Genomic DNA, 137,133 nt, shown 5'->3' with positions numbered 1-137,133 from the left:
TGAAGGAGAGCCTGAAGGCTGAGAGGTTTCCTTTCTTGTTCTTAATTCCTTTCATGAAACATGGGAGCAATTGCAGCATGTTCCTATGTTAATGAGACTGCTGGCTGGGGAAGAACAAAAGGGATGCAGACAAGGGAGCTCAGAAGAGCTGGCTGGAACTGTGTTCCCAGGGAGGTGAGAGGGACGGGAGATCAGGCACAAGTGGACAAGTGGAGGGTTCTGTCTATAGGAGAGGAGGCAGAGGATGTGGGCACAGACACAGGTAGATGGCAAGACTGACCTTTCTAGTTTTTGCTATTCTGATGGGTGAAAAGTGGTTTGCTGTTGCTACACAGGAAAGATGGTGACTAGGGTGACATCCTTCCCAGCATGGACCCAGCTCTAGAGAAGAATTCATGGGTTTCCACTCGGTGTGCACCTTTCGCTCCAAGAGCGCAACTCCAGTTTCTCACCAGGCTTCTCCATCTCTCCATCTTCATGCCTCTCTCTCCCTCTGCATTCCCTCTGCCCTCTCCCACCCTCCCTTTCTTTCTCTCTGTATTTATCCCTTAGTGTCTTTCTCTGTCTCCCCCTCCCTTCAGGTTTGCATCGGGGCCTCTCCTCTGAGCCTGGGTGTGGGACCAACTTTCTCATCCCAGCCAGCACTTCCAACCAGAACTTCCAGTCCTTGCTTGACAAAGAACCCCATTTTGAAGCCAAGCAAGGGTGGGGCCTCCAGAAACCTCAGGCTACCTCCATTTCCAGCTTTACTTAACAAGCACATTTGTGGCCCTTGGTCTGTGTCAGGCTCTCATCTAAGCACCTTCAAATATTAACTCATTTAACGCTCCTCAATGAGGCATGGAGATCCTATGCTGTTGATAGCGCCATTTTGCAAATAGGGACACTGAGGCACAGAGTGGCCATGTCAGTTTAATTCATGCCACTTAAACAGTCTAGCTCCAGTCTCAGTTCTGAACCACTAGGGACACTGCCTCTTTTTCTAGTCCTTTCTCCAGCTCTGCCCCCTGTTGGGGGAAAGACCCTGATCTATGAGCCAGTACACCTGCATTTGGTCTAGTTGTGTGATTTTGGCAGCTCATTGCCCTCCGTGGGCTCCAGCTGCCTTACTGATCCAGTGAGGGGTTGGAATGCAGCCAACTCTTGGTGGACCCATGACTTCACTTCAATGTGAGTCAGCCAACCTAAGTCCAGGCCTAATGTCATCACTGACCTCATACTCATCCCAAAGCAAACGCCAAAGCCAGCCACCCCCACTCCAGGTTTCCAGCCCTTCCCAAGCACGAAAGGCTTTTCTGAAGTGTGGACACAGGCCACAAGAGGGCATAAGTACCCTGACTTCCCACACAAGCTTGTCAGTCACCTCACTTAACCCACATCCTCTCCTCCTGCATCTCCCCTCCACCCAACCTGAACTCAACACTACTCAAAAAGAGTGAATTCAGTGCCCACTCTGGGGCCAACCTTGTGAGGTGGGGGGAATTTCAAGGTGGGGAAAGACAATGCTCTTTCTGTCACCTTGAAAGGAACTCACAGCTATGAACCAGCCCACTCCCACCAAAACCCTATCCCAACACAGACACTCAACCTCACATCTAGTCCTCATTATTACCATCTCCCCCCTACACCAGCTCAGTTATATTTCAACACTTCCCTTCCAAATCCTCATTCTTGTCTCCATCTCTAACCCCAACCCAATAGGACTCCATCAACATTCTTATCCTCAGATCCTTCTCATCCAGAACTCCTATCCTCAAAACCAACTCCTTACCCCATCCTCTCCCTGTGTCTCTTCTCCCCAAGCTCACTTGCATTCCAAATGCTACCATCAGACCCATCCTAAACCTGTCCACAAACTTTTGCTCCTAATGTAGGGAAAAACATGAAAGACTTTGAGATGGACCCAACAGATGTCTCTGATGGAAAATTAAATGGGTTATCTGATTTTACGGGGTCTCTGCTTCTATTATTGTCTTTGAGCTACTTTACAACTCCATAAATCATAGACAGCTGATAGCAATGCAAATCATTCTTGTCCGTACTGTGCAAATGAGTTTTGGCAGGTGGAAGTAGAATCAATTTCCCTCCCCCCACCAATGTAGAATAAACCAGTTTTGTATCTATTTATAAATTCATTTCAGCATTCCTTATTGCCTCTACCTGTGTGGTTCTTTGTAATATCTTACCAGCTCCACTGTTTATTAATAAATCAAAATATTTGATGTTTATCATATATATATATATATATATATATATGTATGTATGTATGTATATGAGAATCATGGTTAGATGCTCCTTAAAAGTTTATCTTTAAAAAAAAAAAATTACTTTTGACACTAGATTTGGTCCCTAAATCCAAACTTAAACTCCTCTAGTATGGACTACACCAATTTTGATATGAACCCTCTCTCTGCCCATCTTAATCCCTTATCCTTAGGACACCACAGCTCTCTCTCCAAACTTCATCTGATCCCCATCCCTGGCTTTCTTCCAAATTCTGACCCCACCTCTGCCCTCCTTAATCTTTAATCCTGCCCCCTCCACCCCCTAGGATTAATTCATGGGCCCACCCAGTCACAGTTCCAGGAGGCACCTTCTCATTCCCAAAGCGCCACCTCTTCCTCCTTCCTCTTTCCCATCATCCTGACCCCTACAGCATGCCGATTCCTGCATCCTGTCCACCTACGTCCCCATGGACTCCCTCACCCCAACTGGCCCTGTTCCTAAAAGACCATTCACCCAAAATATTGCTTTCCCCAGGCCCCATCTAGGTCCAAGTACAGTTGACTTTCTAGCCACATATCTGAAAGATTCCCTTCTTGCCCCTAATGGGGGTGGGGGTGGGGTAGGGGAAGGGGAAGAGTGGTAGTAAATTGAGGCATCCCTGAGTTTTTCAGAAGGGCTGCAACATGGCTTTGGTGCTGGAGATGAATCTGGGAACTGCAATTTGGATGTGTTGGGTTTGATGTCTGGATAAACTTGAGATAAGGCTATGGATGGTCTTGAGTTTGGGGAACAGGCTGGCGGCAGGGAGTATGGTTAAAACGAGGAAGATAGGACTAGGGTGCAAAATGGCCATCTGGGAGCTGATGGATATAAGGACACGCACAGGGGTTGGAGAGATCAGAAAGTGGGATGAAATACCAGGTTGATGTTAGGGAGAGTCATGGGAATTTCGGGTGGGTTTGAAGAAGGAAATAACTTTTCCCTTTCCTCTGGGTGGGTTCTACTGCCCCAAAGTTCACAGTGGGTTCAACTGGGGCCTGGGCGGGGCCGGATCTGGGTCCCAGCTCGTCCTGGAAGCTCCGCCCCAAGCGGAAGGGCCAAGCCCAGGCTTGGGGGGTGTCTGGCAGCTGTCTGCTGAGCCATTGGGGGTGGAGAGGGGGAGGCCAGCAACAGGGAAATGCTGAGGGCGCTGGGGGAGGGAATTCAGGGGTTAAAAGCCATGGGTCCGGGTGAAGTTGGAGGCAGCTGGCGGCGAAGCTCCGCACCCAGGCCTCTCACCGAGGTAGGGTCCGCCTGGGGCAGGGGCGGGAGCGTCAAAGGGGAGGCGTGGGGAGAGGAAGGAGAGGTGAGGAGGGAAAGGAGAAGGAGAACAGCTGAGTCAGAGAGATGGAGAGGGAAGCCAGAGGTTCAGTTACAGAAATCTGCAGAGCTGGCGAGGGTGAACAGCGCTGAAAGATAAGCTGTTTGAGGCCAGGTGCGCGGGACGACCCTGAGAGGGTAGAGACGGGGCGGAGAGCTGCGGCAGAGGGTACAGAGGCACCCGCTCGCTGGAGGGCACGGGTGAACGCGGGCGCACGCTGCGCCAGCCCCTCCTACCTCCCTACTGGGGCTCCCCACGGAGGATGGAAATTAGGGAAGGGGTTTAGATTCCAGGGCCAAGGTTCTTAGTGAAGGAGAGATTACAGGAGCAGAGATGGGGCGGTCAGAGATGGGGGTTCAGCCAGCCCTTAACCACCCCCCCAACTTCTCAGGCCCCGCCCGCCCTGCTCCCCACCCCGGAGCTGCCATGTGGCCCCTGGCCGCTGTGATCGCCTTCCTGACGGTGGCCTTGTCAGGCGGTAAGAATGCGCGGGGGTGGAGGCGGGGTGGCCACCGGAACAATGGTAGGAGGGGTCAGGCCAGGAGGAGGGGGCGTGGGAGCCCGGAGCTCCGCCCACCGCCCACTCGGGGCCGGGTCCTGCGGGGACAGCCCCCGAGAGCTTCCTGCTTGTCCCTGCGTGACCTGGTTTCTCCCACGGGGCTAGCCCTCCGTCCCCGGCTCCTTCCTGGGTCGTCCCAGTTCTGCGGGGGTGGGGGGGGGGGGCTGCTCTATGTTTAAGTCCCCTAGATCTTCCCTACCAGCCCCTTTCCTGATTGCCCGCCTCTGCACTGGGAAGCCCACTCCCACCCGCATCCCTTGGTCCCTCAGCAGCCTCCCTCACATTCAAGGCCTTCCTGAGAGCGTGAGAAGAGTGAGATTCAGGTACAAATAAGCAATGAGCAAGTTAAGTTAGCTTCTCTGTGTTTTGTTCATCTGTGAAATGAGAACATAGACGTCCCCACTACAAAAGGTTGTTGTGAATATGAAAATAAGCTAGTGCACAGCAGATAGAAGGGGCTGGCAAGTTAGCCTTGTTACTTTATTAGAAGTATTCACTCTTTCATTTTCAGCCCCTTCCAGAACCTTCCAGATTTCCTTCCTTTAAACATCGGAGTGATCCCATACCTGATTCTACCCTAAGTCAGTCCCAAAGATTTCTCCTCAGTTTAAGCGCCTTTTTGCAGGCATATTCTCTGGAAACCCCAGTCAGGCATCATCAACCGTCCATCCGTCCAACCAACCAACCAGCCACTTAACCAACAGCTGTTGAACTAGGCACTGTGCTGGGTGTTATACAAGCACACACAGTTCCTGCTCTTAATACCCAGAGCCTAGCGGGGAAGGATGCACACATTATTCAAACAATTACCCAAATAATTAGTTAATAATTAGTTACAACTGTGACAGGAGGTGATGGCTTCAAGGAGCCAAGCCAGGAGCCTAAAGATACAATGGAAGCTCCTGGTCTGGAAGGCCCCACCCCAAAGGACTAGACCCCTGAGCTGAGACTTGAAGGAGGGAGGAGTCCTCGGGCATCTGGCACTGGGCACGGGGCACCACCCTTGGCCTGAAGGTGGGGTGGTTTCTCTCCTTTGGCACCACTCCCAGGACTCATGCCCAGTGTCCCAAGCCCCTCCTGGGTACCACGCCCTGGGCTAGGAGCTCCACATGCATCTTCTGGAGCCCTCAACAGCCTTATGAGGTAGGAATACTATAATTAACTTCAGTTTCTCAGCTAAAAACCTGGGGCTCTGAGACAGCAAGTCCTGCCCCAAAGACACTGGTGACGCCTGAGTCAGGACTGGCTCCGTATTGCTTGCCCTCTCCAGCATCCTAGACTTCAGGTTCTGGCAACCATCTTCATTATTTTAGATCTAATGGTCTGTTTAGAATCAACTTTTTTTTTTTAAACTTACAATATATTTAAGATTTTATTTATTTATTTGAGAGAGCAAGAACGAGCAGTAGGGAGGGGCAGAGAGAGAGAGAGAGAGAGGGAGAGAAGCAGACTCCCTGCTGAGCAAAGAACCCTATGTGGGTTCAGTCCCAGGACCTGGAGATCATGACCTGAGCTGAAGACAGATGCTTAACCGACTGAGCCACCCAGGTGCTCCACATAACTTACAGTATACTGTAAGTAAAAATTTTATCATTATCCTAAGTGGAGAAGAGGATCCTTTGCTATAAGTAAAAGGTAAGAGGAAAACATGCATGCTGCACAACATAACAAAAACAATTTTTCTTGGGTTGGACCATCTGACATTTCCAGTTGTCAGTTGTGCCCCCTTTGGGACCTCCCCCAAAACAGTGACTATAGATGGTTCAACTTAATAAATTTTAAGTTGCTGGGTAAAGGCTTCTGCTTCCTGGTTTTAGAAAGTGAGTTCAGGGGACACCTGGGTGGCTCAGTTGGTTAAGCCTCTGCCTTCAGCTCAAGTCATGATCCCAGGGTCCTGGGATCGAGTTCCACATCGGGCTCCTTGCTTGGCAGGGAGCCTGCGTCTCTCTCTGCCTCTGCCTGCCACTCTGCCTGCCTGGGTACATACTCTCTCTCTCTCCAACAAATAAATAAATGAATGAAATCTTAAAAAAAAAAAAAAAGAAAGAAAGAAAGTGAGCTAGCAAGGATTAGAGAGGTGGTAAAAGCAGACTAGCCCCTCATGAGACTTTCTCAACAGACTCATACTGGAGGAAAACTGGACAGTGACTCTTGTTCCCAAGGCTGCAATTTGATGTCACTCACGCCTCATCTCTCTACCCCCTAAAATGACCTTGTGCCCACCAATGACTCTTGTCCCCAGTTGTGAGAACCACTGAGCTAATCCTTATGCAGGTTGGGCAGCTGGCCCAGAGAGGAGAACCTGCTAGCCAGGGAGCTGGGGACCTCCTGTTGTAGCTAATAATTAATAACAGTCCCTGCTTACTGAGTGTTTGCTTTATGCCAGGTACTGTGCCCAATGAGAGATGTTTTCTTTTCCCTTTTTTTTTTTTTTTAAGATTTTATTTATTTATTTAAGAGAGAGCACAAGCAGAGGGAAAGGGAGAAGTAGGCTCCCCGCTGAGCAGGGAGACAGATGTGGGGCTCAATCCCAGGACCCTGGGATCATGACCTGAACTGAAGGCAGACACTTAACCAACCGTGCCAACCAGGCACTCTGAGAGATGTTTTCCTACTTTACAGCTGAGGAAGCTAAGGCTGGTGGTTCGTACAGGAGCACCCAGCAGGAAAATGGTACCTTTAGGATTGGGCTTTCTCTCTAGTTGTCAACTGCTGTGTCTCCTCCAATGCCAGACACTCTGCTTGGTCCTGGGGATATAGCTCTGGATAAAGCAGATAAGGTGCCTGTTGCTGATGGAGCTTACAGTCAAGTTAGGGAGATTTTAAAAAAAGGAAAAAGCCACATGAATTGTAAACAAATATAAAGAGAAATGAAATGAATAGTGATCATGGCTCTGATGAAAATCAGCTGGGGGGGATATATCAGGGAGTGACTAGCGGGCTGGGGAGGCCAATATTAGACCAGGGGGCCAGGAATCTGGGATGGCTTCTGTCTGAGCTGAGCTGAGCTCTCAGAGTCAAGAGGGACACAGACATGTAACCTGTAGATTCTGAGGGCCATCAAGTAGAATATTTCCTGTGTATGACGTCTTACGTCTGCCCTGTCCAATATGGTAGCTTCTGGCCACGTGGGACTCTGCTGAGCATGTCAAATGTAACCGGTGTGGTTGAAGAACTGAATTTATTTCATTTTCATTAATTTAAATTTAAATATCCACATGGAGCTAGTGGCTGTCGTACTGAGCAGCACAGAACTAGATGAAGAACTGTGTCTGGAGAATGGGTCCATGAATCTGGAACACAGTGTGTGAAGGGGAAAGGTCGGAGATGGGGGCAAAGGGGCTCTTAAGGGGCAGATGTCCTGCAAAGTTTGAATTTGAGCGGTTAGGCTATGGGTTGTGTTTAAAGCCATAGAGCTACCCAGTAAATACATACTGAAAGGATGGATGGATGGAAGGATGGATACATACTTATTGCCTAGGTAGATGTGTAGGTCAGCCTCATTCTTATCTCCTGAAATCCATACCCATGGTGGGATGAAGAAATGCAGGTGAGGAGAAAGTCTGGCTTCTACTTACCCATCAGAAGCTTCCTTGTTCAGTGAACTCTGAACCCCCAATGGAGTTAGCACCTACCTGGAAAAGGAAATCATCACCTCTCTGCCCTGACTCATCTCCATTACATGGAAGATGGCACCTTCCAGAGGCTAACAAATGAATCATCAATTCCTGGTCATCCAGAGCAAAATTCTGACCCTCTCCCCAAGCCCAGCGCTTCCTTTCCCCTCTGGATCCCAATTCCCTAACATTTTCTCTTCTTTACCAGGCATCTCACAGGAATATCCCAAGATTCTCAACGGCACCAATGGGACCAGCGGGTTTCTCCCGGGTGGCTATACCTGCCGTCCCCACTCTCAGCCCTGGCAGGCAGCCCTGCTAGTGCAGGGGCGCCTGTTCTGTGGGGGAGTCCTGGTCCACCCCAAATGGGTTCTCACTGCAGCACACTGTCTGAAGGAGTATGTGGGGGTCAAGGCAGCATGAGGGTTGGGGCGAGAATGGGTCTGGGGTGGTGGGGGAGTGGATCTGGATAGAGGATGAGGTCAGAGTTAATGCTGGGGCTGGGAATGGGATTGGAGTTGAGGTGTGGAAGATGTCTGGAGAGGAGAAAGGTGGTGGAGATGGGCTTATCCTCTCTAATCACCCCTTCCTGCACCCACAGAGGGTACAGAGTTTACCTGGGCAAGCATGCCCTGGGGCGTGTGGAGGCCGGAGAGCAGGTGAGGGAGGTAGTCCGCTCTATCCCCCACCCTCAATACCAGATCAGCCCCACCCACCTGAACCATGACCACGACATCATGCTTCTGGAGCTGCAGTCCCCGGTCCAGCTCACGAGCCACATCCGTGTCCTGCCTCTCTCCCACAACGACTGTCTCCCCGCTGGTACCTGCTGTCGGGTGTCTGGCTGGGGCACCACCACCAGCCCCCAGGGTAGGCAGCCTCACAGGTGGCCTGAGGTGTCAGTGGGACAGAAATGGGAGGGAAGGCTGGAGGAGGATTCCTTTATAAATATAAATAACAACAGATATACAGTTATATGTTATATATCACATATATGTGTTATCTATCTCCTTCATATAAATTTATAAATATAGTTATATATGTTACATATATCCTTTAAACAAATGTCTATTTATAAAGTTTTATGTATAGATTATATAGTTCTATATCCTTTATAAATATATATAAATTGTAAATATGTATAAAGTTACATTATATATCCCTTATATAAATGTACATAGAGTTGTTAAGTCATAGATTATATATAATGTCATAGATCAACTATCATATAAACCTATATATCCTTTATATAAATATATAAATTAGTAAAAATATGGCAATATATGCTATATATTACATGTATATATAAATATATATCACTATGCATTTGTATATACAGATTATACAGATTTTCTAAATCATTAGTTCTATTATTTGTGTATTTATTTAAATATGTTTGTATATAAATTTTGTATTATATAAATTATACATAAATATATTTAAATAAATATATGACTTGTAAATTTGATATATCGGCAGGTATGGATTTGTTAAATGTAAGGAAATGTAGGTTTATCCTTTGTGTAAAAAGGACACATGCATGAATAGAAAGTTAATCCTTATAGCAACAAGGGCCCTTTGCATCTCCTTATTTGTGCCCAGGCTTCCTCCTGTCTCATTCCCTCTTCCTCCCTGACTTGTCATCTTTCTCCCCTATTCTTCCCATCCCCAGCCCTCTGTCTCACCATCTCCCACCGTCCCTCTCCTCGGCTCCCAACTTTCTATGGCTTTTCCTTCCCAGTCTGCATGCATTCTTTCCATCTTCCCTTCCACTTCCCTCCTGTTTCTCTCCACACTTGCCTCCTCCATCACTTTTCCCAGACACATGCTCCATCTCTCTACCTCTTCAACAGCATCCCCTTTGCATCCGTTTTCTACAGACTCTCCCGTTTAACTCCCACCTCATAGACAGACATCCTTAGACCCTCCTCTCTCTCCTCCCCAGTGACTTACCCCCAAACCTTACAATGTGCCAACATCCAGCTACGCTCAGATGAGGAGTGTCGTCAAGTCTACCCGGGGAAGATCACACCCAACATGCTGTGTGCGGGCTCAAAGGAGGGCGGCAAGGACTCCTGCGAGGTGAGAACAAGGGGGTAATGGATTGCCTGAGAACAAGGGGGTAATGGATTGCCGTGGGCCAGGAGGATGGAGGTGGGGACAGATGCTGAGGGGAAAGGACTTGCTTCTAGCCTTAGGGGAAGCAATCTTTTTATTATTTTAATTTTTTAAAGATTCTATTTATTTATTTGACAGAGAGACAGCAAGAGAGGGAACACAAGCAGGGGAAGTGGGAGAGGGAGAAGCAGGCTTCCCACTGAGCAGAGATCCCCGTATGGGGCTCAATCCTAGGACCCTGGGATCATGACCTGAGCCAAAGGCAGACACTTAATGACTGAGCCACCCAGATGCCCAGGCAGCAATCTTTTAAAATGGCATTTCCCCTAGTACTGAGGGTCAAGATAAAAAGAGAGTACCTGTGGCGGGAGAATATAATTCACTGTAAGCCTCAGCTTTTGACGGACAGTGGCTGTCCAGATCCCTGTGTTGAGATTCATAAAGGTTGGCATTCTTACAAGTGACAGAAACCCAACTCCAACTAGCTTAAGCAAGACACGCTGGCTTTTGTAACGGAAAACTCCGGGTGTGTCTTGTTTCAGGTACAGATGGATCCAGGTGCACAAATGTGTTTAGGACTCTGTCTCTTTTCAACTCTGCTCTTCTCTCTTGTTTTCGTCTTCGTTCTCAATTAAGCTTTTCCCATACAATAGCAAGATGGCCCCAGCAGCTTTGGGTTTACATCCCACCCTCCTACGCTACTTGACTAGAAAGAATTTTCCAATGGTTTACATGAGCATTTTGAGTATGAGTCTCACTAGTCTGACTCAGGTCATGTGTCCTGAACCATCACTCTAACCAGGACTGTGCGATTCTCTGATGGACCAAGTCTGTCATGGGACTGACTATGTGGGTCAGGAAGGGGCAGGGACAAACAAGGATTGAAGTAAAGGGAGGGGCCTTTCCCCAAAACAGAAAATCAGGAGGCAGTTACCAAAATAAGGGGAAATGATACTATATGGCTGAAAACCTCCACAAACACAAGAAACAAAACCTATGTCCAACAGAGGAGGCTCCTGAGATTGAGTTTTGGGTCAGTAGAAAAAATGATGAGTGAATTAATGATGTGTGCCTTGACTAATCAGTGATGTCTGTCTTGGGTCCAGGGGGGGCAAGTGGAAGTACGTGTGTTGCATACAGACCTGGATGAATTTACTCAGTAGTAAGATGGCGCCAGGGAACCATAAAGCCACAGCAGGGGGGGGGTGGGGTGGGGTAGGAGTGCCAGAGAGCCAGGAGTGGGTATTAAAGTGATGTGTCACCACTCTAACAGACAGAGGAGCAAAGAAAAACAGGGAGAGAGAAGCCTCTTAATCTTGGTCTCCATGCACATCCAGCTCCATTTTTCTTTGTGTCTCTTTCGGTGTCACTCCGTTCCTCCGTGTTTGTCATCTTGTCTTCCCTGTTTCTCTCTCACTCCACCAAGGACCCCACCTCTCTCTCTTCCCCCACTCAGGGCGACTCCGGGGGCCCCCTGATCTGTAACGGAACACTCCATGGCATCATCTCCTGGGGAGACTTCCCATGCGGGCAGCCCAACCGGCCTGGTGTCTACACTCGAGTCTCTCAGTATGTTCTATGGATCCGAGACACAATTCGAAAACACAGAACTCAGGAGCAGAAATGGACAAAGGGCCCACAATAAAAGCCAGGTTGGCTCACCTGTTTCCTTCCTCCCTGCGTGCCTTCCTCACTCCTTTGCCGCGTTAGCCCAGCTCTTCTCGGCCCCAAAGTTCCACTTAACCAGTGATCCATGTTCTCAATGTGTCTGATCCCAGTGGATGTTTCGTGTTTCAGAAGCATCCAGTCACTCCCAGTATCATGGTGTCCCAGGTACTGCATCCTGAAACGCCTCGGTATCCTCAACATTCCAACCTGGACAATGTTCCACGACTCCTGCTGTCAACATAACCCCAAATGGCCATCTGAATGTTCTGTCTGTGGGACACCCTTAATGCATCCATTGGCCCATTTCAACCATATTCCATGTCCTGTGAATGGAATATCCTTGACAACATTCTACACCCCTTCAAACATTCATTTATTGCCAACATTCTAGACACTTCTCTGTTTGGTGCTCAAGAAGGTTCTAAACTTCCATGATAGTTCATACTGAAAATATTCTCTTGTGTCCAGAATCTGCCCCAACAATATTCTAGGTACATCTGAATGATTAATCACATCACAGCTAATACTAAATCCTCATAGAAGTTCATTCTCACATAGTTTGGGGTCTCCCAAGTGTCCCATCCCACATTTTGCCAGTATTCCCTGTCCCTGAATCCCTATGCACACAAAAAAATCAATAGTACACAAGATTGGTGTTTTAGGGTTCAGTACCCAGGGGGTCTCCTTGTCTAGACCCTATTACCTGCCAAGTACCCTGTCCTTTTCTCTCCCCCACCAAGCACCTTTGTTCAGTGACCCCAAATGCAGTGATTAAATGCTCAAGTCACCAAGTCCCTGCTTTGAACAAAACAGAACTCAGTGCCCCTCTATATTTTTTCATCTGTAAAGGGGGCACATCATTTCTCCTCACAGCACTGTTATGATTAATGTCAAGCATTTCCACCCTTATTCTTACTTGCCTGGTTCTCTATAGAATATCACCTTAGGGTGTCAACAACAACCCCTCAAATTTTCAGTGTCTAAAAAGTGTTACCTTTGGGGTGCCTAGGTGGCGCAGCTGGTGGGGCATATGACTCTTGATCTCAGGGTCCTGAGTTCAAACCCCATGCTGGGCACAGAGCTTACTTAAAAACAACAACAACAAAAAAGTTACTTTTTTCAGCATTTGTTCTGTGGTGACCATCTGTAGGCACCCTCCTGGGTGTTGGTAATACTTTATTTACCAAATACCAGCACTTATCACAAGCTAGGCACTGTTGCAGGCACAGCTGCTAAACAGTTAATTAGATAAAACTTCTGCCTCATAGAGCTCGTGTTCTTTGAAAGGAGACACAAGTAAAACAAAAAACAAGGAGATAGACTGAAGTGGCAGTGTGAACCATGGCAAAAAAGCAGAGATAAAGGATAAGGAATGTTGGGTAGGGAGAGTGAATGGAGTTATTTTATTTTCTATGTAAATTCCATGCCCGGCATGATGCTTGCAATCATGACCCTGAGATCAAGTCACATGCTCTACCGACTGAGCCAGCCAGATGTCCCAGAATTGCTATTTTAAATAGGTTGGTCTGGGGAAGAGACCTTAGGTGGTGACATTAAAAAACAAAAAAATAAAACAAACAAAAACACTGGAAAGATAAAGGGAGAGAGCCAAGTGCACATCTGGGGAGCAGCACCCCATGCAGAGAATACACGTGCAAAGGCCCTGAGGTAGGAGCCAGCCTGGCACATCTGATGGTTGGGTGATCTGATGGTGAAGAGGTTGGTGTGGAGGTGACTGCGCTTCAGGAGCTCAGGCAGGAGGTGAAGTTTCTTGGACCAGGTGATGTTCTCAGGGGAGTTAAGAGGGGCAGATTCTGGATCTGCTTGAAGAGATTGTTGGACAGTGCTGACATCAGATGAGGAATGTGAGAGAAAACAGCCAAGGAAACCTCAATGCTTCAGCCTGAGCAACCACATACTAAACGGAGCTGCCGTTTACTGAAACTGGGGAAATTTTGTTAGGAAGAGATGCAGAGAAATACTGGGAGTTTTTGTTTTGAACTATTTATCAGTCAAGTGACAATACACTCTGCCCTCGAGGCGCCTCGGTGGCTCAGTCCTTAATCGGCTGCCATCAGCTCAGGTCATGATCCTGGGGTCCTGGGATGAAGCCCCATATAGGGCTGCCTGCGCCCGGAAAGCCTGCTTCTCCCTCTCCCATTCCCCCTGCTTGTGTTCCCTCTCTTGCTGTGCCTGTCTCTGTCAAATAAATAAATAAAATCTTAAAAATAAGTAAATAAATAAATAAATAAGCAAACAAACAAACTCTGCCCTCAGGGGATTTACAGAAAATTAACAACTAAACTAAATAACTGCGAATTGTGATGATTTCTATGTGATAATAAATGTTATCCATGAAGGATCTAAAGGGGTTTCATGTTAGACAATTAGAGGGTAGGCTGTTTCTCACAGGTAGTCAGTGAGGGCTTCTCGGAGGAGGGGGCACTTGGCTGAAGACCTAAAAAAGTGAGAGGGATCCACTTGTGCAAAGAACAGAAGTAATCTCTCTGAAGGAGGAAGCCATCATCCTTCGGTGTCCACGGCCCTCAGTTCCTATAGGGGAAACTGTAGTTTAGTGTTTAAAAGCACACACACAGGCTGGGGACTCCTGGCTGGCTCAGTTCGTTGAGCATGAGATTCTTATCTTGGGGTTGTGAGTTCAAGCCCCACACTGGATGTACAGATTACTTAAAAATAAATTAAAAATAAATAAATAAATAAATAAAAGCACAGAGTGTGGAGTCTGAAGGATCTGGTTTTGGATGGAAGAAACTAGCTTTTGGGGAGTCTGTTTCCTTCTCTGGTACTAACAGGACCTACTGCTCAGGGTTGTTAGGAGGATGATTGGCATTTAAAGCCTGCCCACATCAACTTCTCATTCCGTGGGAAAGCAGCATGAAGTAGCAGCTGGAACAGAGTTTCTGAGGCCAGGCTGCCTGGGTGTGAACTCCAGCTCTGCCACTTACTTAACCCCGTGACTTACTTTCTCCATGCCTCAGTTTTCCTATCACTCAAATGGGTATAACACTGGTACTTAACACCAAATTGCATAAAGACCCAAAAGCTAATGGAAGATAATGGAAGAGAACATTTTTGTGCTTCAGGGGTGAGGAAAGACTTTAAAAGTTCAGATGGACTAATCATAAGGCAAAAATTGTTTAATTTGATGAAGGATTTTCTGTTCAACAAAAGACAACAAGGACAAAGTAAATCAATGGGTGGAGATACTTGCAAAGTGTAATACTGACCTGGCATTGGTATCTAAAATGTGCAAGGATGGTGCCTGGGTGGCTCAGTTGGTTAAGCGACTGTCTTCAGCTCAGGTCATAATCCTGGAGTTGCAGGATCCAGTCCTGCATCAGGCTCCCTGCTCAGTGGGGAGTCTGATGCTCCCTCTGACCCTCCCTCCTCTCATGCTCTCTCTATCTCTCTCATTCTGTCTCTCAAATAAATAAATAAAATCTTTAAATAAAATAAAATGTACAAGGAAATCCTGCACATAAACAAGAAGGACACTCAAGGCTGTGAATGGATTTGCAGAGGAAACAAACAGGAAGTTAAGATGAAAGGTGTACGTACTCATTAGTCATCTAAGAAATACAAAAGCAAGTAACAATCCCTTTATGTTTATTAGATGGATTAGAAATCTTTAAAGTGAAGTAACTCCTATTGGCAGGGATGCAGAAACAATACTTGAGCGCACAGCTGGTATGAACAGACACTGTCCAGTTATCTTGGAAGGTAATTTGGCAATCCTTGGCTGAATTAGGTCTATGTACACCCTAGGACCCAGAAGTGCCACTCCAAGTTCTATCCTAGGGCAATGATCATGCAGATCACAAAGAGCCAAGGATGAAGTGTCTGTCACTCATCTCTTTGTTGTGCTGGGAATTAGAGGAAAACTGAGCACCCACTCATGGTGGGTGGGGAGGGGGGTAGATGTCAGGAGAAGGTGGAGAGCCCTATGGATGGCCATGACACAGCACTTGCAAGCAACAGATTAGATGCACATGTGATCGGAATCTTAAAGGTACAGTGCTTGGTACCAATCAATGGTGAAAATTAAAAAGACTGACAATATTAAGTGTTGACAAAGATGTGGGGCACTGGAAGGCTTATATGCTGTTGGTGGCAATGCAAAGTGGGATAACCACTTCCGAAAACATTGGGCAATTTCTTATAGAGTTAAACATACACATCGTATGAATCCTGCAGTGCCACTCCTAGGTGTCTGGCTAAGAGAAATGAAAACATATGCCCACACAATGATGTGTACATGCATGTTTACATCAACATTATTTGGAATAACCCAGAAACTGGAAGCAACCCAGATATCCAACAACTGGTGAATGGATGTGGGCTGTTGTACATCAGCACCGTGGGATACTGCACAGCAATAAAAAGCAATGAACTCTTGTCAGGAAAATGCAAAAACATGGGTGATTCTGATATGCATTATATTAGTGAGAGAAGCCAAACATTTATGGGATGGTCTGAAAAAGGCAAAACCATAGCGGCAGAATGTAGATCAGTGGTAGCCTGGGGATAGAAGAGGGAGGAAGAGCTTTTGCAGAAGGAGTGCAGGCAGCCTAAGGATGGGCAGGAAGGTGAGAGGTACTGTTCTGTGTTTTGATTATCGTGGAGGTTGCCCGATAGTGTCCAGTTTCTGAAATTCATCAAATGGAGCGCCTCATATGAATGGATTTTAATTTATGTAAATAATGCCTTCTTTAAAAATGAAAACAAAAGCATAGTTCTGAACTTAAAAATGAAAACAGGTATACCACAATACTGCGGACAAAAATTCATGCTACACAGAACTCTACACAGCACTTTGCACATAAAATATAGTTGGTAAGAATGCATGCTAATAGAAAAAATATACAACATCGTGAATGTATTAAGTGCTACTAAACTACGCACCTTAAGTGGTGAACTTTACTTACATGTATTTAACTTTACCTTTTTAATTTTTAAAAATGTAAAATTTTATGTGACTCACATCATAGTGTTTAAAAGGCTGTGCAGTAAAAAACCCAAGAGCAGAAGGTACACATTAAGGGTATGTAACAAAGGATACATAGTATGTATACTATATATACTATGTATCCTTAACAAAGGATATACACAAAGAATGTATACCATACATACTATGTATCCTTTGTTACATTACTATGTAATACACAGTATGTGTAGTATACATACTATGTATCAAAGGATACATAGCAACAAAGATAAGAGCAAAGATACAGTAATAAGAAACAATAGCAAAGGATAGTGACAAAGACAACAGCAGTGAGGTAGTTTTAGAATACAGGGGAGGTTCAGTGGGGTGGAGTCTGGAGCCGACCACCAGGAAAGAATTCTTGAGACATCCTTGATGCAAAATGGTGGTTTATTAAAAACCTGGGACAGGACCCGTGGGCAAAGAGCTGCTGCACTGGGGTTGTGAGGGGTGGCAGGTTATGTACAGTGGGGTTGGGGGAGGTAAGGAAAAAGGGAGGTTTCAAAAGAACTTTCATTGCTAAAGAGGACCTACAAGATACAGGGAGAACTTGAGGCCCTGTCATTGTCAAGGTCTTTCCCTCTAGCAAGGTATTAATTAACATTTAGTTGGGAGATTCCTAAAGAAGGTCGCATATGTCCCACCCAGGAGTGGGGGTGGGGGAAGGTTGCCGGGTGTCAGCCTGTGCTTTGTCCTGAGCCAGCCTTCGGTTCCCTCATCAGCAGGAACACACAGTACCAAAGAAAGAGCAAAGACACACAATGGTGAGGACAATAGCAGAAGGGGAAGGAGACAAAGGGAATAAGGGAATAAGGAAAACAAAGAGGGACTTGCACATATCACTCACAACAATGTGCCACCAGCGAATTCCTCTCTCCACACCCGAGGCTTTAGATCTAAATATATTCTTTTTTTAAATAGCACCTACGTAGTGAGAGGGGTTTTGGGAGGACTAATTGCATTAATATGTGATAAGCACACAGAGCACCTGGCACTGAGCGAGTGATTACTGAGCGGTGCTCCCATTAGGGCAGTCATTGTTCTCATGGACAAAATTGTTATGATGATTTGTCTCCAAGGCCCCCGAGCCAGAGCCAGAGCAGCCAGCCTAGGAAGACTTGGGAGCAGCCAGCTGGGGATTTGGGAAAATGGGAGGAGGCCGCCCCAATCTTTCCTGTGGAACAAAAAATAATGACATACCTGAGTTGAAGATTCTGCCTGCCAACAACACCTTAATTCGGGAAGGCGAGCCAGGTGGCCAGGCTTCTCACGCGCCCCTCCGCCTCCCTCCCTCTCCTGGGATTTTGCACCCACTTGCCTCCTCTTCCTGTTTTTGCTCAGGGGAATTTTAATAACAATGGGATCCTGCGAGGGAGGGATTAGGAAAACTGGTGGTTGTTGAGGGAGGGGCTGGAAAAGTCTTTTGGAAAAGACCGGAGAAGGGACTGAAATCTTGGAGAAAAGGAGTGTGTCAGGGGCATAACCACGCTTCCCAGCATTGGCCTGGCATGCCAAGCCCTTGGTTTTGTGGGGTTTTTTTCCCTCCCAAGGTGCCAGGTGGGGAAATGTCAGCTCCTAGACTAGACTTAGGCTCTCTTAGACAAGGCCCCTCTTGTCTGAAGGGTCCAGGTCAAGCTCAGCCACTTCCCCTACTGGGAGTCCTTTTATGAGGGGCTGGGCTGGACTTTCAAGCCTAATAGAGATATTGGTCTCATACCTAATCCCAGTATGTGGGGGTGGGGTTCTCCAACACCATCAAGCAGTTATCCCACAATTCATGGTAACTACACTATCTACCAGGAGGTAGTGTCAGATTGCATGTGTAGGTGATGGGCTCAGTCTGGCAAGACTGCCCACGCCCCTTGCCTTCAGATGCCAGTCTCAAATCCAAGTTCTTTACCTGTCCTGGCCAAGTGCTATACAGACTGGAGGGTTCCACGACCTCCTCCTTGGGTTTAATTAATTTGCCAGAGCGCCTCACAGAACTCAGAGAAATATTTTACTGACTTGATTATTGGTTTACTGTAGAAGGATGAAACTCAGAGCAGCCGAGTGGAAAGAGATGCATAGGGCAAGATCTATCAAGGAGCTTCCTTGACCTGTCTGGTGCACCATTCTCTCCATACCCTCAACCACCTGAAAACTCTCTGCAGCCTCCTCCTTTTGGGTGTTTGCGGGGGCATCTCTGCATAGGCACAATTAATTAACTCATTGTCTATTCGTGATTGAGTCCACCTGCAGCCCCCATCCCCTCTCATTCTTAGGCGCATTCACATGACAAAAGACACTTTTTTTTCTTTCTTAGGAAATTCCAAGAGTTTTGGACTTTGCTGGGAATGAGGACTTAGACCAAAAACATACTTTAAAAAAAAAAGATTTTATTTATCTATTTGACAGAGAGAGAGAGAGATCACAAGCAGGCAGAGAGGCAGGCAGAGAGGGGGGAAACAGGTTCCCCACTAAGCAGAGAGCCCAATGTGGGACTCAATCCCAGGAACCTGAGATCATGACCTGAGCCAAACGCAGAGGCTTAACCCACTGAGCCACCCAGGCGCCCCCAAAAACGTACTTCTTATCCTGAATCACATTATCACAGGGACAATGAGCATACAAACCCAAGCTTCCATTCTAACAGATTCAATGACAAGACAAAAGAAGCAGACAGGCTGTGGGTGGGTAGACAGGGAGGGAGGCCCAGATCAGGATTTTTGGAGGAGAGATAGTGAAGGATAATGTTGTAGGCACCCCACAGAAAGAGGATGGACATGTTTGGCCCACATGTCAACACTGACATGCCCCACACACACCACAGGGTCCCTCCTGACTCTGTGGGGTGACCACAGTTGGCACTGTGAACAGGCATCTAGATGACCACCACAGGGTCTTTCTCATTGTGCTGTCCTGCTCACTGGCCCTGTTGTCTGCTGGCAAACATGCATTTGGAGTCATGCTGCTTGGCACTACATTTGCTGAGATCTGCGTCTGCTGTAGACATAACTGACCCAAGTCAGAAGCTTCCATAGTTGGCCTTCAAGAACAGAGGTATGAGGCTGGGGGCTTCCATCAGGTGGTCCTGGGTAGCACATCTACGCCCAGACCTATCTGTGTGCCTCTTCCCAGCTCAGGAGTTCTGGGCTGGGGGCTGGGGGGTGCGGGGAGGGACCTGAAAGTTACAACCCTCTAATCACACTGTTGGTTCTCTTGGCAACTAGACTGCTTTTTTCCTCCAAGAGTCACCAAAGCAGCATAAATTCTGGTAGGGTTAAAAGAGGATTTCGACTCAGGTCACGATCTCAGGGTCTTAGATGGAGCCCTGGCAGGCTCAGCGTGGAGTCTGCTAATGTCTTTCCCTCCCCTTGCCATGCAAGACACCAAAGGCTGCAGAGGGCCAGACCTCTGGACGCAGATTTTGGGGCCAGGAGCCAGGGAGCAGTTAGTGGCAGTGGCAGTGTTGGGATGGGATGTCTCAGAAGAAGGGACACTGAATCCTAGGGAGAATCAGTGTCCCAAGGATCCAGAGCAGAGGACCAGATGAGTGGTGGGGATACAAGACGGAGTGAGTAGGGTCTGAGAACAGGTTGGTGGGACAGTTGGGGAGCTGTTGGATGCACAGACCTGAAGCCGGGAGAGACTAAGAACCACCCCACCCCAGGTGACATGTGAAACTGTCCTGTGTATGCAGTCAATGCCGAGAAGAAGGCTTAGGAAGGGCCCCGGGAACGCCCTTGTTTGTAAAGTCACTGGGGGAGGAAAAAAGGCCTATTCATAACTGAGAGGCAAAAAGTGGGAGGGAAACCAGAAATGCATGAAGGAGGAAGGAGCAGGCCACGTGGAAGGCTGCCTAAAGGCTGAGTAAGGTGAAGACCAGGAGACCACGGGATTGCCCAACATGGAAGTCTCCAGAGACCCAAAAAGACCACAAGCCATGGGGGCAAACGGTGAGTAGATTTCCATGGATAAGTTTGGCTGGAAAGGATGGAAGAGAAAGGAGGGCAGGCTCTGAGAGGGTGGGGGCCACTGGTTTTTATGTGACTCTGCGGTCCCAGTGTCACCCAGTAGAAAGGCACACAGGGCATCTCGAAATGTTTGTTGAGTGAATGCATGAGTGAATGAATGGGACAGAGAAATAGGAGAGAGAGAGGTATAGAGATAGAGACAGAAGACAAAGTACAGCACCAAGCCATAACTGAGGAAAAAAGCTCTTCACAGCTGAGAACAAAAGATTCTGTCATGTAAGTCAACTTTGAAAATTCCTTCTTCAGAAACTAAATGGGAAGGGTTATTTTGAGACTGTCTCCAGTTAATGTACCTGATATCCTCACCCATGTTTTGTTGCCTTGTTTGACAATCCCAAGAGGAAGTGGTGTGTGGACAGGGAGCTGCCTCGCAGCCCCATCTTTCAGACGAACAAACTGAGGTCGAGCCAAAGCCTGATGGTCCCCCAGTGAACCATGACATGAACTGAAGTTTCAGCCCAGTCTGTAGGATTCCAAAAGCTATCCTACTTTGGAAACTGTAGGAACATTCCTACATTCCTGTCTTCACCCCTGTACTTAGTCAGTCAGCCATTCATCTGTCCATCCACATCTTTGGACAATGATTAATGATATAGGCTCTGGAGACAGCCTGTTTGAGTTCAAACTCTTGCTCTGGCACTTACCAGCTGCGTGACTGTGGGCAAGTGATTTTAATCTAGTCCTGCCTCAGGTTCCACATGGTGACGGTCTCCATGCTGTGGGCCCTCGCCCCAGGTGTCAGCATAGCTGAGTTCTCTCTTGGGAACAGGCTGCATTTCAAGCTTACAATAATGCCCGGGAGTCAAGTACGGAGCTCAGCACTTGAGAGCTCTGGGGGGCTTCCCAAGGAAGGTGGCGAAGGTGCTCGGAGCTCGCCCTGAGCATGGGAGGTGTGAGCGTGAGGCTGTGAGCCAGTCCATGCCCTCTTGAAGCCTCCAGCTACAAAAGAAGGGATTGACTTTTTCCAGAAGCCACAAGCTGCAACTGTGTGTCAAAAGAGAACCACTAAGTAGCCACTCCCCACTCCCTAGAGCCCTGACACCACCAACCTGCCTTTTATCCTGGTGAATGTGCCTGTTCTGGACATTTCACATCCATGGGATCATACAAGATGTGGCCTTTGTGACTGACGTCTTTCACCGGGTGCACGGTTTTCAAAGTTCATCCACATTGTGGCAGTTACCAGTGCTTCACTCCTTTTTCCAGCTGAATAATATCCAAAGTCCGGAAAGACCACATTTTTTTTTTTAAGATTTTTTATTTGTTTATTTGACAGACAGAGATTACAAGTAGGCAGAGAGGCAGGCAGGGGGGTGGGGAAGCAGGTTCCTCGCTGAGCAGAGAGCCTGATGTGGGGCTTTCCATCCCAGGACCTGAGATCATGACCTGAGGCTTTAACTCACCGAGCCACCCAGACGCCCCCGGAAAGACCACATTTTGTTTACCATTCATCATGGGATAGACATCAGCCTAATGGGTATGGAGTCTCTTCTGGGGGGGAAGAAAATGTCCTGAAATTAGATTGTGGTGATGTTGGCACAGTGTGTCAAATGCGCTGGAATTCACTGAGTTGTGAACTTGAAAATGGTTCAAGTGCTAAGTCTTATGTTATGTGAGTTTTACTTTAAAAAAGTAGAGGCTCGGGGTGCCTGGGTGGCTCAGGGGGTTAAGCCTCTGTCTTCCGCCCAGGTCATGATCTCAAGGTCCTGGGATCGAGCCCCACAACGGGTTCCCTGCTCAGCAGGAAGCCTGCTTCTCCCTCTCCCACTCCCCCTGCTTGTGTTCCCTCTCCCGCTAAGTCTTTCTCTGTCAAATAAATAAATAAAATCTTAAAAAAAAAAAAAAAAAAGTAGAGGCAGAAAGAGAAGATGAGAAAGTGGGGGAGAGAGAGAGTGAGAGGGAGAGATCTGTATGGGAACCATAGGTTTGGGGTTTTTTGCCAATATTTTATTTTAGAGATTTCTTATTATTTGTAAGTAATTGAACTTCGAACCCTAAGATCAAGAGTTGGCATGCTCTACTGACTGAGCCAGTCAGGAGCCCCTGCCAGTATTTTAAAATCAGGAAATGTCTTACCATAAATTTAAATTTCCAGCTTCTCTTGAAACCTGGCAGTGCTGGTGTGTGTCCAGAGGGTAGCTCCGGACTGGAGCTGAGGGCGAATTTTATTACATGTAAATTGCATTTCAGTAAACGCACAGAGCCCCAGAAATCCAGAAGTAGAGAGGGTTTGAGTTAGGCAGTGTCTCAAAGCAAATCAAAAGCAGAAGACAGCACAGATTGTCTTGTCCCTGGTTCTCCCTAGGTCCCATGTCCCTTTTTTTCTCAGTGGAAGCCTTCATGCAGAAAAAACAAAAACAAAAACAAAAACAAAAACAAAAAACCAGAAATTTTCATGGAATGAGATAAACCGACCCCACACAGATAGTGGGATTCTCTGCAGGCAACAGGGTGGACTGTGTGTTGAGAAAATTCAATTAGAAGCAACTCCAGTTTGGAAACCTCTTCAGTCCCTTCCTGATCACCGATTTCGAAATCTCTTCCTTCTCTTCTCTATCTGGGCTCTCTCTGTTCTTGCTTTCCCTGTCTCTGCCTTCCAGGGTTCTGAGGTCTTAGCCACTCACCCTCCTGTGTATTCCCTGCACCAGGTGGGGAGGGGCCTGGGTGTTGGCACCCCACCCTCCCTGAGCCTTCCTCACCGGGAATGGGGATTTCTGAACCCAGCTCCCAGATCACCTTGAGTCATGGGTCTTTGGTGCTGGCTTGGACAGGAGGGGAGAAGAAGTGGGGTCGGGTCTCCCCCCACCCACAACCATCCGGGGCCCTTACCCTGCTCCCCTCCATTTAGTTTTAAAGCTCAATTAGGTGCCATTAGCTGAGAAGAGTTTCTATAGGATTAGAGGGTGCCCCACCCCATGTCTTCCTGGTCCCCTTCCCTCAACCCGGAAATTGCATGGGCTGGGACAAAGAGAGTTAAAAGCTGTGTCAGCAGCCGGTCTGGGACAGACAGACAGAAGGAGGGGGACAGGTGGGGCAGCATGACAGCTGGCTGAGAAGCCAGGTGGACAGTGGGAGAGTTGACTGGCAGCGTGGCAGGTGGATGACAGGACAGGCAGGTAGTGGACAGACAGCAGAGATAGACAGGCTGAAACTGTGACAGCCACATGGAGGACTCAGTATGCAGAGGGACAAGGTGAGGAGGGAGCAGGTGGTCACCAACGGGGTGACACCCAAGACAGACAGAGAGGGAGATAGGCAGGCATCCTGTCCTCTTGGCATTTTGCTGGTGGGAGGGGTGGGCAAAGCATGGGGTGGGTTGACAGGGACAGGATCATCTCTGAGTTTCCGCCCACATTTCCCAGGACCTGGAGGCGGGCCATCCTGGGTTCCAGCATCCTACTGCTCCTTTCTGTTACTGGTGAGTTCCCCAGGGGGACAGGGGCCCCATCTCCCCTTCCAGGTCTGGTCCCCCTAAGCCTGGCACAGAGGAGGGCAGGGGGCTACCTCTGTGCCTCCTATCAACTCCAGTTTTCCAGGTCCTGTCACCACTATCTTTTGATCTGTCTCTCCTGTGTCTTCCTGTCACTATGCTTCTGTCCTTTTCCTCTCTGTGTATCTCTGTCTCTGTCTTCCTCTTAACTTTAAGTAACTCTCTTTTTCTCTTTCTCTTCCTTTCTGTGTCTCTGGGCATTGCTGTGTCTTTTCATATTTGTCACTGGGTCTGTGTCTCCCTGTCCCTAACTCCCTCAGGGGCTCTCTTTCTCTCACCTCTCTGTGTCTTCATCTCTGCATCTCTCTTCCTATCTCTGACTCCCAATCTCTAGATCTCTGACCCCATCTCTCTGGTCCACACCCCTGTCCTTAGGGCTCAGTCAACCGGCCAAAGAGAAGATTACCGAAGGCAAGGAGTGTGCCCGTCACTCGCAGCCTTGGCAGGTGGGGCTGTTTGAGGGCACCAACCTGCGCTGTGGGGGGGTCCTCATTGATCGCAGGTGGGTCCTCACAGCGGCTCACTGCAGTGGCAGGTAAGTGCCTGTCTGGGTGGTCCCTTCCAGGGGTAGGCAAAGGAAGGATGGTGGGAAGGGGAGCTCTCAGGGTTGGGATCAGGAGAAGGGAGAGCCAAGGAGTAAGGAGATGGTCCTGCAACAAGAAGGTCTGAGGTCGGACAAAGAGTAGGACTTCCTCAACAATGGGCCTGGGGTAGGGCTAGGCGGGGTGGGTGGGTGGGGGGCAGGAAGGGTCCTGGAACCTACCCACCCACAGGCTCCCATTCCCGTGTGTTCCCTTTCCTTTCCAGATAACCTCTGTCACCATCCCAGCCATGCCCAGTCTGGGCAACCTCTCTGGGCCTCAGTGGTCCCATCTGTAAATGAGGGGATTGGGCTTTCTAGGTCTAAAACTCTGAGGTTTTTTCTTTTTTTTTTTTAAGATTTTATTTATTTATTTGACAGAGAGATCACAAGTAGGCAGAGAGGCAGGCAGAGAGAGAGAAGGGGAAGCAGGCTCCCCGCTGAGCAGAGACCCCCCCCATGCGGGACTTGATCCCAGGACCCTGAGATCATGACATGAGCCGAAGGCAAAGGCTTAACCCACTGAGCCACGCAGGCGCCCCTGAGGTTTTTTCAAAAGGGAAGTCTCAGACATGAAGAGATGGATTGATTCGGGCACAGGACAGAGAGAGTCCACTCGTTACGCACTCACTCCTTCAGCTGAAGTTGCTGACAGCCCAGGCAGCCTCTAGGTGGTGGGAACAGAGCAGTGAGCATGACAGTTGGATGTCTCTGCCTCAGCTAAGTGAATCAGGAAGGGACAGAGAGGCACAGGCTCGGGGAGCACAAGTAGGCAAATGGGAAATGGAAAGAAGGTGATAGAGGTGGGAGATAGGGCAAGCTTGTGAGAGAGTAAGGACAGACACTGAGGGGCAGAGCAGTGGAGAGAGGTTGGAGGGCCTGGGCGCCAGGGCCAGCCCACCCTCATTGAGCCATCTTGACCCCCAGCAGGTACTGGGTGCGCCTAGGGGAGCACAGCCTCAGCAGGCTTGACTGGACGGAGCGGATACGGCGCAGCGGCTTCTCCATGACCCACCCCGGCTACCAGGGAGCCCAGCATAACCATGACAATGACCTCCGGCTCCTGCGACTGGGCACCCCCGTCCGCTTGACTCGCAGTGTCCAGACTCTGCCCCTGCCCACCACCTGTGCAGCGGCTGGCACCAAGTGCCAGATCTCAGGATGGGGCATCACCAATCAACCATGGAGTAAGGGGGCATCAGGGTCAGGGCTCAGGATGGGCAAAGTCTGGGGTGTAGGGCCTCATGCCACTTCAGCAGAAGGATGCATTAGGGTCAAACATGAGGATTGTGGTTTGGGATCAGAGATCATGGTGCACCAGGGATCCTGGGAGTCAAAATGGTTAAGGGGTTGGGTATAGAGTCAGAAGTCATGGGTCGGGATGTGACTGGAGGCCAGAGTGATGGCAGAGGTCATCAGACTGGAGCAAAAGACATTTATAAATAAGATCTTGGGGTCATGGATCATGGACTCTAGTGTTAGAGGTCACTGTAGAGTTGAGGACTTGGGATCCAGATGTTGCACAAGCTGGCCATAATCTGAGGGTGGAAACTGGGATTCATTTGGGGGTCACTGGCCTGGGATTGGAAGCCCTAGAGGTTAGGGGTCATGAGATCTAGGGTCAAATAAACAGGGATCATAAGTCACTTTGGAGCTGGGACCAATGGCTTATTGCTTGAGTTTGGAAGTTTAAGAGAAGACAAGGAATGCGGGGTCTGGACACAGAGAGGGAACATGAGGTTAAGCTGGGATCTAAGGATAACAAGATTGAAGGTAAAAGGTCACAGCATCTGGAATTTAAGAAGAAAAGTGGGTCTGGATTCGTTGCTTCTGAGGTTGGAGGGACAAAGGGTGTCTTGAGTTAAGGCACTCAGAGTCATAGGTTAAAGGTCGGGAGACTGGATCAATGAACTGGGGCAAGGCTCACTATCAAATGAAGTCATAAATCTGAAATTTAGACGTTTGCAGATTGTAGTGGGGGGGGTTTCACAGGAAAAGGGCAGGGTATAGACTCATATTTGGCTTCCTTTAGTAGAGGGAGGTGGCCCCCAAGTGGGGAACTTTGGGAAACCCTATGGGTTCTATCTTCCACCCCCAGACCCATTCCCGGACCTGCTCCAATGCCTCAATGTCTCCATCGTTTCCAGTGCGACCTGCCGGACTGTGTTCCCTGGGAGAATCACGGACAACATGGTGTGTGCCATAGGCGCGGAAGGGGCAGACGCCTGCCAGGTGAGTGAATGTAGGCAATGCGTGGTCACTCAAGGGAGGACGTTTGGGACAGAGCAGGGAGGATGGGGGGCAGACAGAGGTGGTCAGAAAGGGGAGGCGCAGGATAAGGCAGGGAGAGCAAGGTGATGGAGGTCAGAGAGGAGGGGTGGGTGGTGGAAAACAGAGGGAGGGAGGGAACAGAGAAGGAAAGATGGGAGGGGCACAGGAGAGGGAGAGGAAGAGAAGACGAGGGAAGGCCAAAAGGTGGCAGGGACTTGGAACTGAGGTGTGTAACCAGTTGTCTCTCCCCATACCGTCCTGCAACTGATGTTGGCCCAGGCGAAAGTGAGAGGATCTAGGATGGAGGCAGGAAAGGAGGCTGGTGGACTCTTCTGCGCTCGAATTCTGCTACCTTGCTCCCTGGGGTCCTCCAGGTTGGAGGCTGCCCCACCCTACTGGCTAAGGCTCCAGCCTTTGTGCCTGAGAGAACATTTATAGCTCCCGACTTCCTTTGCTGGGATTGGTCACTGATGGCGGTACTCTTTCCCTCATTGGTCAGGACCCCAGCCAGTCGTCCTCTACAGAACTCCTGTTCCTCACCTCCTTTGCTGGGATTGGTCACTGAAGATAGTGTCTTCACTCATTGGCCAGAGCTCTAGCCATTGTCCTTGAGAGACCCCCTCCCCCACCTTCTATGGAGTCCTGCTTTCCCCGGGTTTGGCCACCTGGGGATGGTGTGCAGTGCGTTCTTCCGGGTTGCTCAGTCATTGTCGTGGAGGGAAGACGGAGAGCACAGCAGTGCTCTTCTCTGCTAACCAGCCTTGGAACCTCTGTCTTCAAGGCCTGGAAATGGGTGTGGGGGTCGGGGAAAGGACAATGGGCACAGGATTTCTCCCTTATTCATTCGGTGTTTCTTCTCTTTCTGCATTCTAGGGCGACTCTGGGGGCCCCCTGGTATGCGGGGGAGTCCTTCAGGGTCTGGTGTCCTGGGGGACTGTGGAGCCTTGTGGGCAAAAAGGCATCCCAGGGGTCTACACCAATATTTGCAAATATGTGGACTGGATCCGGATGGTCCTGAGGAACAACTAACCTCCCTCCATCTCCACCGCTCAGCTTGGGGGCCACACTGACTGATCCCCAGAGCACCAGTGCCGCCTCCGTTATCATGCTGGCTCCCGCTCTTCTTGGGCTGGGGATCTTCTTCCAAGAACAACCCCAGCCAGCCCTTCTAAGTTCAATGGTTGGGGGAGGAAGGAATTTAATTCTTCCTGGAATAAATGTAACTATTGCTCTGTCTTGTCTCTTTGATATCCCCCTGCTGGTGGACGCAGGAGGGAGGCTCATGGGTTCCCCTGCCCACAGGTGTAGGAATAGAGACCACAGGATGAGAGTTTTCCCTCAGGGGTCACACAGGAATGGAGTAGAAAAGGTTACTTATAACAAAAATAGGTCCCATTTTTTTCTCCAACCAGCAGTTTGGGAACAGTGTCCATGAAGGTCCCAAGGGGGGAAAGTATTGGTCCCAAAATACCAAATGAAAATTGCAAAATAAAAATTCATGACCATTTAATTAAATGTCTATAAAATGTAACATTCTTCCACCTTCCCAATTCCAACTTGGCTTTGCTGGAGTTGTTGAGCACACATTATATTTAATGTGGAATGTGGGTTCGTTTTAATATGTCTGTGATGATGGAAGGCAGGGTGTAGCCTTGGAAAGCAAGAGGACCCAGCCTAGGTCTTAAAAATAGTCCTGCCCACCCCTTGGGTTCTGTCTTCACTGCCATCCAGGAGATGCCAAAGGAGCTTCTCCCCAGTGAATGGAAGGGAAATTTGGGATGGGAGAGTGACAGGTGATGGTGACAGCGTGGGAATTCTTGGGTGCCTGCTGTGCTGGGCTCTCCTGGAGTCTTCATCCCAAACACCCCAAGGCAGGGCTGTCCCCCCCATCTCGCAGATGAAGAAACTGAGCCTCACGGGGGTGGAGTTCCTTGGCTCACGTCACTGTGGTAGGAAGAGCCAGAGCCGGGGTTTGAGGCCAGGGTGGCTGCCTGAGGAACCCATACCTGGTCGTCTTGCCCCACTTCTGGTTAGGGGAGAGAGGAGGGCCAGACAGAGAGGCAGGAGATCTCACCGATAACAAGCAGGCCCGGAGATAGAGGGATCGGCAGACAGGAAATTGAGGTGGCTCAGATTTGGAAGTCATCGGACCCGAGTCTCACAGTGAGTAAGTGCCACAGCTGGGTTTGGGGGGGCCCCAGGGTTCCTGGGGGAGGCAGAGGCAGGAGAGGGGAGTGGAGGGAAGGGGGACAGAAGTGAAGCCCCAGAGGAGTGCTAGGGGTTGGGGCCTTGCTGAGGGCTGACTCCCTTTCCCGGGCCTTGACTCCCACAGGCCCTGACCTGCCTCCCCCACCCTCTGGTCCTGCCCCTTTGGCTGGCAGCAGCCCCACCTCTGTGACGCCCCAGTTTCCCCCCTCCTTGGAATGGAGAAGGGAGGGCCCCGAGGAAGCCAGGGGCCCACCTGGGCTTGGGCTGTGGGGAGGGAGGAGGAGGGACAGGAGGAGAGACACAGAGCCTGGAGAACAAGGCAGAGGGAGAGAGAGAGAGAAGGAGGTGGAGGGAGGCAAAGACAGAGAGACACAAAGAGAGATGAATTAAAGGAGTCCTTCAGAGAGAGACTGAGAGAGACAAAGATAGACAGAAAGACAGAAAGGCACAAGCACGGAGAGGCAAGGAGAAATATGGCCACAGAGTTACAAAAAGGAAGCAACCGCCAAAGATGAAGAGAGACAGACCCAGAAGGATGCAGGCAGAAGGAGAACCAGAGAGAAGAGGGGCTTGGAGAGGTGACAGAGGCAGGCGGGCAGGTGCACACACCCCACCCCCAGGGCAGTAAGGCAGGGCGAGGAGGCCCAGTCATCCGGGCCACCACCGGCACCTGCCTTCCGCCTGATGCTCTGACCCAATCTGCCTCTGACCCAAACCACCGCAGCTGCCGCCGCCGCCACCCCCAGCCGGCACCCAGAGCCCTAGTCCCAGAGCCTGTGAGTTGGGGAGGGAAGGGAAGACCCTCTTGCAGGGGCCTGAGCTCCCACAGAGGCCCAGGCCTCCTCTGCCTCCGCGCCATTTCTCCCTCTGCCGTGTCCTTCCTGGCTTGGGCGGGTGCTCTCTGCTTCTGTCTCTCCTACTGGCTGCCCTGCCCCCAACTTCAGTGACCTCCGATCCCTGCTTTGATAGCCGAATCCAGCCCTCCACCCCACCCCCCTGCAGGCCAGGGCAGCTGAGGGCACTGGCTCTTCCCCGGACCAGCCCCACCCAGTTCCATCTGTCTGTCCGTCAAAGGGGCAGGGATTCAGAAGGACAGGGCTGGAGCACTGTCCTTAGTAGCCTGAGCCCCCTACTGCACACCCTGGCAGCTCTCAAAGGGCCTATAGCACCCTGGGGTGGAGGCAGAACGGCCCTGGGGGGTGCTGGCTAGGTCTCAGGTGGGCAAGAAGGAAAACATTCTCCCAGATGCATCTCACGGGTACCATGGCTGACTTAAAACAGGGCCAGCCAAACCCTTACCCCAGCTAAAGACCCTCCCAGCATCAGCCACATCCTTCCTGGCTATGGCTACAGAGAAGCTTTTAGCTGAGATCGGCCCCTCCAAGGCCACCTTGATACCAGATTTTTTTTTTTAAAGCTTTGGAGGCTGGGACATGGTGAGAACTTGGGCATTCCTCCAACCGTGTTGTTTCTCCCTGGGGAGAGCCAGAGCAGGCAGGGGAGGGAGGAGAGGGCATGAACCAGTCCCTCCCCAGTCTCCCCATAAAGTGATTGGGCCCCTTGTCCCTTCTTGTTCCCAGAAGAACGTGGGGCCTGCGCTTCCCCTCTCCAGACCATGATGATTCTTCAGTTAATCATGCTTGCTCTGGTGACAGGTATGATGGGGGATGCAGGAGGGCAAAGGCCTCCCTCTCTGGTCTCTAGGGTCCCTCAACCCTCTTGTCTGGATGGTGACCGAGCCAATGCTGAAGATACAGAATAACTCACAGGGCATCCAAATGGGTATAGGAGCCATAGTAAGGTCCTGAATGCCCCTCGCTGGGCCAAGCATAATCCCTTTAGATGCTAGAATGGGGAGAGGTCAAGGAGGGTCTCAAGGGAGGGGCTGGGGCAACTGTTGTGCGGCAGAAGACAGCACAGAACGGTAGTTATTGACCAACTAGCCGCGAAGGATTTCAGTCATTTAATACCTGGTCCATCCAGATGATGCATTTCAGCGGGACACCAGGCTGGGACCTAGGCTACCCACCCCTTCTCTGTTCTCCCCACCCCCACTTCTGGGAGTTGTCTCATGCCTGAGCCCCCTCTTTTGCCCTCACTCCCCTCCAGGGCATGTAGGGGGAGAGACCAGGATCATCAAGGGGTACGAGTGCTCTCCTCATTCCCAGCCCTGGCAGGTGGCTCTGTTCCAGAAGACACGGCTGCTCTGTGGGGCAACTCTCATCGCTCCCAAATGGCTCCTGACAGCAGCTCACTGCCGCAAGCCGTGGGTGCGGGGGCTGGGGCGGGCCGGCAGGGGGCTGGAGATGGAGAGATGGATGGAGAGGGGTTTGGGGATGGGGAGGACGTGGTGGGGTCCAAGATGGACATGGATGATGGACACTGAGCCGGGATGGAAGGACGGAAGGCATTGGACCATTGGTGCTGGGAGGGGGGTTGGGTGCTGGGATGGGGATAGGGTTGGGAAGGAGGCTTCCGTGGGAAGTGGGAATGAGTGAGGTCAGAAGGGGAGCTATGTTGCTTTGTTCTCTCAGGTGCTCTCATCCCTTCCCTCTCCGCCATGTCTCTCCCCGCCTCCCCTCTCCTGCCTCTCCCCTGCCTTCCATCTCTGACCGCCATCTCTCCCACCTCAGCCGATATGTAGTTCATCTGGGGGAGCACAACCTCCAGCGGCGGGATGGCTGTGAGCAGACCCGAGTGGCCACCGAGTCCTTCCCCCACCCAGACTTCAACAACAGCCTCCCCAACAAAGACCACCGCAATGACATCATGCTGGTGAAGATGGCAACCGCAGCCTTCATCACTGGGGCCGTGCGACCGCTCACCCTGTCATCGCGCTGTGTCACTGCGGGCACCCGCTGCCTCATTTCTGGCTGGGGCACCACGTCCAGCCCCCAGTGTAGGGGCTCCAGAGGGGGACATGGAGGGGAGGGGTGGGTGATCCTGATTGTGGAAGGACAGAGGGAACCAGAGGAGCCTTCAGAGGGGAGATTCCCAGAGTACAAGAGTACGAGAGGGGGCTTCCTGGGGGTGTCAGTGGTGGGATAAGTCAAAAAGAAGAGGGAAAGCGTAAGAGCCAGGTAGGGTAGAGACTAAAGTCTTAGCCTGGGGGTCAGACAGACATGATGTGCCATACATGTGCTCACTGTAGGACCTCAGGCACGTGGCTTTGCATCAGAACCCTGGTTTTCTTCTCTGTAAAATGAGGATGATCTCACCCACCTACCAGGGCTGGATCAGAGATAGTGTCTATAGAACGACTGCCATAATACATTTACTCGCTAGCATTACCCGTGCTGTTGCTAGGAGCACAGAGATGAGTTGGGTGCAAGCAAGAAGGACGGGGACTGGCTGTAGTGTGTGGGCAGAGCAGGCACTGCAGCGTGGGGAACGGGGCCAGGGTCCCTCGTTTTCCACATCCATTCATGCCATTTCCACAGTGCACTTGCCCCATACGTTACGATGCGCCAACATCACCATCATTAAGCACGAGGAGTGTGAGAAGGCCTACCCCGGCAACATCACAGACACCATGGTGTGTGCCAGTGTTCGGGAAGAGGGCAAGGACTCCTGCCAGGTCAGGGGACAGGGCCTGGGTCTCCAGCTGCATCCCCATTCCCGTCTCCTACCTCAACCATCTCTTCATCTACAGCTACAACCTCATTCCCAACCCTGACCCTGTCTCACCCTGCCACCCCAACTCCGTGTCCACCCCTAGTTCCCATTCCTAACCTCCACGGGATCCCCAGCTCCATCCCCATTCCCACCCCTATTTCCAGCCCCAACATCCCCCAGTCAACCCTAACCCCATCTTTATCGCCACCCATACTTCAACCTCATCCCCCAGCATCTCGTGAACCCCATTCTCAATCTCCACCCCACTCCTAACACCATCCCTACAACATCCCAGCACCACCTCCTCCCTACCACAATGCCCAACCCTGTCCCCCTCCCATGGCCAAGCCACTTTTCTGACCGGTTGTCTCTCTCTCCATACCTAGGGTGACTCTGGGGGACCTCTGGTGTGTGATGGGTCTCTTCAAGGCATTATCTCCTGGGGCCAGGATCCGTGTGCTGTCACCAGAAAGCCTGGTGTCTATACAAAGGTCTGCAAATATGTAGACTGGATCCAGAAGACTATGGATAATAACTAGCCAGGACCAGCCCAACACCCCCAATCTCTACTTGGTGATGTGACTCTTACTCATTCTGTTAATAGTCAAGCCTGAGCGAGGATGCTTTTATGTATTTTCTTTTCAGCCTCCTGAATGATGAGAGAGTCTGTAGCTTAATAATCTGCTTGGGGTTTGGAATCAGTGAGGCCTGGGTTCAAATCTTGTCTTGTATTAATTTGTGATTCTGGAAGAGATAAAAGTTGTTTCATTCACTGTTGTATCCTTGAGCCCCAAAGACAGCTTCTGGCACGCACCAAGGTTTCAATAAATACTTGCTGAACGAATGAATCTTTGGAGTGCTTTATATGCCAGACCCTGATCTAAGGGCTTTTAAACAAATCAGCTAACTTAATCTTCACAAGATTCAGTGCCATTATTATGCCCATTTTGCAGATGAGGAAACTGAACACAGAGAAACTAGCCACTTGCTCAGTCACACAGCCAGTAAGGAGAAAAGCAAGGAATCTAAAGCAGTGTCTCCTTTTTTCATTCTTTTCTTTTCTTTCTTTCTTTCTTCCTTTTCTTTTTTCTTTTTATTTTTTTAAAGATTTTATTTATTTATTGGACAGAGAGAGATCACAAGTAGGCAGAGCAGCAGGCAGAGAGAGAGGATGAAGCAGGCTCCCTGTTGAGCAGAGAGCCGGATGTGGGGCTCGATCCTGGGACCCTGGGATCATGACCTGAGCCAAAGGCAGAGGCTTAACCCACTGAGCCACCCAGGCGCCCCTACTTTTTTCTTTTTTTTAAAGCAAAGTGATTTCTTAACTACCAAGCGAAACTGCCTTGACTGAGGCTCAGTTTTCTTATCTGTAAAATTGTGCACTTAAAGGAATGATAGCACAGTAGGTAAGTCAGCCTGCCCATAATTAAGAAAAGGAGCTCCCAACTGTTTTTCTTTCCAACCTCCAGGCGAGGTAGTTTCCCCAGACTTGTGCTGGTCTGTAGGACAGCCACTAACCACGTACGGCCTTCTAAATTAAAATAACCTAAAATGAGAAAAGGAGTTCTTAGGTCACGCTCGCCACATATCAGATGCTCTGTAGCCACATCTGACTGCTGTACGGAATAGCACATAGAGGGCACTTCCCCTGTTGTAGAGAGTTCACCTGGGTGGCGCAGAGCTGGACAACCTCTGCAGTTAACTCAGTTCCCACTGGAGAAGATGCCCCCAAACTAGTCCAGAGCTCAGGATCTTGTTTTGATGCCCTGCTCGCCTTTCAGGGGAGGTTGCTGCCATGAGGAGTAAGAGCCTGGAGCTGGAACTGGGGCCTCCTGGTTGTTAGGTAGACTTGCTGTGTGACCTTCTGTGAGTCACTGCCTTCTCTGAGCCTCAGTTCCTCACCTGAAAGGAGGGAGTTGGTCCAGGTGATACTGACACTCCTCTGTGGCCTTGGCCTCCTGTGATTCACGGGCCCATGTGTCATATGAAGGCACACTGATGGCAGGAAGGATCTGATGGGACCACACTTGGGTGTGATCTGCTGCCCTCCCCCCGCCCCCCAACCCGCCCCCTGCAGGAGAAGGAAGAGGGGTGCTAGTCACTGGGACCCACAGTGAGCCCACTGCTCGGGGCTCAGCACAGAGCTCCACACCGGTTCTGGGGCTCTGCCTCCCTCTCTGCTCCCCTTCCATCTCTGTGATTTCTTCCTCTCCTCTTCCTCCTCCTCCTTCTTCTTCTTCTTTTTAAAGATATTATTTATTTATTTGACAGACAGAGATCACAAGTAGGCAGAGAGGCAGGCAGAGAGAGGAGGAAGCAGGCTCCCCACTGAGCAGAAAGCTCGATGTGGGGCTTGATCCCAGGGGGGGCTTGATCCCAGTCTGGGATCATGACCTGAGCCGAAGGCAGAGGTTTGAACCCACTGAGCTGCCCAGGTGCCCCTATGTGCTTTCTTCTTTTCCTTGTCTCTGTGTGTCTCAGTCTTTAAGTCTTCTATCCTTTCCTTCCATCTGTCTTATCTCTGGCCTCCCTCTTTCCTGGAGGGCATTCTGCTTTTCTCAGTCATTAAGTAGGCATTTCCTTGTTTATTTTCCTCTCTCTTGGTGGTAATCACCTCTCTCCAATGCTATCTCTGAGACCCTGAGGCTACCCAGGGACAAGGCATCCTCTCTCCCCACCTGAGAAGGCATTTTGGAACAGGAGACCTGGGGAATCCCCGTGCGGTCTAGCTCCAAAAAGGGTGTTTGGGGCTCTAGAAGAAGCCTGTATTCCCGGGGCCCCTCCCAGAGCAGGAATCTGGGGCCCAGGTTGGGTGCCAGTCCCACCCACGGTATAATTAGGGAGAGGGAAAGGAGGGAGTGAATCCCTGGGGGGAGGGTGGGGAAATTTCCGGGCTCTTTGAGGTTAAAAGGGAAGGCCAGGCCCAGGGGTCCCAGGCCACAGGATTTCAGCAGCCCACTCGGCAGGGCACAGCCACTTCTGGGTCTCCTTCTTCCTTCCAGCATCGACTCCCAGGTGAGGTGGGATGCACCTCACCTTAGTAGGGGCGTGTTGTGAGAGCATGGGTGGGGACCTTCGGGTCGCGGGCAGCCCTGGTTGAGCCTCAGTTTCCCTATCTATGGCATGCGCCTCTGAACCTCGGACCCCCGTCCACCTGTGAAGGAGGGCGAACCCCAAAGGCTGCTGGGCAGACAGTCCAGGAAAGCTCGGGCTGGGACCTCGCTCCCCCTTCGGGCGTAGGGAAGTCAGGAGGACGCCACAAGAGGCGTCATTAGGGTAATTGTGCCCGTATTGGGTGTTCCGGGCCCCAATCGCCTGTCTGGCGGTCCGCCCCTGAGGTTGAGGGCCGACGTTTTCAGCGGGTCCGCGCGGGCTGGCTTGGCCCAGGTCGGGCAGATGGGCGAGGTGGGGTGGGTGTGGGGGTGTCTCTGATGAGGCATCTGTTTTAATTCGTCCTGGCCCCCCAGTCTCAGTCCTGGCCATGGGACTCCCGCACCGCCACCTGTGCACCGCCTCTAGCGCCCGGGCCCTGTCGAGGCTGCTGCTGCCGCTGCTCGTGACGCAACTGTGGGGTGAGGCGGGCAACAGGGCTTGGCCGGAGGTCCCCGGGAGAGTGTGCTCTCATCACCAGCCCCCGCGCACCGCGCCTCCTCTGGGGACCCCAGCACCCACCCGCGGATCCAGAGGAGGCTCGGGCCCAATTCCGCCCTGCCCCTCTCCGAGCTCCTCGCCGGGGGATCCCGACCCCAGCACTCAGCCTGGATCCCGACTCCTTTCTCCCCGCGGCCTACTTTCCCGGCCCCTTACTAACCCCGGCCCCTCTCTCAGTCCCATTCTGTCCCCGCCCCTTCTTACTCCTCGCGTTTCTCCCCAGTCTTGCCCTACTGCTCTGCCCTCGCCCCTCTCTCCACCTGCTGCGCACATCCCGCCCCTGCTCCGCAAGCTCCGTCGCGTTCTGTCGTCGCCCCCTGGTGGCCCCGTCGCCTTCCATTCCCGCTCTGCTCCGGGCGCTGCCCTCTGTCCCTGTCCCTGTCCCTGTCCCTCCAGACCCACCCAGTTCGCTCTCCTAACCCTAGTCCGCTCTAATCCTGCCCCCTTCCCCTTTCCCGCTGTTCTTCTCCTGCCACTTCCATTCGGTTCCTGCAGGACCCCCAATTTGCACGCCCCCAGCTTCCCTGGTTTTTGCTGCGGGGCCCCCCAGCTCTGGCCCTAAACCCAGCCCTTGTCCTGCCTGCTCTGATCTCCACCCCTTTTCTTTCTCCAGCCGCGGAGGCGGTGCTGCTCCCCAGAAACGACACCAGCGTGGACCTTGTGGCCTCCGGCGCTCCTTGCGCACGCGGTTCGCAGCCCTGGCAGGTCTCCCTCTTCAGTGGCCTCTCGTTCCACTGCGCGGGCGTCCTGGTGGACAAGAGTTGGGTGCTCACAGCCGCGCACTGCAGGAACAACAAGTAAGGGGAGATCCTCGGGGCAGCCACGGAGGGGCTGTGGAGCAGGTCCCTGGGAGGAGGCGGGAAGGGCTGGGGCACTTGAGTCCATGTGCGAGTCAGTGCTGGAGGACTTCCCGTAGGAGGAGAGGTGGGGTTGTGCTGTGGCCGCCAGGGGGCGGTGTGGTCCTTCTGAGCGTTTCTGGGCCTTCCGCCACCCCTGTCTTGCTGAAACTCCTTGGGTTCTGTTGAAGTGTAGATAGTTGTAGGCCACAGACAGAAGTCAGGACCTGGTGTGGTTAGTAATTTCGAACTAAGGAAATTGTTCCCCTTATGAGCTGCCACTGAGGGAGGAAGGAAGAGAGGCTTACCCCAGCACTCAATTCTTGCGCAGCTCAGAGACCCAAATGTCTAATCATTCTTCTCTGTTTCCCAAGAATTCAAGCCTCCAGCTCCACACCCCCCCCCCCCCCGGGACCTCCTCCCTCAGACCCCAGAGTCCAGACTTCTACCTTGCTACTAGTACCCTCCTTCCCAGGGACTCAGAGTCTGGTCCCAGTTCCTAACGAGGCTTTGCCCTCATATATCTCTTCCCTCCCTAGTCCTCTATGGGCTCGCATTGGGGACGACCACCTGCTCCTCCTCCAGGGCGAGCAGCTCCGCCGGACCACTCGCCAAGTCATCCACCCCAAGTACCACCAGGGCTCAGGCCCCATCCTGCCGAGGCGGACAGATGAGCATGACCTCATGCTGCTGAAGCTGGCCAGGCCCGCTGTGCTGGGGCCTCGCATCCAGACCCTGCGCCTGCCCTACCGCTGTGCCCAGCCCGGAGACGAGTGCCAGGTCGCTGGCTGGGGTACCACGGCTACCCGAAGAGGCAAGAGCGGGGGTCCCTGAGGCCAGTATCCCGGGGAATACCTTGAGGGCCAGGACGATGGGTCTGAGGGAGGAGGGGATTGGGGGCGTGGACTCCTGGGTCCTGGAGGATTAAGGGCTGGCCACCGGTTTACCTACTGTTTCCTCCCATCAGTGAAGTACAACAAGGGCCTGAGTTGCTCCAGGGTCACTGTCCTGAGCTCTAAAGAGTGCGAGGTCTTCTACCCTGGTGTTGTCACCAACAACATGATGTGTGCAGGACTGGACCAGGGTCAGGACCCCTGCCAGGTAGGGACTGGCTGTGGCGGGTCTCTGATGCATGGGAGCTAGGATAGGAAAGTTATGAGAAATCAGAAGGCCCCATCGCTGTCCCCAACCCCAGCCCAGAGTCATCCCTGTGTCCAACACTATCCCATCCCTACCCCAACTTCATTCCCGTCTCTGATTCTATCTGCTCTGCTCACCTGTTTGTGCCTGGCTCTACCCACTTCCCACCCCATCCTCAACTGCATTTCCACCTTCTGGCTATTCCTAAACCCCGACCCCATCCCTGCCTCTCCATCTGTCTTCATCCCCTCACCTGCCACAAGCTGTAATCCCAGCGGCAATGCGCTTCCATTCTCATCCCCGCTCCGATATCCACGGCCGCCAGTCCAGCCCCATCCCAACCCAGCTCATACTTAATTCCAACCCCACCCCAAGCTCATCTTTACCCAAAGGTAACTCCAACCCTGCCCAAACCCCTTCCTTCCCTATCACTATCCCAGACCCTCAAGTGACAGCCCTTGGATCGCTGTATTTATTGGATCTCTCCCCCTACCCCCCAGAGTGACTCCGGTGGCCCTCTGGTCTGTGACCAGACCCTGCAGGGCATCCTTTCATGGGGCGTTTTCCCCTGCGGCTCAGCTCAGCATCCAGCTGTCTACACCCAGATCTGCAAATACAGCTCCTGGATAGAGAAAACCATACGCTCCAACTGACCCGAGGCCCTGCCACTCCACCAGCTGCCGTCTTGCTCCTTCCTTCACAGTTGTGGGGGCTGAATTCTCCCCCTGTTCTGTTCGAACCTCCACTGCCCAACACCTGCTAACATCTTTCCTCATCTCCCCCTGCCTACTGCTGCTCTTTCCACACTTTGAAGCCAAAGTGTCAATAGAGGTGGTCAAGTTTAATTCAAGAGAAGCAAGGAAGCTGGTGGTCACCCAGCATCTGAGAGAAGTTGTCACTCACTCAGCCTGCCTCCCTCTGCTAATCCCTGCTGTGTGACCTCGGGCAAGCAGAGTAACCTGTCTGGGCCTCTGTTTCTTCATCTGGAAGATGGGGACAATGGAGTGCCTGCCTCAGAGGCAATGTGAAGAGACGATCATACAACACGACCATACAACACGAGTGCATAGGTTGCTATGGTAACTGTTAGTAAAGCATTAACATAGGGGTGGCAAGCCCTAACTGAATGTTCCCTGTTGTCATGATCTGTGAGCAGGTCCTGGTGAGGATGAACATATGTAACTTCGTGTCCTGGGGAGAAAAGCACAGGAGTAGCACCCCCGTCCCAAGCCCCCGAGCCCCATCCTCCATATCCCCATCCCTCAGGGCTGATGGGAGAATCACACTCCCCACCCTCCCCTCAATGTCCATGAAGCACCCCTTAACCACTTCCTTCCTCCCTCCCACTGTTCCCCACGTCTGGGTCCACCCAGCACCAGTTCCTCCTGTCCCAGCAGGAGCTGGGCCACCTCTGAGTCATCTGGTCCCTTCTCTGCCTTCCTGGGGCCACTAGAACCCAAGGGACCTCACCACAGATCCACCTCAGCCTCCAAGACCAGAGGAACCCGCCTCACCTTAGTTGCTAAGTTCAAGGAAAGAAGTCCTCTGAGATTTAGGGGAAGTTTTTTGTTGAGATCCCTCTCCATTCTCTCACCAATCACAAGCCCCAGTCCCAGTTCCACCATATCCCCATTCTCCTCTGAGCCCCTCACAACCCCCAGTCCACCGCCATCCCCACCCTATCCCAAATTGGTTTGGAAATTTCACCCTGGAAATATGGAAGGAGAAGGGTTCTTCACCTTTCTCAGAAAGTGTCTCCATGTAAATATTCCTATGCTGGGGGTGTATTCTACACAGAATCCAGGCAGAGCTAACCAATGTTTGGGAACCTCCATTTAGCCTGGACTCTGGAGACGTAACATCAGCTGAACATATGCACAACAGAGATGTTCCACTTCTGAGCACCTATTATATGGCAGGGGGGATGCTGGGCACTGAGAACATAGTGGTGACCACCACCACGAGGTCTTTGCCCCTACAGAGCCCACGGAAGACTGGCACATAGTCTCCAGCTCCCTTCCTCTGCCCCCATTAGCACACCCAGGAAACGCCAATCAGACATATCAGCTAAGTTTGTCATGCAACACTCGAAGAGGTGGGAACTTGATTCATTTTTAAAGGCACATCACCCATCCCTTTAGTCATCATACTACAAGTGTTTACTGAGCTGTGTCCTACTCTGGGTCCTGGAGATGAATCAGCCCGAGTTCTACCCTCAAGGAGCTGCTAGTCAGGTCAGAGAGACAGGCAAGGCTTCCATTCTTGTCATTCAGGTTTCTACGCAAATGTCACCTCAGGCCTTCCAGGATTGCCCTGGCTAAAGGGGTCCCCTGCGTCACCAGGAAAACAGTCCATTGCTGGGCTTATTTCTTTTGCAGCACTTGTTAGAACTGGAATGACCTCATTTGTTTGTTTACTGCATAATGGTCTGTCACCCGTCTCTCCCGACTCAGTCCATGAAAGCAGGGACTCTGATTTATTCACTAGTGATTTTTCTTTTTTAAAAAAATTATTTAAATCATTTACTTGTCCGAGAGAGAGAAAGAGAGAGAGAGAGCGCACAAGCAAGGGGAGCGGCAGACAGAGGAAGAAGCAGGCTCCGCCAAGCAAGGAGCCAGACATGGGGCTCAATCCCAGGACCCTGAGAGATCACAACCCGAGCCGAAGGCAGAAGCTTAACTGACAGAGCCACCCAGGCGCCCCACTAGTGATTGTTCTTTAAGTACCTGGTACAGTGCCTGGCACACGGAAGCAACTCAGTGCATCGATGGATTAACAACACAAATTGATCATTGCTAGAAGGAGGCATGGGGTGCCCTAAGCAGAGGCCATGGACTCTTTCTGAAGGACTCAGGGAAGACTTCTCAGATCAGGGGACATTTGCATGGGGTTTAAAAGGATAAGTAGGAGTGTACTGGGTAGAGAAGGAAATGTATTTCTGTCACTTATTTTGTGATCTTGAGAAAATTACTGGAATGTTCTCTTGATCTCAGTTTTCCCCTCTGTGGAATAGGGTCAAAGAGTGAGAATTAAATGAGATAGTATACATGAAACCTGCCAGGCACAGAGTACGGTCAATAAATGCAGCTATCGGGGTGCCTGGGTGGCTCAATGGGTTAAGCCTCTGCCTTCCGCCCAGGTCATGATCCCAGGGTCCCGGGATCGAGCCCCGCATCTGGCTCTCTGCTCAGCAGGGAGCCTGCGTCCCCCTCTCTCTCTGCCTGCCTCTCTGCCTACTTGTGATCTTTCTTTCTGTCCATTAAAAAAATAAAATCTTTAAGAAAAAATAAATGTAGCTATCAAGGGTCACCTCGGTGGCTCAGTGGGTTGGGCATCGGACTCTTGGTCTCAGCTCAGGTCTTGCTCTTAGAGTCCTGAGTTTGAGCCCGGCGTTGGGCTCCATGCTGGATATGGAACCTACTTTTAAAAAACAAATAAATAATTTTTTTAAAAAAGGTAGCTATGGAGATGTTATCAGAAGCAGTTAGTATGACACATAGTGTCTCTTCAGTTTCAGTCTCTACTCTTCCATCCCTATCCGGAGACAGAACAAGACGCTGTATAACCACGAGTGATGTGTATTGTAATTGAGGCAGTGCAGGGCTCTAGAGGAGAGGGATAGACTTAACACATGTGTTGAATGCCGGCTATGTGCTGGGCGCTGTTGTAAGTACTGCATGTGGGTTAATTCACTCAATCACCCCCCCAACCTGGATTACTATTACTTCTTAATATATAGGCCAACAGAGAGGTCCAGTGACTTGCCCAAAGTCACACACTTCATAGTGGCCAGCACTGAGATCTGGACCCAGGTGGTCCAGTTTCAGAGACCATGCTCTAAACCAAGTGACACATTCCAGGGGAGCCCAGACCCAGAGTGATAATCAGGTTTACAGCAATAGAAAGTGGAGGAGCCTGTGAGTGTCCAGGGGAGGAAAAGATGCATTCTTCCTTGAGAAATCAGAGGAGACCTCCTGGAGGAGGGCGCATTTAGGTTGAATCTTGAAGGACGAGTAGGAGTGTACCAGGAAAAGAATATGGAGAAAGACATTCACTCATTTAATTAACATCTCCTGAGGCCTCCTGAGAGCTCAGCCCCAAATGGGTGATCTGGGGACTTAGAGTTGAATCATATCTGGGCTTGGCCCTGCAGGTCTGCCTACCCGATGGGGAGGAGGGATGGGGAGAGAGGCAGGTGGGATGGACTGATGGGGACAGGGGAGGGGAGGAGATGAAAAAAGAGGGCAATGTTCTCAGAACTTGGCCCAGATCAGGTGGTGTTAAGAAAAAAGGAAAGTGCTTACTTCCAGGCAGGCTGGGCACGTGGGTCTTGGGTGATAAGGATATGAAGAAAGGCGTAGGGTAGTTTATGACAAGAGTGAGTCAATCCAGTTGGGACCATATTTCCTCAACCTTCTAGGAGAGGCCTTTGTCCTTGCAGGAAGGGGCCCAAATGCCCGGAACAGGGAGGGCTCTGTAGGGGGTGCACACGTGAGTGGCTTCTTGTGGTCTCTGGCTTGCTTGGTCTGTGTCTTTCCCTCTCTCTCCTTCCCTCACCCTGAATCCTTCTGTACCTCTGTCCTTCTCTCTTTTCTTAATTTGTTCTCTTTCCCTGGAAAGGGGGTCCTCCTACATATCCCTCCAGCCTGCCCCAGGCACCGGTCCTAGCTCACCACAGTTTCATTCAAGATAAATCTGCTTCCGTTTCAGGACCCAGCCTTAGGGATCACCTTTCTCTCCCTCTTCCTTCCTTCCTTTTTTTTTTTTTTTTAGATTTTATTTATTTATTGGACAGATAGAGATCACAAGCAGGCAGAGAGGCAGGCAGAGAGAGAGGAGGAAGCAGGCTCCCCGCTGAGCAGAGAGCCCGACGAGGGGCTCGATCCCAGGACCCTGAGATCATGACCTGAGCCGAAGGCAGAGGCTTAACCCACTGAGCCACCCAGGCGCCCCTCTCTCCGTCTTCCTCTTCCAGACCCCTGCATCCTGCATCCAGGTCCTGCATCCTGACATCATGGGAATGAGGGTTCCCCTCTCTGGAGATCTCAGGAAGACTCCACATCCCAGGGCTCCTCCCTCATTCAGCTCATCCCTGGCCCAGCAGGCCACCAGCTCATCCGGCTGGTGGGGGGGGGTTCCCCTGCATTGCCTCCATTTCCAAGGCCCCCAGTCAAGGCCCCAGGGCTTCCCCCTCCCCCTGGGACGTTTCCCAACCCAGATTAATCACCAGGGCGGCCCCAGAGAGGAGGAAGGAGATGGCATGGCTTACCTTCAAGAAGCACGGCCGGCAGCCTGAACACATGCTCAAGACCCAGGCGCCCCAAGGTCATGAGGCTGGGATTCGTCTGTGCTCTGTTTTCTCTCCTGGCAGGTGAGGCTCCAGCCGTCCATCCTGCTGCCTCTCCATGGTCCCGGTACCCCTGCCAGCCAGCTTGCCCTTGACCCGCCAGACTTCAGGTCCTTCCTGGTAGGCATCTAGCAGGTCTCCCCCAGCCCTCCTACCATGCTTGTCATTGACCCCTTTGCCTCCACCCCACCCCAGGGCATGGCTGGGCAGACACCCGAGCCATCGGGGCTGAGGAATGCCGCCCCAACTCGCAGCCCTGGCAGGCCGGGCTCTTCTACCTCACCCACCTGTTCTGCGGGGCTTCCCTCATCAGTGACCGCTGGCTGCTCACAGCTGCCCACTGCCACAAGCCGTGAGTGACCTGGGCACCACTGGGGCGAGGGAGAGGGGCAGTGCTGAAGGTAAGGGAGGGGTGGGGGGGGCAAGGCGCCTTCAGTAGAGGAGGGAAGGAACTGTGGTTGGGAAGGATTTGGCCTTCATTTCTGTTCCCAAAAGTTCAACTCTTAGAATTAGAGTTGACCCTCCAAATTCCAGAGTCCCAAATAATCTGATTATTAGAGTCTAAAATTCAAAACTCTTAGAAACCTAGGCTCAGACCCAGAAAAATCCAGTCATGAACTCCTAAAATCTCAGATCTGTGAGATTCTACATCAGTTTCAGTGAATTCTAGAATTGAGACTCAGACTCGTAGAATCTTAGGAGTCTAGAGCAGGGCAGCTCCGTGGGTATATATCTCCAGCCACATAGTTAAGTTTAAATTTTCTTTTTTTTTAAGATTTTATTTATTTATTTGAAAGAGCAGAGTGATGGGGAGAGAGAGAGAGTGTGTGTGCACGAATTGGGGGAAGGCAGAGGTAGAAGCAGACTCCCAACCCAAGCAGGGAACCCTGGGCAATCCCAGGACCCTGGGATCATGACCTGAGCCAAAGGCAGACACTTAACCCAGTGAGCCACCCAGACACCCCAAGTTTAAATTTTCTAATAGACATATTACAATAGTTAAAAAAAGGATTAACATTAATTTTAATAATAGATTTAGTTTGACACACTCAAACCATTATTTTATTTTATTTTAATTTTTTAAATTTAAATTCAATTAGCCAACATATAGTACATCATTCGTTTTTGATGTAATGTTCAATGATTCATTGGTTGCGTATAACACCCAGTGCTCATCAGCTCATGTGCCCTCTTCAATGCCCATCATCCAGTTACCCCCTCCCCCAACTCCCCCCCTCGTTTCCATAACCCTCAGTCTGTTTCCTAGAGTCAAGAGTCTGTCATGGCCAAACCATTATTTTAATATGCAATCCATTTTTAAATATTTATGAATGATATAGATCAGTCTTTTTGTTTAATACTATACTTCTGAAATCAGATGTGCATTTTACACATATGGCATGTCTCAGTTTGGACTCGTCACATGTCAAATGCTCAATAGTTGTATGGGAGAGCACAACCCTAGAATCTTAGGCTCAGTATCCTAGCTAGGTCCGTTGAATATAGAAGCTCATGGTCCTAGAATTTTTGATTCACAGTATCCTAGAATACTGTCACTTGCAGAATTCTAGAATCTTGAATCAATAGAATTCTAGAAGTTTATATGCATAAATGTCTTGAATCTGGTGAATTAAACAAATCTTAGAATCTTAAATCTTAGAAAGCTATCATTCCAGATTCTTAAAATCCCTAAAATTTAAATTGAGAGAATTCTAGAGTCTCAAACTATTTGAACCTAGATTCTTGAATTTCCAAAATCATAGAATTACAGAATTCTAGGGATAGTTGAGTGGCTCAGTTAATTGAGCATCTGCCTTTGGCTCAGGTCATGATTCTGGGGTCCTGGGATCAAGTCCCGTGTCAGGGTCCTTGCTAGGCAGGGAGCCTGCTTCTCCCTCTGCCTGTCGCTCTCCCTCTCTCCCTCTCTCTCTCTCTGACAAATAAATGAATAAATAAAATCTTTAATAAATACATTTTTAAAAAGAACTATAGAATTCTAGATTGATGAAATCCATTTTATAGTCCCAGAATACTAGAATTCCAGGCTCTTTAGGTCCTTGATTTCATTCAGATAATTTTAAAACCAGGCTTTTGACCTAGAGAAATCTAGAATGTTAGAATATTGGATTTATACCTGCCTCCTTAGTGCAGTAGGCAGCGCATCAGTCTCATAGAATATTGGATTCATAACATTCTAGGACATAGAATTCTAGAATCGTGGATTCCTAGGGTGTTAGAATCTTAGAATCTACCTGATGCAGAAATCCTGAATTTCTATATTACCTCTGGAAAGGGGTAGCCCATCTTGCTGTGATGTTTTTCCCTCCAGGGATGAAGCCCAGAATGCTGTGTGGGAATTTCCCATCTTGCATTGCTCCATGACAGGACCTCTTTCAGCTCAGGTCTGTACAGAAGGCTAGAATACTCAGATTTCAGCTCCAAAGACTAAGGAGAGAAGCAGAGATATAGAGGTAGAAAAGATTCGGGCTTGAGAACAAGTTGGGGAAGACTGTTTTCCAGATATGGAGCCCAGGCAATGAGGAGACAGAGATAGAAATAATGTCTCATACTCTTCAAATCCTGAATTCTTAGTCATAAGCCTGGTCGCTAAGGTCAGAGGTCAGAAGCTAAGGAATGGATATGCACATCCCCAGAGAGCCCCCAGCTGTCCAGGGCAGGAAACCAGAGCAGAACAAGTGGACTGAGAGCTTGAGTCGGGTCTCAGGAAGACATGCATTGAGGGTGAGGGATATGGCTGACAAGAAAAGCCTGAGGCCACGGATGACCCCAAACTTGGGGATTTTCCATTTCTCATCCCCCTCCATGCACACACAAACATACACACACACACACAGAGCCACTCCCCACAGAAGCCACCAGACCTGTAGGGGGTGGGGCTGTTCTTGTATGGTAGGTGGAGCCCCCATGTGCTTGCATCATTCCAGGGGACCCAGGTCACCATCAAGGCTCCAGGTGGAGCAGGAAGGAAGGTGGTTTACTTAATATGGGACTAGGAAGGGGTGTGAGCCTTTAGGAGAAAGCTACAAAGGTAGAGGCACACAAAGTGTTGGAGTGAGAAGCTGAAGCCCAGGGAGGGTGTGTGCCTTGCTTAAAATCACACAGCACTCTGGGTCATACAGAAATGACAGGGCCCCAGAGAGAGCGTGTGGCTTGTGGAGCACCTATCACTCTGGTGGACACCCAGCTTGACCTCTGAGGCCTGTCCCAACAGGTATCTGTGGGTCCGCCTTGGGGAGCACCACCTCTGGCAATGGGAGGGTCCAGAGCAACTGTTCCGGGCCACGGACTTCTTCCCCCACCCTGGGTTCAACAAGGACCTCAGGGCTCACGACCACAGTGATGACATCATGCTGATCCGTCTGCCCAGGAAGGCACACCTGGGACCTGCTGTGCAACCCCTCAACCTCAGCCAGACCTGCGTCTCCCCAGGCACCCAGTGCCTCATCTCAGGCTGGGGGGCTGTGTCCAGTCCTAAGGGTACAGCCTTGCCCACAACTCAATCCCTTGTGGCTCATGCTGAGGGTCTGAATCCCCCCTATTTCTCTGTCTCTGTCTTTTCATCTGATAGATAGATAGATGGATAGATAGACAGATAAGGAAAAAATCCAAAATGCTATAAGTTACAAGATGCATCATTTACAACCACTAAGAATAGGGATTACAGTTCCCGTGAATCCTTGTATGACACCATTTGCTGGAAGACACGCCCTGATTTCAGAGATATTTAAATATGAAAATACAGACTTCATAGAATTGAAATGAGGCCTGAGTCTCTCAGAGTCACAAATCAGCCACCCATTAGCCGCACTGAGCCTCCCACATCAGTCCTGGCTTTCAAAATGCCTTGAAAAAATAGTTTGAGTTTGAGAGATTTTACATAAAAGCCAAATTTCTGCAATTACTGGGAAAATCCAAAGAGCTGACAATGCAGGACCCGCATTCCCCAAACACCGACCGTCGGGCAGAATCAGCGGAGGTTGCCGCCTTCAGACCAGATGTGGGTTTTCTGGGCCGCTACAGTGCCCCCTACTGGCTGCTGTGTCTGCCTGGTCCCCTTCACCCACTTTTTTTTTTTTTTTTTTAAGATTTTATTTATTTATTTGACAGACAGAGAGGGAGTGAGCACAAGCAGGGGGAGCAGCAGGAAGAGGCAAAGGGAGAAGCTCTGCAGGGAGCCCGATGTGGGACTCCATCCTAGGACCCCGGGATCATGATCTGAGTCTAAGGGAGCCGTTTAACTGACTGAGCCACCTAGGTTCCCCCTCTCCACCCATTTCTATTTGCTTGTCAAGCCCACCTGAATCTGTGCCCCTGGATTATACACGTGGGTCTATGCCTATCTATATCCATGTCTGTTTTCGATATGCTGTTTCTCCCTGTGTTCCGTATCTCTTAAGTCTTTATCTCTATCTCTGTCAATGACCATGAACGTCTCCTGTCTTTCTCACTGCCTTCTCCCTTGGCATCTCGGGGCCTGTTTCTTTCTCTTTTCTCTTTCTTCATGCTTCCTCTGAGAATCTCTTTCCCCTTAAGAGGTCTATCTGCTGCAATGGTCTCTTTTTCTCTGTGCGTCATGTATATATCTCTTCTTGGCTCTCTGCATCTTTCTGTTTCCCTGTTTCTCTCTTTGGCTCTCCCCCTCTCCTCAACCATCTGTTTCTCTTTCACAGTGTGATTCTCTCTGTCACTGTCTCTTGTTTCTATCTTTGAGAGTCTTCTGCTGCAACTCTGTGGGTCCGACGGTCTGGGTGGCGGGACTGCTGAGTGTGATGGTCACAGCTGTTGATACTATGGGTGGATCTCTTTTGCTAACAGTGCAGTACCCACTGACGCTACAGTGTGCCAACATCAGCATCCTGGATCACAACCTCTGCCGTTGGGCATATCCGGGCCACATCTCGGACAGTATGCTCTGTGCCGGCCTCTGGGAGGGGGGCCGGGGCTCCTGCCAGGTGAGAGCTACTCTGGGAAGGAGCAGAATGGATATTCTGCCGGATTCCTGGGTCCTAGGGAATTAGGGAGTTGGGGGCCCCCAGAATTCATGGATGAAAGCATGGAGGGACCCAGGACACTTGGGTTCTGGGAGAGGATGGGACTGGGGCCAGGATTCCTGGAGGCCCAGACTCCAGAATCTAAAGGAGAGGACTGGGAATACAGACTTTAAGTCCTTCGGGGGAAGAGGGGACTAGGATCCCAGAGTGCTAAGTGCAGGGGTGAGGTGAGGGCTATGAGCTCATACTCCTGGGTCTGAGGCAGGAGGGACTAGTCGCCTAGATGCCTAGAGGCCAAGGTGTCGGGAGAGGAGGACACGGGGCCTCCTGAGAGGAAGTGGCCAGTGTAATATGAATACACCTGCTTAACAGTTTCTTTGCTCTTCTGCCGCTCACAGGGTGACTCTGGGGGCCCCCTGGTTTGCGACGGGACCCTGGCGGGTGTGGTATCTGGGGGTGCCGAGCCCTGCTCCAGACCCTGGCGCCCCGCCGTGTACACCAGCGTGTGCCACTACGTGGACTGGATCCGAAAAACCATGGAGGACAACTGAGCCCTCATGCCTTGGGCGACCAAGAGAGGAGGGTGGGCTCAGGGTAGCTGGAAACAGCCGGACTCCGGCCGCAGAGGTCTCAGCGGCCCCGAGACGCCTCGGATCTTGAGGCTCCGAGCCCTCAGGGCCCAACCCGTTGGAAAGCAGCGGGGAGACACAACCGGCCCTGTAGCCCCGCCTCTGTGATGTCGCCGGAGCGGGCAGCAACCCCGTGGAGCAGCTTCACCTGTGGCTCCGCGCCAGAAGCACCTCCAGCAGGCTCCTCCCCTCGGAACTTTGCCCAATGAGACTTCCCCTCTGGGCCCCACCTCTTGTAACCCCGCCTCCTCCGTGGGAGAGCCCGCCCCCGTGACGTCAGGGGCGCTGTAGCTTCCCCTACAAGGCTCCGAGGCGTGGTCGGGCTCCGCCCCTTGTGCCCGCGCCCCTGGGTGTTTGAATCCTGGCGGGGACCCGACTGAGAGAAATTGAGGGAGGGTCTCAATTCATCCAGAGTCAATGGATGATTTTACAATAAACGCGTGGAACCGCGCCTTCCGTCTGCCTGCGTTGTGGGATGAAGGAAAAAACAACGGGTGGGCGGCGGTGGGTAGACAGGGAACCGCCACCGTACAGCAACTCCCCCTTTACCCCTCGTAGGTCCTGCCTAAAGTCTGTCTCCATCAGCCTCTATTGCAGCAAGGCCGCTGAGTTCTGCTTGGGCTGGTCCCGTCGCCCCCAGGGGAAGGGGAAACCAGGTCACGGTGCCTCCCAAACCTGCCTTCCCAGATCCCGAACTTCTTAGGGGGTAGCGGGCGGGGCCCAATCCGCCCTCAGAAGACTCACCTTTTTGCCACTTCCAGTTAGTGGCAGCAACCCCCTGCTCCCACAAAAGCCCAGGCTCCAAGTCACTCCTAAAAAGACTTAAGAATTTAGCCCCTAACCCCCTTCTTTCTCAGACCAAAAATTCAGGCCTATTCTCCCTCCACCCCAGAAGCAAAAGTTCGGGTCCCAACCCCATCCACCGTCGGACTCAGGAGCCCAGAACCCCATTCCTTCCCGTCCCAGGTCCAGGAGTCCAGACCTTACCTCCCTTCCCTCAATTCAGGGCTCTGGGCCCCCAGTTTCTCTTCCCCCAGCCCCCTCCTCCAGACCCAGAGTGCAGGTCCCCAGCCCCCCTCCTCTCTCAACCCAGGATTCCGGGTTCCAGCTCCCTACTCCCTCAGACCCAGGAGTTCAGACTCCCCAGCCCCTACCTCCCCTGGACCCCGAATTCAGGTCCCCAGCCCCCTCTTCCCTCGGATCCAGCTGTCTGGGTCCCTGGCCCTTTCTGTTTCAGGCCCAGAAGTCACAGCACTGATGTCCTTCTTTCCCAAGCCTGAGGAGTTCCAGATCCTAGCCACCACCCCCCACCTCAATGTTTCCCTTTCAGCCCCTCAGCCCCTCCTCACTCATGCACAGGGTTCCAGTTCCCTGATGCTCTGTCGGCTCCAGAGCGGGAGGAGGCGGAGCGGAAGGCGGGGATTCCCAGTTAAAAGCCTCCAGAACCTAGTACCAGGCAGACAGAGCTGAAGTATTGGGGCTTCTTCCTCTGGGTCTGAATCAGTCGGTGACCCCGCCCCCTGGATTCTGCAAGGTGAGATGCCAAAGTTCCTAGACACAGGCATCAGGCCCAGGGGACCCCTGCTCCTCCAGGGCTCAGGATCCCCAATCTCAGACCCCTTCCTTCCTCAAGGTTTAGGAATCTAGCCCGCCGCACCCTCCTCCCCAAGGCGTAGGAATTTTAACTCCAAGTTCCTTCTTCCTTCAGATCCAGGGGTCTGGGACTCTTAACTCTCCCATTCCTGGGAATGTAGGAATCCAGCCCCCACCACCTTTCCTCAGATTCAGAAACCTGGGGTCTGTCCCTTTTCCCTCAGACCTAAGAAGCTGGATCCCCAGTCCCCTCCACCTGCAGGACCCAGAAGAACGGCTCCAGATGCTCTGCTCCCTTACTTCAAGTTTCTCCTAGGATTTAGGAGAAACCTCCTCATTTCTCAGCCCTGACTTCTCCCTCTGCCAGATCCCACCATGGGACATCCCTCACCCGCTGCAGTCTGGACCTGGATGTTCCTGTTCTTGCTGTTGGAAGCCTGGGCAGGTGAGGGGGGCCTGGCGGGAGCCTGTAGGAATGCTGTGGTAGGTGCTGGTGATGGCATGCGGGGAGATGTGAAACATGCTATCATATGTGGGAACTCCTCTGGGCTTTCCTGGGTGGATGGAGGCATGCACACATGGCAGTGGGCAGGAGTGTGTCAGGTTATGCTGCATATTGCAGGAGCACACCAAGCCGGCAGGGCTGCTTGCTGAGGGGTGCAGATATGCACAGTATACAGGGCGTGCGGACGCATGTGGGAACATGTGGAAGCATGCTTGGGTGTGTGACTCGGTGTGACTCATGGGCATCAATAAGTGGACGTGTGCCTCTGTGTGTGACAGCCTGTGCAAGCTGGGGGCCTCACAGTCCCGGTGTGGACATGTGAGGAGGCAGGTGGAGAACTTGCTCAGTGTCCTTTGGAACCCACAGTAGGTTTTCCTGGCCTCTGCCCTGTCCCAGGGGGTGATGATCCAAACCCTCTCCCTCCTGCTGCAGGACACTTGAGGGCACAGGAATCCAAGGTGCTGGGCGGCCAGGAGTGTGAGCCCCATTCGCAGCCTTGGCAGACAGCCTTGTTCCAGGGTATCCGGCTGCTATGCGGGGGTGTCCTCATCGATGACAACTGGGTCCTTACAGCAGCCCACTGTAAAAAACAGTGAGTGGATGCCTGGGGCAGAGGTGGGCTGGGACCTGGGGATAGGGGGAAGAAGAGAGCTGGAGACTGCGCCTCTGAATGCAGAGGGCCAAGGGAGGAGGGGACTGGGGTCCCAGACTCCTGCCTGGGTCCCAAATTACTCTCCACCATTACAGGAAGTACACAGTACGCCTGGGGGATCACAGCCTGAAGAATAAGGACAGATCAGAGCAAGAAATGGCTGTGGCTCAGTCCATCCAACACCCCTGCTACAACGGCAGCAATGAGGACCACAGCCATGATCTCATGCTCATCCGACTACGTGGTCGGGCATCATTGGGGCCCACAGTGAAGCCCATCAGCCTGACGGATCACTGCCCTGAAGTTGGCCAGAAGTGCACCATCTCGGGCTGGGGCACTGTCACCAGCCCCCGAGGTAGTAGGAGGGAGCAGAGGAGCTGGCCGGCCCAGTGGACCTCAAGCCATTGGCAAAGCTTTGCCTCCAGAAGGAGATAGAGAAGGGACAGTGATTGTGTGGTTGAGATGCACAGATGGCCCATGTTGGAAACCTGGAAGGCCAGAATATTAACAGGAGTGGTGGGAGAAAGGAAGCAAAATAACAGATGTTAAAAAAGGTTCCCCAAGAAATGGATGCATGAATGAGTGGGTAAAGGATGCATGCCTCCTTGGGGCACCTGCATGGCTCCATCGGTTCGGTGCCTGACTCTTGATCTCAGTTCAGGTTGATCTCAACAGCCTGACTTCAGGCCTCAACTTGGGCTCCACACCCAGCTTAAAAAAAAAAAAAAAAAAAGAATGCATGCCTCCTTCATGGTGGAGACTACCATGTTCTTTTTCTTTTTTTTTTTAAGATTTTATTTATTTATTTGACAGAGAGAGAGAAAGATCACAAGTAGGCAGAGAGGCAGGCAGAGAGAGGGGGAAGCATGCTCACTGCTGAGCAGAGAGCCCGATGTGGGGCTCGATCCCAGGACCCTGAGATCATGACCTGAGCTGAAGGCAGAGGCTTAACCCACTGACCCACCCAGGCGCCCCCTTTTTCTTTTTTTTAAGATTTTATTTATTTGAGAGACAACAAGAGAGAGAGTATGAGATCAGGGGGGAGAAGCAGAGGGAGAGAGAGGAGACTCCTCACTGAGCAGGGATTCCCAACTCAAGGCTCGGTTCCAGAACCCTGGGATCATGGCCTGAGCCGAAAGAAGATGCTTAACCAACTGAGCCACCCAGGCAATCCCATGGAGAGAACCATGTTATGAAATTTGTCCTCGCACAGGATTTTCTATAATCTTCTTAACAGACTTAGGATATGTGGGCTCCTCAGTGGCCCAAGAAAACAAGCTCCTAAGCATCTTCTCCCTTTTGAGCACATGATTCCTGGTGCCAGAGACTCTCTTCCTTCACAACCAGAAATCCAGACCCTTCCCCTCCCAAGACCCAGAGTCTAGGTCTCCAGCCCCCTCCTCAATCTGGACCCAAAGTCTTGACCTATGTTAAGGTCCTCCTTTTGGGACTTCGGAGTCCAGGAGACCCTCACCCTACTTCACAGCGAGAACTGAGGCTCAGCTCAGAGAGGCATGTGATTCATCAGGAAATCCAGGATTTTCCAAGCAAAGACAGGATTCAGATCCCTGCCTGTCGGAATCCTACTTCTAAGGGGACAATGGGATGCTGTGGAAACCCAACTGCTCGTGAATCAGTCAGGTCAGTTCAAACCATGGCTCTGCCCTTTCCTCTGGCCAAGCCCCTTCCCATCTCTTGTCCCATTTGCCTCATCTGCAAAATGATAGATTTTTAAGGTTAGATCATAGATTTTAGGTAATAGATAGATCATAGATTTTTAAGCTCCAAAAGGGCTTTTAAATCTATTTTCTTTGTTGTGTGTTCCTAGTGCTCAGGATGGTTCCTGGTACATGTAGGTGCTTGATAAATATTTTTTGAATGAATGCATGGATGAATGAATGATGGAGCAAATGAACATACCCCTCTTTCTTAAAAAAAAAAAGATTTCTCAATTTATTTGAGAAAGAGAGCAGGGGGAGGGGCAGTGGGAGAGGGAGAAAGAGAATCTCAAGCAGGCTCCCACTCAACTCAGAGCCCAATATGGGGTTCGATCCTATGACCCTGAGACCATGACCTGAGCCAAAACCAACAGTCAGATGCTTAACCAACTGAGCCACCCAGGTGTTTCTGCATCCCTCTTTCAAAAAGCTATTGTGAGTTCAGACTTCTCACAATCAATGAGATTGTGAGTATACAGCTTCTGGAACATAGAGGTGCCAGATAGAAGTTTTCCCCCCTCAAGTCTATTGCTCCAAGTGTAATAAGAAAGATTAATTACATTTTCTTTCTTTTTTTTAATTGAAGTATAGTTGCCACAACATTCTATTAGTTTTGTGTATAAATATAATTATTGGACATTTGTATACACTGCAAACTGATCACCACAATAAGACTAGTTCCCATCTGTCACCATACAAAGTTGTAACAATATTATTGACTATATTCCCTGTGGTGTACCTTACGTGATTAATTCCACTTTTAGTCATTAATTCAACATTTATTTGTGAGCATGTGGTATGCCCCAGCTGCTTTACAGTTTGAAGTCTCTATCTTATGGAGTTGCATGCTAGGAGGGAAAATAAACAATAAACAAATACGTATAAAATGAATTATTAGGTAGAGTTAAGTGCTATAATGAAATATCATGGAGAGTAAGAGGATAGGCAGTGAAGGAGGGGTGGTGTCTTCATTAGAGTGGTCATGGAAGGCTTCTATGATGAGGTGAATTTGGAAGAAGGCTTTAGCTGAAATTGGGGACCTGGTGGTCTGGGTTTGGGAAGATTGGAGAGACAAGGTCAGAACTGTCATAAGGGGGCACCTCCATGTCTCCCAATCACCCAATACTTAATTTGAAAATGACTGGACAAGAATTAGAAGGTAGGGTCCAACAGCCTTTCTTTAGATGTTGGAAAGAAAACAGCAGGGGTCATGGCTTTGTTTAATGTGGTGAGAAGTGATGTGACCTGTGAAATGTGTCAGAAAACTCTCCTGGGCAGCCATGGATATACAGAAGGGAGATTAGATCCAGACAGGGATTGAGGGGAAAATGGTTGCCCTCTCTGGGAACTTACAACCTCTACCCCCCCCAGAGAATTTTCCTGACACCCTCAACTGCGCAGAAGTAGAAATCTTTCCCCAGAAGAAGTGTAAGGATGTCTACCCCGGGGAAGTCACAGATGCTATGATTTGTGCAGGCGACAGCAATGGGGCCGACTCATGCCAGGTGAGTGACTTCTGAAACCCCCTTCTTCCCTTGTCCCTCACCCCCGCCCCCAGTAGAAGCTCAAGGTTTGGCAGCAGGGTGACCTCAAAGAGTTAGTACCCAGAGAGGTTACTCCTATTTCTGGAGAGGGGAGCAAGTTCAGAGAAGGCCACACTCTCTCTGCAGGGTGTGCACCACAGGATTCAGGAACGTTGAATTGTTGCTATCATTTTCCTGGGAACCCTTGTTTTCAGGATGGGGGGCAGAAAGTGGAGGAGATAAGCGGGTAAGATGAGTTATCCATGAGGGAAAGACTCTGAGGTTAGAGGGTATGCAAGCTCCCCTGCTTCCTTCCTCAGCCCTTTGTACGGACTCTACCACTGACTAGGTAGTCCGCCACTTTTCTTTAGGACCTGACTGGGTTCCCTAGCATGGCTGCCTTCTCCTATGATTGGTCCCCTGGGGAGCAATGTTCTGCCAACTGGCTAGGGAATGGGGCCATTGACTTTAATGGGCCCTCGAAGAGCTCCCCATACCCAAGATAACAAATCTTGGGATTTGCCATAGATATAACACTCATATTGACTGCAGTTTGGGTCCACAGGGCTCCCCCAGGTTTGCCCTCCCCCCATGGAAGCCCCACCCCTTTGCTAATGATTGGTCTCTGAAGACAATGTTTCAGTGCTTTCTTCCATTGACCAGGAATGAAGTCTTTTCCATCAGTGTCTTTCCATGAAATCTACTCTTTCGGGATGGTTTCGGTTCCATAGAGACAATGATCTCTTCTCAAAAGACTCCTGTCTTTGTCCCTTGCGTGTGTGTGCGCACGCGCGCGCGCGCACGCGCACTCGCACCTGCGCATGCATGCATCCACAAGAATTCTGCTCTTTCTTCCTATGTTTCCTAACTGGATTCAAAGATCTTTTCACCATTGACTAGCAATGGAGATATCAGCTCAGTTCCTTCCATGTAATCATCACTGTTTTCTTTCTGGATTGGATCTTCGAGACACCATTCTGTTCCCTCCTTAGTCAGGATGTCCCCCATTGTCCTAGGACATCCGGTCCATGTCCCTGTACATGAAGCCCCACCCCTCTGTCTCACAACTAGGCCCAAGGCACAATGCTCTTATCCCTATTGGCTAGAGGGAACCAATCATGCTACAGAACTAGTACTAACTGCTGGGTTCCACAAGGCGTCTTAGGTAAAAGTATTCTACTCTCCCCATCCAGGGAGATTCCGGGGGTCCGCTGGTGTGTGGTGGTGTTCTCCAGGGCATCACATCCTGGGGATCAGACCCCTGTGGGCGGCCTGAGAGACCTGGTGTCTACACCAACATTTGCCGCTACTTGGACTGGATCAAGAAGACCATAGGCAGAAGGGGTTGATTCTAGCACAAGCTTTGGACCCTCTTCAATAAAACACACAACCCACCCTGGCTCCTTGCCTGTCTGTGCTTTGGCCCTGCCGGGAGGAATGGGAGGACGGGGGTTTGCGCCTTGCTGGAAGGTCTATATAGACCAGTACCCCTATGGCCACTCTGGCTATCACCACTGCCTGCAGTGATCCCCTTTTTCTAGAAGGGCTTGGAGGAATGGGAGGTTAATTTCAAGGGAGAAGACACACAAGGATTTCCAAGTGTCCAATGGGCTGGCCTGCAAAAGACAGATTTGAAAGAACTTCTGTTTCATTTTTCTGAGCAGCCGAAGTGCTTCTGAGCTTTGAGGGGGAGTTCCCCTCCCCCGTTATGAAATATAGAGGGGGGGCAGGAAATACATGAGCAGCCTAAATATGCACCCGTGGAACCACCACCCAGATGAAGAAATGGAACATTGGCCGCCCGCAAAACTCTTAGCGACAGATTCCTTTTCGTAGGAGCAACAGAAATCTTTCTCACAGCTCAGAGATTATCTGGTCTGGTAGAAGGAAATGAGTCACTTCCTTTCAGGTGTCCAAACTGAAGTGTGGAGAAAAAGAGGTTTAGGAGCGTTTTCATCAGAACAGAGGCCTGAAGTCGGGGAAGATGCGCGTGGAGGGGGCAGTTATTGTAAGGATATTAATGAATCCCAACAGGATGGATCCTGGCTCCCCTCTGTCTCTTCTCTTTCCACCTATGTTTCAATCCTTTCTTGCTACCAAGCTTCTAACTCATTTATTTGACTCTCTGACGCCCTTCTCTCCTCCAGGCTTCTGCATTTTCGAGGTGTTGGCTCCCTCTTGCGCTATTCCAGTCTCTCTCCTTACTTCACCACCTCCGAACTTCACCTTCAACTACCACCAACTACGTCTCTGTCCCAGGATTTCCCAGATTATATTGTCATGCAAGAGAACCCAATTGGTCCAGGTCAATGGTCCTCCTTCAACCGGCCACACCATAGGTTACTGAGTGGCCAATGGTTTGACTGCATTCTGGTCAGGTGACCAGTCCCATCCAATCAGGAGCTAGTTAGAGTCACCTGACAGGAGACCTCTCTCGGTCCTGGGCTGTGGGCGGTGGCAGTTCTCCACCAGCTGTGTAGGTGAGCAAGAAGCGCCTCGTGCGTCAGTCTCTGTCCTCAGTGAAAGTCCCTGAATACTAGAAATCCTAAGGAAGTCTTTCATGTCTGATAGTAAACTCCTGGAACTTTGGAAGCATTTCTGGAGATATACTCAAGGGTCATCTCAGTCTAAAGAATTGTTCTAGAATTTTTACTACAAACAATTTCAACATAGGTTAAATAGTATGGGAACCCTCCTATACCACCATCCAACTGAATCAAAACCAATCCTTTCACCTATACTACACACTTCCCTAATGTCAGAATATTTTGAAACAGATGTTGACCATTCTATTGTTCCTAAATATTTTGTTTTATGGGTCTAAAACAGGGTATGTCAAATTAAAGCCAAGGGGCCAACTCCCAAGAGCTAAAAATAGATTTTACTACTTGATTTGATGATAGGGAGCATTAATTTTGAACTCTAATTAAGCAAGATGTTATCCCTTGAAAATAATTCCATTCTGTCATTAATAGACCTGTAGGACAAAAATTGGTAACAAACAATTATTACTATATTTTAGGTATCATCAATTAAAATTGGAAATTTATTTTCCAGTTTTTCTCTCTTGTTGTAAGTACATAATATCCTCAATTTTATCTCATGGTCTGCAAAGCCTAAAGTATATGCTATTTGGCTCTTTTTTTCCTGATTTTTAATTTTTTTTCAATTATTTTATTTTTAAGTAATCTCTACATCCAACATGGGGCTCGAACCCACAACTCTGAGATCCAAGAATTCCTTGCTCCATCTATTGAGCCAACCAGGCACCCGTGAATTATTTGATTTTTCTTTTTCTTTTTTTCTTTTTTTAAATTTCTTTTCAGTGTTCCAGAATTCATTGTTTATGCACCACACCCAGTGCTCCATGCAATATGTGCCCTCCTATTTGGCTCTTCTTTGAGAAAATTTTGCCAACTCCAGTTCTAAAATATAGGTTATTTTAAGACATAAACACCTTACATTATCAACACCTTACAGAGTTAGCAATAATCCCTTAATATCACTCAATATCCAGGTGATATTTAAATGTCCCCAATTGGGGAAAAAAAAAACAACAGAGAACATTTGAAGATTGAGTTATAGTATTAAGGATGGATGTGGCTGAGGTCAAGGTGGGGGAAGAGACTGGTCCAAAGTCAACCAGAAATTCAGGGATAGGATTGTGGATTGTGGAATCTGGGAGGAAATCAGAACACCAGGCATGGACAAAAGCTGGAAGAATCTACTTAGGGAACTTTAGGACAGCAATGTCAGAGCCCCAGTTAGAGCTGGCTTATATGCAAGAGGGGATGGCCAGCTTAGGTGCCTAGGAAGGTTGTGGGGATGGTTCCTGATGTTAGGTATGACACGGGTACCAGAGTCTCAAGTACTTGAAATGGTGACTTAAGCCAATCAGCTCTCACACATGCTCTTGCTCTCTCTCTGCTGACACTTTCTGTCACTCTGCCTACTTCTCTCTGCCTCTGTTTTTCTTTTTGATGTGTGTGAGTTGTTTCTCATTTTGCTTGTTTCTTTCCTTCTTCTATGGATCTCATTCTAGCCTCTGTAAACAGACTTTTTCAGATGGAAGGAACATAGCAGCTACTGCCACGCTCAATCAAACAAACACAGCAGAAACAAAGATCTCCATTCTCCTGGCATCTTGATATTACTCCCAGGGAAGAACTGTGATTGGTTCAGTGTGAACTGAGCCCCGCCCCCCACTTGGATCAATCTTTGTTGTCAAGGAGGAAGCAATGCTTTTGTTGGCTTGGCCTGGGTCAGTCCCAGTGGTTGGGTGTCCAGGTGGGAGGGACTAGAGAACTATGATTGACATTTTCACCAGAACTATGCAAAATGAAAGAGCAGCTTCCCAGAAGTGGAGAGCTGTTCTTGAAAGAAGAGGGAAGAGAATCCAGGAACTCAGAAACAATGGGCCTTCAGAACCCAAGGGGCAGAGTCAGGAGGTTCCAGGGTCAGAGTGTCCGGGATCCCTCAGGGCAAGGCACAGCTGGCAGGATAACCAGATGCCAGTTCTCAGGTGTGATCATGAGGTGGAGGATGAGTCATCAGGCAATGGTTCAGGACACAGGTTTGAGGACGAGGGAGGTATGAGGCTGGGTATCTGTGTGGGACTTCAGAACAGGTGCTGGTGCTAAACTCAAATGGTACAGGAGGGCTGGTGTTTGGCAGTCTCACCAATGTGGGGGTATGCATCATCAATAGGCCCAGAGGGTTCCAAGTCCATTCTGAGCAATATGAGACTTAAGGTTGTGTGGCAGTGTCCCTGGGAAATTTTCTCAGAATGTGAATCTGTAAAACCATGATAACAAGGGCAATCCTCAGCATTTGAATTCTGCCTCTTCTGACTCCTTAGCTATATGACTCTGCTCAAGTGATCTCACCTCTTTTAAAACTCCATTTTCTTATCTATATAATGGGGAAGACAGTCCTTACTTGGACCCATATGAGGAACAGAGATGAGTTCTAAGAAGCGCCTGACACATCACACAGCAGCCATACAAGAAATGGAAGCTGCTTCATTCTGGATGATGGGGTAATGGAGCTAATATTAATTCAGTGTATGCTGTGTGTACATTCACTTTCTTTTCATAATTTTATTTTATCTCCCATTTATCTTCAGGAGTAAATTTTTCTCTCCCCCACTTTATTTTTGTAAAGATTTTATTTATTAGAGAGAGAGAGAGAGAGAGAGAGAGCGAGCACAAGTTGGGGGAAGTGGCAGAGGGAGAAGAAGAAGCAGATTCCCCCCAAGCAGGAATCTCAATGTGGTGTCTGCTCCCAGAACCTCAAGATCATGACCTGAGCCAAAGGCAGATGCCCAACCAACTGAGCCACCAAGATGCCCCATTACTCACTTTAAAGAGGGGCAAAATGAAGCTCAGAAAAATGAAGTCACTTACCTGAAATCACAGGGTGAGCAATTAAGATTCACACCTGGGTTGGTCTGACTTGTGGGGCCAAGTTCTTTTGCTCACACCCCATGGCTGATTGGTGCAGAGATCAAGGAAAGACCAAGTCTAAGGTTGGCAAATCTGTGGATGACAGTGGTTTGCAAACTAGTATTTATTTAAGTACCTCCTGTGTTTCCTGGTCTGGGCTGGGTGTTAAAGAAAACACCAATGAACACCAGACTCGTTCCTTCTGCTCATGAAGAAGTGTTTAGCAACAAAATCAGATTAAATAATTAAGAACACAGAGAGATAGATATGCAGAACACAGCAGAGGAGAAGTTCTGGGTTTGTTAGAATGAACAACCAGTCTCCCGAGGAGTGTAGCTCCCTTCCTCTTTTCTGATAGAAGGCTGATGAGGCAGGGGGCTGAAGAGGGAATCCAGGGATAACGATTCAGGCAGAAGATAACAAACTGGAAGTCTTGCTAAAATTCCTCTCTTTAGGAAGCTGAGAGGGAAAGATACAGATTACTGATTTGTGGGGCTATGAAGTCAGGTGAACTGGGGTCTACCTCTACTTTATTTGGGAGCCCAAGTCAGGAAGATTGACACCCCTCAAGGCCAGGGTCTTCCTGTGGAATTGGTGCGGTCAGGAGTCTGAGTTCTAGGGTCTCATTTTGGATTTGATGAGAGTAAGTTTCTCAGAAATTTTGGAGACTTAGCTTGAATTTAGTCAGTATGCGGTCAATGTTAGTATGGTGTCATTTGGTAGAATTTATTTTAGAGTTTGTGTGAAGTAAAGGGTCAAGGTGGTGTGTGGAGTTGGGAAAATGAAGATGGGATGGGGAAAGAGTAGGGCATAGAAGTGAATATGAAATTTCAGGTAGAAATTGTGTTGGAGATGAGATAGAGCTGGAACTGGAGTCAGAATGTAGGATTGGGGTGAGTTGTGGAGAGCTCATAGGGAGGATGTCAGTGTGGGCTTCCTGGAATATTATTATAGTTTGTGATGGACACTATGGTTTGAGTTGTGCATAGGTCAAGTTTGGAACTGAGGCTATGGTGACATTCACTTTTGGGTCAAGAATGAGTTTGATTTATATTTAGGGATTCAGGGTTTGGGTCAAGGTTTAAGGTTGGTTGAGGTGTGAGTTATAGCTTGAGCTGACATTTGAAGTCAAAGACTTAGTCAAGAAACAGGTTCCAAGTTGAGGTATAAATTAGACTTGGGCAAGGATAAAGCAGAGTTAAGAGTTAGGTTTGGGGGGCACCTGGGTGGCTCAGTGGGTTAAGCCTCTGTCTTCAGCTTGGGTCACGATCTCAGGGTCCTGGGATCGAGCCCCGCATCGGGCTCTTTGCTCAGCGAGGAGCCTGCTTCCCCCTCTCTCTCTGCCTGCCTCTCTGCCTACTTGTGATCTTTCTCTCTCTCTCTCTCTCTCTCTGTAAAATAAATAAATAAAATCTTTAAAAATTTAAAAAAAAAACCTTTAAAAAAAGGGGTTAGGTTTGGGTATGAATTGAGGTTTCAGGTTAAGACTTGGGCTTGTGTCAAGATTGGTGTTGAGAACGTATCACAGTAAGGACTAGAGTTAGAATTATGCTTGAAGCCGGAGACTGAGGTCTTTCTCACCCCCTCACAAGCACTTGATCATATCTGAACAGGTCCTCTCAATGAATGGCACCACCATCTTCAACAGACCTTGAAGTCTTTTAACATCTGACTCCCTCACCACATCCTACATTTAATCCATCCCCAAGGCCTGTTGATTCTCTTTCCTAAGCACATACTGAATCCAACCACTTACTGCTATCTCCACATCCTAAATGGCCTTATCTAAGTGACCTAGCGATGGTCTCCTTATGGGTCCACAACCCCTTAAAATCTACCCTTCATATAGCATGTAGAGTGACATTTTGCAGATACAAATCTTGTTATGTCACTCTTCTGACTAGAGTCCAAGTGGTTCACCATCATCCACAGGATAAAGTCAAACTCACCATGACATAGTTCTTCATTGTCTGGTTCTAGTCAACCCTCAGTCTCTGAGCTCTATCCATAAGCCCCATTTCAGGACTTTTGTACATGCTATTTCCTCTAAAAGATATACTTTCCAGTCCCCTCCCATTTTATTCTAGTTAATGTTTACTGCTCTTTCTTTTTTTTTTTTTAAAGATTTTATTTATTCATTTGCCAGGCAGAGATCACAAGTAGGCAGAGAGGCAGGCAGAGAGAGAAGGAGAAGCAGGCTCCCTGCTGAGCAGAGAGCCCGATGCCAGGCTCAATCCCAGGACCCTGAGATAATGACCTGAGCCTGAGCCAAAGGCAGAGGCCTCAACCCACTGAGCCACTGAGCCACCCAGGCGCCCCTGTTTACTGCTCTTTCAACTCTTATACTATTGTCAACTCCTGGGTCCAACTCTCCAGGAAGTGCTTTCATAATACCCTGTGCCTATCCTTACAGCACACATTATATTATAATTTTATATTTGCTTATGAATTATTTACCCATCTTTTGCCCTGCACTGTCAGCGCCCTGAGAGAAGGGATTCTGTCCGGGTTTGTATACCATTGTATCCTCAGCCTGGCATATAGCTGGTGCTCAATATGTATTTCTTAAGTATATAAAGGATTGGATCTGAAAGGGAGTCTGGGGAGAGTAGTTCTCTAGTTGGATTGGAGCCAGGAGTGGTTTGTTGATTACTGTGGTTTCAAGATACAGATTCAAGTTAGAATTGGTTTGGATTCATGGCTTAGGATCAGATTTGAATTAAACTATTGAGGTCTTAGTAAGGAAGATTTTGGCTCTAGGAACCAAATACTCTGAATCAGATAGGAAACCCAAAGAAGTCTCGAGATGAATAGGCACCTATAGTTGGTTAATTCACTAGCTCAGAAACCTCACCAAAGACCCCAATTACCTCCATGTCTCTGGGCACCTTCACTGTTTTGGCTTGGTCTGCCAGCCCCTTTGCTCCATGGTTCCTGGAAGGTTCTCACAGCTCCATAATTTACATCAGGGATATCATCATCTGACTGAAGAAAAGAGAATTCTTCAGGTGTCTCTTTTGAAAACAAGACAATCTTTCCCAGAAGTGCCCCAGTGATCTTCCTCTCACTCCTTATTGTCCCTCATGTCCATTTCTAAACCAGTCACTGGCAAGAAGAACATGGATTTCCTGTTTGGTGCAATAAAACTTATCATCATGATAAGGACAAAAGATCATCCAAACAAAACCAGGGTGTTCATAGAAAGGCAGAAAGAGTGAATGCCTGGGCAAGCAACAATAATGCCTATTATGGGTCAGATTATGGAACAAAGGTAGAACTGGGTTTGGGTCAGCCTTGAGATAAGATTTGGGCTGATAGCTGAGGAGCCAATTACATTTTGGAGATCTGATTTAGAAGTGAGAGTCAATTGCACTTTTAGGAATTTGCCTCCAAATAATAATCAGACAATGTCCTGTCTTACTAAAAGCTAAAGTCCTACATTGATCTTCAAGACTTTGTTCTATGAGTCCTGTTATGTCTCTGATCTCATGGCCCGCCTTTGTTTCCCTTGCTCATTCAGCTCCACTCAAATTTCTTCCCTGTTAGAACATTCTAGTCACACCCCTTGCCCAATTTACCTGCCGTTTGCTCTGCCTGGAACTCACAACCCAGAAGTAATTACATGGATCCATTCACCACCTCCTTCAAGATTTTGCTCAAATATTACCTTCACGTGGAGTCCTTCCAGTCATCATTCCAAATATTATAACCCCAGGGATCTCTGAGAATGGAAGGACCCAATAATTCCCTATCTTTATTCCCGCTTTTATTTTTCTCCATGGCACTTCCCACCACCTAACAAACAATATATTTTACATACTTATTTTTGTATTTCATGGCCTCCACCCCGTAGGAGAGCATCTGTGAAAGAATTTTTGTCTGCTTTATTGACTGCTTGCTGTGTCCCCAGGAGTAGAACAGTTTCTGGCAGAGTAAATGCTCAGTGAATACTTGGAAAAAGCAGAGGAGCAAAGAGGAATGTACAAAGACATTCATTCCAGCTTTATTATAATGAAAACTATCCAAAATACACCAGGTTGAAACACAGTACGCAAAGCATGGTTCAACCATAGAATGGAATACTATGTAATCCTTGGGAAGGAAGGGGAAATTTTCTAAATATACTAGGAGGAAAAATTGTCAAAGGTATTTTTACAGAGAAAAAAAGTTCTGTTACATAATGCTTAAGTAGAGAGTTCTTTGTTATAAACATAATACGGTAGAAATCTGCGTACAATATGAGAACACAGACTAAACTGATAATAGTGAACGTTTAGTACAGTGGGATTAGGGAAAGCACTCTCTTTTTAATTCATATCCCTATATTAGGGCTGGGAGTGGGTTCAGGCTCAAAGACACCGTGAGGATCCAGCCTGGACAAATTCCTACAGGCCGGTCTGAATTAGGGTATAGGGTGTAGGCCACCCCTGAGAGGGAATGAGGACAAGAAAATGACCCCAGAGGAGGCCATTCCCTGAGCTCTGCAGTTCCTTGACTCCTGCTGCCACGGCCCCCCTAGGAGCCAACACCTGGTCTCACCTGCAGCAGCCACCAGACTTAGGGCCAGAATGGGCGGAGCGAACTAGCTGGGTACCGCCCGACCTTGGCCTAGAGAGGAAGGGTGGAGAAAGAATTGAGTGCGGCCAATTGCTTTCGCTGCCTCGGGGCTTCGAGATAACTGCGAGTGCAGGTTGGGGGCGTCTCAGAGCCGGCTCCTCCCGCACCCGAGGGCTCTGGGGGCGGGCATGGGGGCGGGGGTTGTATAAGAGGGCCGCCCTCCACAGGGCTGGACACGCTTGGCTCCCAATTGAGAGTGGAGCCGAGATCACATCAGACCCTCCGGAGGTGAGAAGGGGCCTTATTCGGTGGGGGATGAAGCTGGCTCCTGCTTCTGAAAGGAGAGAGGAGGGTTGGAATCCTGGTTGAGAGATGAGGGACTGGAGGTCTGGAATTTGAGGTCTGTTAGGGAGAAAGGAACTGAGGATCTAGACTTGCGGATGAGGAGGGATGGGAACCCACATTTCTGAGTCCCAAGGGGAAAGGAGGTCTGGAGGCCTGGCCTCCTGGGTCTAAGTTGGGGAGGAACTGAGGATTTGGACTTCTAGGTCTGCTGTAGGAGGGGCTGGGGCCCAGACCCTTGGGTCTGGTGGAGGAGGGATGGGGGCTTGGACTCCTGCTTCCTGAAGTCTTTCTCCTTACCAGCCCACGCAGGAGAGACCCTTGCTCTGCCTGGCAGCCCCAGGAGAGGCTCAGAGAGGTCACCATGGCAGGATCCCTTCTCTTGTCCCTGCAGTTCCTGCTACTGATCTTAGTCCTGCGATCTGCGGGCCAAGAAGGTGAGGGCTGGACGGGAGGTCTGACTTCACCCCTGGGGCCTCCCATTGTCCACACTGACCCTTGCCAGTGTCCTCCAAGGACTTCATGGGTCAGGACCCTCCTCCTGCAGCAGCTTCCTCCCAGGGAAGGCAAGACTGTTCTACTTCCTGCCCCCTTTCTTCCTGCTTCCTTCTGACTCCCGGGGTCTCCCTCCTGACCATCTCCTGCACTCATTGTCATTCCTATCAGCTTCTGGAGTTGCCTCCAGGCACAATATTCCTCCTGGGTTTATGACCAGGCTCCCTCTCTCTCTTTCCATCTCCATGTCCCGCTTTCTCTGCACTGTTCCTCGCTTCTGCTTCTGCATTTCTCATGCCTCTCTGTCTCTTTCCATCTTACTCTCCAAGTCCATTGGCTGCTTCTTCAGCCCCCTTGATGCTTGCTACCCATGTTTTCTTCCTTATCTCTATCCAACCCAAGGTGACAAGAGTGGGGAGAAGATTATTGATGGAGTCCCATGTACAAGAGGCTCTCACCCCTGGCAGGTGGCCCTGCTCAAGGGCAATCAGCTCCACTGTGGAGGTGTGCTGGTCAGTGAACAGTGGGTGCTCACTGCTGCCCACTGCCTGATGAGGTATGTGGCAGGGACACTACAGCCCTCTCTCCGGGTCTCTGTCCCCCTCCCTCGAGGTCCCCGTTCCTTCTCCCAATCATAGTGTTTCTCTCTAAATGTTACTTTGTTCTTCCAGTGAATACAACGTGCACATAGGCAGTGATCGGCTGGGTGACAATAGATCCCAGAAGATCCGTGCCACAAAGTCATTCCGCCATCCCGGCTACTCCACTCAGACTCATGTTAATGACCTCATGCTTGTGAAGCTAAGTAGACGAGCCAGGCTCTCATCGAATGTGAGGAAAGTCAACCTGCCCTCTCGCTGTGAACCCCCTGGGACCACATGCACTGTTTCTGGCTGGGGCACCACCACCAGCCCTGATGGTGAGGCTGCCTCTAGGACCCTGGCTTCCAGCTCCCCCTCTCAGACCCTGGAGACCAGGAGTCAGACCCCATATCATGACTTGAGTGTTGAGCCTCCAGTCCCCTCTCACTTCGGGGTCCAAGGCTCTTCCTCTGTCCATCAGCACTCAAGGGGCTACTGGCCCAGGCCTCTGACTGACCTCCCCTCCCCCCACCAGTGACCTTTCCATCAAAGCTCATGTGCACGGATGTCAAGCTCATCTCCGCCCAGGATTGCAAGAAGGTTTACAAGGACCTACTGGGAAAATCCATGCTGTGTGCTGGCATCCCCAACTCCAAGACCAACACCTGCAACGTGAGACTCCACCCATCCCTAGCCCCAGATCCACGGCCTTTCCCTCCATCCACAATCTGGGCCCCTGGCCTTGGTGCTGAGCAATTCTTTTGTACCCTCACTGCATCCCAAGGCCAGTTTTCCTAACTCTTTCTACCCTGCTCTCTTTCTGGGGCAGTAGTGGGAGCCCAGGAGGCTAGCATGACCCTGGGAATGGGGCAGAATGGTGGCAGAAAAGATGGGGTTGGGACAGGCAGAAGGTGAGTGAAGTACTGGCTTCAAGCCCAAACTTCAAGTAGGTCCAAGATAAATCACATTCTACTAATGCAACATTTTAAAAAAATTAAATCCATGTGAAAAGTCCATGATGAACAAAATGCCAGAATTTTCGATGAAGAGCCATCAGTCTTACTGAATTGTTCATTTACCTCAGGCTACAGTAATGGCGCAGCACAGCACTGGCCTGACGCTGTCTTTATCTAAAGTTGAGATACCGTGCTCATCATGGACTTTCTCATACTAAATCCGAGTTTTCTCAATCATTGCATTAACATATTATTTACTGCAATTATTGAATCTTTGTGCCTGGAGCTAATGTCTCCTCCACCTCATCCCAGTCCTGGTTTTAGGGAAGGAACTATCTCTCCCCCTTCTCTTTGTTCCCCCTTTCCTCATCTTTTTAACCTCCTCTCTGTATCTGAATGACATTGTCTTCCTCTCTTTGTGTGGGATCAATCTCTCTCTCTCTCTCTCTCTCTGCCCCGGTCTCCACCTGTGTCCAACTCTGCTCCTTCTTCGCCCCCTACATTTCTGCTTCTCTGTCGCCCTCTTCCTTCTGCCTTCTCCTCTCCACCCTTCTTTCAGTATCCCACTCTCTTTGCTCACATGTACACCTGCAGCTTTCAGGGGAGGTGGGATGGTGTGTGTGAGAGATTGGGGCGGAATGGGACAGGGATGTCCGTTCTAGAGAATGGGCGGTGGGGGTTCCCTTTTTCCCTGGTGAGGGCCGGCTTCATGAATATGCAAGCTGCGCAGTGGCACAGGACTTCACACTCGGGGAGTCCCACACAAAGGAGTTAGCGCACTTCTGTTGCTGTCTTGAATCTCTTAATAATTTTTGAACACAGTGGCCGCATATTCATTTTGCATTGTGGTTTTTGAATTATATCACCTGTCCTGCCCTGCTTTCCAGGGCCAGTCTGTCCCCCCTTTCATGTGCAAGGGTCATGTACCCAGTCTCTGGAAATAACACTCCTCCTCTGGCTTGGCGCCAAGTCCTTTAAAAGTGAAAAGTAAATGGGGCTCTGATCCCCTGGAAGCTCCACCTCCTTCCCAGTGATTGGTCCCATTGACCCCGGCTCAAGCCCAAGTCTTCAGAGAGCGGGTTTGTTCTTTCCATGACAACACTAACTCCTGTTCTCCCATTGGCCCCCAGAGACCATGAGTCTCTCCCCTTGGCCAGGATGGAAGTCCATGGTCTGGCCGACAAAGACATGATAACTGAAGACAGTAGACAGGTCTATCAGTGGTGCTTGCTCTGAAACCAAAACTAATTTGCTCTTTTTTCTCCAGGGTGACTCAGGGGGACCACTGATGTGCAAAGGTACCCTGCAAGGCCTGGTGTCCTGGGGAACTTTCCCTTGTGGCCAACCCAATGACCCAGGTGTCTATACCCAAGTCTGCAAGTATGTCAAATGGATAAATGAGACCATGAGAAAACATCGCTGATCTCTGCATGCCTCCCACCTCTCCATCCATACACCCTCAATAAGAAATTCACAGAAATAAGGACGTGATGAACTGTAGTCTTATTTGACTTTACCTTTCCTCAAAGACAAATTTACGCCTCAGCAATATGCCACATGTGTAAACCAATCAAGTTAGCAAAGACCTAAAACCAGCATGAAACACAAAAACCTCAGTGCTGGTAGAGATTCAGTGAAACCAGCACTCTCAGCTGATGGAACTGTAAATCATGCCATTTTTGTGGAAGGCCGTTTGGCAAGGTGGATTGAGACCCTTGTTGATCCTGTGACTCTAGTTGAGGAAGATACTACTCAAAAAAAGAGAAAAAAAAATCCAAAGTGTAGAGAAAGTTTTGAATTCATCACATTATTTATCATAGCAAAACAGTGGCAACATGGAACATGTCCCAGATTAGTGGATTGTTTATGTAAACAATAAGCCTGTTTGGGACAGGGATATTAGGAAGCTGTTAAGGATAATAACTTTGCAGAATTGCTAGTGTTATGCAAGAATGTTTGTCATATCATGGAACATGAAAAAAGAAAGATACAAATGTGTGTGTGACTCTAGCTGTGTAAAATAAAATGTTTACAGAATAAAATCTGAAATACTAACACATATGAATTGCACTTGGTGGTAGTTGGGGGTGCCTCCTTCCTTTCACTTGTGTTTCTGTAGATGTTCACTTTTGTAACTTGAAAACAAAAGTGGAAAATCTCTGAAGATCTAAGGCTGGGGGGAGGAATCTCCTGCTTAGGGACCTGTTTCTATCCATTTCCCAGATTTTAGTTTTCTTCATCTGTAAAGATGTTGGAGAGTGGAAGAGCAGGTCAAAAGGGAAGAAGGAAGGGTGGAGGGAGGAGAAAATAAGTCTGTTTCATTGGGGTGGAAAGGGATACGAAAGTGTTCCTGAGATTTTCACAAGTGGCAAACCAGGAGAGAGGGATATTTTCAGGAAGGATAGGACTGGCAGGTGGATGGGACACCAGGGTCCCACAGGAGCCCACTCAGAGTGAGAAAACAGCATCCTGGGTGCCAGGGGAAGATGGGGGTGGAAATCTGGGTCGGTGGGCTCCTATTCTCAAGGCAGGGAAGGGGACTTCTGGAAGGGAGGAAGGTGGAGTCCCCTGTGACTCAGAGCCTGGCCACGTCCTTGGCTTCCTGCCATCAAAGGCTCCCTGGGCGGTCACACCTCAGACGCTGCTGACAGAGGGATCCTCTCTAGCCCAGGGCTCACCCTCCTGCCTGTCTTTCCAGTTTCTCCCTCAGAATTTTCAGCCAGTGTCCTCCAGATCCTTCCTCTCGTCATCTCATCTCCCTAAGAAGTCTCTCCTGGCCCTCCACTCCTCCATCCCTCCACATATTGCAGAAATCCTGCAGCCACGAACTCCCTGCACACAGGAGGCTAAGCCCCTTCCCGGCACAAAACATAGGAATCTGCACCTCTAGCCCCTCCTCCCTTATACCTAATGTTCTTGCCTCCAGCACCTCCCCGCTCAGACTCAGGTGTCCAGACCCTTGACTCTTCTTGCCTCTAGATCAGTGTCAAGGAATGTCAAGGGTTTTTAGCCACCCATCCCCGTGAAGATCCATCAACTTCCCCTTCCCCCAGCAAACAACCTCAAATCAATATTCATCTAAAGTTTGAAAATGTAATCAAATTACTTTTAGTACAATGCAATTGTACTAAATCAGCCTGGAGACACCTGGCCCTTCCTCTTGGCTGCTACTGCATACAAGTCTGGAGGTGGGTTGGTTTGCAATGACTTGGGATAGCACTTCTGTTGGATTTTTAAAAATAACTTCCTTTCTTTTTGGGCAGACAGTACAACATAGTAGTCAAAGACACTGACTCCAGAACTAGGCTTCTTGGAGTCCAGCCCCACTTTGGGTACCTATCAGCTACTTGCACATTACTTCCCCATTCCCCTTCCTTTGTCCTTGAAGTGAGAGAAGTAACACCTATTTCTCAGGTCTGTTATGAAGGTTAAATAAATTTAATATTCAGAGAGTGCTAGAACATTCCCTGACATAGAATAAGCTTTCAGTGAATATTGGTTCTTATTGTCTGTGATTTCCAGCACTATTTCCTACTTATACTCTCATAAAGTTTTCTTATAACACATTTTCTTTATTGAAATCTTTTGTGGAGTATGTCAGTTTGGGGGAAAATCTCTATAAATAATAATGTGTGGTACATGGCAGGAGAAAAACCCTAAAGGTCACTGACAAAAGCCTGCAGTTGGGCACTTTATTCTCTCTTAAGAGGTTCTTAGAGTTGGAGTTCCTTGCCATCTGTCACCTCCCTCCTTTCCCATGAGGCTCTCAACAACTCCTCCCAAACCCTCCCATCCCCTATTGTGCTAAGGGACACCCAGCTGCAGTGCCAAAAGATGGGCCATGTCCATCTCCACGTTGAAAGTAGAGTTCCAATCCAAAAGGTCCCACCATTTCCTGGGTGTTGGACATTGAGCAATTAACTTCCTTCTCTGAATCTCAGTGTTCTTTTTTTGTAAAATGGGAGTGGGTGTAATGAAGACATTTTAGTCATTTGGCCAACATTTCCTAAGGCTTCCTCTGGGCCAGGTCCCGTGAGGTCACCTGGGACACAGGGGTGTGAGTCAGTGCCTGTCCTCAAGGAGCTCACCACCCAGTGGGAGAGATAGATATGAATCCACATGCTCACGGTCCAGGGTGACTTGAGGGTTGCACCTGCTGTGGGAACTTGGGTGAGAGAGTGACTAACCCAACTGCAGGGGATGGGAGTTGGGTGGTGTTCAAGGGAAGGTTTCCAGAAGGAGATGATGTCTAAGCAAAGACTTGAAGGACAAGTTGTGGTCAGGAGAAGGTGAGAAGTGCATTTGGAGAGGGGGAATAGCATGGATGAGGCCCAGAGGTGAGAAAGCAATCTTCCCAGCTGGAACACGAGACCCGTGGGCAGAGCTGGGCTGTGCACTGCGGCAGCGGCTCGCCTTGGTGGCTCTAACTTGTGGAATGTGGCAAGTTCCAACTGACACATGCTGTGAGGGGAAGGCATATCAGATTCCAAACATTTACTGCACACAAAATAAGAAGACAAACTATCTTTAATATGTTCTTATTTTGATTTCACATTGCAATTTTGGATGTATTGGACTGGATGAAATACCAAGATGAACTTCTGTCTCTGTTTTTACTATTTTCTTCTTATTATGTTTTAAATAGGCTCCATGCTCAGCATGGAGCTCAACATGGGGTTTGAACTCACGACCCTGAGATCAAGAGTCGTGAGATCAAGAGTTAGACGCTTAACCAACTGAGCCACCCAGGCATCCCATCCTTTTACTATTTAAAGAAGTGGCTACTAGAAAATTTAAAAATGCATTTGTATTTGGCAATATATTTCTACGTTGTGGATGCTGAAGGTCTTCCAACAGCCAGCTGAGGGGATGGGACTTTGTCCCAGGGGTGATGGGGGAGCCAGGGCAGTGTTATGAGCAGGAGAGGGGCACGGTCAGCTCTGGGTGCAGGAAGGGCGTTCTGGGGTCAAGTGAAGGATACAGAGAAAGGGGAAGAGCCCAAGGTGATGGTGCAGGTGGGAGAGGAGCAGGTCTGGGCTGGTGCTAGGGTCATGGCAATGGAGAGGAAGGGGTGGGCCAGGCTGTAAGGAATCCAGCTAGGTGTCCAGGAGAATGGTGGGTTCTGAGAAGATGCCCAGTTCAATGGGAACGTGGGTATGAAGGGCCTGGGGGAAGTTGGGGACAGAGGAACAACCAGAGAGTATGTCGAATGCCAAACATTGATTTTCATCCCCCAGTGCCAGGCCCGAGCTGGTGCTGAGATGGACATTACTGATATCAGTTGTCCTTATCTCCAGTGACTTCCTCACATTTTCCTCCTCATGCCCCATGCTCATCACATCCATCCTCCTTTCCCTCCCCACGGCTGCCACATGCCAGGCTTTCTTGCCCCACTTCTCCTGACCAACACCCAACACTGGGCACAGCTTTCAAGGTCCAACTTCACAGGCACCTCCTCAAATCCTCCTGGGTCCCTCCACAGCTGTTGGGGCCGCCATCTCACACTCCCACATCCCTCTCAAGTGTTCTTGTATTCCTGCTTACTTCCAAGCCTCTCCCTAGGTGTTGAATCTCATTGGAAACCCTCCTGTGTCCCACTGGCTTCCCCACTGCTCCTGATATCAACCCTCTGGCTCCCTAGGGAACTAACTTGCTTCTGGGCAGAGGCACAGCCTTCTGCTGGAAATGCAGGGGAAGCCAGGGGAGGATAAACAAACCAAAATGTAGAGAATGTCAAGAGACTCAGAGAACTGGGAGAAAAGCAGAGAGAGATACAGAGAAAAAGATGGGGAAAGAGGGACAGAGACACAAGTAGAGCCTGAGATGAACACAGGAAAACATGAGGGACGGTGGGAGGAGACGTGGAGACAGCTCCACCATGGCCAGGGAGAGAGGTGGACAGTGAGACCTCACAGGTGGGCAGGCTTGGAGCAGGGGGACCAGGAGGGTCAAATGTCCTGATATCTGGCAGAAGTGGGTGGACAATGAAAGGACAGCAACAGGACTGTCAGACAGGGACAAAGGGAAGCTATTGACACAGCCGCCTGCCTGCCCGGAAGAGAGGTTGAGAAACGGAGCTGCTGGGAGCATGGCACTGGGTCCTGGGGGCGGACAAAGCCCGATTGTCTGAGGCCCCTTTCCCCATAGCGCTGGGCCTGCGCCCCAGCCCAGGGCAGGGGCGGGAGCCAGCTTGGTGACACATGCTTTCTCACTGGCTTGCTGTCTACAGTGGGGACACGGAGGTCGTCAGCAACCACAGAGGGACTTACAGGCAGGTGCGTGAATCACCCCAACCCCACTGACCCATGCTGCCTGGTTTTCAGTGTCTGAAGGCAGCAGACCCAGGAGTGAGGGTCTGCAGGCCTAAAGGGCTCACAGACAGAGGTGGGGGGATTCCTGCATGCCAGAGGGCACTGGTCACTTGCCTGGGTGTTGGTCTTCAGATACCTTGCTCAAGGACGTAGAAGTCTAGGGACTGAGAACAAGTGCCCATCTTTTCTCCTTTAGACTCAAAAGTGCAGGTCCCAGGTCCTTCTCCTGAAGATCTAGAATTCTAGACTCCTCCTTCAAACCCTGGAGTCTGGACCCCTAGCCTCTCCCCCCTCAGTCCCAGGAGTCCAGGTCCCCAGTGCACTCAGGGACTAGTGCTCCCCTTCCTGGAAGCCCAGTCAGGGGTCACCAAGAGTAGAACCATGGGGAGATGGGGAAGTAAGGAATGTGTGTGGGAGGTCTGGGTGAGGAGGAAAGGGTGGGGCGGCCTCCTGCCTCAGGGACCTGGGGAGATAGGGGTTAAAAGGAAGAACCAGGAGTGTCTGTGGACGGGGAAGAGCCTCTTCCAGGGAGGCCAGGAAGCCCAGGTATCTGCCTGGGCCCCACAGCCCATACATCTTCTGCTGTCTATCTCTGTGGCTCTGGCTCCTGGGCATCCTCTCTGCTTTCAGTGTCTGGTCTCTCCCCATAACTCCCTGCCTTTCTGATTCTCTTTGCTCCTCTGTCTCTCTGCCTGTGACACGTGCTATCCCTATCCCAACCCAAGAGCCCCTCGGCCAGGAGTCCTCTGGACCCTCAGGTAGCTGGCCCCCAGCAGGTAAGATCATGCTGCACCCCAGAACCTCCAGATGTGGGGAGAGCAACACAGTGAGCACAGAAGAAAAATCCCATGGGGAGAGTAGAAGGTCAGGACTCTTCCTGGGCCATCCCCTCTTGTTGGCAGGCGGGCATGTTGGAGCTCAGAGAAGTAAGAGATGCATAATGTGAGCCACAGAGTACCACGAGTGGTTCTGGGTTCTTATTCAACCTGCCTTCATGGGACCCCAGAATGGAAGATGTGGTTAGAGTGACAGGAGGCCAGGGGAAGGTTGGAGGTCAAGGATCAGGAAAGCATGCAGGTGAGGGGGGGGGAATGAAGGAGGTGGGGACTTGTGAGGGGGACTGAGGAGCATTTGGTTTCCCTTCTCAGGAATGGGCATGAAGACGCTGATTGTGGCACTGGTCTTGATGGCTGCAGGTGGGAAGACAGGGGATGGGATGGGATGGGGTGGTTGGGTGGGGGGCGGGTAGGGGCTGCTGATGGGAAAGTTTGGACCTTGGGGTAGGGATTCACACGGGTATGGAGGCAGGGTGGGCTTGGAGTGAGGAGGAAGCAGGGGCCTAGTTTAGGGATGGGGATGCAAACAGAAAGGAGGTGGGAAGGAGTCAAGAAGGTGGGGAAGAATTTGAGGATGGGGTGGGGTGGAGATGACCTGGAACACTGGGATGGCATTGGGGTTCACCTGGGGGGATTCGCCTGGTGTCTCCAGACCTCCTCCCTGACTCAGACCCTTCCTCTCTCAGCCTGGGCCGAGGAGCAGAATAAGGTGTTGCATGGTGGACCCTGTGAGCAGACGTCTCACCCCTACCAAGCTGCCCTCTACATGTCAGGCCACTTACTCTGCGGAGGGGTCCTCATTCACCCGCTATGGGTCCTCACCGCTGCCCACTGCAAAAAACCGTGAGTCTCCACTCCATGAATGAGGCATGATTGCAATGAGACCCTGGGGTTGTCTTACAGATTTCAGGCATGAAGAGACACCTACATCCCCCTGTCCCAACCCAAGGCCATCTGTAACGAGGTTCACCTGGCCAGTACTTAACTGAGCATTACCTATCTGCAGGCCCTGTTTGGGACCCTGCGGATACAGCAGGGAAGAAAACAAGCACAATTTCTGCTTTTATGGACTGACCTTGTAACTGGGGAATCAGATGGGGCAGGACCCTGTAGACAGCGATGGAGTGATGGATTTCAATTTAAGTGAGGTAGGGAGCCAGTGGAAAATTTCAGTCAGGGAAGCAGCAGGAACTGACTTACATTTTTAAAAAGATTTTATTTATTTATTTATTTATTTGTCAGAGAGAGAGAGAGAGAGAGAGAGAGAGAGAGAAAGACAGAGACAGAGACAGAAACAGAACACAAGCAGGGGGAGTGGCAGGCAGAGAGAGAAGCAGGCTTCTCATTGAGCATGGAACCTGATGTGGGACTCGATCCCAAGACCCTGGGATCATGGCCTGAGCTGAAGGCAGATGCTTAATGACTGAGCCACCCAGTCTTTAAGAGCATCCTGACCACCATGTGGAAAGTGGGCTGGGCAAGGGGAGATGAAGGAAGGGATGCACATAGAATGACCTAGGATGATGGTTTGGACCAGGAGATGGAGTATAGTTAAAAACCTTGGGAGATATTTTGAGACCAGAGGGACTCAGTGATGTGGGATGGAAGAAGCAGAGCTGACCTCCAGGTATTTGACTCAAACAAGTGAATGTTCTGTTGTGTCTTTCTGAGCCAAAGGAAAGGGAAATAGAACCAGTTTGGACATGGGCAGAGGACGGTCAGACATTTTGTTCTAGCACCAGGGAGATGTCAGTGAAGCATGAGGGTAGGCTCCTGGTGCTCAGAGGAGAAGTCAGACCTGGAGGGAAACATTAAGGGGTCATCCACAAATAAGTGGTATTTAAACACAGGATGGGATGAGATCATCCAAAAAGCAAGCATAGGTTGAAAAGCATAGAGGGACCAGCACTAATCCTCAGAGAACTAATGATCACTAGTTAGGTTAACAGTTACCATTTTGTTCAGTGCTAACTACCAGCCAGGTGCTGAGTTAAGCAGTTAATATACATTTCCTGGAAACTTCACAACAAGGGACTCCTGGTCCCATTTTGCAGATGAGGATACTGAGGCTCAGGGAAGTAGTAAGTGGCAACTGAAGTGTTTGGAAACCAACAGGTACCACTTCCTACTGTGGGAGGAGGGGTTAATCATGCAAGAGTATGGACTCAAGGACCCCAGGATGGTTTCCCCCACACTTGACATCACTCCCGACATTCTCTCAGTCATCCATCTGGTGCACATTGATCAAAGCATCTGCTAAGTGCCTGATTTGAGGTGGGCAGTGGGGATTCAGTAGTAGGTGAGAGAAATACACAGAGCCTCTGCCCTGAGGAGCACAGAAACAGAAAAGCACAGAATGATAATTATTTAACAAACAAGCCCTCGAAAAATCATATAATTACAAATTACCCCAAGTCCAGTGAAGGAAAAGAACAGGGATGGCTCCCTGAGAGAAAAGAACAGAGATACCTACTTTGAATGGACGAGGGTGTCATGAGGGACCTTCTGATGAGATGAAGTCCAAGCTGAAGCATGGAAAATGAGAAAGGGTAGACAAATGAAGAAGGGGGACAAACATTCACAGCAGAAGAAATGCAAAGACAAAGTCCCTGAGGATGAAACTGTCTAGAGTGTTCTAAGAAAGTTACCTGTTGACAATGAGACAGAGGATGGTAGAATGAGTTTTATTCCAAGGGCAATGGGGAGCCACAGGAGAATTTTGAGCAAGGGACTGACTCTTTGATCCATTTCACAAATATTTGTTGGATGTTTATTGTAAATATGACAGACATAGATGAGACACTGAGGATGCTGTATCTGAACAAAACAAAAATCCCATCTTGATATTCTAGAGCTGTGCCACCTAATATGGTAGACAAAAATGGCCAATTAAATTTACATTAAGGAAAATACAATGAGATGACAAATCCAGGAGCCAAAGGGCAAGTTGCAACCTAGTCTCTAGTGTCCACCGTATCAAACAGCTGCATGATTGAGGAAGTTCTATTGGACAGTGCTGTTATGGTAGGAAGAGAGACAATAAAATCAGTAAATATTTAACAATACATAGATAGTATATCTGAATGTGATGGTAGATTCTTGGATGAAAAAAAAAAAAACAGGGAGAAAGGACTTGCCTGTTAGGATAGGTATTTGCATTTTAATTGGATCATCAGAGAAGGCCTCACAGAGAAGGTGACATCTGAAGGAGGTGGGGGAGGAAGTAATGAGATATGTGGGATGAAAGAGTTGCTGACAGAGGGAAGAGCCAGGGCAAGGGCCCTGGGATGAGAGGATGACTGTTGTTTCAAGGAAAGGCAGGGTAGCCAGTGTGCCTGGAGCAGAAGGAGAGAAGGAGAGAGTGGGAGAAGGTAATATTTGAGAGGTGATGGGGGCAGGATGTGCAGGACCTTGTGGGCCAGAGTGAAAACTTCAACCTTTATTCTGAGTGAGATGGGAGTCATTGGAGTGTTCTGAGCCGAGGAGGGACAGGAGGAGGTGGGATATTTTATGTTGTTAAAATTTCTCTGGTTGTATTGTGGAGGGGAAAACACAGAAAAAGGAGCCCGGTGGGGTGCCTACTGCCATAGTCCCAGTAAGAGATGATGGCTCCAGACCAAAATGGTAGCAGTGAGGGAGGTGAGAAGTGATCACATCCTGGATATACTTTGGAGAGCCAAGAAAGACTTCTGTGAAGCTTGAAACAAAGAGAGTCAAGAATAGTCTCCAAGGTTATTCTGCAAGGATGCAGTTGTCCTTTCCTGAGCTGGGAAGACTGTGAGGGGAACAGACCAGATAGCTCATGGTACCACCAGGCTACCCCATCTCCCATCACAGCTCTTTCTGGAGTCTCAGCTGCAGCCCAAGGACTCCAGGTAAGACCCAGCTCTCCTCTTTCCCAGGTATCTTCAGGTTTACCTGGGGAAGCACAACCTTCAGCAAAGGGAGAGTTTCCAAGAGCAGAGCTCTGTTGTCCGGGCTGTGGTCCACCCTGGCTACAATGCTGCCACTCATGACCAGGACATCATGCTGTTGCGCCTCGCTCGACCGGCCAGATTCTCTGAACGCATCCAGCCCCTCTCCCTGGAGGAAGACTGCTCGGCCAACCACGCCAGCTGCCACATCCTAGGCTGGGGCAAGACAGCAGACGGTCAGTAGGGGGAGGGTGATGGGGAAGCAGGCCGATGGGTGACAGGCTATGGAGGAGGTGGGCTAATGGTGAGGGCCAGTGGGGCAGTGTGTCAGTGAGGAGGGTTGGCAAATATGGGAGTTAAGCGAAGGAGTGAACAGCCAGTGGAGAAAGTAGATCCACAGGTGAATGGTATGGAGAGATAGGCCGTAAGATGAAGGATCAATGAAGAGGGAGTGTCAGTGGGGAGATGCTAATCAAGAAGGAGGTAAAAAAAAGGGGGGGGGCAGTGATGGAAGCAGACCAATCAGTATGCACAGATGACCAAAAAGCGATAATGGAGGAGGGACTAATGGAAGAAGAGAGATCAATAAAAACAGGGCAGCCAGCTGAAAGATACGAATTGTGAGTACAAGTGGAGTGGAGAGAGATAATGGGGAGGAACCAACTGAGGAAAGATCAGTGATCAACAGGAGTCAGTAGAAGAAGGACAGGGGTAGGAACAAGTCCAGTAGGTCAGCAGGAACTGCGGAAGGTAGGCCCGTGAGTGAAAGGCCAAAAAAGGAAGATGGACTATTGGATGAAGGGACAATAGGAAGGGAGAATTTATAGTGGAGGGTGGATTCTTTTAGGATAGGACCAGTGGGGGGGGGGTGGGCCTCTGGATTAAGGGCCAATAAGAAGTGAGGGCCAATGAGGGATAATGCGATTGGTTAGAAAAGGACCAATGGTCAAGTGTTGACCTATCAGGATGAACCAACAGAAAAGAAGGGTCCAAGGCAGGATGAAAGGGTGGAGGAGGGACTAATTGAAGAGAGACTAGAGGTGAGCTGTGACTACTGAAGAAGGTGGGACTAGTGAAAAAGACAAGTAGAGGCAGGACCTAAGAGAAAGGGCAAACCAATAAGAAATGAGGCCTATTGGAAAAGGGACAATTAATGAGGAAGGCAGGCCAATGGGAGGAAAGAATAATGTAAAAGGGACCAATCAGGAGCCAGGGCCAATGGAAATGGGTTTTTATGAATGAAAGACAAATAGGAAGAAGGAAACCAGTGGGGAATAGAGACCAGTAGGGGAGAGAGGACTTAACGAGGTTGGAAGATCGCTGGGGAGGACCTGGGAAGGACAGACTGTGAAGTGAACCTGGCCCTCCTCTCTCTGTAGGTGGTTTCCCTAACACCATCCAATGTGCATACATCCATCTGGTGTCCCGTGAGGAGTGTGAGCGTGCCTACCCCAACCAGATCACCCAGAACATGGTGTGTGCCGGGGATGAGAAGTACGGGAAGGATTCCTGCCAGGTGAGGCCACCAGGACCTTCCAGCTAAATAGCCGAGGTCAGAGATGCAGAGAGAGAAACTCACAGGCCGAAACAGAGTTTTTCAGAGACATGCTGGGAGAGAATCCCAGGGAGAGAGTCTCAGTTGGACACTCAGAGACACAGCAAGGAATGGGCAGAGATATAAAGACAGCCAGCAGAGACAGGACATGCAGAGACAAGGAGGGAGATACAGAGATCAAGAACAGAGAGACACTGTAAGGAGGCAGATGGTGTGAAGGGACCATCCTTCCTCAAACAGGGGGCTGTCCTGTTTAGATCTGACCAAGTTTTGGAGGTAGGGGGACCACAGCTGGGGAGACACAGGGCTCCATCCCCACTCCCAAATGCCTCCTTTAACTTGTGTTTTTTTGTTTCCACTTCATCCACTGGGTCTCTCCTATTTATGCCAAAATTTACTCCAGTCCATTGAGGGACGTGAAGAGACCAGTCAAGAGGGAGAAAAAGATGGAGCTCGGAACAGTGCTACAGAGCAACTTGAACACAGAGAAAAGACTAGCAGACAAGTCCCATTTCTGAAGCAGTCTTTTCTCTCCCCAGTTTTGTGGAGATACAGTCAGCACACATACATCAGTGTAGAAGTTTCAGGTATAGAGCGGGATGTAATTCCGTAGGTGTGGAATGGTCACCATAGTCAGACCAGTTAGCACCCAGCATCCCCTGTGGATTCAATAAGAAGGGGAAGCAAAGCAAAGAAATAGAAAAGAAAAATTTTGCTTCCTTGTGATGAGAGCTCTTAGGATGCACTATCTTAACAAGCTTCCTAGACATCACACAGCGGTGTTGACGATAGTCACTATGCTGTGCACTACACCCCTGGCACTTACCCATCTTGTAACTGGAGTGCCGTTCTCTCTTTAGATGCCTTTCTGTCTACTCTTGCCTCTTTATATGTATATTTGCATATATAAACATAACTATTATATGAATAGATTTATAGAAATAATGCATAAGTAATGAAATGTAAAACCATGCACACAATATATTTTACTGTATGTATGTATGTATATATATATTATATGTATAATATACATAAATATTTCTCTCTGTCTCCTCTTCACTCTGCACTTCCGCCTCTCTCCATACCTCTCATTCTCCCTCCTTCTCCTCCTCTTCCTCTTCCTCCTTCTTCTTTTAAAGATTTTATCAATTTATTTGACAGAGAGAGAGCACAAGCAGTGGGAGCAGCAGAAGGAGAGGGAGAGTCAGGCTCCCCACCAAGCAGTGTGACCAAGACAGAGCTTTCAGTCTCTGTTCCTAATCTCTGTTCTTTTTCTCTTCTTTTCTCCCCACCTCTCTGGATCTTGATGTTCTCTCTGTTTCTTCACATTTCTGAGTCTCCCTCACACTCTCCATGTCCCTGTCTGTGACTGTGTGTGTGTCTATCTGCTTCTCTGTCCCCAAGGCTATCCATCTCTGAGTTTCTCTCCCTCTCCTTCTCTACATGTCTCTGTGTGTCCTTCTGTCTCCCTGTCTGTCTGTGTTTCTTGCTTTCTCAAAGATTTTATTTTTAAGTAATCTCTACACTCTACAACCCCAAGATCAAGGTCACATGCTCTACAAACTGAGCCGGCTAGGTGGCCCTGTCACTCTGTCTTTTTCTCTGTGTGTGTTTCTGTATCTGATTCTCTCCCTGTTTCCCACAGGGTGATTCCGGGGGTCCGCTGGTGTGTGGAGACCGTCTCCGAGGACTTGTGTCATGGGGTAATGTTCCCTGTGGATCCAAGGAGAAGCCAGGGGTCTACACCGATGTCTGCAGATATGGCCACTGGATCCGAAAAACCATTCAGGGCAACTAACCCTGACATGTGACATCCAACTCTTGACCTGTGGCCCCCACTTGCTGGCTCCAGAATATCCTTGACCAAGACTTTGCCTTCCCCCCACCTGCCTAGACCCAACCCTTAATGCTTAATAAAAGCAGTGATGTGACAGTACAAATTCACCCTGGTTTTACCCCAGCCCCATCCTTGCATCACTGGGGACAAGTGAGGATGTGGGCTAAGGTCTTACCCCGCCGGTAGGAGAATACAGGAATACCCCTCCCAAGCATCTCTCCCTCCTTGGTTATTCAACGGGTTTGACTTCTTCCTACAGAGGAGGTGTCACGAGTCAGGCAAAACCTGAGTTGAATCCCAGCTCTGCCCTCTGTTAGTTGCGTACCCTTGAGAAGGTCCTCCCTTCACTGTGCAGATCTTCTCATCTGTAAAGTAAGGATAATAAGAGTATATTCCTCACAGGGCAGTGGTTGTTTTGGGGAGGATTCAAGATTTCCGAAACGTGGAACACATATAACGGTGCCTGGCACACTTGCTTGAGCAATAAAGAGTGGATTTTATTCTTAGCAGTGCTTTTTTGCTTTTATCCCACTTCAGCCTCTCTCAAGTCTAGATGCTCTTTGTTCCCTTTTATAGCCCAAATTCATTTCTCCTCCCCTCCAGGAAAACATCTGTGAGTACTCCACCTTGGACTAGACTTCCTGGTGGCTCTTTACCCCAAACTCCTTTTGTAGCAGTGAAAGAAGTGACAGAAGAGGGCTGGGAGACCACTGTATGTGGGTAAGGGGTGGGAGAGAAGGTGGGAGAGCAGAGCTGGGGCCAGATCCCAAAGGACCTCAGACCCCAGATTGAGAGAATAAAACTTTCTCCTGAGGTCAGTGGGGAGCCATGGAAGGCTTGTGAACAAGAGCAGCACTGGGACCTTGTAGGGGATGGACCAGAGGAGAGAGACCGGAGGCCAGAGAGGAGGTCAAAGTGATGGTGCAGGGAAAGAAGAGGGATGAGCTGGGGCTAGGCAGTCTGGAGAAGGAGGCTGCATTGGAAGTCACTGTATGGAGAGGGTTGGGTGGATGACATTCATCGTCATAGAAGGGACAATCTGTAGAAAGTCCTGGGGGTGTGAGAACACCTGGTGTGCCCCAGAGATGGTGAATCATCCAGAATGGTGAAGCTGGAGTTTGAGGTGGGAGAAGTGGGTGGCGTGGCTGGAAGCGTAGGTTAGTGGAAGATCATGTTGACCTTGAGTGCCAGGAAGAAACACGTGGCCTAGAGAGAGCTACAGGGTCAGATCTGCACACTAGAAAGATCTTGCTGCAGTCCACTTGAGGGGGACAGCAATGGGCAGGAAAGAGGGGAGATGGGATGTCCCCAGAGAAATGAGGGTTAGGCTTCTGCATGCTCTCTGGGCTGCTTCCACAGACGTGCACCACGCATCCCTAACTGATGTACATGCCTCTATCCCAAGTCCCAGGGCTGTCCTTGTCCTCAGAGAAGCCTTCTTCTCTACAACCTCCCCTGCATCTTCTGTGAGGAAGGCAAAATAACCTCTAAGCCAGGGGTCCTCCCAGCAAAGCAGGTGGGACAGTTAGGAGCTCCCAGAAAGAAAGAGAGAGAGAGAGAGAGAAAAGACGGCCCTACATGGAGGCTGGATTTAAGAGCAGAGAAATATTCAGGAACAGAGGGAGAATCAGAAAGAACAATTCATTTGTTTCGATATTTATTGCAACCTTATTTTGCCCAGCACAGCTTAGAATGAAATCGGACTTCATTAAACAGAGCAACAGCTAGATGTGAAAGTTGATCAAGACACATGATGGGAGGGAATGGCTGATCTTTATGTGTATGTGGAAATACTCAGTCATGTGAATGGCCCGCCTTGACCAATCCCTTCTAAAGATTTTGGATGGTAAATAGGGCCATGAAATGCACCAGAGTCACCAGGAGGAACCAGTCAATGATTGTCCAGAGCAAAATCAACTTCAATTCATTAAGAGAGAATTACCTTCTTCAATGGATACAACGAGTAACACTTACTTAGTACATGACAGGCACTGGTCTAAGGGTTTTATCTATTAACTCATTTAATCTCATAGGTGCTAAGGGTTTTATCTATTAACTCATTTAATCTCATAGCACACCTATGAACTAAGTACCGTTATTGTTCTGATGTTAGGGATGGGGAAACCAAGACACAGAGAGGCTCCATGGTTTGCCCAAAGTTTCACAGAGAGCAGATGGCCAAGCTGGAGGTTGAATGTTAGGGGATTTGTGCCAGAGTCCCAGTTCCTGACTGCTTGGCTATAGGGTAGCTTTCTTTCAATTCCGGTACCTTCTCAAGTTGAGCATAGACATGTTTAAAGGCTTAACATGAATCTTTTTCTTTTTTTTACAGATTTTTTATTTTTAAAATTTTTTATTTTTTTTGAAGAATTATTTATTTATTCATTTGACAGACAGAGATCAAAAGTAAGCAGGGAGGCAGGCAGAGAGAGAGGAAGGGAAGGAGGCTCCCTGCTGAGCAGAGAGCCCGATGTGGGGCTCCATCCCAGGACCCTGGGATCAAGACCTGAGCCGAAGGCAGACGCCTAAAGACTGAGCCACCCAGGTGCCCTGAATCTTTTTTTTTTTAAACCCACTGAGCCACCCAGGCGCCCCGAATCTTTTTTTTTTTAAAGCAGACTGTCTGCATGTTAAGGTGCTTGTATGTCTAAGAGAATTTTACCCATTACAGAGACCATCTCCTGACTTCAGCTTGAAATGCTGAAGGTTTTTAAGTTGACATCATACCAAATTTATAGTCCGTGTTGAGGTACTTAAAAGAATATCGTGTTGATCATGTTTACAAATGTAGCATGTCTAGATGCATAAATTTACCTAAATGTTCTGGGAGGTCTCTCCAAAAACTGAAGGGCTTCCAGAAGAGAATGAATTTGTCAGGGGCACCTGGGTGGCTCAGTTGGTTAAGCATCTGCCTTTGACTCAGGTCATTTTCCCAGGGTCCTGAGGTTGAGCCCCGTGTTGAGCTCCCTACTTAGCAGTGAATCTCCTTTTCCCTCTGCCCCTACTCCTCCTTGTGCAATCTCTCTCTCTCTCTCTCAAATAAATAAATAAAATCCTTTCAAAATAGAGATGTAGTTTGAAAATGTTTGAAGAGACTTAATTAATCTAGTTTGTAAAAGGGACCAAACACTATGGTAAAGACCTATCTGGAGTAAAGAGGCATATCTAGAATTAAAAGGGTTGTAAACCAACCTTGAAAGATTGCAGAAGAAGTGGGTTGCTGGATTTGTCACTTCCATGTGTGCAATACAAAAGCAAATAATCAAAATAAGCCTCAGAACGCTGTTTTCCCCCTGTACCCTGAAACCGGCCTAAGGGCTCCAAAACCTCTGGTTCGTCAGGTGCCAGGTTACAGAAGGAAGCAATTCAGCTTGGTTCTGCCCTCAAGGAATGTGAGTTCTATGAGGACTGCAGCATCGCCTGGAGTCCTTGTCCGTTTTGTTCATGGGTGGACCTCAGTCTGGCACACAGGGGCTGCTCAGGAGATAGGGGTTGAGTGAGTATTTGGCTCCATGTCCTAGAGGGTCAGAAACTTGAAGACATGGGTAGAGATGAATTCAGAGAGTTGGAACCAGACAGAAAGAACTCAAATGGAGAAGAGGTTGGGAGAGGCAGCTCCAGATGGCCCGGGGCTGGTGAGACAGAAGCCACATTTTGGGATCCCCACCCAGTGCCCCATTTCCCAAAGGGCCAGGAGCCACCCACCCCCTATCCTGGCCTCTTGGCCTCTTTCCCCATCAACAGGTGGCCTGCCCAACCCTCTCACCCACGCCTGACTGCATCAGCCCAGCCAAGTCCTTGGCAGGGGGGCCCCCAGACTGGATCCCTACCCTTTTATGCCCTGTGGCCCCAGCCCCAGGGTGAAGGGCAGGAGGGAGGATGAGGGGATCCCTTTGGCAAAGTGGCCTGAATCTCCTCTACCCGCAATGCAAGACAAGGGAGACAGAGAGACACAATGATGCAGAGATGCAGATACTTGGAGCCTGTGATGGAGGTTGGGGGGAGGGACAGAGGGACAGAATGGTACAGATGCAGAGACAGAAACAGAGGGAGACTGGGAAGGACAGAGTCACAGGGGAAAGAGAGGTAACAGAGGAAGAAAGATACAAGAGAGCCTCTGAGGCACAGAGACAGAGATCAAGAATCACAGACACATAAAGGGAGTGATGGATATGCTTCCTATCAGTGTGATGTGTGTCAGAACTGATCAGATCCTACACATTAAATGTGCACAGTTTATTATACCCCGATTCCACCTCAAAGCTGTAAAAAAAAAAAAAAAAATGGGCAGAGCAGAAGGAAAATAAAACCAGAATCCTAAGGTATATTTGAGATATGCACCATTCAGAACCATTAAAAAGAAAGAGAATCAGGAAACACAGATAAAGGGCAAGGGTTAGAGACACAGAAAAACAGAGAGGGAGGGGCAGAGAGACAGGCGTTGAGACGCAGGGAGAGTGAGAAGACAAAGGTGGGGAGAGAGACCCAAAGCAAGATACTTGGTGGGCACGTCTCATGTTGAGACAGACTTAGAAAGATTCTGAGGGAAGCAAACACAGAGAAAGAAGGCTGTAAGAGTTTGAAAAAACAGACAAAGATGGGAATTTGATAAAGTGGGACAGAGAGATACAGAATGAGTGAAGAACACAGAAAATAAAGAAAAATCCAGGTATCAAGAAGACCGCCCAGAGCTGGTGAGAAGCATGAGCTCAACGCTGAGGGGAAGGGGATTCAGGGCTGGGTAGGCCAGCCCTGCACAGACCCCTTCCCAACTCCTGCCCCACCCCGCCCCCCTCTCTGCCAGGGAAGTAGGGAGTGGCCTTCAGGACTGGGTGGGGGGTGCTCTGGGGGCGGAGGTGGGGGGGAAGCAGGAGGAGTGATTGTTGAGGCCTGGCAGGGCGCCTCACTCCCTGGGAATGTGCCCCGGGGATCAGTGGGTGGTTATAACTCAGGCTGAGTGCCCAGAACTGAGGAGGAGGTGGTTGCAGGACGGCACAGACCTGAGAAGTCTGTGGCTGAGCTGGGAGCCGGTTCCCCACCCCCTACCTGGGGGACTCGGCAGGTGAGGCCTGGGGAAGACCACAGGGACAGGTGTCTGCGTCTTGGATGCACCCCTACTCTCTCTTTATTCTCCCTAATTGCATGACTGGAGGGGGCTGGATGTCTTCTCCTCTGAAGTCTATAGTCTCTGGGTTGGGGGGCAATCCCCTTGTGGTTCCTTTCTGCCCTAGGAAGTGGGGCAGGGAAGGAAAGGGGGTGGGGTAAGGGCCTCCCAGAATCATCCTGGCCTCCCTGCCCTCTGTCCTCCCCACAAGGTGCAGTGGCCATGGCTCCAGCAGGACACTCTTGGATGTGGATGGCCGGTGCCCTGATCACAGCCCTGATGATGGGGGTGACAGGTAACCAGAAGCCCTGTTGTGTGCCTGTAGACTAACTGGGTGGGCTATGGGTGACTCTCTGAGGGACATTGGAGTGTTAGTCCCAAGGAGACTCTATGTGATGGGGTATGGCTCTAGGACTGGGTGACTGTGAGTTGGTGTCCTTATTCATGTTCAGGTGATTGTGTGTGGCTGTGTGCCTGTCACTGTGTGTGTGTGTGGGGGGGGTGCCTTTCCCCATATCAAGTGACTGCCTGCAACAGGTGCACTAGCTTGGAGGCTGTGTGTCTGGTTGTGTGACTGGGTGTGTGTGCATTTAGGATCATGTGTGGATCAATGTCTGTGCAGGTAATTGTACGCACATTATGTGTGTGGCTCTGTGTGGCTGAAGGTATCTGGAGTCCTTGTCCCTATGTGACCAGATTGTGTGTCACAAAAGTGCTTTTTACGGTGAAAATGCATGGCCAGGTGGGTGCAGGTAACGGTTTGGGGTTGTGGGATTGTGGGTGAGTGCGGGATTATGTGTGGCTCGACTTGGGCTGTGAGACCGCTTGAGGTTCTGTGTCCAGGTGATGGGGACTGCGTGTTTATAGGGGACTGTTTGTGCGATGGGGCGGCTGCGTGGGTGGAGTTTCCATCCCTCCTCTAAGGGATTGCATGGGCTGAAGTGTCTGTCGCTTCGAGATGGTGGCTGTGTGAGGATGGATGATACCAGGTCACTTACTGCTGGGCTTTCGGAGTGTAGTGTTGTCACCATGCCAACGTGTCTGTGTGCAGGAGAGTCTGTGCTGGTCTCTACAGGGATGCATACACGTGCCTGAGACACTGCATGGGTGCACGAGACGTTGGGAGGCTGCCGCCCAGTGCTGTTCCTTGGGAAATGTGTGCACCATGAAACCCAACAGTGCCTGTAGCTACCCTGGTGGAGACGATGTGCATCTCTCATGCAACTGTGTGCGTGCTTATCTGTGACAACAGTTGGGTGCGTGTTTCCTGGATGTGCGCGCCAGGGCTCGGCGTCTGTGGGTCATCAGCAAGAGTATGAGGGAGTGGACAGACTGTGGGGGACTGGAGATGGAGGATTCAGGAGGCAAGTCCTTGTTGGAGAATTCAAAATCAGTCCTACTTTCTGTTGCCACCAGGCACCTCTAGATGAGCGCTTCCCTGGTTCTGTTCTCCCAACTCTCCCTCCACCCAGGGGCTCTGACTCTGACCCCCTTTCGTCCACCACACTGTTAGTCCAGACTTTATCCACAGAGAGGATCCCCTTGGGCATGCACTCCCCACCCTGCAAGCCAGGCCCCACCTAGATGGCTCTTCAGGTTTGGGGCCACGGCCCCTTCCGATCCTGTCTGCAGCTCCTAAAACTCAGCCCCTACCTCCTTGCCCGAAGTCAGGGATCTTTCTAGACTCCATCTCTCCACATGACCCTGGCCTCTCAAACTGCCCCTTCCAGCCCTGACCTCATTCTCTGAGGACTGACCACATTTCTTGAACCAAGGTCCCACCACGAAAGCCCTGGTCACCGGTCCATTCTCAGGCTCCACCCCCTGAACCTTGGCTCCGCCTCTGGGATTGTCCAACTTTACCTTCTTGGCCCCGCCCACTGAGCTCTAGCCACTCCCAGGAACCTTGAGGTACAGTTAAAGTCCAGTAAACCATCTCATCCTGGACTCTGTCCTTGAGTTCTTTCTTTCTTTCTTTCTTTCTTTCTTTCTTTCTTTCTTTCTTTCTTTCTTTCTTTCTTTTTTTAAGATTTTATTTGACAGTCAGAGATCACAAGTAGGCAGAGAGGCAGGCAGAGACAGAGGAGGAAGCAGACTCCCCGCTGAGCAGAGAGCCTGATGTGGGGCTTGATCCCAGGACCCTGGGATCACGACCTGAGCCGAAGGCAGAGGCTTTAACCCACCGAGCCACCCAGTTGCCCTGTCCTTGAGTTCTAAGCCTTGCCCTTCTTTATAGGTTTCAACCTTAGATTCCAGACCCCGCCCCTAAAGTCCTGGGCTGACCCCCTCCTCAATATAAGAGTCTTCCAGGGGGTAAGACGAGCTCTGGCTGGTCCCACCTCTTGGATTTAAGACCCAGCCGCTGAGCCCAAGCTCCGCCCTCCTCCCTGATCCCAAGCCCCGCCCGTTTTCTGCCCCCAGAACCTGTTCTTGCAAATGATGCTACCTCCTGCGACAACCCCTCTGACACTGGGCCCTCTGGAAGCACCCGGGACATTGGAGCTGGGGCCCAGGAGGACACCAGGGCAAAGGAAGGCAGCAGCAGCCGCATCGTGAATGGGTCCGACTGCGAGATGCACGCCCAGCCGTGGCAGGGTGCGCTGTTGCTGCAGCCCAACCAGCTCTATTGTGGGGCCGTGCTGGTGAATCCGCAGTGGCTGCTCACAGCGGCCCACTGCCGGAAGCCGTGAGTGGGGCTCCAGGAGCAGGGCTGGACAGGGCAGGGGCGGGGGAGGGCCAAGGAGGTGAGTGTCGGGTGCGGGTGAGAGAGGGGTACAGCTGAGATGGGATCAAGGATGGAGTTGGGGTGGCGAATGGGGTTAGGCTGGGGAGAGAATTGTGGTAGAGGGTGGGAGTTAGAGATGCGGTGGATTTGGGCGTGAGGAGTGCATATGTTGAGTGGTTTGGAATGGAGATGAGATTCAGAGTGGCTTTAGAGTCTGGGATGGGGTAGGGTGGAGATGAAAATGGTGTTGGGATTGGAAATAGCTCTGGGGTTGAAGATGGGTTTGGGGTTAGCTTTATGAATGGCACTGGAGATGGCTAGATTTGGAGCTGGGAATGCATGTATTGATGGTTTGAGGGTGGGTGAAGAATTAGGTCTAGGATCGGGGATGGGAATGGGTTGGGTCTGGAGAAGGGCATGTGTCTGCTGACAGTCTGGAATGGAGATACCATTTGGAGAATTGGAGATGGGTGGAGATACATGGGGATGGGTTAGGGCTGAGGGCAGGAATGGATGTAGGATTGAGGATGGGGTTGAGATTAGAGTTATGGGAGGTTAGAGGGGGTTGGATTTGAGGTTGGGGTGGTTAGATCAAGGTTGGGAATGCAGATGTGGTGGTTTCTATGTGGAGAAAGGATTCGGGGTGGGGATGGGATGGGATGGGGTGAAGTCAAGGTTGGGACTGGATTAGGGTATACTCGGCACTGAGTATGGGCATAGGAATCGGGGTTGCTAATAATCTGCACTACCTTCTTTAGGTTTTACAGAATCCGCCTCGGCCACCATTCCCTGTCACCCGTTTATGAAGCTGGACAGCAGCTGTTCAAAGGGATCAAGTCCATCCCCCATCCTGGCTATTCCCATCCCGGCCACTCCAATGACCTCATGCTCATCAAACTGAACAGAAAAATTCGTGAGACTCAGGCTGTTAAACCCATCAACATCTCCCCTCACTGTCCCACTGCTGGGACCAGCTGCTTGGTTTCTGGCTGGGGAACAACCAGCAGCCCCCACGGTGAGCGTCCAGGTCCCTCGTGATGTACACCCTTGTCTGCCTTCTCCCCCTCTCTGCCTCTGAGCACTGCCCCTCCCCATCTTTCTCCGTTGCTCACAGTGGCCTTGCTCTTTGTGTTTCTGACAGTTAAATTCCCGAAGGTCCTCCAGTGCTTGAACATCACTGTGCTAAGTGCCGACAGGTGCAGGAAGGCTTATCCAGGACAGATAGATTCCACTATGTTCTGCGCTGGCGATGAGGCGGGAAGAGACTCCTGCCAGGTAAGGTTCAAGATGCAGGCATTCATGCAGCAGATATACACCCTGAGTGCCAGCTGTGTAACTTGAAACCTTGCTAAGTGCTGGGAACACAGCCCTGTCCAGTAGAAATATAATGTGAGTCATACATGTCATTTAAAATTTTCTAGGTGCTACATTTTATTTGATTATTTTAAAGATTTTATTTATTTACGAGAGAGAGCGCTTGCTCTCTCTCGGGGGAGAGAGAAAGAGGGGAAGAAGGAGAATCAGACTCCCTGCTGAGCAGGGAGCCCTATGCAGGGCTCAATCCCAGGACGCTGGCTGGGATCATGACTTGAGTGGAAGGCAGATGCTTAACCAACTGAGCCACCCAGGCGTCCCTAGTAGCTACATTTTAAAAAGTGAAAAAGAGGGATGTCTGGGTGGCTCAGTTAGAAGAACGTGTGATTCATGATCCCAAGGTTGTAAACTCAAGCCCCACGCTGGGTATAGAGATTATTTAAAATGAAATACAAACTAAAATTATTTTAAAAACCCCAATGGTCAAGAAAATGCATAAATTAGGTAATTTCAGAGCATGATAAAAACTATGCAGAAAATAAAACATCGTTTTATGGTAAGGAGTGATGAGGGACAATATTCAAAAAGGTGGTTGGAAGGGCCTCCTCCAAGAGGTGGGTAGAGACTGAATGACACCAAGGAGCCAGCCTTGCAAAGGTTAAAGGAAAGAAAACACTTGCAAAGGCCCTGCAGCAGGGAGGAGTTCGGTGACTCAAAGAACAGAAAAAGCCAGAGTGTTTGGGAGACTGGGTGGGTGGAGTGGACGCAGCTAGAGTTGAGCCTGGGGAGATGGGCGGGGTCCATGTTCAACAAATATTCCTTGACCCCCAAGACAGAGCTTCTCTATATCCGCATGGAAGCTCTATCCATTGAGGATGACAGAAATTAAAATTAAACTCTTGCAGGGATCAGGACCGTCCCCTGTATTCAGGTCCTGAAGGTAGAATTCTAGAAGGATTTGGCAGGACAAACACTTCAGTAATATTGGCAGTTAGTAAGTAAGCTATGGCCTCAGACAGCACTCCTGTCCTACTCTGATGGCTGGGAAAGGGCCCCTCCCCCCAAATTTTACAAACCTGAGGATTACAGCAACTTCTCAACGTCATTTCTGTCCCCACTCAATATGGAAACACACACATCTGGACAGAGGAGTCGGCGGAGGGATTTTTGTCAGAAGAAAGCACACCTAATTCAAATGTCAGCACTTTTTAAAAAGATTTTTATGTTAAGTGATCTCAACCCTCCACGTGGGGCTTGAACTCGACCTCAAGATTGAGAGGCAGGCGGTCCACCGACTGAGCCAGGCGGTGCCCCTCAAATGTCAGCATTTAAAACCATTTCACTTTCCTGAGGCCAAGCTTTGCATCTTGTTTTTCAGTTTGCAGACCCCAGTTAGCTTTTCATACCAGCATGTGGCCAGGGTTTGGCCACTCAGAGCAAAAAGTAATTAAAACACTAATACTATAATAATAATAACACGGGACCCTGCTTTATGTGGTTCACATACATCAGCTCATTGACTCACCATTATTATTAGCTCTATCTTGCCGACGAGGAGCCAAGCTCAGGGCAGTTAATGAACTGCCTCTCAAAGGAAACTCTGCAGGGATATTAAACAAAATATAATGAGAAAAATTAAACTCCAAGAAAGCTGAAATTCAGAGGTGCAGGCAGTCAGGCTCTTTAGCCTTGAAGTAGTGTCTGCTAACAGGGAAAGAAGTCAGGCTCTGGATTTCTTTATAACTGATACTAGTATCTTGCATAAACATACATAATAAATGACAGTAAAGAGTGGTGAGTATTATTATAGGAGAGTAGCTGCAGGTGTTTGGGGACCTATTGATGGGCAACCCAAAGAAGCAATCCTCAACTTGCCTCCCGCCCCCCAGGGGAGATATGAAAATGCCTGGTGATAGTTTTGGTTATCACAGCTGTGCCTGGAGGAGGAAGGCAGTGACTGGCATGTAATGCATAGGGGTCAAGGATGTTGCTGAACATCTTCTGATGTGTACGACGGCCACCACGGCAAAGAATGATCTGGCCTCATGTCAGTGGTGCCCAGGATGAGAAAGCCCCATCTTTCAGGGGCCAAGAGCTGCCTCTCTGCAAAGGGGAGGTGTAGGTCATGTGTGCTCAGTAGGAGAAATGCAGTGTTCAAAGATTGGACTAGAGAAAGACAAATAGGGACAGGGAGATGCAGTGAGGGAGACACACAGAAGAAGTGGCATTGGGTGGAGAGGGCAAACGGAACTTCCTAAGGTGAGACTTACATGGAAATGTTAACATTTCCTCTCTCTCTCACTCTCTCTTTCTCTGTCTTACCTGTTTCTCCCTCTCTGTCTTTGTGTCTCTTCATCTCTCTACTTTTTCCATCTCTATGTCTCTATCTCTTGCCACCCTGGCCCTTCTTCACCTGTGTGTCTCCCTCCTTCCACCTCCCCACAACTCCGCCTCTCTGAACTCCTTTCTCCTCCACAGGGTGATTCTGGGGGACCTGTGGTCTGCAATGACTCCCTACAGGGCCTCGTGTCCTGGGGAGACTTTCCCTGTGCCCAACCAAACAGACCCGGCGTCTACACCAACCTCTGCCAATTCACTAAGTGGATCAAGGACACCATTCAGTCGAACTCATGAGGCATCCCAGGAGCCAGCATTCTGGTGTGCCCCACCCACTGCTGTCATCACTCCTGCAGGGACCATGACACTCCCTCCATACCCCTGTTCCTTCCTGAGGATGTTGGGGTTGTTAATCTCTCCAGCCCCTCCCCAAGTCTCCTGGAATCAGGGTCCACCTTCCCCAGTCCTGGGCTGACCCTGTCTTTTCAGTCAGGTCCTAGAGAGAGTTTCCCAGAAAGACCAAGGTGAGGGCTGCACCTCAGTCTCCCCCATGCTTCCTTCTTCAGGCCCAGAGGCTATCCTTGTTCGGGAGCTATGACCCAAATTTCGTCCCAGAAATAAAGCATCTGAGGAGAAGTGAGCTCTGTATGTGGTGTCCCCCACTCACTGAATGACCAGGCAGCGAGGAACAAGTCACTTCTTCCCTCTGCAAAACTGTGTTTGCTCTTTGGGGGTATTTCACCTGCAAGAAACAGAGATCCACTCAAGCTGCTTTGCATTTTCTTCACAAATTTTTTTTTAAAGATTTGATTTATTTATTTGACAGACAGAGATCACAAGTAGACAAAAAGGCAGGCGGGGGAGGGAGGAAGCAGGGTCCCCACTGAGCGGAGAGCCCAATGCAGGGCTCGATCCCAGGACCCTGGGATCGTGACCTGAGCTGAAGGCAGAGGTCTTAACCCACTGAGCCACCCAGGCGCCCCATTTTCTTCACAAATATTGATTATTTTGTGCCAGGAAGTTTCCAGATGTGAGACACTACAACAGGCAAAACAGAACAATTTCCTGCCTCACAGAGCTCCTGTTCTCTTGGGGAAGGCAGACAGTAAAGAGGTGGATGAATACATTACATACAATATGTATAAAATGAGCACAGAGCAGGAGGAAAGAGGACTGTTGCGGTGGGGGGGGGGGGGGGGGGGGGACAGGCCTATTTATATAGCATGGTCAAGAAGGGTGTGGGAGGGCAGTATGACACCTCACCTGTGCCCCCAAGATGTCCACAGCCTAATCCCTGGAACCTGAGAATATGTGGCTTTATACAGCAATAAGACTTCACAGGTGTGATTAAGGATACTGAGATGGAGAGATGATCCTGGATTTTCTGGGTGAAACCATTATAACCCCAAGGGTCCTTATAAGAAGGAGTTGGGGTGGAGGGCACTTGGGTGGCTCAGTTGGTTAAGCATCTGCCTTTGGCTCAGGTCATGATTCCAGAGTCCTGGGATTGAGCCCGGCATTGCGCTCCCTGCTCAATGGGGAGTTTCCTTCTCCCTCTCCTTCCTGCTGTGCTATCTGTTGTTATCCCTACCCTCTCCCTCAAATAAATGAATAAAATCTTTAAAAAAAGAAAAAGAAAGAGTTGGGGGGTGGGTAGTGGGAATGAGATTGAGATTGGAAGATGCTGCTAAGCTTGTTCTGAAGATGAAGGAAGGGGCCATGAACCCAGGAATGTAGGTGGTCTCCAGGAGCTAGAAAAGGCACAAGAATGGATTCTCCCTCCTAGCCTCCAGAATAATTCACCCCTGCCTGTTTATGTCTTTATTTTAGCCCAGTGTGGCAACACTTGGAACTTCCGTTCTCCAGAACAATAAGAGAGTAAATTAATGTTATTTTAAGACACCAAGTGTGATAATCTGTTTCAGCAGAAACTAACATCAAGGGCCTCTGGGAGGAGGTGAACTTTGAGCTGAGTCCTACAGAATGACAAGTGGCCTGCCCAGTGAATTTCTGGGGTCTCAGTGTTCCGGACAGAAGGACAAGGCAAAGGCTCTGATATGGGGACCAGCTGGGCATTTCCCAGGAATGGAAAGAAGACCAATGTACCTCGAAACTCTTGGTTTTCCCTAAAAGACTGGGAATTTCTGTGTAAGAAGATCATTTGCCTGCTTGTGGAGGACACAGCAGAGCTGCTTTTTGGCCAGAGGAGAAAAGGGAGGTGGTTATCAAAAGAATATCCAAGATTTGGGCCAGGCAGATGTCAGCCCAGAAGCAGCTAGCTGCCTGTGGGATCTCTCTTGCTCGCTTTCCTGCAGTGTTCTTTCTTTCACATCTCCCTCTTCTCATTTTCTCCAAGGGGCATCCTCTATTTCCTCCTCAGATTTGGGGGGCATATGGCCTACAATAGCGCCACCCACAATTAGCTCCAATTACTGGCATTTCTTCAGTCCTGATTGGCTGCCTGCGGGTCAGGTGTTGACTCTGGGTCCAATCAGCTCTGGCCAAGGAGGGCGGGGCTACATTGTACACTCTGAATCCCTCTCACCCGCCTTTCACCAGCTGCAGTGGGCTGGCAGTGCCCCTAATAAGGCTGTGGGGACGGGAGTCAATGAAACAGGACTGAGTGACCTCTTAACCAGTCGTCCTCTTTCTGGACCTCAGTTTTTCCATCCATAAAATGAGAGGATTGCAATGTAAAGATCTTCACACGTGGACTCAGCCCCAGAGATACCTACTCCTGGTGGTCAGGAGTGGACACAGAAAAGTCACTCCAGGGAATATCTTGGAAATAGAACATTTTCTTTTTAGGTAAGCTCTAGGAGCAACGTGGTGTTTGAAGTAACAACTTTGAGATCAAGAGTCACATGGCTTTACTGACTGAGCCAGCCAGGTGCCCCCGAAATGGAACATTCTAGGAAAGGAATTACATTAGGGAATTTCATCAGTAACAGAACACCAAATTAAAATTGACTTACATAGTAAGGACCTTTAGTATTTCATATAACAAGAAACTCAAAGCAAGGACAGTTACATGGTCAATGTGATGTTTTAAATGTCATGACGTCACTAGGAGTCCAAGCTCTATCTTTCTTCTGTAATATTCTCTGCATTCTTTCATGCACTTGATAATATACTAAGTTAGGTAATATTCTAGTCACTTGGGATAGAGTAATTAACAAAACAGATTTTAAAAAAATCTCTGCCTTCCTTCAGCTTACATTTTAGAAAGGGGAAGAAAATATGTCTTATTTTTTTCTTCAGGCTTGTAACCTCTTGAGTATAAAAATGGCTGCCACCGTTCCAGCCATCAAGTCTGTCACAACCGTGACAAAAGGCAGGAAGGAGAGCTTCTCCTAGCAGAGCTGTCTTCATAAGGAAAGAAAGTCCTTCTCCAGAGTCCCTCTCTAACTTCCCCATCTCTCCCTCTTTCTCTCTTTCTCTCTCTCTCTCTCTCTCTCTCACACACACACACACACACACACACACACACACACCTGCTTCTGCAGACTTCTCTTTGGGTCTCAATGGAAGAGAGATGCCCACTGCTGCAAGAGAAACTGGAAAAATTGTTTTCTGGCATTTTCAGTCTCTATTGTGTCTATTGTCTTTGTCCAGAAAGAGGAGAGGGTGAGAACTGGCCTTTGGGTAGACAGTCAATGGTGTGAAGGAAGAAGATACTAATTATTGATATAATGATACTCATCATAATTATCTCTCTTGAGCTCAACTCCTTGCAACAATTTGGGGGGACATTCTACAAGGGTTGGGATGCTAGGGTTGGGGCCATTGACTTTGCCAAAGATTCATGTCTTCTTCTTGGTGGTCTATGATAAATCTAAGATTAATATCCAGTGTGCAGTGACCGATGTGCACTTAGCCCAGCTTCAACTGCTCTCTGTAAGCAAGCACAAGATGGGTGGCGGGGCAAATAGTACTGACGTAATGTCAGGTGACACAGATAGTTCAAAGTTAGAATATTAAATAATTAAAAGTTAGAATATTAAAAGTCTTGACTACAAAAAATCTAGGATAGAACAGAATGCTATCTGAGGGACAATCTTGAGTACATTCTCCAAAATGATGCTGTTAGTCAATCTGTTTTTGGCAACAAGAGAAAATTCATACTGTCTTAAATGGGTTTTGACCTTGTATGCTAAGAAATGCAGGTAAGGACAACTCTAGGCAAGAGAATGTCATGTCTCCAGTTCCACTTCCCTCTGCTTCTCTTGGTTCTCCTTCATGTGGGTTCATCATCCTCAAGATCAGCGACTGTAGTGAGCGTGTTCTAGAGAAGGATGACACTTTCCCAGAAACGGCCCCAGCAGAATTCCCTTCATTCTTATTGGTCAGAATTGGGTCACATGTTCTTTCCTAAACTAATTACAGGCCAGGGGAAATGGATTGACATGGTTGATTTGTACCAGTCAGGTTTATTTTCTGAGACAGCTCAGAAAGTCTCCTGAGTAGTGTAGGCTTGAGGAAAGGGGCTGCTCCCTGAGTAAAAGGAAGATTCAAGAAGAAGAGAAAAATGGATGGTGGGTAAATAGCCAAGGGTGTCTGTGGGTAGGTATCCTCTTAGAAATATTTAAAATGAACTTTTCAGTGAAGTATAATGTACACACAGAAATGTGCCCTTATCATAAATATTACAAACTCGATAAAGACACTCTTGTAACCAGCATCCAGATGGGGCCACACGATCTGACAAGCTCCCCAGAAGATCTTCTAGGGGGTCCCCCTGCAGTCACTGCCCCCCGCCAAGTGTAGTGACTTCCCAGACTTTTATTATCATTCTTTGGTTTTGCTCATTTATTAACTTTGTATGAATAAATGTAAATGGATTTATATAGATTTATGGAAACATGATAAATGCATATAAATAAAATCACACAATCACCTTGTGTTTGACTCGTTTTGCTCTGTATTGTATTTGTGTGCTTCATTCAGATTTTGTCTGTAGTTGTAAATGTCCCCTTCTCATTACAGCACTGTATATTTTTCTGTGTAGGTACTCCGATTTACTGACCCATTTTTACCATAAATGGGCATTTGGGAGTTTCTAGTTCCTTCAACGACTTTAAAGGCAGTATGCTGATCTAACAGCTCCCAAAGCTATGGCGAAAATTCAGGAGGAGCAGTGTGCTTGACACAACCTTTCCAAACTGCCCCCTCCCCTTCTTCTTCCTCCTGTTGGCAGAACCTGGAAGAATCCTGGGTCAGGTTTTGGCTCAAGGATGGGCAGGAGATCAAAAGGTAGGTGTGTGGACCAGGGGCAGAGATAGATGTGTTGACATGTTTTGATCTTGTCTGACTCAGCACAGGGCAGTTTGGGCAAAATTGAGATGTACCTGTTGATTACCACACAAACCCAACTATTGCTCAGGATGGCATGCAACCTGGAGAAAGATGTTTACCCTCCTTGTGGGTGGCCATGGGATCCAGTTCTAAGCATACCTTGTTAGCTGAAACCTAGTGGCTGGGTTTCCCTGGAAGTTTCTGTTTTGCCGATAAAAGGGTGGGCGTTATGTTTGGACCTTACTCTCTTGCCTGGAAGTGGACCAGCCACTTTGCACTATAAGGATAGAAGCCACAGGATAAATATGGGACTGCAAGAAGCAAACGGAAGCCCATGCTCTTCGTGACTTGCTGAAGCCTCTGCTCTAGTCACACTCTCCCAACATGGAGACATGAGAAAGAACAAAACCTTCAGCATCTGGGCCATTGTAGTTTGTTTTAAGAATGCTGATGAGGAGGGCTCCTGGGTGGCTCAGTGGTTTAAGCCTCTGCCTTCGGCTGAGGTCATGATCCCAGGGTCCTGGGATCGAGCCCCGCATCGGGATCTCTGCTCGGCAGGGAGCCTGCTTCCCCCCTCCTCTCTCTGCCTGACTCTCTGCCTCCTTGTGATCTCTGTCAAATAAATAAATAAAATCTTAAAAAAAAAAGAATGCTGATGAGGAGAAATGAAGTTTCTAGGAACAAAAACTGAGCTAAGATACTGTGCAGGTTTTACTGGGCATGTTCGACTTTCTCTTCCTGGATGAGGATGTGCTTTTTCAGTATAAAGGCTTGCTCCAGAACCAGGAGGAAACATGTCAGCAAATGGTTCCTGTCAAGGGTGGAGAGGACCAGTGTACTTCCTGCATGGTGATGTAAGTGGTGAGGAGAACAGGCTGGTGCTGATGCAAGAAATAAGCTTCTTGCCCTACCAGATATTAAGAGAGGCTGCAACACAAAATAATGTATTTTTTAAAAGTGTGGTATTAGCGCAAGAACAGAAGAATGGTTCAGCGAGACAGAAGAGAGAGTTCAGAACTCCATATGATATGATATATGGGGAGTTATAAAATATGGTAAAATAAAAAACATGGTAAAATGGCAACCCAAATTAATGGGAGGAAGATGGTAAACAGTAAATGGCTCCCTGTGTGGACAAAAATATACCTAGATTTCTATCTAACAACGCACACAAAGGTGGTCTCCCGATGTGAAAGATACACTTACAAAGCAAACAGAAAGAAATAAAAGAAATTATCTTCAAATCTCTGTGACAGAGAACAGCTTCTTAAGACTTCAAAAGCACGGATCATAGAACAGAACACTCATGAGTTTGATTATGTCAAAATTGAAAGGAGAGTAAAATGGACCATTAAGACATTTATCAGAATGGGAGAAGTTATTTGTGATACTCATAATGTGGAGGGGACTAATACCTATAATATGCAAGAAACACCTGTAAATTAATAGGAAAAAAGATGGGCACCCTTAGAGGAGAATAGGGAAAGGGTAGGAACAGGTAATTTGCAGAAGCAGAATCCAAAAACTGACATGCATATGAGGGGATGTTCAAATTCATTCATTGTCAGAGAAATGTAAATTTCAACAACAATGAGATACCACTTTACACTAATTAGGCTGGAGAAAATGAGAAGGATGGGTAATGTCTAGTGTTGTCAGGGATGTACCAGCATCCCTGAATGTTCAAGTGCTGCTGGGGTTAGTGTGGGGCCTCCAGTTCTGAGGAAGGATCTGGCACTGTTTCATTAAATTAAATATATATACTTCCTATGACCCAACAATTTCTCTAGTGGCTATACATCCCAAAGAATTTCTTCCACACATACAGGGGGACATGCACAAGGATGTGACTTGCAGTGTTCTCAGTGGTGGCTGGGAGTTGGCAGCCACTATGTGTCCACCCCTAGGGGGATTGTTGACTAAATGTGTGGACGCCCATCGTGGAGTTTGATGCAATGGGGCCATGTGAACACAGCAATGTGGTTGGGTCTTCAAAACAGTGCTGTTTGAAAAGCGAATTAGAATAGAATGAGATATATAATCCAACCCCAATTGCAAATATTAAAATTACAGGCCATAAGAACCACACTATGCATTTTGTAAGACTGAGGGAGGGTGGGAAGAGGGAAGAGGAGGAAGAAAGGAAGGGAGGGAGGGACACAGGGAGGAAGGGAGGGAGGAGAGGGAAAAGAAGGATTCTGTACAAACCCGTGATGATAATGATGCATTTAGCATTGAACCTCTGCACCTATGGTCTGAAGGGAGTAAAAAATAAGCTTGTTAAATTGCATGGACGGTGTCTAGAAGCTGAGGCCCTCTGTGGGGCTAGGAAAGCTGTGTGCATCTTGCGTGTCTTGGCTCACTGTGGCTACCTTCTGATGCTATTCTATATCCCTGAATTGTTAAATCGGACGCTTAATGTAACCCATTAAGTGGTGCCTGCTTGATTCCACATTCCCCTGCAATGCACAGAATTGGCTCAGGACCTCAGAGAGGGTACGACTCAGGTACAAAACTGCCATCAGGTGTGGCTTGGGAAGTTGGTGTGTCCTCCACCCGGTGCCCTCGCTCTTGGGGTGGTTGATCCTGGCTAAAAACCGAGGTCAGGGAGTGGCCCCAATTTTGTCAGTGGGAGGATCTTCCCCATGCATTCCACACACCAGATAAGCATCTAATTGTTGGCTACAGAGAGGCTGGCTGTGGTTTACCTTTATTAGTAATCATAATGATGATGATGATGACAACAGCAACCAGTTATTGAGTGCCTGACACCTCACTGCATTTACTGCAGGCCTTGTCTCTCCCAGCTATGACAGCAACCTCAGGAGGGAGGCCCCCAACGAATCAGGAAGCTGAGGGGCAGCCAAGTTGGGTGAATTTGGCTCAATTTCTGTAGCTGTTACATGTGGGAGCCGGGATATGAATCAAGGGAGTAGGAGGCCTGAGCCTATGCCCGGAACCACATTGTGCTCCAGCCAACAGAAGCAAACACAGGGGCACTGGGCCAAAGCCAGGGTGCCTTGAGTATGACAGTGGTGAGAGAGGGAGCGGCTAAGGAGAGGGAAGAAAAGAGTGGGTGGGGAAGGAGAGGGGGAGAGACTGAGCTTTACAGAAAGAGAGCAAAAGAGATTTAAAGACAAGTTCAGATTCGAAGTGATTCAGAAACAAAGGGAGCTTTGGGGGGCTTTGGAAAGAGGGACGGTGAAAGAAAGCCATAGAGAAAGGTTCTGAAGAAGGACCTAGGGGAGATGGAGAGAGGGACTCAGTAAGATAGATAGGAAGACGGGAACAGAGAGACAGAAAGGAAGGAAGGAAGGATCCCTGCACTGACAGTTTTAAGGGGATGGTTGGGAAATCCCAGGTTCCTTTATTGACCCTTAATTTCACTCTCTCCCAACTTTTAGATGCCTAAGTGCCTCCACCCCACCCATAGGCTTTGCAGCTAGACCTCCAGAACCCTCAGGCCCTTTCCCTCAGGCCTTGGTCTGAGCTTCCCCACCATCACCCCAACCTTCCCCAGAGAATGTCCCTCCTGTGCCAAAGAGCAGACAGGCTGGGTTCAAATCTGTGTCTGTTTCCAATTCTGAGCATTAGAGGAGTGAATGCACATAAAGGCCAGGGCACAGAGCCTGCCACTGAAAGGGCGTGTAAAATAGTAATTTCTGTGATTATTATGACCATTATTACTATTGTCCTGGAGTTCTTGAGCAGCCCGCACAGGTGCAAAGAGAGCCCTTGTGCCACATCAGCCATCTCCTGTGAGCTTGTTAGAAAGTGTAAATTCTTGTCCCCAAGAATTTGGAAAGTTGGTGTGTCCACCCCCACCCCCACCCCCAGACCAACCGAATCAAGAGTTGCATCTTAACAAGATCCACTGGTGATTCGTGTGCACTTTTGCGTTTGAGATGCGCCCCTAAGCACCTAGGAAGAAGGAATTTTAAACCCGAGGTGTGAGAATCCACCACCTGCTCTAGGGCGCCACCTTGAGGCCTGTTGAAGACACGACCCCGGAAACTCGTGGACGTGGAATCCCACAGCCCTGGGTGCCAGTTTCCAGGCTGCTTAACTTTGAAACTTTGGACAAGTTACTTGATCTCTCTGAGCCATGGCTAAGTGACACTTTTTACCTGTAATACTGAGATCACAGCAGCATATCATGCACGGTGACTGCTGCAGAGTTGGTGCTGAAAAACTGTCCTACCGCTTTCAGAATGCATCATGGTTTCTGAGAAGGAGCCTGGGCATCATTTAGAGGGCAGACCACTGAATCCATAGTGTTTTGGGTTAAATTGTATCTCCCAAAAAGGTATGCTGAGGTTCTCATCCCTGGGACTTCAGAGTGTAACCTTATTTGGAAATAAGGTCATTGCAGATATAATTAGTTAACATGAGGTCATACTGGCGTAGGGTGAACTCTTAATACAATATGACTGGTGTCTTTATAAGAAGAGGGAAGACATACAAACAGGGGAGAGGGTCATGTGAAGACAGAGGCAGAGATCAGGGTGATGCTGCTGCAAGAAATGCCAAGGATTGATAGCCATTGACAGAAGCTGGAAAAGGCAAGGAAAGATTCTACCCAGAGTCCCAGAGGGAGCACAGCTCTGCTGACACCTTGATCTTGGACTTCTGGCCTCCAGAACTGTAAGAGAATACATTTCTGTTGTTTTAAGCCCCACAGTCTGTGGAACATTGTTACAGCAGCCCTAGGAAACTACTACACAGGGGAAGTTGATCTTCTGTGTAAGTCAGATAAGGATATTAGAATATCTCAAGAACCCTTTCCGTGAGAGGAAGAAATTAAACACAGATCTACTTTACAACCAAAGATACACAAGTGGCCAACAAACACACAAAAAGATGCTCAACGTCTTTGGTACAAGAGAAATGCAACTTAAAACTGCAATGAGACATGTGTACACACCCATCAGACTGGAAAAAAGAATTTTTTAAATCCCTCCCCAAACTCCTAAATGTAGCAGATGATATGTAGAGCGACTTGAACTCCCACACATTGTTGCTGGTGGTGTAAATTGGTATAACCACTTTGGAGAAAGCTTGGGCAGCTTCTTACAATGCATGATCTACTCTGCCTAGCAGTCCCCCAGTAGGTATTCCTCCAGGAGAAAAGAAAGCACATGTCCACACAAAGACTTTTACACAAGTGTTCATAGAAGCTTTTATGTGTAATAGCCCCAAACTGGAAGCAACCCAGGTGTCCATCAACAGGAGAAAGGATAAACCAACTGTAGTGTACGCAAACAATGGGATATGCCTCAGCAATCACTAGGGGGAAATTGCTGGTATTTGAGGGAACTCAAGATGAAAGGAGTCTTACACCAAGAGTACACACTTACGTCTCCATTTACAGGAAGTTCCAGGACAACCAAAGCTCTCTCTATGATGGAGAGAAATCAGAATGCTGCTTGCCTCTTGGGGATGGACAGAACTGATGTGAAGAAACTTGCTTGGTAATGGTGGCTGTTCTGTGCTCTGCAAGGGGTTTGGTGTGTGTGTGTTGGTCAAAACTCACTGAAAGGTACCACTTACATTTTGTGCATTTCATTGTATGTGAATTTTACCTTAGAAAAGAAACATGAAGTTTGAGTTGTAGTACATGACACATGTGTTTGAGAGTTTAAGATGAGGCATACTGAGGTTTGTGACCCACTCTGAAATGCGTCAGATGTAAGATGGATAGATGGATGGGCAGACGGATGGATGGATGGATGGATGGATGGATGGATAGATGGATGGACAGACGTACGGATGGATGGATGGATGGATGGATAGATGGATGGACAGACGGATGGACGGAAAGACGGATGGATAGATGGATGGACAGACGGATGGACAGAAAGTCGGATGGATGGATGGATGGACGGATGGATGGATGGATGGATGGATGGACAGACGGATGGACAGAAAGACGGATGGATGGATGGATGGACAGATGGATGGACAGACGGATGGACAGAAAGACGGATGGATGGATGAATGGATGGGCAGATGGATGGACAGACGTACGGACGGATGGATGGATGGATGGATGGTTGGATGGAAGATCAACAGACATGTGATAAAGCAAGTATAGCAAATTGTGAGTGGTGGAATGTAGGTATCAGGTATATGGGTATGCAGCAAAGTCTTGTGATTTTGCTGTGTGTTTAAAAATGTTCCTAATATAAGTGTTGAGGGGAAACCAGACATGTGTCTAGCTGAATTGCAGTAACTGATTTCTTCTCCATCTTAATTGTCACCACCTTAGCTGGAGCTGCTCTCCTTTCTCCCCTAGACATTCATTTATCCATTCAACAAACACTTACTGAGCACCTACTATTTTCAAGCACTACTCTAGGTTTCCAGATCATAGCACAGAATAAGCCAGAGAAAGTCTGTTTCTGTGTAGCTGTTTTGTTTTTTTTTTCCCCTAGAGGAGGAGAAGGACAACCATGAATAATTATGTAATATTGGGAACATTAGATACTATGAAGGTGAATAAGGCAAGCTGGGTAAGAAGATAGAGGGTGCTGGCTGTAGGGGTGGGAGTGTTATTTCACACTGGCTGGACAGGAGAGGCTTCTTTAGGAAGTAACTAAGACCACAGACCAGAAGCAGCGAGGGAGGGAGTCATGGGGGTGATCGGGGATCCTCCAGGATGTGTGGCTGACACAGGAGTCACTGGAGACACTGGACTGTTGCAAACACTCTCTCCACTTCCCTGCACTGGTCTCTGCATTTAATTTGCCCTGCTCTGCTCCTCGTCTGCTCTCCCACAGAAAACAGAGGAGGGTTAGATTGTTTACAGGGAAGGAGGCACCTTCTGTTCTGCAGGTTGGGGTGGGGACTGTGAGGCTCAGTAGGGCTTGTGGTGGAGTTTGATGGTAGGGATGGAAGAAGCTGGATCATTTGGCTTCATAGTGAGAAGAACTGAGGGTCCCTGGATGGGTGTCTAGGAGGTAAATGTGGAGGAGGAGAGGTGTGACAAGGAAGAGTAAAGAGGAGCGAGCAGTGCAGCTAGAAGAGGGATGGGAGATCTGGAGGGTCTTTCAGGAACCAGCATGCTGAAAGCTCAAGGCTGAAGTCCTCACGTGGAAGATGACCCTTTTGGCAAACCCTACCACCTATAAGCTTCCTACACTTGGGACTGCCTGGGCCAGACTTTTGTGCGGAAATCCAAAATTGTGTCCCTTCTGGTGACAGCTGGATTCTGAGATACTGTAGATGATGGGGCTGAAACTACTCATGGGGACCAGGGGAAAACTTGGCTGAAGTCCCCTTTCCCCTTAAACACCAGTGATGACTTCCCACTACTTTTAGGATATAGCCCAAACTTGTCACCAGAGCCTGTGAAGGCTGACATGGTCTGGCCCTTGTTAGTGTCCCACTTTCCAGTCTTGTCAGGCAGCACTCCTCTGCCCCATGCCCCAGATGAGGCGTGAGTTGGGAATCCCTTGGAGAACTGAAAAGGAAGAGTGTTTGCTTTTTTTTTTTTAATAAATTATCTATAATTGCTTTTGGCTTCATTTGCAAAGGAGGAGGAGAAAGAGGAGAAGAGGGGGGGAGAAAGAAAAAATTTGCAAAAATGAAAAATCCTAATAAAGAACACTTCCTAGACACACACATGGAGTAAATCAAGTGGGTCCATAAATTCCTGAGTCAGATTTTCTCGGATTCCAGAGCAAACTCAATATTCTCTATTAAGTATGGCCTATTATTTGCTTTTACTTTAGACCAAAGGTAAAAGAAGTTGTGTTCATCATATGGCACCTTTGCTGACACATTATTATCAAGGCTTCTTTCTTGTTTTATTATATTATGTTATTTTATTATATAATTTCTCCAATCTATTCTCCCCCACACACACATCCCCTGTTCTTATTCCCTTCCTCCTCTGGACCAAAACTAGAGGCAAATGAGGTATTTTGCCTCAGGAGCAACATTTAGGGAGTAGCCCAAAACCTCAGAAATCAAGACAAACAATATTTTTAAAAGTCAAAATGAACACAGACAAGTCCACACAGGGATCTGGCTCTGCTAGGCACGCCCTAATCCCAGGCCCGCTGGATGCGGTCTTTATTTTAAATCTTGATGTTTAGTTCATCCTAGATTGTTGCATTAATTTTGAGTTTTTAAAACATTGCGTTAGAATAGTACTTATTCCTGGTTACTGAGGCTTTCAGTGCATGCTTATGTTTACGCCCAAAACCCTCTTTCCCCCCAACTCCTGGTCTTAGGAGCTTTCCCAAAGGTAACCACCCTCTTACGCTTCATTTGTATCTTTGTGTTTTTCGTGTTTCTTACTGCCATGAGTGTGTCAGGCTACTGGATCTGCGGACAGTTCTTCACAAGACCGCCCTTGTCTCAGACACCAGCTGCAATTTGGGGTGTCCACAGGGTCACGACCACCCCCTGCCTTGAGCCCAGCTAGCTACAAACTTGGAGTCCCCACGGACTCCCTCAGGTTTCACAGATCACAGCCATGGGATTCAGGAAAGCACCATGCTTACAAGTGCAGTTTTTAAAAAAAAATTTATTTATTTTGACAGAGAGAGATCACAAATAGGCAGAAAGGCAGGCAGAGAGATAAGGGGAAGCAGGATCCCTGCTGAGCAGAGAGCCCGATGTGGGGCTCGATCCCAGGACCCTGAGACCATGACCTGAGCCAAAGGCAGAGGCTTAACCCACTGAGCCACCCAAGCGACCCTGTTTGTTTGTTTTTTAAGACTTTATTTATTGGGGTGCCTGGGTGGCTCAGTGGATTAAGCCTCTGCCTTCGGCTCAGGTCATGATCTCAGGGTCCTGGGATTGAGCCCCTCATCAGGCTCTCTGCTCAGCGGAGATCCTGCTTCCCCCTCTCTCTCTGCCTGCCTCTCTGCCTACTTGTGATCTCTCTCTCTCTCTGTCAAGTAAATAAATAAAATATTTTTTAAAATCTTAAAAACAAGATGTTATTTATTTATTTGACAGAGAGAGAGAGAGAGCACAAGCAGGGGGAGCTGCAGAAGGAGAGGGAGAAGCAGGCTACCCACTGAGCAGGGATCTTGATCTGGGGCTCAATCCCTGGCCCCTGGGATCATGACATGAGCCGAAGGCAGACACTTAATCGACTTAGCCACCCAGGTGTCCCTCCTGTGCATGTTTTTAATGCATGTACATATTGGTTATAGGCCCCAAATCACACCCTAATTTTTTTTTTCACTCAAGACGGAGCCCTTAAGATCTGTCCATGATTGATACGTATACACCTAATCTCGTGTTTTTAACTGGTGCTCAGTTCTCCATGGAATGGGGGGGGGCACCCACCACATCCTACCCTCCGCTACCCCAGGGACGGATACAGAAGTTACCTCCTACTCCTCACTTCCATGAACAGTGCTTTTTATGTGTCTCCTTAGAATCCGTGTGAGAATTTCTTTGGGATCTGTGGAGATTCAAAATACATCCACAACTTCTTGACACTCTTCTCTTCAAAAGTTGGAACTGAATTCCCCTCTCTTTGAGTGTAGGTTGGACTTACTGATTCACTTCTCATGAACAGAATGTGGCAGAAGTGATATTGTATGTTAGTAAAAGGCACTGTCTCTCTCCCTCCTCTCTCTCTCTCACCCTCTCTTGCCCTCCTGCCCTCCCTCCTTCTCTCTCTGTCCCTTCCCCTCTCAACTCACTTGCTCTGGGGGACGACAACCGCCATGTTTTGAGGACACTCCCCAGCCCACATGGTGAAGAGCCAGGGCCTCCAGCCAGCAGCCCCTGGAGTGACCCATCCAGGAAGTAGACCGTCCAGCACCAGTGGAACCTTCAGGTGACTGCAGCCCTGGTTCACATCTTAGCTAAAATCTAGTGAGAGACCCTGAGCTACAACCACCCAGGTAGCCGCTCTTAGATTCCTGATCCTCAGAAACTGTGTGAGATTTTTTTTCTTAAGTTTGTTGTGTTAAACTGATAAATTTGGGATGAATTGCTACTTAGCGATGGGTGCTATCCAGCATCTAGACCCAGGAGTGGATCTACTGGGTGATAGCATGGGCTTACAGTAATTTGAGCAAGAAGGGCCAGGTCACTCTTTTGAGTGGCTTTGTCCTCCACATTCCATGGGCAGAACCCAAGGATCCCTGGAGTTCGGGTCACTACTGCTTCTGGACATGCATGACCCAGCTGACCCAGCTTCCCCAGCAATCTAACCGGTGTGAAATAATACCCCGCGTTGCGTATTAGACTTGCATGTCTCGAACTGTTGACGATTCTGAACCTCTCTTCACTTGTCTGTTGTCTGGAAACATAGCTCTTAACTTTCAGAAAACATGAAATATTCTAAAACAGTCACTCTAACAACTACAACTTATCCAGAACAAAGAAGTCAACAAAGTTTGCATAACGTCGTCACTAATGGTTCCCATTTTGTAGATGATTATAAGAAACCTGTGGTCATCAGGGAGGTTCAAGCAAATAAACCATCCAGGAGTTAACTCTCCAAGGATGAGCTATTGCCCTCAATACACTCAGCTCAGCCAGGAACTCATCCCACTGTCCCACCAGGTAAAACTGTTATTGTTCTGCTGCTGCTGCTGCTGCTGCTATTTTTTCTCCAAACCTTCAGAGCTGACCAGAATATATATTTTTAAAATTTTTTAATTAAGTAAACTCCGCCCCCAACGTGGGGCTCGAACTCACAACCTTGAGATCAAGAATGTCATGCTCCACGACTGAGCCAGCCAGGCATTCCAGACTATATTTTTCTACTGTTAACTTCATCTTTTCCACAAAGGAGAATGCCCACACCAGTGCTCTGTGTTCTCAAGGGAACTTGTGCACCTTTTTTCTCCTACATGTTCTCATTATGTGCTATTGTGCACATCAGCACATGGCTTTAGGTTTTCTTTCCTTGCTCCTTAACCTGGATTAGACCATTTGGATCTTATCGTGTTTTATTCTGTTGGGAGCAAAAGGAAAGAGAACATTCCACGCAGGTGCCATTCCAGACACCTCTGGAAATGGTACAGAAGGAAGGGGCAGGTTCCCTCCGACCTTGGCCCTGAGACCCGTGCGTCTCCCTGTGTGGGGGTTATGTGAGTGCGAGAGACTGACCAGTTACCCTGAGGAACACTGAGGTGTACAAAGGAAGGGTATGAGCTATATGAAGGAAGGCGTATGAAGGAAATAAGACCACCCCGTGATCTCACCAGCCAGAGAAAACCAGTGTTGACAACTTCCTCTGTGAGGCAGGAGAGCAGGATGGTAAGCATAGATCCTTGCAGGAGCCAAATTGCCTGATCCTGATCATAGCTCTACTGTGTACTGAATGTACATGAAATGGCAAAAAACCAAACAACAAAAAACAACACACAAAAAAAACCCCAACCAAACAAAAACAAAAACAAAAACAAAAAAACCCATCACCACCGCAACAAAAAAACCCAAAAAACAAAACAAAAAACCACTCATACACACACACAAAAAAACAGTACAATCTCAAGGGGTCATTTCAAGGATAACTGAACATAATATGCAACAAAGCTGTGAGTGTGGGCTTGGGTTTCAAGAAAAAAATAGTCGGGAAATCCCTCAACCCAACACTCCTCTGGGCCATAGACAGAGAGGAGTGAAACTGTTTGTCTCCACAATTAGGAGTCTGTGGTGAGTTTTAATAGGCTTTTAAAACAATGTGCTTTAAGAAATAAGCCAGGGAGCTTCAGGGCTGTATCATTTACCTCCGCTGATAACAATTAAGAGAGTCATTACTAATTTTCGCACTTAGTCATTGTTTTATAACTTATGCAATTGGCTAAATGGTGTGTCACAAACTTTATAACCAACTCACGCACGAGGGGAGTCTTTTGTAAGATTTTGTTTTTAACTGTGGTAGAAAACACGGAACATGAAATTTACCATCTTATCCATTTTTCCCCCATTTTATCCATTTTTTAAAAGATTTTATTTATTTATTTGACAGAGAGAGAAAGGGAGAGAGAGCGAGAGAAGGAATAGAAGCAGGCAGAGGGAGAGGGAGGAGCAGGCTTCCTGCTGATCGGGGAGCCCAATGCAAGGCTGGATCCCAGGATCCTGGGATCATGACCCAAACCAAAGGCAGACGCTTAACGACTGAGCCCCCCAGGCGCCCTCATCTTATCCTTTTTTAAGAGTACAGTTCAGTAGTGTTAAGTCCATTTGTATTTTTGTGCATTCACGTTGTCTCCAGAAATTTTTCGTCTTGCAAAACTGACACTCTGTACCCATTACACGTTCTAACTTCCCCATCCCCCCTCCTTGCTCCTCCCCAGAAGCCACTGTTCTATTTTGTCTGTCTGAATTTTAACTATTTTAGATACCTCCTCTTAAGAAGTATCATGCAATACTTGTCTTTTTGTGACTGGCTTATCTCATTTCACATAATGTACTTTAAGGTTCATACATACGTAGCATGTGAGAGGATATCCTTTTTTAAGGCTGAATAATATTCCATTTTATGGATACATTATATTTTGTTTATCCATTCATCCATCAATGGGTTATTTTCACCTTCTGGCTGTTGTCCATAATGCTGCTATGAACAGGAAATGTGCAGATATATTTCCCAGATCCTGCTCTCAGTTCTTTTGAATATGTATAACCATAAGTCCACAAGTGGGATTAGGGGGTCTTTGATTATATAAAAAAGGAAAAGAAGGTATCAAGTTTCATTAGTTCTAAGTGTGGGGGGGTGTTTTGTTTTGTTTCTATGAGTGTCCCTGGAGTCAGGATGCCTGGGTTCAAATCTCAGCCCTACCTCTTACCTGCTATGTGCCCCTAGACAAGTTACTTCACTTCTCTGCCCTCAGTTTTTCCATCTGTGAATAGGAATATTGACTAGAAACTACAACCTTCAGGCTTTTGTGAAGGTAAGTGATCAGATATACACAAAATATTTTTTTTAATGCTTATAAAAGGAACAGACGATTGCTACACGTAACAACCTGGATGGATCTCCAGGGCATTACGATGAGTGGGGAAACCCCAATTTCAGAGCGGTACCTATTGTATGATCCCATTATATAACATTCTCAAAGTCACAGTGGTTGTCGGGGCCAGAGGGTGGGGGAAGGGTGTGGTCCCTAAGGGAGAGACACTTTTCTTCCGGGTGATGCAACAGCTCTGTGTCCTGAGGGTGGTGATGAGAGACTCAAAGAGAGATGTTAAAAATGACGGAATTCAAGTAAGATCTGTCCCCCACTTTCTATTGTTGTAGCAAAGTCAGCGTGCTGGCTCTGACAAAGGACTATGGTTATGAGAGGTGAGATTGAGGGAAACTGGCTGCGGGTTCCATGAGAATTCTCTGTACTTCTCCTGAACAACTTCAAAATAAAATGTTATACTAATGTCTGGCACACTGGAAGAGGTCAATGAGCGTTAGTCATCATGGTCCTAGATCTCCTTATGTACACCTTTCATCCGGTCTTATTTGCTTTCTTTTCTTTCTTTTCTGGCAACCTCTAAGCTGGACAAAATGAATAACAAGGTCCCTTGGGGAGGGGAAAAAAATGCCACCTCCCACTAAATTCTCCCAGACTGAAAGACTTCCCAACCTAAAGTTTTATAGCCACAGATATAATTATGATTCATCTGTAAATTTCACACCAGTCATTGTTTTACAACTTATGTAATTATCTAAACATATTTTCACAAACCTTGAAACTACCCAGGCATGGCAGGTCTTCCATGCTTATAACAGAAAAAAGAATTAACCAAGTGTTCAGAACACCAGGAGACGCCTTACTTTGCTGGGAGCCCAGCCCGATGGCTAAAGACAAGGGAAAAATAAAAACCCAACTTTGCACTGCCGGTTTATGTGCAACGAAACTTTTGAAAATGACCCAAGTAACATATTCTAGCTGAAGAAGCAGTGAGGACAGAACAGAAGGGGGATATGGCCATGATTTATCACTCTATACTTTTTTTAAAAAAAGATTTTATTTATTTATTTGATGGAGAGAGACAGCCAGGGAGGGAACACAAACGGGGGAGTGGGAGAGGGAGAAGCAGGCTTCCTGCCAAGCAGATACCCTGACATGGGACTCCATCCCAGGACTCCAGGATCATGACCTGAGCCAAAGGCAGAAGCTTAATGGTTGAGCCACCCAAGTGCCCCTATACTTTTTAAATAAACATACTTCATTTTTGTAACATGTGAGAATAGTACCTATTCAAAAAATTAAGTAGAAATGATGTTTTGCATACACACACATAGATTCTCATCCAAGTCTCTCTGATTTTAAAACTGGCTATTTCTGGGGCGCCTGGGGGGCTCAGTGGGTTAAGCCTCTGCCTTCAGCCCATGTCGGGCTCTCTACTCTGCAGAGAGTCTGCTTCCTCCTCTCTCTCCCTGCCTGCCTCTCTGACTACTTGTGATCTCTGTCTGTCAAATAAATGAATAAAATCATTAAAAAAAATAAAAACAACAACAAAAACACTGGCTATTTCTTTTTCTTTTCAGAGAAAGAGAGGGAGGGGAGAGAAAAAGGGAGAGGGAGAGTCCTAATAAGCAGTCTCCACGGCCAGCGCAGAGCCTGATGGTAGTGTGTGTGGGGGGTTACTCAATCTCATGACCTTGAGATCATGACCTGAGCTGAAATCAGGAGTCTGACGCTTAATGCCTGAGCCACCCAGGCGCCCCCAACCCAGTTATTTCTTATTCTGTAACCTTGGAAAATAATTTTAATGTCCCTTGGCCTCAGTTTCTCCTGCTTATAATGAGGATAGCAACAGCAGCAAGGTTTATGGGAATATGAAAAAGTTAATCTGGGGGTGCCTGAGTGGCTCAGTTGGCTGAGTGTCCGACTCTTGATTTTGGCTCAGGTCATGATCTCAGGGTGGTGACATTGAGTCCCAGCCCAGGCTTCATGCTCAACGAAGAGTGTGCTTGAAATTCTTGTTCTCCCTTCCCCTCCCCACCTTCCCCCACTCATGTGTGCCAGCGCTCGCTCGCTCTCTCTTTCTCTGCCTCAAATAAATAAATCTTTTTAAAAAGTCTTAAAATAAAAAATAAAAAATGTTAATCCATGCAAAGCCCTTAAAACAATTCTACAGAGCATTCACTCAGCAGACATTGGCCCATCGTCTTAACATTTCCCCCTGAATAAGTAAAAACAAAAAAGTACTTTCTTTTCACCTCCTGCTGCCATCTTAACAAACCTAGCCAGTGAAGATTCTACTGAGAAAAAAATTATTTCTTTTTGTAATGAGAAAGTCACATTTCTTCAACCCACTGAGCCACCCAGGCACCCCTCATATTTCTTTATCTCTCTGGGTTTGTTTGTTTTTTAAAGACTGTGTCATGATTTAATCCCAGGAGATTAAGTACAACAACACAAGTAAAACAATGACTATAATTGCTTGATGTATATGAGCTGTTTATTATATTACTACTATTATTCTTTTTTAAATTTTTTAAAATTTTTTTGTTAACATATAATGTATGATTAGCCCCAGGGGTACAGGTCTGTGAATCGCCAGGCTGACACATTTCACAGCACTCACCATAGCACATACCTTCCCCAATGTCCATAACCCCACCCCCCTCTCCCTACCCCCCTACCCCCGGCAACCCTCAGTTTGTCTTGTGAGATTAAGAGTCTCTTATGGTTTATCTCCCTTCCGATACCATCTTGTTTCATTTATTCTTTTCCTACCCCCCACATTGCATCTCCACTTCCTCATATCAGGGAGATCTTATGATAGTTGTCTTTCTCTGATCGACCTATTTCGCTAAGCATACTACCTTCTAGTTCCATCCATGTGGTCGCAAATGGCAAGATTTCATTTCTTTTGATGGCTGCATAGTATTCCATTGTAGATATATATACCACATCTTCTTTATCCATTCATCTATTGATGGACATCTAGGTTCTTTCCATAGTTTGGCTATTGTGGACATTGCTGCTATAAACATTCAGGTGCACATGTGCCCCTTTGAATCACTACATTTGTATCTTTAGGGTAAATACCCAGTAGTGCAATTGCTGGATTGTAGGGTAGCTCTATTTTCAACTTTTTGAAGAACCTCCATGCTATTTTCCAGAGTGGTTGCACCAGCTTGCATTCCACCAACAGTGTAGGAGGGTTCCCCTTTCTCCACATCCTCGCCAGCATCTGTCATTTCCTGACTTGTTAATTTTAGCCATTCTGACTGGTGTGAGGTCGTATCTCATTGTGGTTTTGATTTGTATTTCCATGATGCCAAGTGATGTGGAGTACTTGTTCATGTGTCTGTTGGCTATCTGAATGTCTTCTTTGCAGAAATGTCTGTTCATGTCCTCTGCCCATTTCTTGATTGGATTACATGTTCTTTGGGTGTTGAGTTTGATAAGTTCTTTATAGATTTTGGATACTAGCCCTTCATCTGATATGTCGTTTGCAAATATCTTCTCCCATTCTGTCAGTTGTCTTTTGGTTTTGTTAACTGTTTCCTTTTCTGTGCAAAAGCTTTTGATCTTGATGAAGTTCCAGTGGTTCATTTTTGCCCTTGCTTCCCCTGCCTTTGGCGATGTTCCTAGGAAGTTGCTGTGGCTGAAGTCAAAGAGGTTGTTGCATCTGTTCTCCTCAAGGATTTTGATGGATTCCTTTCTCACATTGAGGTCCTTCATCCATTTTGAGTCTATTTTCATGTGTGATGTAAGGAAATGGTCCAGTTTCATTTTTCTGCATGTAGCTGTCCAATTTTCCCAACACCATTTGTTGGAGAGACTGTCTTTTTTCCATTGGACATTCTTTCCTGCTTTGTCAAAGATTAGTTGATCATAGAGTTGAGGGTCTATTTCTGGGCTCTCTATTCTGTTCCATTGATCTATTTGTCTGTTTTTGTGCCAGTACCATACTGTCTTGATGATGACAGCTTTGTAATAGAGCTTGAAGTCTGGAATTGTGATGCCACCAACTTTGGCTTTCTTTTTCAACGTTCCTCTGGCTATTCAAGGTGTTTTCTGGTTCCATATAAATTTTAGGATTATTTGTTCCATTTCTTTGAAAAAATTGAGTGGGATTTTGATAGGGATTGCATTAAATGTGCAGGTTGCTTTAGGTAGCATAGACATTTTCACAATATTTGTTCTTCCAATTCATGAGCATGGAACATTTTTCCATTTCTTTGTGTCTTCCTCAATTTCTTTCATGAGTACTTAATTGTTTTCTGAGTATAGATTCTTTGTCTCTTTGGTTAGGTTTATTCCTAGCTATCTAATGGTTTTGGGAGCAATTGTAATTGGTATTGACTCATTATTATTACTATTATTCTTATCAAGATCATTATTTGGGTATCCTGGTGCACAGAGGAGATGGTTCTAGAAGACAACCAGGATCACCATGACCCAAGAATAAACAGAGATGATGGTGATGTCTCCAACTTATTTTTTTAAAGATTTATTTATTTATGTAAGAGAGGGAGAGAGAACAAGCAAGGGGAAGAGCAGAGGAAGAGGGGGAGAGAATTTCATGCCGACTCCTGCTGAGCGTGGAGCCCACCTCAGAGCTCAAGCTCATAACCCTGAGGTCATGACTTGAGCGGAAATCAAGAGTCTGATGTTTAGCCAAGGGAGCCTGATTTCTCCAACTTATTAAATCATTACATTGCTGGCCATCCTTGGAGGTTCCAGTGGCTGAGCTCTGAGGCAGGAATACTCAGTCTCTTGCCCAGGGTCTGACCCCAGGGGCCATACTCTTGGCCCTTCCCTTTAAAACCTGAGAGATCCAAGATCAGGATCAGGACACGAGCTCACAAGGGGCAAAGTTCAGGTGGCCACCTCCTCCTGTTGCTACCTGGGGTACACCTGCCACTCTGTCCCCTATCTAGCACCAGAACTGGGTGCTGAGGCCCACAGTGACCCACGCGGGGGAACTTGGGGCCCCTTCTCTGTTCTTTACCTCCACAACGGGACTGTCTCCCTGTGTGTGTCTCCGGCTCCACCAGGGGTCAGTGTTGCCCAGGGATTGGGAGCACACAGTGGGGATGGTGTAGGGACCAGGGCTCAGACCCCAGCTCTGCCACTTACCAACTTGGTCCACAAAGGCCTCTCAGCTTCTCTGTGCTTCACTTTTTTCATCTGTACAGTAGGGGAATCTAACAGTTCCTATTTCAGAGGATGTTGAGATTACGCCAATTAACATTTGTGAGGAGGGAAACAAGGTGAGAACTATCTGTACAACCTATAAGGGAGGTTTATATGTAGGTTCTTCATAACCATGATGTCAGTGTATGACCATTACTGGTTTTTGTGGCTTGCTTTTCTCTGATCGCTTTGTGTCTTGAGTCTTTCTGCATCCACGTGTCCTCTTTTTTCCTTCACTGGGGTCATGAACTCTGCTGCCTCCTAGGGCCAGGCAGGTAATGTAGATGCGGGAAGCTTCTGGGTGTGGGTCAGGAAACCCTGCAGCCTGCCCTCAGGGGGCTGGCCACTCAGAGCCGGCTGTTGATGGATAATGTCTGTGGGAATGCAGACACAATGTTGACTTTTCAGAAGCTTGAAATCTCCTGGTCCATCAGTGCTGGTGGCCAATTAAAAAAAAAAAAAAATGCCCAGGGGTGATGGGGTGGTTCAGTGGGTTAAGTGTCTGCCTTTGGCTCAGGTCCTGATCTCAGGGTACTAGGAGAGAGTCCTGCGTCGGGCTCCCTACCCACGGTGGAGCCTGCTTCCCCGTCTGGCTCTGCCCTTCACTCCCCTGCTCCAGCTCTCTCTTTCTCAAATAAATAAATAAAATCTTTCTTAAAAAATGCCCAGAATCCAGAGCCCAGAATAAACTCACCCATATGTGGTCAACTAATCTTAGACAGGGTGCCAAGAATAGACAGGGAGGAAAGGACAGCCTTTCTAACCAATGGTGTGGGGGAATATTGGATATCCACATGCAAAGGAATGAAACTGGATCCCTATCTTACACGCCACACAAAAACCAACTCAAAATGGATTAAAGAGAGCCAACTGGGTGGCTCAGGAGGTTAAGTGTCTGCCTTTGGCTCGGGTCATGATCTCAGGACGCTGGGACCAAGTCTGGAGTTGAGCTCCCTGCTCAGAGGGGAGTCTGCTTTTCCCTCTCCCTCTGATCCTCCTCCCTGCTTGTGCTCTCTCTCTCTGTCTCAGATAAATAAATAAAGTCTTTTAAAAATGGGTTAAAGATTTAAACAGAAGTCTTGAAACTGTCCAACTCCTGGAAGAGAAAAGGGGGGGGAAGAATCTTCATGATATTGATCTTGGTAATGATTTCTTGAATATGATACCAAAACACAGGCAACATAAGCCAAAAATAGACAGGTGGAATCATATCAAACTGAAACATTTCTGCCCAGCAAAGGGAATATCCCCAGTGACAGGTAACCTATGGAGTTTGAGCAAACACTAGCAGACCATACAACTGATAAGGGGTTAATACCCAAACTATATGAGAAACTCCTTCAATTCAATAACAAAAAAACAAACAAAAAACAAAACAAAACAGAATAAAAAAACCCAAATAACCTAATTTAAAAATGGGCAAACGTAGGGGCACCTGGATGGCTCAGTTGGTTAAGAGTCTGCCTTCGGCTCTGTTCATGATCCTGGGGTCCTGGGATCTAGTCCTGCATTGGGCTCCCTGTTCAGCAAAGAGTCTGCTTCTCCCTCTCTCTACAGGTCCCCTTGCTTGTGTTCTCTCGCACTCTCTCTATGTCAAATAAGTATATAAATAAAATATTCAAAAAAAAAAAGGATACAAGAACATTATACAAGACGATTATTGTAAAAATGCTCTGAAAAACAAAAATGCCCTTAAAATTCTCCAGCAAAAATGGGCAAAGGACAGGAATAGACATTTCTCCAAAGAAGACATAGAAACAACAACCAGGTATATGAAACAATGATCAACATCAGTAATCATCAGGGAAATGGAGATCAAAACCACAGAGAGGGGGCACCTGGGTGGCTCAGTGGGTTAAGACTCTGCCTTCGGCTCAGGTCATGATCCCAGTGTCTTGGGATCAAGCCCTGCATGGGGCTCTCTGCTCAGCAGGGAGCCTGCTTCTCCCTCTATCTCTCTCTGCCTGCCTCTCTGCCTACTTGTGATCTCTTTCTCTGTCAGATAAATAAATAAAATCTTAAAAAAAAAACCACAGGGAGATATCACTTCACAATTGTTAGGATTAAAGCAAAGACAACAAAAACAGAGATGAGAAGGGTTGGTGAGGATGTGGAGATATTGGAACACCTGTTCACTCTTGGTGGGAACACGAATGGTGTTACTGCTGTGGGAAAGAGTGTGGTGGTTTCTCAAAAAATTAAAAGTAGAATTGTACCGTATAGCCATATGATCAGCAATCTCACTCTGGTTATTTATTCAAGGGAATTGAAATCAGAGTCTCCAAGAGACATTTATTTGTGTGTGGAAACAACCCAAGTGTCCACCAACAGATGAATGGATAAGAAAATTAGAGCACATCCACACAACAGAATATTATTCTGCTTTATAAAAGGAAATCCTGACATATGTGACCACATGGATGGACCTGAGGGACGTTGTGCTAAGTGAAATAAGCCAGTCCCAGAAATACTGCACAATTACACTTATATGGGATATCTAACCACCAACACACACTTGAACAAGACTTTTTTGGTTCAAGAATGGATTTCATATGTTCCTAATAGGAAACAAATTGGCAGCTGAATTCGCTAAGCTAGGGTGGTGAAGTCAAGATTCAGTTTTTGATTGAGTTCTATGTACTATATTTTCTCACTTGGTGAGTTTCTGATGACCAAGATGAGGGCCATAAGTATCCTCCAAGATGTTGCTGAGTTTGTTTGTTTTTTTAAGACTTTATTTATTTGCGAGAAAGAGAGTGAGCGAGAGAGAGAGAGAGAGAGAGCTCTTGCAAGCATGGGGGAGAGGCAGAAGAAGTGGGAGAAGCAGTTTTCCTGCAGATCAGGGAGTCTTACACAGAACCCAGCATGCTGGGATCAGGACTTGAGCCCAAGGCAGATGCTTAACTGACTGAGCCACCCAGGTGCCCTCTGAAATTGTTTGTATCCATTTTGATCTACACAGAAACCTCCTATCTTTGGGTTAGCATCACATTTTGTGAAACACTGTTTCAGATATTTGCAAAGTAATATTAATATTCACAACAAGAGTGAACACTTATGAAGTACCTCCCATGTGTGCCAGCCTCGGGACTATCTGCTTTATAGGTATGAGCTGAATGAAGTTTCTCAGTATTCTGTGAGATAAGTAATATGGTTATCCCCATTTCACAGATAAGAAACAGAGGCTCAGAGAGACTTGGTAATGTCCCCAAGGTCATCCGGCTAGTGAATGCAGAGCCGGGATTTGAACCCTGACAGCCTGGGCTCCAGAGTCTGTCTCTTAATCAGTGTAAAATCAGTTTGGAAGTTGTTTCTGTTACTGTAAATAAATCGTTAGTAAGGGCATTAATTCTTCCCTCCCTGAGGGCATTTGTTCACTCAGTGAATATTTATTGACTACCTACCATGTTCCAGGCGTTCATTTCTCTTGGCCCTGGCCATACAATGGCAACCTTGGCCGGGAAGTTTTGTTCTCATGGAGGAGCTTACGTTCCGGTGGAGGAGACAGACACCAGGAGCAAGTGAATCACTAAAGCGTCATGTGATTTTATGGTGGTTAAAATAATGCCCACCAGCAAAGATGTCTTGTGAATATATGAGCTTACTTGGGGACTTTGCAGATGTAATTAAAGATCTTGAGATGGGGTGATTAACCCAGATTACACAAAGGCCCTTCTGAGAGACAGGCAAGAGCATCAGAGTTAGACAAGGCAATGTGACAGTGGAAGCAGAGGTCGGAGTGATGCATTGCTAGCTCTGAGCATGGAGGAAGGGACCACCAGCCAAGGAACGCAGGTGCCTCTAGAAGCTACAAAAAGCAAGGAAGTGGGTTCTCCCCTAGAGCCTCCAGAAGGAATCAGTCCAATGAGATTGCCTTATGACTTCTGGCCTTCTGAACTATAAGAGATTAAATCTGGGTTGTGTTCAGCCAGTAAATTTGTGATATTTTCTTACAGCAGCAATACGAAATTGATATAGATTTATCAAACCAAAAATAAGTTTTATACTGATAATTAGGGTATATATACTGATAGTAAGGGTAGAAGAATGGAGCCACTCTAGACAGGGAGCCATCAGGGAAGGATCCTCTGGGGAGGGGACATTTAAGAAGAAACCTGAATAACGACAGAGACAAGTAGATATGTGGGCAAAGAGCATTCTGGGTAGAAGCAGCAGCAAGTGCAAAGATCCTGAGGTGGGAACATGCTTTACATATCTAAGACACAGCAAGGAGGCAGGTGCTGCTGGAGTGAGCAAGGTGGAGAAGGAGGAAGATGAAGTCAAGGCAGGAATAAGAAGGGAGAGATCATGAGTGGGCTTTTGGGTCAAGGTGAAAATTCTAGCTTCTACTCTGAGTGTGATCACAAGTTTTTAGGACCAAGTTTGCATGTTAAATAATTTTCTCATATAGCTAAGGGTCATTGTAGATCAGCCCAGCCAAGGATCTGTTTCTAGAGTTTTGTTTTGTTTTGTTTCTGCTCCCGCTCTCCCACCTCCACAACCAGTTTACAAAGTGCTTTGGCAGGGACTCCTGGGTGGCTCAGTCATTAAGCATCTACCCTCCTCTCAGGTCATGAGCCCAGGGTCCTGGGATCGAGTCCCACATCGGGCTCCTTGCTTGGCGGGGAGCCTGCTTCCCCCGCCCCGCCGCCTGCACACTCCCCCTGCTTGTGCTCTCTCTGTCTCTGACAAATAAATAAAATCTTAAAAAAAAAAAAAAAGTTCTCCTGGCAGTTTCACTTAAGATTGCTTGATACCACTTAAGCTTTGATTCCATTTGATTTGATTCCGATTTTCTCCAAATCAGCCCTATCCATTGAAAATCTAACATGAGGCAAATACGTAATTTAAAATTTTCTAGTAGCCACACTAAAGAAGAGTGGGAAGCAAGTAAAAATTTAATTTTAGAGATATTTTATTTTATCCCAACATATCCAAATAATGATCATTCCAACATGTAGTCAGTATAAATTAATAATAAGATAGCTTACATTCCTTTATACCAAGTCTTCAAAACCTAGCAAATATTTTACACCTACAGCGGTATCCCCACCCAAACATTAAATCTTCATCAGAAGTAATCGATCTCTATGCAGCCTATGAAACTTCAACTTGGAAAAGCAAGATTCACATACCCAGATTGTTCCAAATGTACTTAAAAACTTTCCAGTAACTGAAGCGAGATCCAGTATTTACATTTGAATTAGTTAAAATTGAATAGAAGTTAAAAGCTGGATCCTCAACCACACTTGCCGTGTTTCAAGGGCTCGGGAACCACCCGTGGCAGGTGCTGTTGTGTTGGGTGAAGCAGAACTGAGTCGCGAGGCAGGAAATGTCTCAATCACTTCTGGGGTTCCCTATCCTGCTCTGCAAAGTGGTGACAGAGAACTCAGCTTGGCTGGTGCTAGAAACATGGAGAAAAGTCCAGGCCTTTGGTTCCGGGGGTGGGGGGGGGCCATCTTAATTTCTGCCCCTTGGATGTTTGCTGAGGTCCCTCCCAAAACCTGTTGCTGCTCCCAGCAGGAGCCCCCCATGGTGGTCCCTGCCCCCACAGCCATCCTCCCATCATGCATGTGGTCAGGGTACATTTTCTGTCGCTTCCCAGGCTAGGGTAAGCTACAACTCTCTCTCTCTCTCTCCAGTAAAACCCTCTCCCTCCATTCTCCCCCATTCCATGCAGACCCTAGGACTGGCCCGGTCAGTGCTGGCCTCTCCCTTGCCTGGGACAGGAACAGGCAAGGGAGATGCTCCCATGAGGCTCTGTGGGGTTTTCCCTATGGATCCCCCATTGCTTATTTTGTTTTGTTTTGTTTTTAAGATTTTATTTATTCACTTGGCAGAGAGAGAGAGTGGGAGAGCACAAGCTGGGGGAGCAGCAGGCAGAGAGAGAGGGAGAAGCAGACACACACACACGCGCACACACACACACACACACCCCTCCCCTACTGGGCAAGGATGCATGGCTTTGGATCCTAGGATCAAGACCTGAGCTGAAGGCAGACACTTAACCAATGGAGCCACCCACGTACTCCTCCCCATGTGCTCTTTTTTTCTTTTTTTAAATTTATTTATTTGACAGAAAGAGATCACAAGTAGGCAGAGAGGCAGGCAGAGAGAGAGAGAGGAGGAAGCAGGCTTCCTGCCGAGCAGAGAGCCCTATGCGGGGCTCGATCCCAGGACCCTGGGATCATGACCTGAGCTGAGGGCAGAGGCTTTAACCCACTGAGCCATTCAGGTGCCCCTCCATGTGCTCTTAATAAAGGAGGAACACACTTCACTTCTCTTCAGGTAATATAATCTGCCCCAACGTAGATTTAGTTATTAAGTGAGACAGGGCTTGGGGCCACGTCCCTCTGGGAATAGACAGAAGCAGGCACAAGTGGGAGTGGAGAGGGTCTGGACAGGGAGAGGGGAGCCGAAGCAGGTGACCTGCTAGGTCTGAATTACGTTTCTGAGGAGGTGCTGCCTGGGGGGCCTGCAGGTGAGCGGAGAACCAGAGGGGACTCGTGAATCGGGTGCCGCTTATGCAGAATGGGGTGTGGGCCGGGGGTGGGTCACGCTGGGGGAAATTCACACTCCCTTTTGTCTACTTTTTTTTTTAAGATTTAATTAATTAATTAATTAATTTGTCAGAGAGAGAGAGAGCATAAGCAGGCAGAGAGGCAGGCAGAGGCAGAGAGAGCAGCAGGCTCCCCGCTGAGCAGGGAGCCCTACGGGGCTCAATCCCAGGACCCTGCGATCATGACCTGAGCGGAAGGCAGACGCTTAACCGACTGAGCCACCCAGGAGTCCCTTGTCTATGTTTTTAAAACGACTTCCAGAATGTGTAATAATTTCTCTGTCTGTGTCCCCATCTATCTGTCTCATTTTCGGTCTCTGGCTCTCTTGTCTCTGTTCCTCTCTGCCTTTATCTCTTTGCCCTGTTCTCTCTCCTTGCCTCTGTTCCTCTCCCTCTCATCAGTTCTGTGACTTTATTTCTCTCTCTGCTCATCTCTGTCTCCCCTTGTCTCTATGTCCACCCTCCCCCAACCCCGCCTGAGTTCTGAGCCAGAGAGCCCGGTTCCCGGGCCCACACTCCAAACCATTCCCACTTTCCAGGCCAGAAACATTTCCACAGTGTAACTCTCCCACCGCTCTGTCCTGGACCCATACCCTAATAAGGGGGGTCACTTCTGTTTTACCTCGGGCAGGACAGGGCATAGGAGAGGCTATCAAACGGGGACAGAGAGGCGTGACGTCTACTTTCTTCTCTTTTCTTTCAGCTGCCCAGCCCTGGGCCCCAGCACTGGCCCCAACCTGCCTCCTGCCACTATCCAGACCTTAGTCACGTCTGGGCAGCTGTGAGACCTGAGCCCACCCTGCACCCCCGCCCCTCCTCCATGCCTCGTGGTTAGAGCTGCTGGTCCCAGGACCAGGGCAGGGTTGGGGGGGGGGTCCGTGTGTCACCAGGAGACTGAACACAGGCAGATAAACGGAGACAGAGCTAGAGAACCAGACAGCCACTAAGAGAGCAACAAAGAGAGACAGGGTCGGAAAGACAAAGACAAGGCCAGAGAGAGGCAGAGAGAAGCACAGACATTCATGCTTCATCATCACAGTCATCTGTCGCCCAACCCCTCATCAAGCCATCCACACCTGCTCCTTAGGTGATCTCACCCAACCCCATGGCTCTAAACACCACCTCTCCCCTATGACTCCCCACCACTTCTCAGCAGCGCTGACCTCTGCCTGCACCTCTGCTTGCCCATGTGTCCAACCACTTGGCTCCCAACGGGCATCCCCAGCTCAACCCTTGCCCCCACATCTCCTTGCCTGCCTCCACAAAGGGTGCGACAAATGGTCAGGCCAAGCCTCGAGGGACCATTCTCGCCTCCTTCCCCCCCCCCCACTTGCCACCCCTTGGTGAATATCTTCAAACCGAGCCTCTTCTCCCTGGACCACAGCATTGTCTACCTGAGGGGCTCTCCCTCCCACCTCTGTGTTAGTCTCTGCTCCCTTCTCACCCTCCAGTCATTCTCCACACAAGATTCTCTTAAAATTAAATAAGATCATGTTACTCCCTCTACCCCTATGTTTAAAATCCATTGCACTTAAATAAACCCAAACTTCTTCCCCAACACAAAACCCCTGCACAGTCTGTCTTGTTCTTTCTTGCTCTGTCTTACACACACCAAGTTCTCGATTTTTTCTGCAGGGCTCATGGGGCATGGTGGCTGTCAGCCTAAATGTCCCCTCCTCTGACTCCCCAGCCACCACCTTGTCTGCAGAAAGCCCGATGTTCCAGTCATTCTACCATCACCTGTGTTCTCTGCACACAGGTGACTATCAGATATTTCCTTCCAGTTTTTCTTTTTTTTAATATTTTATTTTTTTATTTGACAGAGACAATGAGATCACAAGTAGGCAGAGAGGCAGGCAGAGAGAGAGGGGGAAGCAGGCTCCCTGCTCAGCAGAGAGCCCATACGATGCAGGGCTCCATCCCAGGACTCTGAGATCATGACCTGAGCCGAAGGCAGAGGCTTAACCCACTGAGCCACCCTGGCACCCCCCCCCTTTCAGTTTTTCTGTTTGTCTGTCTCCCCTACTGGGATGTGAGCTCCATGAGCCTGGAATTTGCTGGTTTCTTCCTGCATCTCAAGTGCAGACAGCAGAGCTCAGAGCATACAGTGCATACTTGCTTTTTTCTGAGCAAGGGTTTCATCGTGCTCCCACTTAACTGGGCTCCTACTACATGCCTGACACTGTGCCAAGGCTCTTTCCCTGCATTCTCTCTTTGGATAGGTATTTTTGGAGTGAGGAACAATAGTTCCCTGATTTTACGGATGGGAAAAGGTAGGCTCAGAGGGATGCAGTCACCCCAAGTTTCCAAAGGTAGACCACTAGGGTAGACCCTTAGTCTCTCTGTTTCTCTGAACGTCTCTGTCCATGACTCTGGCTCTCAGTCTGTCTCTGAACCCAGGAAAGTTTGCTGGGGAAGCATAGTAGGGAGACAGAGAGAGGGAGGGAGAATGAGAAAAATTTAATAGAAAATAAGAGAACACAAGGGAGAGAAAATGAAAGACAACAAGAGAGAATAAGAACACAAGGGGATGAGAGAGGGACAACCAAGAAACAAGTGGGACCCTGAGTCCAGGATGTCCCCACTGGGTCACTGCTCCCAGCACCTCTGCGCCCCCCCCCACCAGCTAGTAACCTGGCACCAGGGCTGAGCTGGAACTGTGCAGCACCTGATCCCAGGAATGTGTCCCCGGGGGTAGGCCGGCCCAGCTGCGAATGCTTATAAGTGCCACAGGGGCCCCTGCAGGAAGCAGCCAGTGGGAGCACAGCCCAGTGCAGGATCCCGGAGCCCAGAGGCAGCCAGGTGAGCGTCCCTGTGGTCTCCGCCCCACCCGCCCCCCCTAAGAGCACAGTCTCCCCACAACTCCACACCACTGTGAATCTCAGCCTTAGGACCCTGTGTCTCCGAGTCTCCTCTCCAAGAGGTCTCTATCTAGTTAGGAGTCTCTACCTTTCTCTCTCTGGCTCCCCTGGTGTCTCTGTTTCTCTGAAAGTCTCTGTCCATGACTCTGGCTCTCAGTCTATCTCTGATTATCTCTTGAAAGTGCTGTCTCTGTCCTCTCCGAGCCTCGGCGCCCAACTCCATGCTCCTACTCTCTCAGTTTAGAAATAGAAAGACACTTCCTCCTTCCCTTCCTCTCCACCTAATTCTCTCTCCTTCCACTATTCTCTCCCTCTCCCTTTATCTCTCACTGTCTAAGTCCCTCTAGGTTCTGGGGCTCTGAGCCACGATCTCGGACCTACCATGTGTGTGTTGGGAGGCAGGGGTGGTGTAGGGGTCCTAGTCTGACTAATAATATTCTAGGGGGACAGAAGGAGAGGGAGACTGAGACAGAGGGAGAGATTTGAGCTGTAGGTCTCCTCAGACTCATCAGAAACTGACCGTCTTGTGCAGGTGCCGAGGTCATGACCACAGCAGGAAACCCCTGGGGCTGTTTCCTGGGGTACCTCATCCTTGGTGTCACAGGTATCTGAGTGTGTATGTGTGTGTCTGTCAGTGCCTAGGGGCACAGGGTTTGTCCCTGTGCAGGTATGACTCAGTGTCCTCCTCGGTGTGACTAAAGCTGCCTGTGTGACTGCCGCGTGACCATGCTCTCTGGTTAAACACGTGTGATTCCTTGTATCATAGGGAGTTTGTGTGTGTGCAGCTGGTGCACTGTGTGTGTGTGGCTTTGCACACCTCTGTGTGCGACACAGAGTGGTGAGCTGTGTGGTAGAACCAGTGAGAGGCGGTGCGTTAGGGATGGAGGATTCGGAGTGTCCGTGCCTGGGAAGATCCCGGGGAGTGACAAAGGCTGCGGACGATGCTGTGAGGACGGGGGAAGCCCAGGGGCCGCGAACAGGGAGGCTGTGCTTCTGGATGTGTCACCCATTGCGAGGAATCTGTGCCCACTTCCTGAGCCTCTGATCCAGGGATCCCCAGGGACCCACGTCAAGGGCGGCGTGATGGGGTTTCTTTGGGAACTGGCTTGTTGCTGGTGCGACTGCGGGGCGGGACCCAGGGCCACAGAGAGCGACACTGCTTGCTTGAGCGTCTGGCTGCGTCACGCTTGTCTCTGCACCCTGTTTGAGGGTTTGAGTCCGCTGTTCTGGGGGACCGTGGCCCGGGTAGTGCATGAGCCTGGCGTGTTTCGTGGCGGGGTGGGGCGGGCGCGCGCGGGGAGGGAGGGAGAGAAAGACCGACAAAGGTAGCAAATGGGTCTCGGAGGTGGGCGTGACTGGCTCAAAGCTGCAACACCCCTCTCGACGAGAGACCCCTCTTCTCTGCTCTGATGGCTTCCGGACTCCCAGCCCACCCCAAGAAACGTCATCTGGTCCATAAAAGCCCTGCGCCAGGACCCCACCCCCAGGAGGCCTGGTCCCACCTCCTGATCTTACCCTAGCATTCCTAACTCCGCCCCTAGGAGCCAGACTCTGCCCTCAGGGTCCCCGACTGCACCCATGAGGCCCTGATCACGCCTTGGCACCGTAGCCGCCCCCGAAGTACTGGTCACGCCCCCTGCACCGAGACCTCCCCCCACCCCCGCCTTCAGGACCCTAGTCCTGTTTTTTGAGCCTGCCCCCCGCCCCTCCCCAGCCTGGCCCACACCCCTGCAGCGATCCCTGCCCTTCCGAGCCCTGGTTCCATCCTGAGACCATCCCCAGTCCTGCCCACACCCTCGAAGCCCTAACCACGCCCCTAGCCCATGGCCACGCCCTCAGGAGCCTTGGTTCCAGCCCGAGCCCGCCCCTAGCCCTCGTCCGCCCTCAGGATCCCTGGCCTCGGGTGGCGGCGGCCACATCATCAACGGCGAAGACTGCAGCCCACACTCGCAGCCCTGGCAGGCGGCACTGTTCACGGAAGACGAATTCTTCTGCGGGGGTGTTCTGGTGCATCCGCAATGGGTGCTGTCGGCGGCACACTGTTTCCAGGAGTGAGTGCGGGGCGGGGTGGGGGTGGGGGCGGACCGGACCCGGCTGCACTGTCGCTGAGGGGAGGGGCCTAATATCAGGCTCGCCCTCCGTGCTAAGAGCGGAAACGTCTGCGAAGCGAGGCTCTGCATGGGAAGTGGGGGAAAGAGTCGACCCAGGGTCGAAATCCCATCTCAGCTGTTGAGTCACTAGTGAATTAAGACAAGTTCTTATGGCTGGATTATTGATTGTGTGAGTGACGGTTTGAGATCATGGCTGGCTAGCTCTTAGCGTCGAGCTTAACAAGGAGGATGAGGTTGGGGTCGGTGGGTGGAGATGAGGTTGTGCTTGAGCGTGGCCATGGAGATAACGGTGTAGTTGCCACAAAACTAACCGGTCGCCCGTGTCCCTCAGCTCCTACACAATCGGGCTGGGACTGCACAGTCTCGAGGCCAACGAAGAGCCAGGGAGACGGATGGTGGAGGCCAACTTCTCCATACAGCACCCAGAGTACAACAAACCCTTTATCGCCAACGACCTCATGCTCATCAAGTTGAAAGAGTCGGTGTCCGGGTCTGACACCATCCAGAACATCAGCATCGCCTCCCAGTGCCCGACTGCTGGGGATTCTTGCCTCGTTTCTGGCTGGGGTCAGCTGGTGAATGGTGAGCTCCTGAGTGTGCGTTTGCCGCCCTCCCTGAAGGGTTCTCCTCCCAGCGGGAGGGGGCTGACCCAGAGCTCTGCGTCGCAGGCAGGCAGCCCCAAGTGCTCCAGTGCGTGAATATCTCGGTGGTGCCGGAGGAGATCTGCAGTGCCTTCTACGCCCCCGTCTACCACCATAGCATGTTCTGCGCTGGCGGAGGACAGGACCGAAAGGACTCCTGCAACGGGAGAGATGGGGGAGGGGAGGAGAAGGAAGGGGGGAATGGAGAAGGGAGGGAGGGGCACGCAGAAACCCACCCCGGGAGACAGAGGGATAGAGAAACAGAGTAATAGACATGAGCTCACGCGCACACAGAGATACACCTCAGGGAGAAACAGAGATAGACTCAGAGATGAAACGCAAAGAGAAGTAGGGGGGGGAAACAGAGTATACCAGAGATACAGAGAGGCACAGAGACTCTGGGAGTCAGAGACAGAGAAACAAGCCACAGGGGTAGATAAAACAAACAAACAAAAAAGAGTGAGAGACAGAAGAACAACAAACCCAGGAGAATCAAGCAGCCGTTGAACCTCAGGGAGCAGAATTCCATGTAGTCAGGGCACTGGAAGGGGCCTCGAAGGTGTACGTCGCTATCTTTTATTTCCCTGTCTTTGTCTCTTGGTGTCTTTGGGTTCCTTTCTTGTTTCAATCTGTCTCCACGTCTCTGTGTTTTGGATTCTCTCTCTCTTCCTCTCTCCAAAACCAGGGTGACTCTGGGGGCCCCCTGGTCTGCAACGGTTCCCTGCAGGGCCTCGTGTCCTTTGGACAAGCCCAGTGTGGCCTACCCTACGTGCCAGGCGTCTACACCAACCTCTGCAAGTTCACTGACTGGATACAGAAAACCATCCAGGACAGTTAACTCCTGGGACTAGGACCCAAGAAACCGAGCCCCCAATATATGTTGCGGAAGGGATTCAGGACCCTGGGTGTCCAGTGCTTTCCTGCCTGAGACCCAGGAGTCTACACTCCCAACCCCCTCCTCCCTTAGCCCCAAGAATCCAGTCCCACCAAGAATCTTTTCCTGTACACAGTGCCCCCTAGTGGCCCAATGTTGACCCAGCCTTACCAGTGGCAGAGGGTGTTGGTTTTTCATCTTTTTTGTCCTCTTCTCTTAAGCCCAGAAATAAAAATCTAAAAGAATCACAGGCTCTGTTTGAACTGTCCTCCTTGCTTCCAGTCCTATTCAAAGGATTCCAACAAATAACTTTTCCTTCTTGGGAACCAGGAGAGCCACTGGATTCCCAAGGGAAGAGATATGCTTGAGAGGTTAAGAGAAACTGATTCTGTGGATATCCAATTTCAAAAAAGCCAAGTCAGCAAATGGCAAGTGAATGAGATTTTCTTGCTTAGTTGTAGTTGTTTTTAACTTTGGTTAATCTGTTTTGGTTTTGTCTTCTTAAACGCATTCGAAGAACTTTTCATTTGAATCTGCCTCAGAACCCTCCTGCTTTAACTGGGGCATGGTGGGAAGGATCACGGAGAGATATGGAGACTGAGGGCAGAGATGGTGGGAGACTGAGGGCCCAGGAATATTTGTAATTTAAAAAAAAAGAATATTTGGAATTGTTATCATACTCTTCGTTGATACATTATATCCATAAGAATACACTGCTAAGAATGTCTATTCAAGAACGTGTTAATAAATATATTATTTGGGAATCTATTCATCTGGAGATATTCCTCAAAATACATAAAGTAAGGAGTGAAATAACTAAGAGTGAAGTAAACAAATTCCCACTCATAGAAGAGGATTTAAAGATGGCTCTTAGAAAATAATAGAATAGGAGCCCCTGGCTGGTGCAGTTGGTAGAACATGTGACTCTTGATCTTAGGGTTGTAAGTTCAAGCCCTGCGTTGGGCATGGAGCCTACAAGGAAGAAAGGAAGAAAGAAAGAAAGAAAGAAAGAAAGAAAGAAAGAAAGAGAGAGAGAAAGAAAGAGAGAAAGAAAGAAAATAATAGAATGAAAAAGATAAAGATGAATAAGGACATAGATGATCAATAGGATTAATAAACTCTATTTAGGGGCACCTGGGTGGCTCAGTGGGTTAAGCCTCTGCCTTCAGCTCAGGTCATGATCACGGGGTCCTGGGATTGAGACCCATATTGGCTCCCTGATCAGTGGGGAGCCTGCTCCCCCACCCCTCTCTCTCTGCCTTCCTGCTTGTGATCTCTCTCTCACTCTGTCAACTAAATAAATAAAATCTTTTTTAAAAACCCTCTATTTAATGGTTAAACAAGATGGGATCAGGAGGGAGACAATCCATAAGAGAATCTTAATCTCAGGAAACAAGCTGGGGGGTGATGGGGGAGGGACAGGATGGCTGGGTTATGGACACTGGGGAGGGTATGTGCTATGGTGAGTGCTGTGAACTGTGTAAGACTGATGATTCACAGACCTGAGCCCCTGAAGCAAATAATACATTATATGTTAATTTAAAAAAACTCTATTTAATGGTTATATATAGAACACTGTACCCAGGATCTGAAGAATATACCATCCTTCCAAAAGATACATCTACCAGAATGGCTAGAATTAAAAAAAAGAATCACAACACCAAGTGTTGGTTAACATGTAGAGTGGCTGTAACTCTCATACTTTTCTGAGGGGGCATAAATGGTACAACTGCTTTGGAAAACTGTTTGGCCATGTCTGAAAAAGATGAGCATACCTCTACCCCATGACCATCAGGTCTACTCTTAGGTATTTATGTAAGAGCAATGAAAAAAAAAATAGACTAGTCAAGAATGCTCATAGAAACATCAAGTTCCTCATAGAAGAATAGAAGTTCCTCATAAGAGCCAAATTGGAAACAACCCAAATGTCCATAAAAGGCTGAACGGACAAACTAGGACATAGTCATTCAATGGTATGCTACTCTGTAATGAAAAGAAATGAACTGTTGATAGACCCACCAATGGAGATGCAGCTCGAAACTCATTATGCTGAGTGAAAGAAGCCAGACACAAAATATGACATACTGTATGGTTCCTTTTATATATGAAAGTCTAGAACAGACAAAACTAATCATGGGGTGGGAAGGAGTAGGTGTAGAAATAATGGGAAGTGATGTAAGAGAACTTTTATGAAGTGACGGAAATTTTCTAGAACTTGACAGGAGTGTGGGTTACAGGGGTCCTGCATTCATAGAAACTCATTGAACTGTACATTGCCCTGTATATACCTCAATAAAAAAGTATACTTTAATTTAAAAGCTTCATACAGCATCTACAAAAAGTGACCAGATACTGAGCTATGAACAAGTCTTAACAATTTTTGAAGTTATAATATACAGAGTATGTTGTCTGACCACAGGTAATTATGCCAGAAATCACGACAAAATGATATGCAGAAAATCCCCACATGGCTTTTTTTAGAAGATTTTTGTTTATTTGAGACAGAGAGATCAGGAGCAGCGGGGAGGGGCAGAGGAGAAGCAGACTCCCTGCTGAGGAGGGAGCCCTTTGCAGGACTCTCCATCCCAGGACCCCAGGATCATGACCTGAGCCAAATGCAGACGCTTACCCTCTGAGCCACCCACATGCCCTCCCCACGTTTTGATTTTTGAAATATACTTCTAAGTAACCCGCAGCCCAAAGAAGAAACCATAGTGGAAATCAGAAAATATTTTTAGTTGCATGACAAGGAAAATACAATGTCATAAAATATAAAATATAACCACTAAAGAGTAGAAATAGGGTATATTAAGTCCAAACAAACAGAAAGGGAAAAACAAGGGGGAAAAATCCCACAAAATTATATGATCCCCAAAAACGTAGGAAACATGGAAAAAGCAAAACAAATAGTAATTTTAAAGTAAGAAAATATTAATAGTGCCCAATATGTCAACAATCCACAATAAATGCAATTGGTTAAACTCAGATTAGAATGTAAAAGTCTGTTCTATGCTGTTTATTAGAGACACGCCAAAAGCTCATGAAAAAGTTGAAAGCAAAAAAAGATTTACCAAGAAATATTACCCCTAAGAATGGGTAGCTTTACTGGTATCAATCAAATTAGACTAATACTAAAACCATTACTAGGCAGAGTGAGTCACTACAAAGTAATAATTCATAAAAAAATTTATAATGAATACAATTCCAAATTTGAATATTTGTAATAAAAGAGCTTCATAATACTTAATATAAAAATTGGTAGGAGTACAGGGAGAACTGGAGCAATTCATCCCATGGAAGTGTGAGATTTCAATGCCACTATCACACCGAGGATTTGGTATCACACAGACCACATTCTCCAGCCATGATGCAAGAAAATTAAAATTCAATATGCACATCAACACAATACCCATACGCACAGAAGTTAAAATGCAACCACTCATCTGAATAATTCATGATAAAAATTAAATCATAATGGACAAAAATGGATGAAAAAAAATCATCATAATGGAAATTTTTAAAAACTTAGAACGGAATGATGAAAATGTGACATATGAAGACTTGTGGGGAGCAGAAGATTTATAGCTTTGAATAATTAGATTAGAAAGAAGAATGGGCGAATATAAAGGAGTCAAGTGTTAGGAAAAAAAATTGCCAATAAACCTAACGCAAAGGAGACTGAGGTGGGGAGACCTCCAGAAATGAAATCGGGTGCTAGCTGGAGCAGCCTGCGGCTCTGGGTCAGAACTCAATTTCAAAGTGCCTGTCCCCAGCCCATGCTCTAAACACCCTGATGGGGGTTTGGGAGGTGGGTGGGCTGAGGGGTTGTGGACTGGAAGAGAGCAGCATCTGACCCCCATGTGTCCACCTGTCACAAGGGTGGGAGAGCCTGCGGAGAGGAGCTTGTAAGGCCCCCTGTGGCTCCAAGAAGCAGTGGCAGATTGGAGCCCAGCCAAGCCCAGATCAGCTAGGTGAGTGAGGGGTGGGCTAGTCTGTGTCCTGCCTCTCTGGCCCCCACACCACCTTCTGGGTCTCTGACGTCTCTGTCTCTCCATCTGTAAGTCTGAGTCTGTATCTCTGGCTCAATAATTTCTCTCTCTCTCTGTCTCTGCTCTGTCTCTGTATCCCCCAGAACCCATCTGCTCTCCTGTCCTGCTCTGTGTCTCCATCACCTGATTCATCCCAGATCAGACTTGCTTGCTCTTTTTCTCTTTCTTTCTTCCTTTCTTTCTTTCTTAAGATTTTATTTGCTTATTTGTCAGAGAGAGAGAGAGCACACAAGCAGAGGGAGCGGCAAGCACAGTTCTCAGAGAAGCAGGCTCCCTGCTCAGCAAGAAGGCTGATGTGGGACTCCATCCCAGGACCCTGGAATCCTGACAACCTGAGCCCAAGGCAGATGCTTAACCGATTCAGCCACACAGACCGACCGCCTTCTCTCTCTTTCTCTCTGAATTTCCGTGTTTCTGAACCTCTCTGAATCTCGTGTTTCTCTTTGATTTTTTTTTCTTTATCACTGTCACGCTATCTTCCCTCTGCTGCCGCAGTTCTAATTGTTGCTGACACTTTCTCTCTTTTCCACCGAGGTGTCTCGCGTTCCTGTCCTCTCAGGGCTGAAGTCTCAGGGCTGAGGATGAGGTGTCCTTCCTAACCCCCTTTCCTGCAGCCTTCCCAGATCTTCTGGGAAACAGTGAAAGAATGGAGGGGGGGCGGGGTGGACAGGCCTGAGCTAAAGGCCCCGCACTCACTGAGGACTCGGTGGAGCCTGAGACTCCCCCGTGACTCTTGTATGGGCAGAGAGGACCCGTGTTGCCGAGGGAATGTGTGTGCACCCAGGCAGGTTTTGCAACTGTTGTGTCTGAGGGTGGGGAGAGGCGAGGAGTTGGGGGAGAGAGGTGCAGAAGAGGTGGCCTAACGTATGGCTTTCTTGACTGGAGACTGTGTCCAGGCCTCACCTTCCTGAACCTTCCTTGGTCCTGACCTCTCCTGCTGAGCTCTGGCCCCGCCCTGAACCCTGGCTCCCACACTTTGTGCTCTGAACCAGCCTCTAGGCGTCCAGGCCAGGGCCCGGCCAAAGCCCCATCACTAACGGCACGGGGTGCGGACCACACCCAAACGTGGCCCTGTTGCAAGGAGAGGGACTCCAGTGCCAGCCCTGTGGGCGCTCTTGAAGCGGAAATGTAGACTTTGGGGCGGGGCCTGGGTTGGGGGCGGGGCTTCATCTATGGGGTGGGGCCTGAGTAGAAGCGGAGTGCCTTTCTCGGAAAAGGTTTCCAGCGGAAGTTGAAGAGGGGTTGAGACGGGGTGGGTTTGCGGTGGAGATGAGATGCGGCTGACATTCGGGTGGGAGCGCACATGAGGGGAGGCTGCCGCCGCACGGGCGTGCTGAGGCAGGGAGAGATGTGCTCATCTGCGGCAATTCCAACATCCAGCTGGGTCCGCACAGCCTTGGTGGGGACCGAGATTCCCGCAGCCAGGACCTCACGCTCACCAAACCGAACTCCGCAACCACGGAGCCGGACTGGGTCGGCACCAGCAGCATCACCACTGGTGTCCGGCTGGCACTTATATCCCACAGTGAGCTCTTCAGTCACTGTTGCTGCCCTTGCGCCCGTGGGGGTGGGGGTGGGGGTCTGTCCCTAACAGCTCTGTCCCTTGTCCACATCTCCGAGTGTGGATCCTGTCCCTAGGCGACGGCCCAAGCTTTCTGCAGTGGTGTCTGAGAAGGACTGCCATGGAGTTCCCTCTTGATTCACTCCCTTTGGGGGGCCTCACGGGTGGGGGCGGAGGTAACTGTATTCCTTGGCTCATGCACCCTTGACCCAGCATCCATGACCCATCCTCCCACTGTGTTTATATTCAACTCATTGACTCAGAATCTCAACTAATAACTAATGATTCTCTCTCATCCCCATAAACCACTCTCCTTCCCACAGACACCCCTTCTGGTGTCTTCACTGGGCGTCATGACTTGACTGTGCTCTACAGAATGAGTACTGTGGGCGCATAGTGTAATTTACGTAAGGCTGTTACGCTCCGTGACTCATTGTGTGTTCACACGTTTTCACTCACGGCTGTGCTTTCATCCTTGGCGTGCACGCATCGGCTTTGTACTTCCGACTCTGTTCAGTGCCGTGTGGCGAACACCTACCACATGTCACTGTCCACCTGGCCAGGGTGAACACCCATCCCTCCCACAAGAGCCTGGCCACCCCCGCCTTCAGTGTGTCTGTACAACCTGTGTGAGAAGGTGTTTCCAGACACTGCCTAATGTCTCCTGGAGGTTAGGGGGTCTCCCCCATTTGAGAGCCACTGGTCTACCCCATCTCTACCCCTGACTCCACACTTTAGGACAAAGTCCAGGTGGGTCCCTGACTTCCACACCTAGAAAGGACAAACGATGCCAGAATTTGCTGCGTATTCTATTTGACTAAGGGGAGGGGAAGGTCAGAGGCATTCAGCTGTTGTCCAACACGGTCTCTCTGATTCATTGCAGATAGGGCATCACTTTGGTGTAGATGGCAGGCATACTGGGGCTGTCACATGGAACATGGCCCCTGGCTGGGATTCCCTGAAGCACACCATCGCAGATCAGGGGGCCCTCCAAATCACCCTGCAGCACAAAGGGGAAAAGGAACGTTAGCAAGGCCTTAGGTTCTGCGTACAGAGTACCGGCTCCTGGGCTCACAGAGCACAGACAGTGACACCCCAGCTCCGGGGAAACTCAGAGTTGTCTCCAGAGTCCACTGCCAGAGGGCTGGTGGGATTCCAACAGAGAGGACAATAGCTTGAGTCCTGGCCAATGCGGAGAAGACTTCAGGGTCTAGTTTCTGCACAGTGGGGAGGGTCCAGGAGAAGAGTCCCAGCAGACAGATCAATGGTGAAAAGAAGTGGGATCCATCTACCGGGCCCTCCGAACTTGAGGGCTCATCTCTGATGTCACCTCTCCCCTATAGCTTCCCCGGGTCCCTCAGAAGAGTGGCAGTCACCTCCCCAGGTGGCCCCAGGTGGGGTCCCAGAGGAGGGACCCCTTCCCTCTGGTGTCACCTCCCGCCCTCTCCCCTTGCTCAC

The 137,133-nt window shown here is 48.9% G+C and overlaps 10 protein-coding genes across 14 annotated transcripts; all 10 read left to right on the top strand.

Annotated features, from left to right (window-relative positions):
* Positions 1-3,388: 3,388 nt before the first annotated feature.
* Positions 3,389-11,545, top strand: KLK13 (kallikrein related peptidase 13). Of its 2 annotated transcripts, none has more exons than XM_032838993.1 (6): positions 3,389-3,508; positions 3,978-4,064; positions 7,971-8,160; positions 8,364-8,632; positions 9,708-9,844; positions 11,337-11,545. In XM_032838993.1, the coding sequence occupies exons 2-6, from the start codon at positions 4,013-4,015 to the stop codon at positions 11,523-11,525; spliced, it is 837 nt and encodes a 278-aa protein (XP_032694884.1). In that variant the 5' UTR covers positions 3,389-3,508; positions 3,978-4,012; the 3' UTR covers positions 11,526-11,545. The 2 variants fall into 2 exon arrangements, with proteins under 2 accessions (XP_032694884.1, XP_032694883.1); XM_032838992.1 differs by lacking the exon at positions 3,389-3,508 and adding an exon at positions 3,593-3,700.
* A 12,188-nt stretch (positions 11,546-23,733) lies between these two features.
* Positions 23,734-28,008, top strand: KLK12 (kallikrein related peptidase 12). The gene is made up of 6 exons (XM_032839042.1): positions 23,734-23,762; positions 23,932-23,987; positions 24,435-24,594; positions 25,567-25,826; positions 26,738-26,871; positions 27,784-28,008. The coding sequence occupies exons 1-6, from the start codon at positions 23,734-23,736 to the stop codon at positions 27,937-27,939; spliced, it is 795 nt and encodes a 264-aa protein (XP_032694933.1). The 3' UTR covers positions 27,940-28,008.
* A 2,698-nt stretch (positions 28,009-30,706) lies between these two features.
* KLK11 (kallikrein related peptidase 11) lies at positions 30,707-33,347 on the top strand. Its single transcript, XM_032839004.1, has 5 exons — positions 30,707-30,773; positions 31,228-31,384; positions 31,752-32,017; positions 32,559-32,695; positions 33,120-33,347. The coding sequence occupies exons 1-5, from the start codon at positions 30,734-30,736 to the stop codon at positions 33,270-33,272; spliced, it is 753 nt and encodes a 250-aa protein (XP_032694895.1). The 5' UTR covers positions 30,707-30,733; the 3' UTR covers positions 33,273-33,347.
* Positions 33,348-35,687: 2,340 nt separating this feature from the next.
* On the top strand, positions 35,688-39,408 carry KLK10 (kallikrein related peptidase 10). 2 transcript variants are annotated; one of them, XM_032838989.1, is made up of 6 exons: positions 35,688-35,748; positions 36,201-36,305; positions 36,998-37,181; positions 37,760-38,034; positions 38,188-38,321; positions 38,861-39,408. In XM_032838989.1, the coding sequence occupies exons 2-6, from the start codon at positions 36,215-36,217 to the stop codon at positions 39,011-39,013; spliced, it is 837 nt and encodes a 278-aa protein (XP_032694880.1). In that variant the 5' UTR covers positions 35,688-35,748; positions 36,201-36,214; the 3' UTR covers positions 39,014-39,408. The 2 variants fall into 2 exon arrangements, with proteins under 2 accessions (XP_032694880.1, XP_032694881.1); XM_032838990.1 differs by lacking the exon at positions 35,688-35,748 and adding an exon at positions 36,061-36,120.
* A 3,997-nt stretch (positions 39,409-43,405) lies between these two features.
* Positions 43,406-49,422, top strand: KLK9 (kallikrein related peptidase 9). The gene is made up of 5 exons (XM_032838996.1): positions 43,406-43,731; positions 43,903-44,059; positions 46,940-47,205; positions 48,544-48,680; positions 49,118-49,422. Exons 1-5 carry the CDS (start codon positions 43,689-43,691, stop codon positions 49,268-49,270), a joined length of 756 nt encoding a protein of 251 aa, XP_032694887.1. The 5' UTR covers positions 43,406-43,688; the 3' UTR covers positions 49,271-49,422.
* Positions 49,423-50,774: 1,352 nt separating this feature from the next.
* Positions 50,775-56,717, top strand: KLK8 (kallikrein related peptidase 8). Its single transcript, XM_032838994.1, has 6 exons — positions 50,775-50,882; positions 51,309-51,386; positions 51,879-52,038; positions 52,194-52,453; positions 55,188-55,321; positions 56,533-56,717. The coding sequence occupies exons 2-6, from the start codon at positions 51,317-51,319 to the stop codon at positions 56,686-56,688; spliced, it is 780 nt and encodes a 259-aa protein (XP_032694885.1). The 5' UTR covers positions 50,775-50,882; positions 51,309-51,316; the 3' UTR covers positions 56,689-56,717.
* KLK7 (kallikrein related peptidase 7) lies at positions 55,210-69,259 on the top strand. Of its 2 annotated transcripts, none has more exons than XM_032838987.1 (6): positions 55,210-55,321; positions 65,986-66,119; positions 66,580-66,733; positions 66,849-67,096; positions 67,294-67,430; positions 68,982-69,259. In XM_032838987.1, exons 1-6 carry the CDS (start codon positions 55,302-55,304, stop codon positions 69,135-69,137), a joined length of 849 nt encoding a protein of 282 aa, XP_032694878.1. In that variant the 5' UTR covers positions 55,210-55,301; the 3' UTR covers positions 69,138-69,259. The 2 variants fall into 2 exon arrangements, with proteins under 2 accessions (XP_032694878.1, XP_032694879.1); XM_032838988.1 differs by lacking the exon at positions 55,210-55,321 and adding an exon at positions 65,566-65,628.
* Positions 69,260-73,889: 4,630 nt separating this feature from the next.
* On the top strand, positions 73,890-82,274 carry KLK6 (kallikrein related peptidase 6). Of its 2 annotated transcripts, XM_032838998.1 has the most exons (7): positions 73,908-73,989; positions 74,751-74,801; positions 75,174-75,221; positions 75,548-75,704; positions 78,764-79,011; positions 80,155-80,291; positions 81,976-82,274. In XM_032838998.1, the coding sequence occupies exons 3-7, from the start codon at positions 75,176-75,178 to the stop codon at positions 82,126-82,128; spliced, it is 741 nt and encodes a 246-aa protein (XP_032694889.1). In that variant the 5' UTR covers positions 73,908-73,989; positions 74,751-74,801; positions 75,174-75,175; the 3' UTR covers positions 82,129-82,274. The 2 variants fall into 2 exon arrangements, with proteins under 2 accessions (XP_032694888.1, XP_032694889.1); XM_032838997.1 differs by lacking the exon at positions 74,751-74,801 and having other exon boundaries at positions 73,890-73,989.
* Positions 82,275-87,115: 4,841 nt separating this feature from the next.
* On the top strand, positions 87,116-94,102 carry KLK5 (kallikrein related peptidase 5). The gene is made up of 6 exons (XM_032838986.1): positions 87,116-87,229; positions 87,483-87,566; positions 89,693-89,957; positions 90,755-91,011; positions 91,138-91,271; positions 93,789-94,102. The coding sequence occupies exons 2-6, from the start codon at positions 87,494-87,496 to the stop codon at positions 93,942-93,944; spliced, it is 885 nt and encodes a 294-aa protein (XP_032694877.1). The 5' UTR covers positions 87,116-87,229; positions 87,483-87,493; the 3' UTR covers positions 93,945-94,102.
* A 32,255-nt stretch (positions 94,103-126,357) lies between these two features.
* On the top strand, positions 126,358-130,958 carry KLK4 (kallikrein related peptidase 4). Its single transcript, XM_032838995.1, has 6 exons — positions 126,358-126,380; positions 126,972-127,043; positions 128,328-128,490; positions 128,882-129,132; positions 129,219-129,355; positions 129,877-130,958. The coding sequence occupies exons 2-6, from the start codon at positions 126,983-126,985 to the stop codon at positions 130,027-130,029; spliced, it is 765 nt and encodes a 254-aa protein (XP_032694886.1). The 5' UTR covers positions 126,358-126,380; positions 126,972-126,982; the 3' UTR covers positions 130,030-130,958.
* Positions 130,959-137,133: the final 6,175 nt, after the last annotated feature.

The sequence above is a fragment of the Lontra canadensis genome, unplaced genomic scaffold, assembly GCF_010015895.1.
Source record: "Lontra canadensis isolate GAN:19392208 unplaced genomic scaffold, GSC_riverotter_1.0 scaffold107, whole genome shotgun sequence".
Taxonomy (NCBI): Eukaryota; Metazoa; Chordata; class Mammalia; order Carnivora; family Mustelidae; genus Lontra; species Lontra canadensis.
This window is presented reverse-complemented; position numbering and strand designations above follow the sequence as displayed.

What these genes read in the sequence shown, in the direction of transcription:
- KLK13 (XM_032838993.1), top strand. Translation starts at nt 4,013, where the DNA reads ATGTGGCCCCTGGCCGCTGTGATCGCCTTCCTGACGGTGGCCTTGTCA. An exon ending in GCAGCACACTGTCTGAAGGA is followed by an intron (nt 8,161 to 8,363) that starts GTATGTGGGGGT and finishes CTGCACCCACAG; the next exon opens with AGGGTACAGAGTTTACCTGG. An exon ending in GCGGCAAGGACTCCTGCGAG is followed by an intron (nt 9,845 to 11,336) that starts GTGAGAACAAGG and finishes TCCCCCACTCAG; the next exon opens with GGCGACTCCGGGGGCCCCCT.
- KLK12 (XM_032839042.1), top strand. Translation starts at nt 23,734, where the DNA reads ATGGAGGACTCAGTATGCAGAGGGACAAG. An exon ending in ACTGCTCCTTTCTGTTACTG is followed by an intron (nt 23,988 to 24,434) that starts GTGAGTTCCCCA and finishes CCCTGTCCTTAG; the next exon opens with GGCTCAGTCAACCGGCCAAA. An exon ending in CATCACCAATCAACCATGGA is followed by an intron (nt 25,827 to 26,737) that starts GTAAGGGGGCAT and finishes TTCCACCCCCAG; the next exon opens with ACCCATTCCCGGACCTGCTC.
- KLK11 (XM_032839004.1), top strand. Translation starts at nt 30,734, where the DNA reads ATGATGATTCTTCAGTTAATCATGCTTGCTCTGGTGACAG. An exon ending in GCAGCTCACTGCCGCAAGCC is followed by an intron (nt 31,385 to 31,751) that starts GTGGGTGCGGGG and finishes CTCCCACCTCAG; the next exon opens with CCGATATGTAGTTCATCTGG. An exon ending in CACCACGTCCAGCCCCCAGT is followed by an intron (nt 32,018 to 32,558) that starts GTAGGGGCTCCA and finishes CCATTTCCACAG; the next exon opens with TGCACTTGCCCCATACGTTA.
- KLK10 (XM_032838989.1), top strand. Translation starts at nt 36,215, where the DNA reads ATGGGACTCCCGCACCGCCACCTGTGCACCGCCTCTAGCGCCCGGGCC. An exon ending in GCTCGTGACGCAACTGTGGG is followed by an intron (nt 36,306 to 36,997) that starts GTGAGGCGGGCA and finishes TTCTTTCTCCAG; the next exon opens with CCGCGGAGGCGGTGCTGCTC. An exon ending in GCGCACTGCAGGAACAACAA is followed by an intron (nt 37,182 to 37,759) that starts GTAAGGGGAGAT and finishes TTCCCTCCCTAG; the next exon opens with TCCTCTATGGGCTCGCATTG.
- KLK9 (XM_032838996.1), top strand. Translation starts at nt 43,689, where the DNA reads ATGAGGCTGGGATTCGTCTGTGCTCTGTTTTCTCTCCTGGCAG. An exon ending in TCTGTTTTCTCTCCTGGCAG is followed by an intron (nt 43,732 to 43,902) that starts GTGAGGCTCCAG and finishes ACCCCACCCCAG; the next exon opens with GGCATGGCTGGGCAGACACC. An exon ending in GCTGCCCACTGCCACAAGCC is followed by an intron (nt 44,060 to 46,939) that starts GTGAGTGACCTG and finishes CTGTCCCAACAG; the next exon opens with GTATCTGTGGGTCCGCCTTG.
- KLK8 (XM_032838994.1), top strand. Translation starts at nt 51,317, where the DNA reads ATGGGACATCCCTCACCCGCTGCAGTCTGGACCTGGATGTTCCTGTTC. An exon ending in GCAGCCCACTGTAAAAAACA is followed by an intron (nt 52,039 to 52,193) that starts GTGAGTGGATGC and finishes CCACCATTACAG; the next exon opens with GAAGTACACAGTACGCCTGG. An exon ending in CACTGTCACCAGCCCCCGAG is followed by an intron (nt 52,454 to 55,187) that starts GTAGTAGGAGGG and finishes TACCCCCCCCAG; the next exon opens with AGAATTTTCCTGACACCCTC.
- KLK7 (XM_032838987.1), top strand. Translation starts at nt 55,302, where the DNA reads ATGGGGCCGACTCATGCCAG. An exon ending in ATGGGGCCGACTCATGCCAG is followed by an intron (nt 55,322 to 65,985) that starts GTGAGTGACTTC and finishes TCTCCTTACCAG; the next exon opens with CCCACGCAGGAGAGACCCTT. An exon ending in CCAAGACCAACACCTGCAAC is followed by an intron (nt 67,431 to 68,981) that starts GTGAGACTCCAC and finishes TTTTTTCTCCAG; the next exon opens with GGTGACTCAGGGGGACCACT.
- KLK6 (XM_032838997.1), top strand. Translation starts at nt 75,176, where the DNA reads ATGGGCATGAAGACGCTGATTGTGGCACTGGTCTTGATGGCTGCAG. An exon ending in ACTGGTCTTGATGGCTGCAG is followed by an intron (nt 75,222 to 75,547) that starts GTGGGAAGACAG and finishes TTCCTCTCTCAG; the next exon opens with CCTGGGCCGAGGAGCAGAAT. An exon ending in ACGGGAAGGATTCCTGCCAG is followed by an intron (nt 80,292 to 81,975) that starts GTGAGGCCACCA and finishes TGTTTCCCACAG; the next exon opens with GGTGATTCCGGGGGTCCGCT.
- KLK5 (XM_032838986.1), top strand. Translation starts at nt 87,494, where the DNA reads ATGGCTCCAGCAGGACACTCTTGGATGTGGATGGCCGGTGCCCTGATC. An exon ending in CCTGATGATGGGGGTGACAG is followed by an intron (nt 87,567 to 89,692) that starts GTAACCAGAAGC and finishes TTCTGCCCCCAG; the next exon opens with AACCTGTTCTTGCAAATGAT. An exon ending in GCGGCCCACTGCCGGAAGCC is followed by an intron (nt 89,958 to 90,754) that starts GTGAGTGGGGCT and finishes TACCTTCTTTAG; the next exon opens with GTTTTACAGAATCCGCCTCG.
- KLK4 (XM_032838995.1), top strand. Translation starts at nt 126,983, where the DNA reads ATGACCACAGCAGGAAACCCCTGGGGCTGTTTCCTGGGGTACCTCATC. An exon ending in CCTCATCCTTGGTGTCACAG is followed by an intron (nt 127,044 to 128,327) that starts GTATCTGAGTGT and finishes GTCCGCCCTCAG; the next exon opens with GATCCCTGGCCTCGGGTGGC. An exon ending in CTGGGGTCAGCTGGTGAATG is followed by an intron (nt 129,133 to 129,218) that starts GTGAGCTCCTGA and finishes TCTGCGTCGCAG; the next exon opens with GCAGGCAGCCCCAAGTGCTC.